The sequence below is a fragment of the Metopolophium dirhodum genome, chromosome 7, assembly GCF_019925205.1.
Source record: "Metopolophium dirhodum isolate CAU chromosome 7, ASM1992520v1, whole genome shotgun sequence".
Classification (NCBI taxonomy): domain Eukaryota; kingdom Metazoa; phylum Arthropoda; class Insecta; order Hemiptera; family Aphididae; genus Metopolophium; species Metopolophium dirhodum.
Window position 1 is genome coordinate 4,321,102 of NC_083566.1, and position 136,218 is coordinate 4,457,319.

Below are 136,218 nucleotides of genomic sequence, written 5' to 3' on the forward strand. Positions count from 1 at the left end.
ATTAAATAGTTTCTTTTGAATACATTTTACTATAAAAGTTTGCATTAAATTTAATAACTACCTTAATAAAAATGTTCTTGATAAAATTATATCGTGATGAAAATCATAAAGAATATTTTTTTTTCTCTTCTTATTTACAAATAACCTCACCCATAACGGCTAACCTACAAAATACGGAGATGGGTATTATATTATACAGTGGCATCTTACAGAATCAGTAGCAGTTATTACGCGTCATACAGCAGCCCTGACAATCGTTAATCGAGCCATATTCATTATGCAGGGTGATTCATCAAACATGCTCATCTCCCATTTCTCTTCTCCAATAATGGAACATGTTCATCTGTTATTCAAACGCTGATTTTTGAAATTTTAAATACACTTACGAGACCGTCTTTTGAAATTCTAGAGACTATTTTTACTAATGTAATGAATGTCGTGTGAAGATACAAACTTCTATTTTTAAAATGATCATCTAAGCATTTAAAAAGTTTGAGGAGCCGTCTTGCAGCATAGGTGCTCGTTCGTAGCCAATTGTATTTGCCTCGTTGGAGAAAACATTTTTCGTGACTTATTATCTAATATATATTTGTGGGGGGGGGGGAGGAAGGGGCTAAGCAGTGAGCACCCCGAAGCCCACACCTATTTGCGCATATGAATGTATACACATAAGTCAGTAGGTACACGATGGACAATATTCACGAACGAGCGGCTACCAAGCCAACATTTACAATGTTTTTCCGTAATTCGTTATCGACGTGCACCACAACATGATGATTAATTTTAGATTCAATAAAATTATAATGAAGATCGGTCAGGATCGCGTACAACAACGACGGCGACAACATCTAAACGCCAACGTTTACACCCGTTCTCTGTTACTTGCTGCGTCACTTTAAGGGATGACGTTTTTGCATTAAATATTAACGTAAAGAAGGGTACACGCCGGCGGCGTACGCATATAAATGCATACGTGTATAATACATACGGAGTGATCCATTTAACGTAAGACACTAACATTTCAGAAAATATTTCTTTTACATCATTTTAAGTCTTAACAAATCGATATTTTTAGAAACAAATAATATGTGCCTATTTTAATATTGTTTAATATTTTTTTTCATCGTTATCGGGTCTTATGTTTCCACTCTTTGAATGATGACAAGCATTTTTAATTTCGCATAATATCCTGGAGCACAATGTTCGTAGGAATATTTATATCTATAAAAATCAAATTTCGAACGGGTAGTTTAACAGTCATGTCTATTATGAGTGCCTATGAGTGTATGATTTATGAGTGATAAGTATTTTAAAGCCTAGAAGAGTGGAGTAGTGTACCAACATCTTAATACTATATAAAATTATATTTTCAAAAAACGTTCAAAGTGGTTGTTGAACGAACGTGTGCAGTAACAGTCTCACGTCAAATGGAATTGCGTCCGGTATATAATAATATTATTAACTATTATAACTTATAATATATCGCAGTAATAATATATTATTATGGTTTGTATTACACGGCAGGTAGTTAGGCTAACTACTACGTCATATTGTTTGTGTACGGGCCCGTGGACGAAACACGTCCCATGTGGACGGCATATATTCGTTTGTAATATGCATATAATTATTCGGGAGGGTTATAATATCAATACTATAGACGAGAACACATACACCCCTATTACTACAGACACGCATACCGTGGTATATGACGTATACGATCAAAACCATAACGCCTCTAACAATAATATAATATTATAATATACGATTCAACGAGTCATACACGTTTTCCGGTAGAAAAAAATTTCCGCGTACCGGTCGAACAGTTCGATTTTAATTAAATCATCGGCTATTAAAATAAAATATTTTGCACCGTCGTCTGTAGTAATGCATCCTCACAGTTGTTGGTGTCCATTGTTATGATATTATTATTGTTTTTTATGTTTCCGTTCGGCCAATTACGTTTAGTTTCATGAACGATTGCCGGCGACTGTACGGTATATGAAAAACAAATAATAACAATAATAATAATAATTACTAGTAATTACTAATATTATTATATTATATTGTAACATAGCCCGTTTAGGTACGCAACGTTTCACCCTGCAGGTTTCCGAGAGTTTATGAGTATGATCGAAATTTTACTATTTAACGTAGGTATTTTGGTTTCCGTGAATTGCGTATAATATCATGATCATGTTTTAATGAAAACGCCGTGCATCATTGATGCATAACTACTACAATATTTCAGCTCAACACTGCGTAAATACGTGTTAAACAGTGTAATCATTTCCACAACAATAATAGACTGTTTAATACCGAATACTACCAAGTTCAGTCTATATGCGTGACGTTATTATATCCGACGGCGAGTAAAACGTTTTTAACTCGAGTATTTTAATTATTATCGCGACTCAGACTCTCAGACACTCAGTTTTTAACAACTTGGCTGCCAAGGGTTTTATTGAAAACTTCAATCGCCTGCCATCAGATACCGAGGACTCCGTGGCAACAAAATCTCACAAAAACTGCACTTGACTGCAACGAGACTCCGTACGGAATCTCGGCCAATCTTCTTGTTTTTATTAAACGAGTTCTCATAGGGAATATTATTTATTAGGATTCTCAATATGCATGGTTTTCGTTCAACCACAAGATTATAACGCAACGACGATACATAAATATCAAATAATAATAATAACAATAATAATTTATTACAACATACCTTCCTGATATTATTTAATGTAGTCCGCAACGTTTCACTTAGCATGTTTCCGAGAGTTTTTGCTTATTAACTAATATATTTTGATTTTCGTGAAACGCGTACATCGCACTACCAATAAAAGAGCCCACAATGCAGAAAAAGTAATTTTTAAGATAAGTATATCCCTGGATTTGTATTTTATTTTTTTTTTTGCTTTTTTATTAGTGGCGCTATCTACCTCAGATTTGATTACAATTTATATATATATATCAAAAGAAACTTATTGCACTGAGCATATTATTATTGTATGGAAGATGGCTTATTGCAATATACTATGTAGACGTAAATTGTAATATTGCTATTTCATTCAACATTTATAAAAATAATCGGAGTAATAACGCCGTACATACATATAAGGCGTTATTGTTATACAACTAATATATATTATCGGAACAATGCCGCTATATTATACTGAGAAGATTATTCTAACAATATTATATTAATAACAACCCAATGAATACAATTAGGCAATACAAAACTAATTCGTATAAAAAGTTTTAAATTTAATATAAAATTAAGCTATTATTATATTATTATAATTTTATTTTTATTAGTAATTATTAATATTATTAGTATTTTATTACAATATTATAATATATAGTTAGTAACCGAGAAGACTGGAGTGAAGTTCCAAGTTATAAATTATAATGTTACAGTATTATAATAATTAATGTTAAAATAATATGAATACCTATACCTACCTAAACTACTTAGAGACTAAAGAGAAGTTTTAACTTGTTTTACCAAATATCTTTTTTTGATTTTGTTAATTTTATTTTAAGATTTTCTTGTTGATAATTATTATACTATTGTTAATTATTATTAGATAATATTTAATTATAATCTGAAAAGACTAATATGAAGTTTTGATAATGTTATAATAATATTTAAAAAAAACCAGCAAGTGGATGTCGCTCTGCTGTACAGTAGGTTACAAATGGGTCAATGTATAATGGATTGTATTCAACTTAAATTTAATGATATATTATCATTGTATAAGGAAAACGGTTCTGAGCGTAGACGGTTTGTCAGTCTGGATATTTTATATTGGTTTTATTCATTATAGCTTATAAGTTGAAATAAATTATATAATATTCTTATTTTTATTCGTTTCTATGGTTATACACAAAGCGTTGGAAATTAAAATCTCATTTTTAGCGGTGTTTCGTAATTTGTCGATGGTTTTTCTAGTGGCATTAAATAATTATTGAGAAAATCGAAAAATTACCTCTTTAAAGTACCATCTTGGTTCAATTTTCTAAAAGATAAGATATTATAATATGTTAAAACCAAAGCCCTCCTTCTGGTTAAAATTTTGTATAAAAAAATTTAAAAAAAATAATAAACACCATTGTAAAACCACTAGCTTCCTTACTCCGCTCAGAATCTAATATAGGTACTATTTGATGTTTTCCATTTACTATGAGTGTAGTAAAATAGTCATAACGTTCTATAAAAAAGTAAAACACGATATTTAACATAATCATTGATTGTTTGAGATGGTTTCATGAAAAATGTATTTTATTTTTATAAGATAATTTACAATCTGTACAATAAGGCACAATAAATAAATATGGATACAGGAATGACAAAATATAAGGTATTGCAATATAATAAAAAAAAAACGAACAAAATACAATAGATTATACATAGTGATAAAAATTTGAGAAGAGCAGCCACCCATTAGTGACACTTTCATAAAATTTTTATGAAAAATTAAAAACAATATTATTGTATTTATGGTCAAAATTATATTAAATGAATTAAAAAGGTGTACAAGTGGGTACCGCTCTGCTGCTCAGTAGTTGTTCAGTAAAAGATAATCTTTTATACATTTCTAACAGAAAAATAATTAAGTTTTGCATACATTTTTTTTTTCTATTTCTTGGCGCTTTTAGAAAAGATAGTGATTTTGAAAATCGGAGCCTATTTACTACCCAAAATGTTGCTGACAGACAGAAAAAAAATCACACACACATCATTGTAAAATCAATACATTCTTTCGCTGCACTCAGAACGTAAAAAGTAGTGCAATAAAGCCACTAACGATAAAAAATTTTGTATACGTTATAACTCAAGTGAAATATATTACATTATGTTAAAATATGAATCCTACTTTAATTATCAAATTACATTATTTCTTATGGAATACAGAACTGAATAATAAATATGAGCCAATAGAATAATTATTATCTACTATTGAACTATATACCTAACTCTATATAATATTTGCATATAAGTATTAAATTAACATTTCAAGCATACTCTTAATATTCAACTATTGATTCATGTCAACCTATTTTTACTGTCAATTATCAAACCTACTTATTGTACATACAAAAATAGTATAGATTGTAGATACATTTCAATATAATAAAAAAATAAAAAAATATTCAACTATAAATTAAATTACGAAAACCTAAAATGTTATAGTTTCAAATATATAAATATATATGTGTTCTATGACTGAACAAATCAAATTCGATTCTCATTCCAATCATACAAATTAATTTTTTTCCTGTCTAAAGCACAAACCTAATATATAATATTATAACGACTAGGTTGTTTACTATTATACACCACAGAGTTTCTTAAACGTCATTATGTTTTCAACCGTTTTACGATACGCAAATATACCAATCGTTATAAATATTTAAAAAAAATCGTGTAGGGAATATATCACCCTCACTCAAAACCACCCACCCACACCACAAAATGACTCTGCACAATATGACTAGCTATACAATACTATTACTGTACACAACGCTTATTATTATCGTATAGGTTTTGTTTTTATGATTTTTTTTTTCTGTTGGACTTGTTTTAGATATTTTATTTTTATCCACGATATCATATCATTTACTACCGCAGAATTTTGACGACATTTTTCGTTCATACACATACCTACCTATCGCCCAACGCCATATTGGCAGTAAACCAAAAACTTGCATTACGATAAAAACGATTTTAGCGTTCAGACACGCTGCTGTGAAAACTATCGGCAACATCAAACTTTACTTTATGTATCTTCGTAAAATATATATATATATATATATATATATATATACACACATCGTATTATATATTATATATCGAAAATAAACACATGTATACGTATAAAAAAAAAATCAAATACTTTTTTTATAGTTTCTTTGCACGTGTGATTTACGCGCGTTTTAATGTTTTCGGCGATTTATTCTCGAGGCATTGTTTTGCGGGGTGTCTGTTCAAAATGTTGCAGTTGTAGTACGCGCGCCTTGGTGAAAAATTATTATTTAGTTTTTTTTCTCCTCTGCTCTCTTTTTTCTTTCCTCGGAAAACTGATTTAAACCTCGATTTGTGTTGTATAACAGACACATAAAATATGTTGAACTAAAAAAAAATATATATATATATATTAAAACTGACTCCACGGAGAAGTTATATTTTAATTTAAAATTATTGTCTGAGCGGTGGCGGCGTCGTACGAGCTAATTAATTTAAAACTAGCACAAAAATATTAGCTCGACTGCAAAAAAATTAACGTTGGTTTTTATTACGATAAACTGAGACTTTGTGTGGTAGAAAGCCCGGTGAAGATAAATAATCGCACAGACTCACAGGCGAAAATTGTGAGCACAGTGCCGCTCGGATCGGTGGTTCCCTGAGAATTATGCAAAATACCTAAGTACCGACGTTATTATTTTTTTTTCCCGGTCAAAACCCGTGCGGATACATACATATATCCACCACACGTCGTTTCCTAGGTACATATACACTATTGTGCCCCTGGGATGCAACATAAAATATTGAACGAAAGGTGGGGGGGATGAAATCCTGCTTCGCCAGCGTACTACAGTAGGTACCTGGTTGAGTACATTTGTACTCATCACGCACGAGAAAATGATCCAAAAACACGTGTTTATGACACGCGCCGCGCGTTGACAATTTAAAAAAAATTTAAAAAAATATGAAAAAAACACGGATATTGCAAACAGTGCATTAATTTGGCACCACCCAGTTTACTAGCCACTAAAATATAAACACTTTGGCCCTGAAAACATTTTAGATTATTTTCTGAACAAATAAATTTATAAGAAGCTAACTGCAGTAATAAGTTATATGTGGTTAATCTCTTAAGACAAATTGTATATTTAAACTGTTTACTACTTACGTCTAATACCAAATAAACACCAATGATACGGTACACACAAATTTAATAAAATATTATATTATATTCATCATCAAACTGGCTTCTCCAGGCTTGGGTTCATAAATATCTAAATTGTAATGACTGGAAGTATAAATTCTTTCAAACGTTTATAATATTATATTAATCTGGATGATATCAAAATTAAGTACTAAGTATATATTAATATTATAAAGTAATATTACAGCTGTTAATACAAATTGTAAATTTTAATAGTTTCATTGTGAATGTACAATTTAAAACGGGCGGCGGTAAAAAATCCTGCTTATCGAACAAACTACAGCACTTAATTGAGTACAGTTGTATTCATCACGGCCAAGAAAATGTTCCGAAAACACGTGTTTATGACACAAACCACGGTAACGCCGTTGGTAACTTCCAAGAAAATAAAATACGAAAAAAAAAAACATGGATTATGCGAACAATGTAGTCGAGTTAGCGCCGCCCAGCTTACTACCACTCCCGCAATGCTGCAATATACATAATATTTCACTCGTGCCCATTCATCACGCTATTTTAGACGGTGTTTATAGTCGAGGAAGTGTGTGGAAGAAGAAGATATATTGGACATAGACACACGACGCGCGTGAATGCCGCATAATAACCAACGGCATCATTTTTCGTATATCCGGTGCGTGCGTGCGTGTGTGCGTGCGTGTGTGTGTGTGTGTGTGTGTGTGTGTGTGTGTGTGTGTGTGTGTGTGTGTGTGTGTGTGTGTGTGGGTGGATATGTGTGTGTGTGTGTGTGGGTGGATATGTGTGGAATGCATATTTAGGCCTTCCAACAAATACGTATTTTCGGGCAAAGTTCCAAAGATATACTATAGGATAACTTGGGATAACGGCGACCAAAGTTTAATTTATTTTATTAGAGAAGATACTCCTCGCGCGTACGACAATAAGTCAAACCTGCATCGATCGTTGGATATTTATTTATTTATTTTTTTTATTGTTATTATTAATCCATATTGCGTGCCCTGCACGAGTTTATGTTTTAATATTCAAAACTAATACAACGCCAGACCGCTACAGTTATGAAAACAATATATCGTTTTATAGCGAAAGATTATATTATCATTATTATTGTTATTATATTATTATATAGCATAATATCATAATATTACGGAACTAACTGATTTACGTATTGCGCAGCAGATTAATGAAATCGCTTTGCTGATATACGTAGCAATCATAAATACTATCAGGAGCGATGTGCAGAATACCTACCTACAACATTGAAAATGTTTAATATTATGTTAATGCTTCTCGTGGCGAGTATGCTATATGACTATGTAGTTGGGTCTGTTTGTTGTTAATTTTATTGGGACATAAATTGGTGGTGGGGGGTGAAATCAAAAGCAGTACGATAACAATAATTTGGATATCGAGTCCATATTATATGTTCGCGGATCGAGTGCATGAAGGTAAACTCAAGTATAGGTGCGATCTGTACACACGCAGTTCGTGATCTCTAGGCGTGTTATAATATATAAAATACAAAGCGCGAAACACCAAAGTTACAACGTTAAGTCTAGAGTTGCGTGCTCTTGTCACGTACAGGTTAATTACATTAGTGATTTCATTATTTCGACGAATTAAAGCATAATGTCGGTCGTATATCCTTTGTTCGGTCCGTGATCCATTATGTGCCACTAACGATATTATCATCGGCGTCTGTTGGTCGCAGCGAATGGGTACCACCAGCTAACCTGCTGCCTATTGTTACGATGCAAATTAAGAAACTGTTTTACTGTTCTGTATAAATACCGCACAAAAGTTGGTTTTATTGACCAATTAACTATCTTATACAAAAGCACTCTTTGTGCATAACTCCTCCTCACTCTTATAATACAATAATACGTAATGCCTAGTAAGTAGACGATATATATATATATATTATTAAAATATTATTACCAATACGAGTAAGTATCTAAACGATAGTGTTTTGCTTCCGAAACTGCAGATAATATGGTAAATAACTGGCCATTAGCTGTCACCGATTTCAATCTGCGAGTTAAGGCATTGGTAGGATCAATTTCATATTAGATATCATGAAAACAGTAAGACTATAAGACAAAAGAACAATGGTTAACTCATCGGCAGAGACCCATCATCGAACTACAACACCTGCAGCCGCCGAACCTCAGTCGGTGTTCAACGTATTATATTTTCGAGAAATGTCCAAACACAGGGAAACGACACGCTCAGATCCTAAGCTCTCGTAGAATACTAAAGAAGCCCTAGAGTAAAATCGAGATTTAAAAATAATCGGTTCTATCACATTTGATAACTAAACTGTAGTGTCATATAGCCGTCACTGTAAATCTTAAACAAATAATATTTATGTATTTATACTTATGACGTTACCCTTTTCATATTATATACTAATCAACAATTTGTGTTAATATAGTTACTTTAAAATGTTGAAGCCTTATTTATTAATTATAAAATAATAATAATAATAATATTTGATTAGGTTTCTCAAAAAAAAATCGTATTAAATCATTATAACAAGTTAGTTAGTTTTTTTTTAGGTTTTGAATTTTTGAAAAATAAAATTATATTCTCAATACAGATACTAAAGAGTCACGGTGTCAAATACCATTAAAAAAAAAAACCATACCTACCTGCCCATGTATCGAATGAATTTGTACCAGATTGATTTTGATAAGTTTAGAATGAATAATATTAATTATTGACATCAGTGTTCTAATTCAAATATTTATCGTACCTATATAGGTACAAAATATCAATAAATAAATTCGTACGCGACACAAAATGTGTACTGAAAACTTACCGTGGTTCGGTACGCCTGTTTATAATATTTGTACGTAGTTAGTGTCGTTGGACGTAAATAAAATTGTCTACTCGTTAATAAATCTTCGTCGTCATCATTTTTTTTCCTTAGTAACGCCGTGATCAGAAGACGTATCTCGTGAGGGAAAAGAGAGGAGTGATTCAAGATAAAATATAACATTGGACGTCTGAACGCGCCAGACTTCGGAGCACTGACATTTTCATTAACTTTGCTGTTATGCCGAATGCTTTCACGGCGCAACGCAATTTTCTGATAGTCGTTATTGACAAATTTGATGGAATAATATTTTTCATTACCCGTGTAAACAGTCGACAGTCATACGCATTGAATTTAATTATTAATTATATACACTTTTTTTGTTCTCTTTTTATTAATTTTCAAAACAATATTTTTATGTCCCTCCGGTCGTTTCTGTCTATTCGTTTACGGCCACGTGTGAATTCGTATATTTTCAAATCACACTCGCAATAATCATAAAGGCAGTACGAATAGTATTATATATTTTTCAATCCACTTGATCGTTATTTAATTCAATATTTATTCGTTTTCAGTATTGCGCCTCTACCTCTCTAAGTAAATTATTTCCAAATTAAATTTTTTTTCACTTCCGTAACGTTTTACATTATGACGTGTTTTCCAACACAAACAATACATCGAGTTTTTTTCGTTAATTTCTATTCATATCAACTTGCGAGTTTTCATATTATGACATTATATATTTATAAGGGTATTAGCACAATTATACAGAACCATCATATTTGAGAGCATTATTTACAAACCATTGAACTAAAATATAAAAATTAATCAAGTGTTGAATATAAAAGTTTTCTTTTCAGTGGTTTTAACTATACACAATTATGTAAATTCTACATAAAACCATCATTAATATCCACAAAAATAAAATGTAGATAATAAAACATTTTTAATAAATCCAAATTAAGAAATACGCCAACTAACGGTTTGTTGATTAAACTGTTATATTATTTATGGGTAGCTATAAAATATTACAACCAATTTATTTTGAATCCACGAACAATCAAATTAAATGTTTATAACAAAAGTAAAAACGTTTAACAATATAAACACCTCGGTACTAAAACATTTTATATTTTATTCTGAACAAATAAGTTTAGATAAAATAAATTAAAAGAGCTAACAGTAGTTAATCTCCTTAAAAAAAATCTATGTTTAAACTGTTAGTTAGTGTTATTTATGTATAATACCAAAAACGCAATATAAGGTATACACAAATTTAATAAAATATATTTATTTTCAATCTACTCTCCAGGTTGGGGTACTTAATTATTCTAAATATGTCTAAATTATTGGGAGTCGATGGTATAAATGTTTTCAAACCTCTACCTACTTTCAACTTTTATATATTAATCTAGACGAATTAAAAATAAAGTATTAAGTATCATAATGCAGTTTAATATTATAATAGCTGTTAAGACGAATAGTATATTTTATAATAGTTTATTATTATATATGAATATAAAACATTTATTGTATTTTAAATTGCATTGATTGTACCTATAAAACAAATAAAGAAAACCATATTATTTTTTGAAAACTATTTTAGTTGTACACAAGTATACACACCTATAAATACATTATATATATAAAAAGACTGATAGGACCCACCAATATTTAATCAATAAATTTCAAATTTCAATAGTTAACAATAAAATAATATGTAACACGGCGAAGTGTATATGCAAAATTAATGCATTCGTGTATTGTGTGGAATAATTAATATTAAACCTATATTATAACCTATATAATAATAATGAAAATAATATATTATTATAAAAATCATCAACTATAATATTTATCATACAATATGATATGAAATAAAAAATATTCAGACATCAATATAAAAATTGGGATTTCATTGTTATATATTTTAATTCCATTAATATTTTGTCGAATGTATCAGTTATCGAAACACTAACTCAGTGAATTAATATTATTTAAATAGTATAATGTTATCGTAAATCTATGAATAAGACCTATATTTAAAACCAATCCATTATAACTTTAATTAACAAATACGATATATACTAACTAATTACAATAGCACTAGATATTGATTGATCAATAAATCATATTTGAACGGCTTAAATACACTTGATGACAACACGAATTAAAATTCTACATAAAATTAATGAGTTTAATAATTTATTTATATATACCAGTCATCTCGATTTAAGAACTTAAGACTATTCATAATATTACTATACATCTACTATTTGAATAATCCAAAAACTTCCAATGCATTCCAAACCATTTTAGAAAACGTAATTCTCACTTCCAAAAGTTTTATTTAAAATCACAAAACATAATTAATATGTATAACTTACATAACTACCATTATACTATTGATGTATATATGAATAGCTCACAAGTATTATAAGTTAAATAGTTATATGTAACTTTTCATATATTATAATAGAGATAACACATTCAATTAAGATACCAAGAAGTAACAGCAAGATTTTATTTTATTCGGACAATTTTACACACGGCAATAATATTATAATATTTTATATTTAATATCCTATTATTCTGCAGGCATTAAAGATGAAAAAAATAGTAATATTCTGAAATTATTTTTGAGTATTAATTGTTTATTTTTTTAATTGAATAAAATTATATTTAGAAATTATTATTTTATATAATAACAATAAATCCATAAACTATTTTTTTTAAATTAAAAATGATGTACATATTACAATCTAGTAAAAAATATTAAATTACATTTTTACTAGAAATAAATTAATATTTTATATCCATAATTATAGGTTCTAACAGAAAAAATATTATTTCAAAAAAATATTTAAACCAAAAAATCAAATTACCACTTATGAAAATAATTTAAAATCTCACATACCTTCATAAAAATAAGATAGAATAATACATTGAGCCTTCAAATGATATCTATTACTTCAAGTATAATATTATTATTATCATTTCAAAAATAACTTAACATTTTGTAGTAGGTATATATATTGAATACGAATGAGTTAAATAAAATATCTGAGCATGTATGAATAATTCAGCCATTTATAAGAAACGAAACAGCTGTCTTAAGATTACTCGACGCACTACACGTATTGATAGTATTGTGGATATAATATTTTGATTTAATATTTATATACAGAGTGATTCACTAACAATGCTCACTCCCTTTTTTCTTCAACAATGCATTTATTCAAAATCTGATTTTTGAATTTTTAACCATCTTTTAAGACGCTATTTTTAAATCCTTCAGATGTTTGTACTACTTAAGGAGTATCCTGTGGAGATACAAGCTACTGTTTGGTAACTGCGTTATTTTCAAAACGATATATTAAATAAATAATATTTTCAGATTACAGGTTACTTGTATTTTCAGCTTTCAATTTACCAAAAATATTTGTATGTTAATATTCAAAATATATATTTTTAATTATCGTGGTTTTAATAATCATATAGACATTTTTGATAATAAATATAAATAATATGTTTTACAATAATTATACTTAGGTCTGTAAACTATAACAGTAGATAGTTTAACACTATTATTTGTACGTAACACTTTAAAATTATTACTAACGAAAGAGTATATAATTAACACAAAATAATACTTACAAAGGCATGTTTTACCATGGGCGTTGTCCGTTGGCAATTCTCTGATATTATGTACCTTTCTGTGTAAGTGGAGTTAGTTATAAGTTATAACATATACTCCATACATGTCTGATACATTTCTGGAGCGTTGTAGTTATTTCTTTGATGTGTACGTTACTCGGTTCACATCTCGAGTCAAGTTTCAAATTTAAAGTACAAGCAACCCGTTTGAAATTAAATATTAAATGCACTGAGCGTGCTCTAAAAATACTCAAGTCAAACAACAAAAGTTATTAATCTATATTGTACGTGAATTTGGTTACTACGTACAGTGCGTACATAAAACTCAACTATGATACATTCATTTTTTTTTTATTATTATTAATAAAGTACCTATCAAAAACTCGTTCGATTGAGTATCGTATCAGAATAATATATTATGAAACTAAATAATTAAAAATCACTAAGGTTCAACACGTTGATAGTTCACACGTCTCATTTTCAAACAGATTAGGCTCTGATTTAAATATTTTTAAGTTTAATTCAAATTTAAATCTTGTATTAAATTTTGTCGTATTTTTGGCCCAACAAATAAAATGTTATTGATATTTATAGAAAAAAAAATTAAAAAATTAAAATTTTAAATTGTCCGTAAACAGACCAAATCAAGTCGAAATTCAAGCGATTTTCTTATTTTGTTGTAATTCAATAACGAATAACCGTATAGACACTTGAGATTTATATCATATGTTTATTTTATCGATTCCTATACTTGATAAAATGTTCAAAATATTTTGAAAATTTTATTGTGTATAGAAAATGCTTATTTTAACAACCAGTGAAATATTCCTGTATCTACGGTCATTTACTTTAGAGTTATATCAAAAACCAAAATCGATTTTGCGGAAAATTTCCAGTTTTTCCTTAATTTTTCTTTTGTTTTTCACAGTGATTTTTAAAACCACTGGGAATTTTGACCTCCCTGTACCAAAATGTACCAACAATATTCACTTTCCCATCGAACAAGATACTGAAGTTAATCGAAGCATTATTTTGACTACTTATCGTGTACACATATACAAAAAAAAAACACATCATCGTAAAATCAAATACATTTATCGCTTTGCTCAGAATCTAAAATGTAGTACTTGTAGTTGATGGGGCTAATAATTATATTGACAATTGACGTCCTTTAAACTGGCACGTTCACGTCTTCCGATATAAAATTTGAATATCATATTCATTCCTATAATTTGTTAAATTTGAAATATTCAACATACATTACAATTATTGCATTAAATTATAATGTTGTAAATTTCTTGTTGACAACAACAATATTATAAAAAGCTTTACTATAATATTGTTATGTAAGTAACTGTTGATTATCCTTATAAATTAATCAATAATATTTTAATACACTTTCCGATATACTATTATTTTATAGTTACAAAGTAGTACATATTATTAGATTTAAGTAGGATTTTAGCATTAATTAGTTTTCTATTAGATGTACAAATTGATAGTGTGGTCATTGTTTTATCAAAATTAAATCACTTAGTCAAGATAATTACTTTTTGATTGGAAAATAATAATAAAGCTCTTAACGTACATTATGATGATGTGAAACATAATAGTATTATGGGTGAAAGATAATCAGCATAATATTTAAAGATTATCATAAAATATGCATAATAGGTGTATATTATTATGCATTTCCTATATATTGTGCGTCAGTAGGTATTTAATTAATAATACATAAATAGGACCTCTATACGATAATTGTCAGTGAATTAAAAAATAATAGGTTTTCCTAATAAAATATATATTATCTATATTATACTTTACACAATTAATAAAAAAAACTGCACGGTTCCTTATTAAAACTCTATTTGGGAGGCCATGGACTTAAGTGCACATAAATGTGAGAAATATTCTACAGATTCAAAAAAAACAAATATGTATATTATAATAGCATAACTATATTTTATTAGAGCAATATTACACAAATCAAATAAAATTAACAATAATAATTGTTTGTCATCGATGTAATTTAATTTAAATTATAGTATATTACTATAGAAGTTACAATATTCACTTGTCTAGCTACCTGTATTTTAACAAAAGTTTTTCATTTATCTCCAAAATACCAAAACTTCCGATGAAATTCGCTTGTTTTGAACTTCGATCTAATCCTTATAATCGACTACAATATGATACACACAATTAGATACTCAGAAAATTCAATTTACTTTATAATATTTAAATGCTTCGGAATGAGAAGGTCCTCCTCGACTGAGGGTTTTAAGGGAAATCTATGTTGAAGCTATTTGGATGGATTCCAATGCAATCGGTTGAACAATATCGTCTAAAAAGTAATGTGTTTTTTTTCATCTTGTTTCTATGTGACTTTCGTGCAATATAAACCCGTAGAAGCTTAACTTTTGTACACCACGTATATATATTATATATATTTAAATATATAATGCATAGATATTTTTTAGGGAAATTGTATTCATTATAAATATTCATATAATAATATTATATTATTTAATTAATTTTTTCTCAATAATATCGAAAAGCAAACGTTTTATTAATTTTAAAAGACACTAAACCGTATACACTATCATCTCAGACATCAATCGTGTAGTTAATTGAACTGTTATGTCACTAATTTATTCTCTCTCCGTTGAAATAAACAATTATACAACTCATAAATGATTGGATGAGTACAATAAACTATATAGGAGCAAATTTAAATTAAACAATTTTGTGCGCGCCGCATTCCGTTTGAAAAGAACTACATTTTAGGTCACTTTTTCAACCATGCGGCAGAAGTGCTTTTAATTTATATGATCTTGTCATTTTAATGAAAACCACTATTAATAAACCATACAAGTATGCTACACTAAACATCAGTTGATTTTAATCATAAATAGGTTGAATTATTTTTTTACCAATCACATTATTATATAATATATATCGTGAACACAATATATTGGTTTCCTATTATATAATAATACATAGTTAATTTAATATTCCAATACATATTATATTATATTACGTTATATTATTATTGGTATATATACATTATTCATGATCTGCAGTAGTTCTGTGGACCAAATTAATTTACCGTCATTGTCTATGGCATTCTTTAACAACAGTCGTCTCCGTCAGTATAGATTTTAATTTCAATTTCTAAGTATATATTTGATCACGCCTGATTTACATACCATTGAATATTCTTCAAAGGTATTCTTCTTCTCCGAAAGACAATCCGGCTGGGCATAAGTATTATTAAATCGTATAAAATAAATACGGCAAGTCAAACAATACACGTCGCCCTGGACGAAAAAAAAATCAATTTCATATAGAAAAAAACCTAGTGGCGGTAAAATCAAATTAAAGTGTCAAAACTTTTGTCATCAGTTCGACATTTATTTTTGTCGTATCCGCGTACGTAATTCTAAATCCATTTGTTTTCGTTCGATACGAAAGTAAATATTCGGAAAGACGATGCATTTATTTTTCATTGGCGGGCCAAAGACCAAAGTCATAAGGTATGCCTAATAATAATAGTATAGTATTTTTTAAATAAAGTCTTTGACAATATTATTATACTTTCCTGAAGTTGGTATGTTATAGTTGGAAGTTTTAACGCCGTAAAATTTGCGTGATCTGACGGATAAGTTATTTGAAATTTCCTCTAAATAAACTGGTGATAAGACCTTCATATAATGAGATGTACCCTATACGACGACACTGTACTTTTCTTAACGTTTAAATCCCTTAAGCCCTAAACCACACACACATACCAACCCAATGGCAATATCCAACGTTAACCGGCACTCGAATCCTCAGGGGCAACAAATCAATTTATTGTTCCACGTCGAAGTTTTCCGACGGCGGTCACTATTTCTTCGTCGGCCCGTCGCTAAACATCTATTCATTTATATTATTAATAAGGAGGAGGGGGCGGCGACACACTGTCACACTGAATAGAAACAAAACAAAATTAGCTTACCATGTTACATTTTTTAATTCATCTGTAATCAAAATAATATTGTGTAAAACATAATGTGATGATATATTATTATAATATAATATAACAGTCATAAGATCTAAGTATTATAATAATTTAATCGTATGGCAATAATAAACGTTCAGCGCTAAAAAAAAAAATCAAAAAACACATATTATATCATATCATATAATTATTATTATAGGGTGGTGGGGGGTAGTCGAGAAAAATAAAAAACAACAATATTGGAGTTATATTGTTATATAATTATTTGCCACCATGTCACAGCTTAGTGTCTCCGGGGACCACGCGCTGGCCTAAGTTGGCCATCCGGTTGGCGCGGTCGACCAGCACGGAGGTCACGTGGTCCTTGAACTTGGGATACCGGTCCATGACCCTGGTAAACGCGGTCGCCGACAGCGAGAACAGGTTGCAGTACGTGTCGGCCCGCACGCTGACGGGACGCCGGGCCCCAGATGCCCACAGGCACGTCTCGCCGAAGTAGCTGCCGTCGCTCAGCGTGGCCACCACTTCCTGGCCACCGGCCACCAACACCTCGACAACGCCCTCGTGCACGAAGTACATCTTCGTGGCTGCCGTCCCTTCGCGCATGACCGTGTCACCTGCAGAAAGAAAACAAACGCCAACCCGTCATTCATATTATTTCATTAATCATTTATTATTAGACATCGGTGACGCGAATTCTACTAGATCTGTGATGATGCAGAGGAATGTTTACATAACTATTTTTAATTTTTAAACAATACGTCCAAAAACCAATTATTGTAGAATAAGATAGTAAAAGTCATCTAATATTTTAAAACTTTATCTTCATAATGCATTGGTCTTACTATATTTTCAAGTTAACATCGGTTAAATAAACTTTCAAAAAAAAAAACACAACATTTTTTATTTCAAACTATAATAGTCTACGCGTTTTCTTTCGTATTTAAACACTCAAACACATCAATGACACATTGGTCCACATTGGTTTGTTGCATTTTTGAAAATGTGTTATTTTACTAACTTAGCTGTTCTTAAATTTCTCGTTATTTAATAATAGTGTTCAAAATGTTCAAATATAAATGCTGCTATATAATAGACCACTGCCTTAACTTCATGAGTGGGACATATATTAGATTTTTTGGTGTTTCAATCTCACACCACCACACGCCAGATATCTAATGTAGTTGTGCATGTGCCACATCTGATTAGGTCAATACGTATACGTATCGTTCTTGACTCAAAAAACCTCCCGCACGCGTTAAAAACCAATTTTCAGAAGACGCGAAAAACGTTTAAAATTAAATTAAATGTCAACATATTTTACTGATTGTACTAATTGTCAATGTCTTTCCACATCGGAAGTCTTCTTAGTTTATGTTTTTGACAAACTTACGTAGGAGTTTTTTGAAGGATAGTTGGTGTCATATTATACATTTTTAATCCCATAGAAGGTATATTTCATAAATAATCGAACGTGCCCTGACTGACTGACTGATCACCGTAGAGCCTAAACTATGAAAGCTAGGGACTTGGCATTTTGACATTACCTCCGTGCAACCATGTAGTACACTAAGAAAAAATTTTCCAAAGTTCACATTTAAAGAGTTTTAAAAAGAGCTCATTCACAGATTTTTAAATTCACGATGGAAATCGAAAACATTTTTTGTTTATAAATGTTTTCCATTGGTTACAAATTACAATTTATAATAGTAATAGTAGAAATCAGTATTTTTTTTTATACATAATAATATTATAAATAGCTACTATATTAAGTTACATACAATTAAAATGTTATTAGGATTGGATATAATTTTAACCTGTAGCTTATATGATTAAGTATGATTTTTCATTAATTCTACGATAGAGGAAGGATATTATCAAACTATAGCTTAATATTATTTTTTTGAATCCAGGTACACCAAAACTTCAAAATCGTAAATAATATTAGGCATTGGGATTTTTTTCCGTGTCACCCCGACTACATGCCGAACGTACCTTTTAAGTTTTACATATTACTATTTAAATGCCATTTCAGTATACTACAGTAAGTTGTCGTCAAATCCTCCACACCCCATGTGACATAATATCATGCACGTCCACCGGGTGCGGTACCTACTCACGGGAACACGATATATGCGTTTGGCCAAGCACGGAGATATATAATAGATTAATATTATGTTGCAGGTAGACGCGGCCAAAATTGTGGAACAGTGATTACTGATTATATAGGGACGAACAAGGGGATCGAGCGCTAAGTGTCATTGTGTCGTAAATCCTCGTCGGAATTACACATTTTTATTTTGAAGTCAAACAATAGTCGACAAATTCTATGAGACGGACAAAATGAAATTTGTTTCGATCGTTAGGTGATTTAATACCACAGTAATGTGTACCGACAAGTCTCGTATAATATCACAGCGGACCGAGGGCAGACCTAGAGAAGTGGTACCTACCTACCTACCTACCGCGGATTATAATATATTTAAAACATTAAAGGTTTGTAATACTCGTCTAGAAATCGCCAAACTGCAGCACTATTATATTATTTAATCGTTCGACTACCTCACGAAATATCATATTATACAACTTAATAATTGACGTTTAATAGGTATTCACAACAGTCGAGTAATAAACCATGTAAAACCAACTATCCCGGTAATTTGTCAAATGTATAATTAATACGTTATGTCGTTATACTCCGTAAGGTACATAAAATATGCCTCGAACACGCAAATCCTTTGGTATTACCCACCCACGTAATTCTCATAAATTGTATGTTATCAACTTAAAAACTTTTGATTAAGATTACGAATTGTGAATCAAACTAATCTTTTACAACTCAGATGTTTTGATGCAATATTAAACTTATAAAGTTTTAAAAATTAGGATCATGATGCGACGTTTAATGTCAATGTTTATTATTTTCATGTGATGCACTTATACAAAATATATAACATCCAATAACTTTGTTCAGAATTTGCGGTATGTTTTGCGGTTATACAACGCTATTATTTTAAATAACCACTAAGATACCTAATTCAATATAAACACTTTCCTTCAAATTTAAAGATAACAACAATAATTTTTCCATTTTTCGGCTCGGGATAAACCGAATGATACATTTAACGTACAACTATTCTTTATTTCCGAAACTATAAACATTATTGAAAATATATTTAAGTCGTTAAATAACAACATTTTTCATAAAAAATATATATTTTTACTATTTTTATTGTTTTCATTTTTTGATATTTTTACTTTTTTAATGATAACATAGGAATAAATTTTTAATTCCTTATTCCAAATCAGAATATTTTTAGGAGTATTTGATTTATAAAAATCGAATTTTGGATGACGTGTAATTCATGAGTTCATTTTAATATACCTATTCTTCTTCAGAATATGAAATTGAAAAAGTATGTTGTCATTCAAAAGAGTAATTTAAAAAAAAAATGACAATAAAAATATTATTTTCCCAAAAAATAAATTTTTTTACGACTTAAGATTATATTGTTAAACAAAATTTTTCCAAAAACGTTTTATTTGTATGAAATAATAAGTGTCTTATAGGATCACTCCGTATGTCCGTATAAATTGTTTGTTGAACTCTTATTTACACTCATAAATGTTAGAAACTTTATATCTTATAAACATAAATACATTTTATAAGACAAAGTAGGTACTAAAAAAAAGCTTTGTTTCTTAACACATAGTAGACATAATATTGTTTATAGTTATTCAAACACTATGTCAACAAACCTAATAGAAAATAGTCTCTAACTTTTTTTTTTTATATAACTTTATGAGAACATTATAATTTATAACAACGAATATACAATTATTGATTTTACTAGCTAAACAGATAAATTATGTTGTATTATGTAAGAATCCACAAAAAAAATCTCAAAAGTTTTCCACGGTTAGTGCAAATTATGAAGTCAATATGTTTATTTTAATTAGTTACAATTTAATACGCGCGGACAAAGGCGACAATATGCCTATAATACATATTATTATCATTATACTGATAAAATATTTAGTCTTTCGCAGAAAACTGTCAACATATTATAAAATTATTTATGAATAGTTCGAACATAATAAATAATAATAGTTGTACAAATCATAACTAATAAATCAACACATTAACAAACATAATAATATATTAAGCTTTGAATGTAACATATTGTAAAATTAGCTAATGGTATACGCATTACATATTATACAACTAATACGTATAATGCGACAAGCTATTGTTTATACAGTTTCAGATTTTAATTATACGCCAGGTTCAACTAACAACTTAGAAAACACACGGTGGTCAACAATAAATTATGTGCATGTTAAAATAATAAGTTTGTATTAACATTATAATATTATTATGCCAACTGAAATGTTATTTTGAAAGATATATAAATTAACAGCGCAGTTCGATACTAATTGTATAACGCTGTAGTTGTGTCATTATGATAATAAATATCGTATAGGTATTTTATTATAATTACATATTTTATGCCTTTTTGGTGATAATAATAATTTTTTTTTTATAAAACGTCAGTTTTATTTTTAAAATTCAACAGTTTACCTACTCAACTACTTAACCACAAAAGAACATTAAATAATTCAAAATATTTTAAAATTATAAAATAATTTTGTTAAAGGTTAAAATATATTTGACACTTTTCTAAGTACTTGAGTATTTCATGAAATAACAACAATCAATACTATTAAACGCTAACAGATTTCTTTTAAAATAATTTGAAATAGGTAGGTATCTATATATTGGTAAAAATAAAAAATACTTTCTTCCAATATTCGATATTTATTCATGAATATTAGAAATATATTATAATATACCTAGTTTTAAATTTAAAAGTAATATAAAGTTTAACCGACTAGGAAAAAATGACGGTGAATATAAATTGTTAGAATTACTCAATTACGTGTACCTACCTAAAATTGTATAAACAGAAGTTTCCTGAAAAAAGTCATACTTTTCGTAATAATAACATATTATCAAATTTAAAATAGGATTGCGATTCCACAAAGGAAATTTCGGGGAGAAATTATACACGCAATAAATATTGTCGTATACATGAGTTACTAACAATTTTCGAGCAAACAAATGTTTCGGCTACCAAGTACCTATGTTGTTACAACAACCGAAGAGATACCGCGGTTAAAATAATAACGTGTACAATATGATATAAAATGTACGATATAAATTAATTTAGCCTCAAAAAGCAGTGGTTTTATTTTGAAGACGTTTATAAAAATATTTTTAATAAGCCGTTCATGAAAATCGAAAGAATTATACATAGATTGACTTTATGGGTACACTCACGAAAACGGTATCTCTTTTTCGATACCTATAAGATCCCCTATCTTCTCTCGCGTCTGTTGTTTCTATTCTGATATTATGTTTTTTTTCTCCTCATCGCGCACCTATGAAAACCGCGTAGATCGTCACGATATTTATTCTAAATAATACGAAAAAAAGGTTTGAAAACGACTTCGACGATGTTGGCATTTTAGTTTCAGGTACCTAACATTCTTTTTAACTCGGGGGGTATCGAAATATGAGTAAAGAAAATATAGCCAAACTGACCGCTGTCACAATGAATGCATCACGAGATTAGGTTACATGGGTTTTTCCCTGGGAGAATTCACCTATTTACCGCCAGATGGGTTTGCTGTTGTTAAGTTATTATGGAGCTTTTATATAAATTTGACAAACCACGGACAGCACGCGCACATCCTTCTCAGATAAACATTTTCTGACTTCTCGTAACGACATTCTTTGAACATGCCGTGATTTACCACCGTGTTCAAATACTGCGCACTATAATATATTATAATACAATATATAACTTTTTTTTAAACATTCACGTTTTTCTATAGATTATTTTTAACCATATTTTTTACCTACGCATAAGATTTGATAATATATTTTTTTTTTTTATCACAAAACTTTAAAAGGTTAAGAGTTTTAAATACAATGCCACATATATATTTCACTAAAACCATTCACAATATACGAAATCTAAGATGGATTTATTTTTTTACGATAATGTAGTTTGTTTTTTTTATACTTGTCAGCGAATAATATTGATGGTAAGACCGATAAACATTATCGTTTAAAGAAGAAAAGAAATCGAATCCCAAGGTGGCTTTATTTTTAGGCTTGTCCTCGTGATATATCGTAATACTATTTTTAAAGCGAAAAATACCATTTTATCAACCGGTAGAAGAAATCCGAAAATCAATACGTTCATTATTATTCGAAATTGATTAGGAAACATTTTTTACCTTAGAATTTATTAAAACCACCACCAAAATATGTTGAAAACATACGTTATGGAATTATCTGATGGTGAGAGCGGGGGGGGGGGGCGTAATTATTTTTTAAGCGTTTCGATTCGTACATCGTCAAGTAGTAGTAGGTATATATATAGTCGTATTATATAGGTTTACAACCATTGTATCTCATGAGATACAATTGATAACAATATACGCTCGGCGCTTGTTGTATACAATAATAATAATAATATCCAGTTGCATTTAACAATTAGTCAACATTTATAATGTTAAATTATAGTGCTTCATTAGAGATGTAAAATATGTTATTGGACGGCCAGATGTGAAGTCTATAATGTAATCTGAAAACCATGAGTTAACACAATAGGATGAAATAACAATATAATATTCTCTAATATGTGCGTATATTATTTATTCCGTAAGATAGGTGCACAAAACCCACCCTGCATAATATAATAATTTATTATAATTGTTTACTAAAATCGAACGTTGAATGATTCATAATTATCGGTATATAATATTCCACCATAGTCTCATTAGTCGATCATTTAATCATTTTTAATCATTTTAATCTTATATTCACTTATATTTAATATTATTGTAATAAGTTTTTATAGATAAAAGCGCATTTATATTTTGTTTACACCCATATTTTACATTTATTGTTATTTTTAAATGTGTCTAAGACGAAAACGGTCCATTATTAAAATATAATTTGGTATTGATCATCCAATATAAATATTTTACTTTTAACAAAACGCAAAACAAAACACAAAATATTGTATTTAATAATTATATTAATATATAGGTAATTTAAAAAAAAATATTATGCTTGGCTTAAACAAAGTTTTTACCATCAACATGTTTCTAAAAATTAGATTTTCAAAATTGCAGACTATTTTTAAATAGATGAATAACATTTATTTTTATTTTTAGTATAAAAAATGTTCTACTGTACTTGTAGCGAAAGTGCCTATAGCGTTAAATTTGAATTCAATGATATAATATCATTGTATAAGAAAAACGATTCTGAGCGAAAACGGTCAGTCAGCTTATGATATTACCAAGTATATTTGATGATATTAAGGCGAACAAAGTAATTTATATATAACCTATTTACGTGGAGCCTTGTTTTAAATTTTCAATCCTTAGCCATAAAAGTTAAACATTTTATACATTTTTAACTACAAAATAATTAATAAATTATAAATTTGATAAATGTTGTCAAAATTTGAACTTTAAATGCTTATAAAAAAAAATTGTGCCTATGTATTTTTAATATTTTTCAACTGCTATTAGAATGATATATCAGGAGCCTTGCATTAAATGTTCACGCTTTTTTACCTAACAAATAAAATTGTATTGATATTCATAGAAAATAAAAATAAAAAATTGAAAACTGACAATATCCGTAAACAGCTCAAAAAGAGTCAAATTATTTTCAAAACTGTATGGTGTATAGAAAATGCTAATATAAACATTCAGTGAAATTTTCAAGTATTAGTCATTCGTTTTTTAATTACAACAAAATAAGAAAATCGTTACATGAGAAATCGAGTGAATATCAAATGTTTTAAAAATATAAATTTCAAACACTCATAAAAATTTAATTTGACTTTCTTGAAGACATTTTTTTTTGATAAAGGTGGAAAAACTTATGGATAATCTTGTATTACATTTTCAAATCTTAGATTGAAAAAGAAAAATTTTTATGAATTCTCAACTCAAAATAATAATTTTTGTGATTTTTCCGTATTTTGTCAATATTTGAACTTTAAATGCTTAAAAATAAAAACTGTGACTAAGGATTTTTAATATTTTTCAAATGTCATTGTAACAATATAGTAGAAGCCTTGTATTAAATTGTTTACCCAACAAATAAAATTGTATTGTTATTTATAGGCAAAAAAAACTAAAAGAAATGGAAACTGAAAATGTCCATAAATAAGTCAAAATATTTGAAAAATGTTATGATGTATAGAAAATGCTAATATAAACATTCAGTCAACATTTCATGTACCTACGGTCATTTGTTTTAGAGTAGCACCAAAAATCAAAATCGAATTTCTCAAAAACAGATTTTGCGTAAAAATTCCCATTTTTCCAAAGTTTTTCTATTGTTTTTCACGTCGCTTTTGAAAACTACTGGGAAATTTTTACTTTTAACCCCCTAAAAGTACCAACTAGATTTACTTTCCTATCAGAAAAGATACTGTTGAAGAAAATCTAAGCATTTTTACTATCCTAAAAGGCGATGAGAGACACAAAAAAAAAATAAAAAATACACACATAATTGTAAAATCAACAAATGTATCGCTCCGCTCAGAATCTAAAATATTGATTAGAACAAAATTTATCTCATTTCTCTGGTTATTCTGCAGTTACACCTTGTGTTAAATATACATACAATTTATTATTAAATATCAATAATGTTATCTATTGTAAAATACTTATACATTGTATTGTTATTGAGTACAATGTATACTATACATACATGATGTAGTTTCATTAAAATAGTTGAAAAAATTTTTAATTTATTTTAAGTGTCAAGACATTGTAACATCGTGCACGGATTTTTGGTAACATCATTGGTTATAGTTATTTTTGCAATACCTACTTTGCACTATGGATTTTGTTAACACATTAATCGTTTGGTAAAACGCTTAGATACAATTGAGTATTCATAATACATAACTACGAATGTTACTTACGAGTTTAGATCTTTAAACTACACGATTAGTCAACCACGATCCGACTACCCTGCAATATCCTGCAGCTACTCACATTCACAAAACTGCTATGTGTGCTTAAAGCACAACTCTCGTGTCACGCGTACTGTTTCAAAACTGAATTATTTTGCATTCTCTTCACAGAGATATTTACGTATTTTTTCCTCGTGTGTTTACTCTTGTACGCTTTTTTATTATTATTTCCTACCCACTCTTCTTTCATCCCGCCAACGGCTAGGCCATCTATCAGCCAGCCCCGAGCAGAATTTCTTATTTGAAAATCGTTAAATCTTGCATACTATTGCAGTGCGCGCTGTTGTTTTCTTTCACTCCTTTCTCCACTAAACTATACACAGCCACCATCACGTTTCTCGTTAAAAAAACCCCCAGTGTTCAAAACAAAACATAACAAAAAATTACCTATTGTTTCCCCAGAAAAATTACGAGTGAAAAATACATAAAAAAATTACCAGGCTGGAACATTTCAAACTCTAAACAATCAGTCAATTCAGTGAGAAGGTTGGTGTCGGCGTCCTGCAAAAGTGGCAAATTTGTCACTAACCTCCGGCAAGTGTAATTACGAACGTCCTAAATTTCAAAAATGCAAGTTTTACATAATATTTTGATATTTTCAGCAATTATAATCTACCGCACTTACCTCTCGTAGTTTGTCGGACATTTCTTCCAATATCCACTTTTCGTCGAAAAACTTTCCCTGGTACCTGTGCTCAAAGTATTCGGTTATCCTCTTGCGCATGTCCAACGGCAGCCGTCTGTACGACATGTATTCTTCTACTTGTTTGACCTATATTATAGCAAACAAACACAGTTATTGTAAATATCGAATAACCTAGTACATAAATTTGGCACTTGGTACGACTTCTCGAACCTTTTCACGATACTGTCTACGGGATGAATCCAAGCTTTGTATCAAATTAGTGGCGTGCCCCAAGAACAGAGCATAACACGTGGCTCCACTTATCATAGACAACATAGTCAACCACATGTCAGTTAACGACTGAGGAGGGAACCGACCATAACCAATGCATAACATATGCGACATGGCTTTAAACAAGGACCACGAATATTGTTCGGCCCAATCGGTGTCCTATAACATAAATGATTAACATCAATACTATTACACTTAATTTTGTACTTCCGTAAAATAAACATTATTAAAAATGTCTTGAAAATCACGTTCAAGTTATTGTTTAAATAGTCTGCAAAGATGGTTATTAAACATAACGCAAACTATACAATGATTTAGGTGAGTACACAGTTTTATGGTATTTTCCAGGGACAATAAGTATACTTTTCATAAACAACATTATTCAACTAGATTTTGTTCAAAAACGATAGTCTGAAATAGATTTTAAAAAATCAATGTTGAAACCAAAAATGTAAAAATAATAAATTACTCCGATGGATTGATTTATATTTGAGTGTAATATTTTCAGAGAGATTCGACTTGTAGCTTACGCAAAGTAATCCACCAAGATAAAATTTAAATTGTTAAATTCGTCGTCATTTTCAATCCATACGATTTCGATCTTCAGGGGGTTTTCTACAAAAGCCTAGTTTTTACATCACATCATTCAAATCCAACACAATAAAGCTCTATTTTATACATAACGAAGCTTCTGATTTCCAAAAAATGTTTAAACTATAACGCTGTTTAGTGACGTGCACATTAAACATGTCTTACTAAGTAGTACTTACTTCACGATTCCATAGGTTTAAAATAGTAAAACGAAAACATTTAATTACCTATACCTATAATTATATAATTATTAATTTAATACTTCAAAATGAAGCTCGTCATAATTTAAGGCTATTAGACAAATTGTAATCACGTATCATCAACTAATCTGACCTACCTTATTTGTGACAAAAACAAATTAATATACATTATATTAATATAAAATCAATGATAATTTTTAATTTATTTTAAATTGAAAATTTGTTTGAAAACTATAAGCTATAATATTAACGTATTATATTATAATGACGTTCAACATTCATATAATTATTTACATTATTTTTAGTTTTAATTTAAACTACAGGTACGCAATTTCGCGGTCCTTTGATACTATATAATGTATAAACATATATAATACTATATATGTTTTTACTAAATTTTTTATATTTTAATATTATAATATACATTACATTTAAAACTAATTTATAACTTAATAAGGATGCTGATTAAATATTTAATGTTTAAATTACGTATACTTACATAGTTCCACTATAAGAATCATCATTCATATTTTATACTATAATAATATGATGATATAAGTACTCACTACTCATATCTGAACAATGTTAAAAATTCTTGACATTTTTAGATGACATAATACAAATCAATTATATAGTATAGCCGTATAGGTAATTAAAATGTAATTTTAACTGACTCATAGATTCACAGTAGGTCTGGTATTCATTAAAATAAATTTTAAACAGGAAATATAATAAAATAATTATAAAAATATGACATTGCTCAACTGACACAGCTAATTTAGAAGTAGGTATTATGACTTTGCACAATTAATAGCTGTATAAAGATGCGACACAAAATAAAGTGTTTTAATTATTGCAGACAAAAAGTCTTTCTAAAATGTCTTCATAAGGCATAATATTATGGCTTTCAACAAGAAATCAACCTATAGTCATATAGTTTTACTGCCTCATGAGGGTATTTAAATTAACTATTATTAACGTCTTGATATCTATCAACAATTTCGCATACATAGTTTAATCCATCCAAGACGTGTTACTTTTAACAATAATCATAAGGAAAAAAATATTTTTGCATAAGCAGTTTTCTAATCACTGTATTATTTAAACGAATTTAAACAAATACTAGGCAGGCACAATAATATTAAATATTATGTCTTAACTATTATACCTTTGTAAAATCATCTTTTTTATCAGTATAATTTTAAAAATGAATAATGTCTTATAAAAAGTATCCTTGCTATAAAACAGGTTATAGTCAGAAAATAGAGATTAATTAATGTTTAAAATAGGACTTATATTAAGTGTAACTATATTAACTTATTAACTGTACATAATATTATAATATTACCATTATATTATTTTAGTATATTATTATCCTTTCGCACCATTAAAGCCTGTTAAAAATATTTTTAATTCAATTATGTATTGCATACAATATAATATTATTTATTTGCTGTTCAAATATCATTATCATTTGAAATTGTTTTCTCAATTAAATAAAACTATATTATTTTTAGTGAATAATATAAAATTTTAATTACCTGTAACTCGTTAATGGCAACCCACGAATTGGCCGGAAATCCTTGTAAGCTAGGAACAAGAAATTGTAGACATCCAGACCAATGTCCAATGAGTAACATCATGCATATTAAATTGAATATCCTCATAAACACACTGGCCATGTTCAGAAACTATAATAATGATAATATTATTATTATGTAAATGAAGACGATTAATAATACCTGCATTATTGTTAAATGTCACATAGTAAATCAATATGTATTTTATAAATATAGATTAAACAAGCTATACACAAGCTTTGGTGCGATTCAATTTTATTCTACACCACTATTACAGAAAAAAAGGTTTATTGTATATTTGAACGCTGATTACAACAAAGTTCGAGAAAAATCTAAGCAATTTAAAAAAAATGTTCATATAATGTAATATATATTATAGGTACTTCATAATAAAACACAAATAACTTTTTTGCAATTATATCACGTTTTCGAGCAATTTTTATAAAATATGTATTAATATTTTCGCGATAATATGTTTTTATTTTAAAGAAAGCACTAAAGTACTAGTGAAAGTACTCTAAAAGTTTTAAGTACCATATGCTTTTGATTTCAAAATGTATATAAACTGTTCGCGTAGTATGTCAAATGTTATCATTACTATTTAAGAAAATCGAAAATTGTATTATACAATGATTGTCATGAATTCAATATTTACAATAGTATTGTTTTAATTAAAATAAAGTTTATAATGTTGATACCTACTTTGTATAAATACTTAAAATTCCTGTTATTTACATTTGTGACGTTTAACCTAACGTGAAGTTTTTCAACAAATATTTATATCTTAAAACTAGGTATGAAAAAATATTTAGCTTAAATCCTTATAAAAAAATATATAATAATTATTGCTCTCAAGTTAAAAATGATACAATTTACATAAAAACTGCATACCAATAACAATAGCTTATGAAAAAAAAATGTCAAGATATTTTTTTTATAATTTTTATTTAATTTTAAATAATAGTACTCATAAATATTTAAAAATATATAAAAGTATTATCATATTTTAAACCTATCAATCGTGAGATATGTTTTTCATTTTGTACCTATTCGAAACTAAAAACTATACTTAGAATATTTTTAGAAATACACTATGTTATATTGTTGAAAATATTGTTCAATAGAGTATAGACTTATTATAGTCATAAAATTATGCACAATATTCTACTTGAATTATTGTTCAATTATTTTACGACATATGAGATATGAATGTTAAGTACATACTATTATAGACTGGTATCTTTTATTTTGTTCGATTCCTGTTCTGGTTCCGGTACTCAAAAAAGGTTCTGGTATTAAAAAAGTTATTAATTTAAGTTTGAGGTTAAGGTTAGACAAATTTATTAAAAACCATATTCAAAACCGATATGTTTTATTTAAAAGTCACATAGGTCCCGGTTTTTTGAAAATATTTTAATTCGGTTCTAGCTTTCAATATTTTAAGGGATTTTGGGTTCAAGGGCCAGTTATTTTTGGTTTGGTTGCAGTCTCTAGACTTCTTGTTCTCTATGTGAGAAATATTTATACTTTATTGACACATTTTATATTATATGGTTTTATAATACTTGTTTAGTGTTTACACTATATACAGCTGTGGTAAATTATGATACTAAAAATGTTTGTCTAATAATGAAATTATCAATTAATAAAAAATGTAGTATATATTATAAACTAATTTATATATTTAATGAGTAAGTAGGTAAGTATAATAAGATAATTTCTCAAAAAGTTCAAAGTCATAAAATATATAAATTATTTAGAGATAAGTACCATAGGTTTAAATTCAATTTCCGTCAGTTCAACTGGCTATTTAATTTAATAGTAGATTATTAAAGTTTAATACAAAATTGTCTCAGTAAAAAGCTGATGTATTGACTGAATTTTACCTCCTATATAGGTCGTCTACCGCTGAAATTGTTTACAGTCCATTTAATGTGATGAATTAAATTCCAACACTTGCAAATATTATTAAGTTAAAATAATTGTGTGAAAATAACAAAAAAAAGTTATCATAAAACAACGTTTTCACAAAATATAATTACGAGCAAAGTTTTTTACAAGATGTCATTGTCATACATTTGGAGGCTTAAAGTTTATTAAATTATTTTGCTTTCAAAAGTTTTAAGGTCATTAACTCTACTGCGCTTACGTTAAGAATTATATTATTTTATTTGTGAAACACAAGCTCGTTCACTAGTGTATCTCACATTAAGCTACAGTTATCAATAATTATTGTGTGATTTACAATCCAAATTTTCCACCACGGAAGATGATAATTGTCTATATTTGATTTGTATAGTTATAAAAGAATATTTATGTAATAGGTATGATAATTGATCATCCGTTCTTTAAAATAATGTCTCAGCAACAAATATGTGTTTTTATTTATTCCTTGTTAAGAACCAACAATAATATAATATAATACATAATATTTTACCTATTATATAAACAACTAAATTTTAATCACAATTTATCTACTTTCAAATTCCTAATATTATGATAAACCGATAAACTGTCAAAGAAATAATGTAATAAATCGTATGATTATCGTATACTACGATTACAGTAAAATAATTAAATAATATTTGAAAACTGTTCCGTTTTCATTTGATATATTTACCTAATAGTTTAATATTATTGTAATGCATGCATTATATTGGGTGCACAAAAAAAATGATTACATAAACACTTCATATTATAAAGAACACACTCTGTTAGCATTATTCTTACCAAAAACAAACAATATTGATCGGAAGTAAAATATACATACACACATAAGCCACACAATGATTTCGCATCAAACATAAATATAAAAAAACATAGTATAATAGTCACAAGAAAATCAAAATAAAACAAATATTTAAAAAATAATTATTATAGCAACGCGAGTGAGTACATAATCCCATGAAGAATCATATATGTGTGTGTTAAATTTGATGGTTTGGTATTTTGTTAGAAAAAAGGCGTTTCAATAGCGTAAATAGTGAGTTTATATTATATACAGTGTGAATTATGCAGCCAAAATATTCACCAGGTGATCAAACAATGAAAATGCACTAAACAATAATTATCATTTTGGCGCAAACGCTGCTGTTGCCGGTGCTGCCCCGTGCGTTAATTATGACGATAACTACACTTACAATATTTTATTTTATTGATTGTTACGTTTCAAATTGTGTATAGTATATATATATTATTATTATATATATATATCGTATGATATAATGTGTACCGCACTTTGAATTGAATTGCGGTTTTAATGAATGTGTCGAAGCCGGATGTGAATATATGGTGCGTGTGTTTGTGTGCGCGGAAAAATGACCCATCCACGTCTGCTTTTGTAATTCACGTCACATATTTTCCACATAGGACGTGGGAGGAAAAACGCGTTTAATAAATCGCCGACAAATCACATTTTTCCTTTGGTGGGTATCAAACTCCGAACAGAAATTCCTCTTCATCGGTATATAATAAAAACGTGTTCAGATTTTTAAGTTAAAAATAAAGTGATGTATATAGATGATGAGTAGGTACACTGAGTTGTAATGATATAAATTATCACAGAAAAAAAAATATAAGAAGAAGAGGTAAAACAAGCGCAGACGATTATTACCTTGATCATGGATCGGCTTTCAATCTGACCTTGTTGACCCGACGACATATCCGATCGTATTCTTAACATCTACAAAAAAAAATAATAATAAACGGAAACAAGCCGGCATGTTAGTGTTAGTGCTGCGAAAACATACGCACGACGGTCGAAACAAACAAAACTAAATAACGAGTTAGCGGTTAGCGACAATATTATTATAAGCTTATCATGCTAATTATTTAAACATTATTGAATTTCGGTTCGGGCAGGTACGAGTTAGACATAATATCAAGTTGGCATTCCTTGTTCCGTCAAATATCTTAGGTTTAGAAACACGACTAAATAATCAGAGGTATTGGTTATTATCACATGCATTTCTCTCAAACCAAAATTAATTTAACTCAAAAACAAAAATAACATAAATCGATAAAAATTGAAAAAATTGAAAGTGTCAAATATCGGAGCATAAAAAGAGCCAAAATATTTTATATTATGTTATCATGTTAAATAAATGATAATATGAATATTTGATGAAAATCACTTAGAGTCTTAATCGACATCGTCAACAATTATTGGTTTTGCGTAAAAATTCACAATTTTCCCAATTATTTGTAACGCGCTAGGATTACTTTTAAGCCCACGCAGTTCCAATTACATCCAATTTTCTACCAAAAACCACCCCCATAGTTAAAAATTAAAGAATTTTCCCCGTTTCAATGCGATGGAGTATTTCACGATCAATTATTTGGGATAAATTGTTATGCGGTAAATTATCGACGATGAAATGACTGGACACCATTTTATCTATTTTAATGAGATCGACTGATTGTAAAATTACTTTTATTTTATATCATTACATTTTAAATGCATACAATATTATATAAAATTGTACTTGATTAGTTTTAAATATAAAATTGATTTTTGTAATTGCTTCGTTATTATAATTTCGTATTAAATAATATTTAATAACCTGCTATTAAAACATTGCATATATTTAAATATTTTTCTCAGTAATAATATAAACATATTGAACATAATAATTCTTTGATCATGGTCGCAAAAATGTGTTAATCTAAAGTCTAAACCGTTTAATATTTTTTTCCTGTTCAAATAATTTTAAATCCAGGAATATGAAAATTATTTATGGTTCAATTTTTTTTTGATTATACATTTTCTATAATATAGGTTAAAATAATAAAATCTATAATTAATATTACGAGAATAATACATTTTAGACCTAAGCAAATGAATGTATTACCTAATAATATAATAATCAAATAGCTATCCACAAAGTGTCAAAATAATTATTGTTTAATAAATAAACTCTTTTATAATAATAATAATTTTTTTTACTACTAAGATTTAAATTTCAAACAAAATACCATAAATAATCAAAATAGATAATAGATTAATTTCAAATATTTATAATTGTTATTTTTTTTTTATCAGTTAGTTGTTATATTTGTAATATGTTTTAGGTCATTAAGAATTAAGATAACATAAATGTCCTGAATAACAGTAATTCATATTATAATGAACGACCATTATGGTTAAGACTAGAGTATTCTAATTTATTTATCATTTTAATTGTTGTTGTTTTTCTCTCGTATAATAAAAACCTAGGTTATAATTTTTTCTATTACCTGTGTGTTATGATAGAAAATACAAATAAATAAATTGTGAGCAAGATACAAAGGGTGATCATTGATTTGATTTTTTGTAATACTACTCCTAATAATGTCTAATCAACCGAGATCATTATGCATCTACAAACTATACATAGTACAATAGAATCTGTTTATAATGACATTCAAGGGACCAGTAAAAATTGGTCATAATAACCGATGTATTATGTATTATATGAAACATACGAGTATATGATTATATCAAATGAATGTTCAATTTAAAAATTATTTATTATTTATATCTGAAAGTTACGTAGTTTACATAATATTATTAAATGACTTACGTATACTTCTTCCCATTGGTTAACATAGCGCACCAATCTTGATAAACGGAGTAATCTAACTAAACTGAGTAGCTTCGCGAGTCGAAGAATGCGAAGAGCTCGACCAGCGTGTAAAATCTGTATACCTTCACCCACATCCTGTACGCAAATATAATATTATTTAAAACACTTTGATTAATTTTATCATTATTAAAAATCGTGATTACAATTCGGTACCTGATTAAACATAAGAAATAGATAATCCAATGGAAGAGAACTAACCAGATCCAGGAAAAACCAGGATCGCAAGTAGTTTCTAGCTATCAGTTTTGGTTCTAATATCACTTGTTCAGAATTGTCCGTTTGTAAGATGCCTGTAAAATAATATAAGTCGAATATTTAAAAAAAAAAAACCCGTAAAATATGTAGGTGAATACCGAGTATAAAATATTATGTAATATAACAACCCAGTTAAATATCTTGTAACAATAACACATTAAAAAAAAATAATAATTTATCAAAAATAATATACAGGTACTGTAAAAACCCACTCAACTTAAAAAAATACATCATACATTGTTGGTAATTTTATTAATTTTAACTTTTATATATTTTACAAAAGTAAACGTAAATATTATTTTATTAACACAATTAATATAAATGTGATTAAACTATAAGAACATATACGATATACATGTAATTACGGATAAATGGATGAATGGATAAATTATATATTTACGCAACACCAATCAAAGGAAAATCGGATCTTATATTACGTTATAGTCACTCACATAAATATTTAAACCCAAATGTCCATAGATATTTAAAATTTTCACAAAATAATTTATATTAGCATTTTTTAGACATGGTAAATTTTTCAAAACAAAAATGTTTAAAAGGAATATCATTTTTAATTTAAAAAAACTAAGCTACTTAACACCGTAAAAATTTAGAAAGTTTATTGATTTTTTGTCCAACAAAATACTAACAATGTCTCAAAATATATGTGTATATTTTTGGATTTGTTTTTAGCGTCTTACATTAATTTGTGGTGCTGATTGTTAAATTGGCACTACAAACTTTGAAATTGAATAACCTTTGGAAATACGTTCCAACAAATTCCAAAAAATATCCAACAATATTCTATGTGTATTGTTGGAAGAGTTTTAAAGTGTTCGTTTGCATATGTAATGCTGAGCACGTAGTTAGCACTACTAACTTCGAAATAGAATAACTATTAGTATAGCTTCCAACATATTCCAACAATTTTCCAACAACGTCCAACAAGTCCGAGAAAAGTTTGCTGGAATGGTTTAAGATTGTTGTGCCAACTTTATAGTGCTAGTTTCACGTAGATAAAACACTTTGGCTCTTTTTAAGTATAAATAATTTGACATGTTTTACTTTTTTTTAGATATTTTACAATTAATTATAAATAATTATAAAATAATTGTATAGTCGATCAAAAAGCTTAAAAAATTAATTTAAGGTTCCTTACAATGTTTTCTTATTTGAATTAAAAAAATAGTCGGGTGTAAATATACATTAATATATTACAACATTATTAGCGTATTTATTTATAAGCGTTTAAAGTTAAAATTTTGAAATGTTGTTAAAATCACGAATATGTGCATAATATCATTTTGTACTTTTCAATTTGTATAATAAATAATATATAATATAATAAGGCTAAAACATTAAGTAAAAAATTATCCATATGACGATATTGTATGATGAAACGAGTTAGTTATTATTGTAATTTAAAATATATTAATCGTTGAAACTTAAAGAGCATCGGAACCAATTTTCGTATGCAATAATTGATGATCATTGAATTCAAATTCATCACACCCAGTCAACTACAAGGTTCACTCGAAATCTACTGCACAGCAGAGAGACTTGGCCAGTTTTTTTTTAACCATTTATTACAGGATGTAAATGTGTGCATCCTTTTTAGAACGTTAAAATAGTTTATAAGGTATAAAATATTCATAAAATTATTTACGAATAAATATAACAATCGTATCTCAAAATGACTTCTATTAAATCTATAAAAGATGTTTGTTGGGATAACAACGTGTCCCATAATGAGTTCGTTTTTGAATTTCCATAACCTCTTTAGATCACCACCTCGTGAATCGTGCTGATATTGGTTGATGATACTTTAGTTGTTTAATATTAACGATACATTTCAGATACAAAATATTCAAAAAAAAAAAACGCTTAATGATGTTAAACTCACCAGAAAGTCAGTAATCTACTTTCTTAACCACAGAAAAAAACAGAATATTAATACAATTTCTTATCCAGTTATCATTATACGAAGGTTACGAATTTTCAATTTAAATTGAATAAACATAAGCACTACTTAATAATGTGAAACGAAATACTCTAACAAAATTAATTCATAATTAGATAAGTTGTTTACCACTTTAAGAATTATAAAAGCGCTCTTAGTATTTTGTTATTATTTGCATATTAAGCAATTAATTTTATTTCGACGATTATTTTTTCATATATTATTATAAAATATTGTTTATTATAGAAAATTATTCAAAAATAGTCTATTATTACTTAAATGATTTATTGTATATGCATATAATATATGTATATACAACATTTTATTTACAATATATGATTAAAAATTACGAAATAAAAATTTTAAAAGTATTTCAATAATATACTATAACTACGTCACTAAAAAACGAAGGTCAGGGAATTTAATATTCTAAATAAATATAAATATTTAAAATTTGAGGTATAATTACCCAATAGGTACTTTAGTGGCTTTACAAAAATAATTGCAATTTGTTTATCCTTGTATTATGATCATTCAACGTTAGTTTCTTAACGTAATATTCTTATAATAATTCATTAATACCACAAAACGTTCATCACTCTCATAAACCTAAGTGTATGCCAATCCTTAATAAATTAATAACTTGATAAAATTATAATCCACTTCAGTTGCTTAAATAATTATATACATTTTAGCAATACTGCATAGGGTATATATTATAATAAAATCGTTAAGTTAGGAAATGTTTGATTGTAAAGAAATTTTAGATGTATTTGATAAAAACTTAGATGAAATAATTTAGTATGAAAAATAAACTTAAATATGTTTAATGCCAATAATGTTTAAATTTTAATTCCAATACACAGTAAATGATATGTTTTAACAACAACATTTTTCAAATTATTTTTTTTTATCAAAAAGTAAATGTAATTTAATAGAATAAAACTATTACAAAATGTACATTTAATAAATCATCGTTTAGATAAAAAAAACTAACTAAAAATAAAATATTGTTTGAAATTACCATATTATATTGTTTAATGTTTAGTATTAGAATTATTTTTTAAAATACATTATAAGTTTGAACTGTGGCAAAATATTGACACGGTCGCAGTTTTAAACTTTACTTCAACTACACAAATACCAATTTTATGACAATATTATCTTTAGAAAAATGTATAATATTAGATGGTAGTACTTGAAACTTGAAGATGTATTCTTTGTATAACAGTGATATTAAATTGATTTTTTTACATTTCATATAATTGCATTCATTACAAGTTTTTGAGTTGGGTACATAGGTACACATTTTATTTATGTTAACTGTAATTTTTTTATCATATTTAATCAATTTAAAAAACTTTTAAAACTTTATTCATATTAAATGTGAATTTATTAATTAGTTAATGAAAACTTACCGTTTGAAAATCACTTTTGTAAGCTGAGCTCTGTTCAAAGCTGAGTTTTGATGTAATGCCTTTTTTACAGTTATCGGTACAAATAATCTAACCGACACATGACTTTACTACTATATATCTCCTAACGTCTTTTTGTCATTAATTCGTATTCACAAACCAACAATTGGATCCATATTACGCGTAAAGGCGCATAGTAATGGCGTAAAGCTAAAGGTATTTCATTAAACATATTTTTTTTTTTTTAAATTGTTTGAATTTGGAACAATAATAATACAGGCTACATATCTTTCAATACCACCATTTATCAAAGCTTTAGTCTTATTTTTTATTATCGTAATCTTAATTTATTACAAATATAATAAATTATTAGTATGTTACCCGTTCTAAAGTTTACGATAATGTCCACGAGGAATATCGTATCCGATAAACAATTAAATGTTATCCATCTTGTATCGAAATCGTCGTTGAAAAAAGATATTCCAACCGGAAGTATAATCAAATTGGCAACCAATAACAGGAGCATGCACAAATCCCAATAAAACCTGCAACAAAAACAGACAAAATTATGTATAACGAATAAAATTACACAAATCATTTACATAAATGTAATGAGTTTACATTTACTTTTGCATAAACAATACTGCGGGAGTAAGTAAATATTAAAGTTCGCATCCATATAAAATTCTGTACGTTTCAATTATGGGAAAGAAGTTTATTTCGTTTGAGAAATGTAATTTATTCTATTGCGTATAATATAGAATTCCAAGATAGCAATAATTATTCAATGTTAAACATTCGATTTCGATAGTAAACCAAAAAATTAAAATTAAAAAAAAAAAGTCGTTCATGTGATGTGGGCATTTTTACACGGAATTCTAAATCTAAAAATGTTATAAAATTATGTTAATAGTAGCTATACCTCCAATACATTTACAGGACACAATAGAACAATAAAATATTTTGCACGTGCATTTTTTGTATTAATTATATCATAAAATAAAAACGTATAACTACGACATACTATACGTGGAACAATTATATTTTAATATCCATAATAAACAGTACTATATATTTCAATCCTTATTACAGTTTTAAAATAACATTTAAAAACAAGTACCTATATGCGTACTTACATATTATTATCGTATATCATCACAATGTATATAAATTATAATTAATAATATACAATACCTTCACTATAATTAATATATTACCTAAACATAATTATATGAGTGTTAGCAACAACTACTGTGAAGTAACTGTAATTTCCAGCTATTAATTTTAACGTACTAAAAATCACATACGAATTATTTAAACAAAGTTAAGTTTTTTCCTTACCGACTGTTTTGGGTATAATAATAATTCAAAAAATTAATACATTTTCATTGGGAAATTCAAAACTAATTATTTTAATACGGAAAAATCATATAATACCTACATTTTATCTGTTTAAACTAATCGTACTGTCTCATACGTCATCTTACTAGAACCTAAAGTAAACAACTTGTCCCGTTTTCTCTATCACATAGTAATAGTTAAGATTCACAGTTAGTAAAATGTAAAACAAATAGATAGAAATTAAAAATTAATTCAAAATAGATAAATGAAATGATAATTTATAATAATAATAATAATAATACAAATCAAATGAAAGATGATATTTCTCACATAGTTTTAACATTTAAAAAAAATCATAATTGCTAAAAATTATTTATTATTATTTTACAATACATTTGTATTGTAAGTATACCATGCCCAGGCGATAATAAATATTATTATTAATATTATTTTTTTTTTTTTTTTTTTTTTTTTTTTTTTTTATTGAGTAACCCGCGGCAACATAGGCCATTGGGTGTGGGGAGGGTACTGTAGGTTTTATATTGGGTAGGTTTGGTAGGTTTTATATTGGGTAGGTTGGTACACGTGTGTGTTGTGTTTGGCAGAATTTCTAATGGGGCACCCGTAGGTTTCTGCCGTGCCCCGGGGTGGGGGGATGGCGGCACTTGTTCTCCGGACACCGTGACTTGCCCGAAGAAAAATGCCGCCCAGTGGCCGGGAGTCGAACCCGCGACTGCCAGCGCCGCAGTCGACGCGTTAGACCGCTCGGCCACCTCGTCCCCCCTATTAATATTATTATTTATGATCATTCAATGTTATATTGGAAATTATAATAAGTAACCTATGTTAGTGTTAATGAACACAAATCGATCACATTTTTTTTAAATACATTATTGATACGTGGTAACAATTATAATTATACCATATTATTATGATTAGACGTTTTTTAATTATTTATTTTCTATTAAGAGAGTATGTGATGTGTATGTACATTATGACGTTTGAAATTCTTTTAAATAAAAATGTATCATCAAAGTATTATTGTAGAGCTATATAATAGACAGACTAAACACATACATGTGAATGGTACATCCACTGCAGTTGTCACATTGACATATACTATTTTTAAGCTAATGGGTGACGTCCGTGAACTTATTAGACCTTCAGTAACCATTAATTTTAAAAATTTGCAGACTTCCTTAAAAAAAAAACACGAACACGTGTTTTAAATCGCTGACATCCACAAGTATAACATGCATAATATATTATATATAAATACCATAAAAATACGTACATTGTATGTGGTGTATCTATTACGTTTTTTTTTTCATAGGTACACAAAGTATAATTAGTTAATTCAAATCAACAATCTGGTTATGAATACAAAAGAATTTAACAATTCATCTCAGTTTTAGATATTTTAGAAAAAAAACCAATTGGTCGATGATAAAAAGTATATAGATATTCCACGTAAATTAATTGTAACGCATATACGTGTATTTATCGCACATGTTCAGTGTAGTTTTCTAAACTTACGTCATTTAAATGTTTGGAATACAATTTGTTAAGTACCTACATTTTAAGACCAAATATATTTAACAAAACATAATATTTGAATCATAAATAAGTATATTAACACAAGTAGATGTCTTCAAATATCTAAAGTGACTTTTAAAATAAATTATGTTCATACACCTATATAATTAATACAATACTATAATAGGTGCCTGGTACCTAGTGCCTACCGATACGTTTTAAAACAATATGTCTAATGCAATTCTCAATGAAATTTATTTTTAATTAAAATTTATTTTTTTTGTACAAATATTTAAAATATTCAAAATATTATCACCTTCCGGCAACAATTTATACAATCGATACATTTCTCCGGGCACACAGTTTTTTTTTTTTAATTTTGGCAAATAAAATTGTATTTCGATATGATATTCTATATATTTTCCAAACAGGACAAGATTCAGGGCTGAGTGGTTGTCAGGAAAAAACTCGTTTACAATGAGTTTAGATTAAAAAGAACTGTTCAGGCAAGCTGACGAATACATTTAAATAAAAAGGACGTGCTATTGAGAAACGTGCACAGATGGTTATTTGTTTCTTTCTTTTTTCTTTATATTTTTTTTTTTCTGTTAGCAGAGCGTATGCTGGTCGGAGAGGAGAACATTGACAAACACGGTTTAGCCGCCTGAGAAACAGAAGAAGAAGAAGACGTCTCGGATTCCTGTGTTCGCGTTGTAGAGATGAAAAAAATAAAATAAAATATACACTATTGCAATTTAGAATACTTGACAACAAAGGTCATTCGGAAATAAGGGTTAAGAATAATGCTACTCTGAAGTGCAAGAGGAAGAGACGTATACCTATATATAACAATGTACGCATGCACTTTCCTAATTATTTGGATAGCTGCGACGACGATCTGCGGAAACGTTCACATGTTTTTAATGACTCGTTTATTGCAGCGCATTTTTGTCTTCAGATTTACCGTTGCTTTAATAATAATTGTATGGCCACTAAGTAGTCCCATTATATGACGGTGTGTGTAACACATAATATACTGACCCTGAAGTTATTGTTTGACAAAAAATGACAAACTAATTCAAGGTACTGTGAGAAGTAACTCTCTCGCTGACAACGTTTTGAGTACAGACGATTGACTAATCACTTGTGAACAGCCAAAAAAAAAATATTGCCGAACATAATAATATATGATGGACACCGAAATTCGATCGGCTATAATTACAATTCACAACTTACACAGCTTACACAAGACTTTTGAAATCGTTTGTCCGTAGTTATCATTTTAGTTTCACACATCAGTCGGGTTACTATTATGATAACTTATTTACAAATATATCTACATTCGTATTGTTATCTACCTGTAAATTTATAAAAATATAATAAACTGGCTGAATAACTAAACTTTTTTTAACATTTCTTTTTTTCCAATCTTTTAGATTCTTATTATAACTTTAATTTCTATGGCAATTACAAATAATTAATATTTATATTATAGATTTAGTATTAAAACTGAAAATAAACATTACAACTGCCAATAATATTATTACATTTTATTTGTATTGCAGATATACAATGTAATATAATATGTGTATCTGAATTTGCTAAATAAGTAACTCTTATAATGTCCTATTTTTATTAGTAAATCTCGTAGCCATATACATTTTAAAATGTTCAAACTTTATAAATACTTTATGATTTACAGAAACATAAAACAGGGTTTAATGTTTAGTTAACGGTGGAAATACAATTATAATTAAATAGGAACTAACTTTCTGGTTAATTCTCTGCGAGTACATAAAATTGTACTCAAGAATTTAAGTAATTGTTATATATATAGGTATATCTTTCATGCATTATTTATTTGAACCTAGTTACGAAATGAATAGTTTTTGCGAAAATTATAATGAATGGCACATACTATATTAGTGTACATAAATTAAAGTGAAAATTGTTGTATTTTCATATCGACTGACACGAGTTTTTTCATGTTAATATAACCAATTGCAAAATTTAAATAATTATACACAATAATATTTTGAATTGTTCGATTCCTCTCTCATAACATTACAATAGTTTAACGAATTCCACGTTTTACAAATAAAAAAAGTAGACAGCGAATACTTTATAATCACAATTTCAAATATCGACATAATTGGAATATTATTAACTTTCGAACGAAATATCAGAGAATTAATAAATAATAGCTTTAAAAATAATAACAATATAACAAATACATGTTTTTAAATATCAACCTACCATCGGAAAAATTATTGAAATAATTGATTTTCATAAAATTGCATTGATAGTTTAACTCAAAAAATAATGTATAGTATAAAACACATTAACATAGCATAGTTATTAAATATTTTTAATAGCGTTACTATAAATTAAATTATGTACATTCATAAAATCCATATCAAACATTATAAGTATTTTTTTGTATAAACAATTACAGTATGAAATTGTTTATACAAAATATAATAATTTACAAAATATTTTCATCCATCATTATGTCAAATTCAAAAATATGTGTGTGGTATCAATTATTTGTACAACAGTGATAGATTCCAATTTATGTCTATATTTTATAGGTTATAAGTTTATTTTAATTTGTATATTGTATAATATGTATAGAATTACAGCAATACAATTTAAGAAAACAAGTTAGTAATTTATTTAAACTGAATACATTTGCAAATGTAAATGTAGGTGACAAATAATCCATTTTGTTTGTATTAAAAGTAGGTATTAAAAAAATTAATTTATCTTTTCCTCGGGAATTGATAACTAACTAAAAATACCACTAAAAAAAAATTGATATTTTTATCAATCTCATTCTAGTAAAAAATAAATTGACTAACTTCTGTGTTGCTGAAAATAAGTGATTATGTGTGAGTGAAAAATAAACGGTCAAAGAATGTGTCATCACTGTAAAAATCCGCTTAAACATACATAGGTAATTACACTTTTTAAAAATACTATGATTTTGTGTAACGCAGTAAAAAATATGTGTTTGTGCGTCCCGCCTTGAACTTTTAAAATCTCCCTGTAAAAATGGGCTATGAAGGAACAAATAAATACTTCTACAGATATATATGTTAATTATTCGTATACATTTAAGATTAGAAAACTTTAAATACATGTATACATTTATCTAGTAATTTCATTGTTGATAATAATATTTACGACAAATTTAATTTAATAATTTAAAAATGTTCGTATCAGCAGATTTAATAATATCTCCTACAGATATGTTGCCTGTTTGTGTGTAAACAATATATTCTACTGTGTACATAGATAATCAAAAAATAAAAAATTCTAAAATACACGATTATGATAGAACGTATAAACTTTATTGAAAAATAAATAATAATGTCACAATAAGGGCACGACCTGTCCAATGCAATATTATAAAATAATTTTAAAATCAATGGACCAATTTAATAAACCTTCTGTTGATTACTATTTCGATATGAAGAACAAAATCCTAAATCTATGACGTTTCAATGAATCTACACGATAATTAATATGCCAAAACATAATAATACTTCAATCGGAAATATGTCGAGGAATTCATAATACATATTATATTATAATATACGTATTATGCATAGTATTTATATTGCATACATTTTAAGTTATTTATTTCTTAGGTTTGAAACATACAGTTATAATAAGTATAATATTATGATAACTTTATCGAAAAATAATGTTACTGTAACCACGACCTGTCCAGTCCAATAATACAAAATAATATGGATACTTTTCAATGGATGGATTAATACGCCTTCTGTTTATTACTATTTCAATAGACAAAAAGACCAACAACTATGACGTTTCAATGAATCTAAACGATAATTAATATGACAAAATAGTATAACAATATTTCAATCAGAAATATGTTGAGGACTTCCTAATACATATTTGATATCATATATGTACATACATTTGAAATCATTTATTTCTTGGATTTAAAACATACTCATTTCTCTTTAAGTCTTATTATAATGATAATAATATGATGTAAATATGTAATATATAATTTAAAATTATTTACTTTATAGTAAAATGTCGATCAAAAATACGTATTAAGATTCACAAAATAAATATATTATATAAAACTAATCAAAACAATGCGCAAGGATTTATCAAACACTAATCCAGGCGAAAAAAAATAATCAAACCTCAGACTTGAATTTATAAAACAACAAACTACACTAAGAACAACAACGTATATAATTACACAATTTATTCAAAATTCCTAAAGATATTTGTGGGACTTAATAAAAATAAAAATGTAACATTATGTAAAAAAGTAATTAATATCTTATGTAAATATTTAAAATACCTTCGATTATCCAAACATGTTTATAAACAAGTATATAGTTAGAAAATTTAAAAAATTTAAAAATCCAGCATACTTTTATATAGAATATCAAGTAGTTTAGGTTAGGTAAAAGGTGACATTTAAAATCAAAGACGTTATAAAATAGTTTCGAAGCAGCTATTTATAAGTGTTAAAAAAGTCAGAGATACGAAAGTTATGAATAACATATTTCAACATATTAAACGCATCAAGTACTAAATATTTATTAATAATAGTTTTATTGCGGTTACGAGTTCATAATTGCAATTTATAATGATAAAAAACAATAAATAGCACACTATGACAGTTTTACAATAAAACTTTCTATAATTCCTTTAGTGTGATCTTGTTCAAAACTAAAGATAAAATTGATGTAGATATAGCCGTTTGTAGGTGTAGTTATAAGTTTTAAAAAACAATCTTTATCCGGTTTTATTTTGATTCTAATCAAAACCATGATATCCTAAATTAAACTTTATTTTATTTAATAATCTTTTCATATATTATGCACATTGTACAATGTAGTTGCATCAATATAATGTTTTCTGAGAAAAATACATAAAACTCAAAAAGCGAGTGGTAATAAATGATATTCTTAATAATTATTATGGTGCTCGTTAAGTAGATTCTATCACAAAGAGGATGAATTGAATAAAAATAAATGCTTTTCAAATCAAATGCGTTACTAAGTATTCCTGCAGTGACGATGCCGCACAAATGATATTATATTTTCTCGAATGAATTTCAACGCATTAAACTAAAACTAAAATGCATTATTTAGTTGTACTTTAATGTAAAATTTCAACGAGGAGATAGAAATTTAAAAATATTTTTCATTTAGTTTTTTAATCAACACGACGTATTTGGATATACATATAATATGGAACCATTAAAGCAACAATATCATACACTTCAATAATCTTATAAGATTCACATTGTAAAATGTTTAACCGATTTAGACTAATATCAGAATATAAAGTTGGCGCATGTAGGTAAATGCACTAATGTACAGTTTAGGTGTTGAGTGTACCTCATCATTGAGGAATAAGACGTTTCAGTAATATATTGGTATTGGTGAAATTTGAATTCAATGAAAAATCATTATCATATTTCCATCGAAAACGGTTGTGATCGAATATAGTCATCAGCCTATAATATTACAAAATATATTTTATGATATTATATTTATATTGCTATCAAAGTCATTTATTTTAAGATTAGTAATACGAGGTAAATTGAATTAATTTTTGTAAAAACCATTGCATTTAAAAGTGCCATTATGTGTATGAAACGTTATAATATTATACGTTAAAAGTTTCAAATACCCGCGAATTACTATTTTTAAATTACAACAAAATAACTATAATCGTAATTTTACGCGTGAATATCCGATTTTGTCAAAATGTAAACTTCAGACGCTCATTAAAAATATTTGTGGAACAACACTCAACTTTGATTTTTTTTCCAGCAATAACTACTTATGATTTATGAGGAACCTTGTATCAAATTGTTAAACCTTAAAATTTAATTATTTTCAACTACAATATAATTTGAAAATTCTCGTGACTTTGATGAATTTTTTCAAAATTCTACCTAACTTTAATAAGGAGTAAATCTACGGGCATTTAATCCTTCATAGCTAGTAGAAAATATATAAATATAATATAATGTATTAGTCGTTTAATATGTGCGTACTGTTAAATATATACGTACCTAATTCTGGTCCAAATCATAAGTTTTAAGGTTTTCTGTTGATTTCTATTGTTTTTTGGGTATTCAAAATTTTATGAATTGAGTTATTACTATCTTTTAGACAGTCACAATAATAACACGCATCCAATCAACCAAAGGTAGATTGGGCAATTATTTTATAATTATTAGGCTAACATAATATTACTCATTTTGTTTAATCTTAGGAAATGTGTTTTATTTCAACAGTATAACTAGTGTTGGACATTATCTAAATAAATAACTAACCAAAGTTGAATAATAAGATTTTGACTTTTTTTCATAAACATAATACTTAATTATAACTGTATCGTACATATAATTAAATAATATATATATAAATAATTACTAGGTACATGAATAAACTGCATAGCACTGCAACAAATTGCATTAGAAGAAAACTAAAACAAATTACTTCGTCATAAAATTAGCAAATCTTTTAATTCAAAATTAAATATTTTAGACCTATAAATAATATAAGAAAATATTCAGTTGTTCTTGCATCACATTTTCCAGTCTCTTGGATGAGAAATACTGGGAATACGTATGGTTTCGAGTTTGTAACGTGTATATTTTAGTTTATAATTTATTTTCCAAGAATATCGTTGTACTCACATCATATTATTAATTTAAAAAAGTCCTATGCCACATGTATTTGATTCATGTTTGAGGGGATTGAAGATTTTTCAAGGCGACGTGTTTTAAATATTATACCTATTATTATGCCTAGGAATATATTATAATACCCACATTAAAAAAATCTTGTTGACTGTTGTCTACTGACTACTGGTTTGACCACTGGTGTGAATAAAAATTATTTAAGATCAACGGTTGGAAAAGAGAGATTAACAAGCATGGCAATTTATCTATAGAACATAAATTAGCTAGAAAAATTTAATATGAAGAAATTCAATATCAATTCTATACTATAAAACATCGATGAATTCGCCATCCTTAAAGCAGATTAAGAAAATATTTAAAGTTTGAAATTTACATTGCAAAGTAAATAATAACTGATAATTATATGTTTTTGTTTAAATTGTATTCTTAAAAAAAAAAATACTAATAAAAATTAAAAAAAAATATCTTGTCAATTTTTTAATTGGTAAAATGAGATTTTTCTAAGTTTTCCAGGGTTGCTAACGAGTCTCCCTATGCCACTGACTAACCACATGACATAAACTGTTGATAACAACTTACTAATCGTCCAGCGTAAAACATAATATTATTATATTGTGATCACGGGCATGGAAAAACTGCGATTCTTCAGGGCCTCGGCACCCGGGAGTCCAGTGCAGTCTATCTCACGTGGCGGGACTTAAGTGTTATAAATAACTATAACGTAGTGCGTGTGGTAGACGTTTACAATATGTGTGGACTATGTGCCATGGCACCCTGACGCAGCCGAAGATATATTATAATGCCTCAGGAACGTCTAAATTTGTATTAATAATTCAAGTAAAGTACCTACAATTATCTCTATAAAATATAATATAAATATTTAAATTTTTTCTTATTAAAACTCAAAAGCATCACAGAAACTATTATATAATTTCAACAATAAAAAAACGGGCAAGTAGATAGGGCAAAGGAGTACCACTCTTCTGTACTGCAGGTATCGTGTTCGGTAGGTACCTACATTTGAATTAAATCATATAACATAATTATTCTATAGGTACGAAAAACAGTTCTGAGCGAAGACGGTATTATATTATATAATAATATAACTTATATACTTTAAATCCACGAATAATATTTTAAAATTATAACAAAATAACTGAAATTGATATAAAATATTTTTTAATCTGTACATAAAAAACTTATAAGAAATCTTGCAATAAATTTTCAAGGTCTTTGACCTAACAGAAATTTTTTATCGACATTTATACAATAAAAAACTAAATGTATTCGCAAATTAATGAAGAGAAAAGAGAAAAATACTTAAAACATTATAAAAATGTTACCATGTAAACATTTCAAGTATCCAAGGTAATTCGCTTTTGAGTTACACCAAAAAAACAAAATATTGATTTTGTCGAATACGGATTTCTCTTTTATTTTAAAAAGTAATGCGCATTACACCCTCCTCCCACCTAAGTGGAAAATCGAAACATTTATACCACCCCAATAGGTGATGACAGACAGAATAAAAAAAAATTACATTATTGTAAAATCTTAAATCAATACATTCATCAGTGCACTTAGAAGCTTAAAAAATATATAACATAAATGTCATTATGCTACAACCACATAATATTATGTTGTTTCGTCTTAAAATCAAATATCTTGGAACAAATTTGTGTTCAACAGAATCAATTTTTTGTTGTTAATTTAAATATAAGAGTGAATTATTTATCTATTATTAAATCTAAAAGAAAGAATTAAGAGCATGCTCTAAGTTATATTGCTCATTCAAATTAAAATGAATAGCTCGTATATCACAGTGGTAACTCGAATAAGTATATAAGTATATAAATTATATAACTATAACTATACAAACTTAATTTTGTTGTTAGTGTAAGTAAAATTTATTTATCTTTTAAAACAACCAAGAAGTATGTTTATGTTAAAAACTTGAAGTTTTTATTATGAGATTTTTAATTAATATTGTTTTATTCATTAATGCATTTCGGCTCTTTCTATCATCGAACGATTTAAAGCATCTGTTATTTATAAAACAAACTAATATATCATTGGAATTTACACTACAAACGTCAAATTATTACAGTACAAACATAGATTATTGAATACCTTTATAGTTTTAAAATTCCATCGGCTCCAAGAAATTATACAGCTCAATAAAACATATAGCTGATTAACACTTATATTCAGAAAATGTTGATTCACTTAAAATTTTAATTGTTATTTATCACCTTGTCAAAGTTACATTGTTAAGTCATAGACAACTAAAAAAAAATCAAAATACTAATAATAAACGAATTTTCATAATTATAAACTCAATAGTTACATACATTCTTAGCTAAATATGATTTTAAGATAATTTATTATATTTATGTTAAAGTATAGTTCATGTTCATTAATAATTAACTAAAAATGTATTGTTTAATGCACCTTTAATTTAATCCCTACTTTTTGAAACATAAAACAACTGAAATAAGTACCTACTTAAAAACTTGAAATAATAATAAACAATTATACAATATAATTATGACGTATACCAGGGGTCACCAATTAATATTTTTGGAGTGCCACATAGGGAATTTTGAAAATTTTCGGGGGCCATCAAAATTTAAATCAAATATTCTTAACATATTACTTATTATAATGCAACAGTAACATAGTGATAGTGGCCTAGTGGAAATCAAATAATAATTACCCGATTATATTTATTAAAATAAAATAAAATACAAATTTATAATAATTATAATATAAATATAAAATTGGGTTAAAAATTTAAAATCATTGAGAAAAATGGCGAGTCTTGCTCTCAACTGACTATATGAAATTGTATGATTCGTGTATGATTCGTGCACTTAATTTTTATATGCCGGTTCTGAATTTTTGATTTACGAAGTTCACAAATTACTAGACATTTTTCGGCAAATGATTTATATGAAGTCTCATAATAACGTTTAATATTGAAAACTTTAAAAACAGCTACAACTGTCAGGTGGCAAATCAAACAAATACATATTATGTACTTATTATTGTCGGTTTATACTTTTTGTTCATTATCTGCGGGCCAGATAAAATTTGTTCGAGGGCCGTATCCGGTCCGCGGGCCGCCATTTGGTGACCGCTGACGTATACTATAAGAGGATGTGGGATTTAATATAAAACAATAATTATTTTGATATGATAATTTATTTTATTTTAATCTATTATTTGCATACCCTTCCTCATTATCAAAAATATTATATTTCTCAACGTTTCCTATAGGAATATACTCTTTTCAAATTGTACGATTAATACAACCATGTTTAAAATAATGGAAATCTTTTCATTTTTTTTTGTACATATTATACTTCATCACTGAATTTAAGTTTTTATAAAAAATACATTTCATCTATGGTAAATAACAAAATATTATACATTATCATCGACTTTAATGCTTTAAAAAAAGTGCCTTATATTTTATGTGATTATTTTATTATATTTTAAATATTATAAATTGCATTCATTTTATATAATAATATTTAAATACCATGGATACATCACCAGTCACCATTTATAAGAAAACCACTAAACATAAATTTTGATTTTCTGAATGCACTTCATGTTTTTTATTTGAAATTTGAATGAAATATAGGCATGTATTGTATACAGGGAAATTATAATATATTTGTTTTAATTTCAGACATATAGGTTATTAGCTTTTATAATATTGAAAGATGTAATTTGCTCTGAATAACTATTATTTTTACTTTCAATACTTAGGTCATCTTAAATCCTAATAAATTTAAAAATAGTTAATTATCTATTTGCACAAACTGTCAATTGACTTAATTGTAATTAACTTGAGCTAAATATTTGTAGATAGTTTATTGTTGTACTTGAGTGCTTAACGAAAACTTTTGGTTATAGTAGGTATCCATTATTTTCATTGATTGAAAAGAGATTATTATTTAGAGAATGTGAAATAAATAATACTCAAATTAAGGTTTACATTGAATCAGTAACTTGTATAAACAAAGTGTCACAAAATGTAAACATTAAATTTATTTTGGTGAAAATTGCATATATACAAGATTACTGTATTACTGTATACAGATTTAGTGTGTCACAACTGACAAAGTGACACACTAAAAATAAAAATGGAAAAAATGCTGTTTTTTGTCTAATTAGTGTTCTAGGTTTATAATACTAAGACATCGTTAGAACTGAAATTCTAAATGAACGATACTATGAGGGGTAGGCAATATTCGTAAGTTACGTAAATTATAAGTTTTAGATATATTAACTAAAGTACGCAAAAATTGGTTTAAAAAAATAATTTTAACTATATTTTTTCATCTATAATAACATAGTAAGTGATTAATAAACCCTTTAAGTTTTTAAAAATTAAAATTCCATTAGTTCACGTATACTAATAAAATTAAGCAAAAATAATCCCTATAAAAGCCTAATGACATAAAGTAATTACATTCACGATAAACTGATTAATCAAGTATAGCATATTTTTTACTAGCTCAATTCATTAGGCTTTATAAAAACATTATTTTATACATTGATGATAAAACCTATTCTATGTTAGAAAAAAATAATTAGTTTCCACACAAATGCATCTATAATGTAGTAATAAAATATAAGCTTTATAAGAAATAATATGTTGATGTACCAAGAAAAGAATCAAGATCAATTGAACAACTTACTTTCAATCTAATTTTCGTAAAAAATATATAAAAAAACAACTATACAATGCAAAAATATTTATATAGTTATTAGAAAACTTTTGATAATTTATTTCAAATTTTACATGGATAAAACATGATTACTAGGTGTATGATTTTCTTAAAATAATAGGTAACCATGCAACTTTCGGGTATACAGCCATTTAATTCTGGTATTTTATTTATTTATTTATTATTTATTAACGGACGGAGCCCTATGCAACAGTTTCACAATATATATTTTACAATTTACAATTTAAATAATTAATACAAATAACACACATAGGTTTAAAAAAAGATAATAATAACAATAATTATATAAGACTTATACTTAGTATAATGGTAAATTAAAAATAATATAATACTAACGATTCCATTTAATGATAACGATAATAACGGCCATTATGTATTCAATCACTTAAATTTGTATACCAGTATAAGTACACTTATAATAAATGTATTTTCAAATAATATAAAATAATATATAAATCTATGTATTTTTTCGAATAAAAAGAAAACATTTTACATTTTCGGGGTGGTGTCATAAATGCATATTGAGCGTAACAATTAATATCAATACAAAGCAAATCGTGGGCATTGCTTTACAAATTACGGAAACTAGAAAATCAATAGGTGCACGAGTATCAATAATTGGCTTTTAAAAACAAAAAAACGTATAATAAATATACCCAATATGATCCAATATCTAACAGAAAAATACACAGATCTATATAAGGTATATTCGCTTGAATAAAAAGAAAGATATTTTACATTTTTGGGATGACGTCATAAATTCATAACAGCATAGCAAATATCAATGCAATGTAAACCATGGGCATTGCTTTACAAATCACGGAAACTAGGAAATTAATAGGTGCACGAGTAAGTATCAATAATTAGTTTAAAACCAAAAAAAAACCATAGGTCAACAACAATTCTTTAACAACAAAAAAAAAATGTCATACCACAATGTTTTAATATAGAATATTATTACAATAAATGTTTGGGAATTCACAAAATGATGAAAATAAACTGAATGCAGATGATGTATACTCATATTATCATATATTATTATTATTATTATTGTCTATACTGCTCTCGTTAAAAAGAATTATAATTTATAACTAACCGTACATGAAATGTATAGTGAGCGTGTATTTATATGTAAATATAAATGCGTTTAATATGCATCTCATTTCTTAAGCACCAATAATTTATAAAATTATTATTACAAAATACTGCTCGTAAAAAAGATATTACGTGTAGATTATAGACGACTTTCTCATCAATTTTGTATTTCAAACCAATTTAACTCATTTACATGAACTACCGATATAATGTGAATTTAATAAATTGTTCATGTTTTGTTGAGTTATCGTTAAATTACTTTAATTTTATTATTACTACCTGTATATGCATGGAAAAAAAATATAATTTGTTTTTTGTCATTCACAAACAAATAACTCACTGACGTAATGCAATTAACTGTAGATACTGAAAACTCAAAAATTGGAGTTAATCCTAGTTATATATATATTTATTATATTTATGTCTGTTCCGTTATTTTATAGTACCTACATAACAACAATATTATGAACAAATTACTTTTTTTATAAATATCGAATCCAAAATTATTTTACATAATATTATTCCTCAAACTTATACACAATGCTATAATAATAATATATTATGTACCTTAATTTATTCTCAACCACTTCAGGACACGGTTTAATGGAAACCTTTTTTTCCCAGTAGTTTTTGTTGACTGCGTTGGGGATAATCACAAATAAATAATGTTTTCAATTTTATGGTAAAAAAAACTACAACAACTAATGACGTTAATTTAAAAAAACCCGTTGAAGTTTAAAAACATAAGACCCAGAAACATAAATATGTATAATATATTCCCACATATTATCGTATATAACTAGATATAGGCCTGTTATCCGACCTAAATCAAGATGCGTTCACATTATAACTGTCCTTGAGAACACTTTTTTATGGTTCGCCGTGTTCGTATGATATATTATATAGTATTAAAGTGTCCCTAAATACCAAACCAACTAGGATACAAACCCTACAATCCATTACAAAGCCTGAACACACCGTGTTACCGCCGTAATCATAGACGTGCGCAGACTTTGTCCGTAGGGGGGGCCCTTAAAAATGTCTATACCAAAGATTCTTGTACTAATGACTACCGTAAAAAGGGGTGACTCCGGAAATGTGGGGTGAATTCGGACAACACCATGTTTTTTAGTTATCTTATAATTTTAGAATACACGTTTAATAAAAGTTGAAAACTGATACTCTATGTTAATATCTATTATAACCTCCATAGAAAATAATATTTATTGATGACATAATGATGTCATAGTACATATTATGGAGGTAAATACAAAATATTATATTTTTGTATATTTAAATTATATAACTACATTGACTACTGTAGCACAACAGCAAATAGAAATATTTTATTGCGGTTTTCGGTTACCTGTACCCGTTAACTTGTCTGTGTTAATTGGTAGTTGCATTGATTTTATAATATACTATAAAATCAATGGTGTTTGGTACTTATATGTGCAAATTCTTAAGTAACTTTATCTCACACTGTAGAGTTAAATCGTCTTATAATTATTACCAAACGTGGGTGACTTCGGACAACACATTAACTATGCCCAGATCATATGTCAACAATGTAGGTGGTGGTCCGTATATAAGAATTATAATCCTAATGTTATTTAAAATGTCGTTGATGGTGTTAGTTATAAAAAAATGACAACACAATAAGTAAAAACAGAAAAGTAAAAATAAATTTTAAGTTGACATGTTTATAGAAAAGTAAATAATTATTTTTTTAGAATATTTAATAAATGATGTTGTATTTGCGAAAAATGTATGGGATTTTTTTATTTAAATTCAATACATTTTTTTTTTAAATATCTATATTGTCCGAAGTCACCCATTGTAATTATAACATCAGTTTTTAATGAAATCTAATAGGTACGTGTCTGAAGTATCTTTTAAAAAAAGTTTGAACTTTAATGACCTTAATGATTATTCTTCTGCTATATGATCTTCATTTCATTCATTATAACAGTATTTTAGTATTTTAGTTAGGTATAAATGTATAATATGTAAAAGTTTAATGTGGGGCAGGGGGCGCAGGGTCTAATAAATGAGGTGTGGCACGTTTGTCGGTTGTTAGTTTTCAAAACGATATAATATTTCAATAATGGAATTTGAAAAAATTACACCAATATAATATTGTTAATACTTAATAGTATATATATAGGTACTTTTAAATGGAACAAATCAATTGATCCATAATTTATACAGCATTGAACCCATAAACTGTCACTTTTATGACTCATTTATTTCGATACTTTCCAAAATTAATTCATTAAAAATATTTTTCAATATAAATGGTCAGTCCGGGATTAGCATTGACCACGCATTAAAACAATTAAAAACATCCAAATATGTATTTGTGATTTTATTCAATTCTAAAACAGAATAATTTTTTGGTTTCATTTAATCCCTAAAGCGATTTCAAAATTCAGTAAAATTTATCTACCCGACTATACTTTTTATACGAAGTATAAAAATAAAAATAAAAAATATATTTTTGTGTTTTCTAATAATCATCCATATTATTTGGACATAGGAATTATTGGACTTTTAATGGAACTATAAGACATACAATTAATACAGCGGTTATATGATATATTACCAAAGCTGGGCAAGTTATTCACTTTTTTAAACTAGTTAAAAGTTAAGTTACTTTAATATAAAAAGTAACTACCTAAGTTAGAATATTAGGTAGTTTCTGAAATTCACCAAATTTCTAACTTAGTTAGATGTTAGTTTGGTGGAAATGGCAACTTAAGTTGGAGTAAAAGTTAGAAGTTAGTTTTTTTTTTAGTTTAAAATATAAATTTAAAAAAATCGTTTTTTCAAGTATAATGTATTACATACGTTAATTATTAAGTAGGTAGGTTGGTAACTAACTTGAATTATTGGTGATCAATGGAAAATTAAATTGAACAACTGTCAACTGATAATTTTATTAAATGTTTCAAATAGGTAAGTAATAACCTTAATTTCTTGGAATATCAGTCATTACAACACAGAAAGTTTAACAAAATAAAAAAATCAAGAATTCAATAAATGGAAAAAAAACTACAAAAATAACTAGTTACTTATTATTTTTAACGAGTTGGATTAGATTATTTTACACATTAAATTTAACTAGTTAAGTTACAAAGTTAATATGAATTAAAACCTCGATTAAAACTAACTAATTAGTGCCCAGCTTTGGATATTACAAGGTCTGTGGGCTCGAGAGGTGCGTGTGATTCTTTGAAGAATATTAAAAATAAAGAATCAGAAAATATTAAATTTTTAGCAAATAATGTAATGAAGCTGCAATTTTAACAATTTTCGACAAAATTTAACCAAAAATTCAAAAAAATTAATACTGAACAATCATCTGATCTGACGTTTCCTAAAGAAAAAAAACTTAAATTATAGTACGAACAACAAGACATGATATTATACATTTATAATATTATAATAATATCATATATTTATTATTATTTGTTACAATATTATATTGTATAGTATACAAACACGGTAAGTTGACGGAAGGTCACAAAAAATGTATCTATATTATGACAACTGACAAGGTACAGTATTGCTAATTTTCACTGTAATTATACACACAAAATATCTTCAAAAAAGATTTTTTGGACTGTTCAATCATGTTCTAAGATTTAATGTACACTTTTCTATTAATATGTTTATATTTATATTAGCTATAATATATTATAATTAATATTTTATATATACCTACATATTATACTATCATAGTACCTAACTAATATAATAAAATAGGTAGTTACAAAGCCGTATATATGTGTAGGGGTTTAGGGATTCAACTTCAAAACAATGGTCTATCTTACTACATCCTCGCCCTTCTTCTCTATTGCACGTAATTTTGTCCTGTGTAGGACTAACACTGCCACCGATGTTTTATTAATATGCTATATATTATGCGTTAGTAAGACAGCGACAACACATATTATGTGGATATGAAGTCCACTTAAACATTTTAAAGTCTGATCAAAGTGAAAAATGTATAGGGTGTACAATGATGTTTCTTTTTTACAGCAGACACTTTCATATAAAAAGACCAAATGTCAAGTATCAATCGATTGGAAATAGAGTCTAGTTTGTACTTTATTTCATTCCCTTAGTAGTTTCTCGAAGCGTAACGAAATATTACAGACTACTTTCAAAAAAATGTAGAAAAAGTATTGACTATCGCTTTTGTAATATTAATCTCGATAAAATTAGAATGTTGGGTTTTGAGATTCAAAACTTTAACACTGCGTAGATTTTCTTTAGAAAACCACAAAAATAATTTTTATATTTTTCTAGTTTTTATATTTTAGAATTATATTTTAAATATTTAGAAAATGTAAACTTATATTTTTTTCCATACATATGAGTAAATGACTCATTATAAATAAAATTAACATGGATATTATTAAAAACTGTCATTGTATTGAACTAATCAATAAAAGCTTAAAACATGAATTACAATAAATTTAAAGCTAAGATCTAAGAGATATCTAAATGAGATATGTTAGAAAAGATATTTATTTAAAAATAAAAATTATGTTTTTCAGTTGTACCTACTACCTATACTTATACCTACCTATACCTACTACCTATACCTACTACCTATACCTACCTAGTGAAAATCTTTTAAAAGTTTCGGACAGGACCTTTGTAAATTTTAAATTTAATACAAATAATTGCGTTATAATCTATATAGAAACAATCTTTCAAATTTCTGGATAGTTTTTGTAAGCAATTGGATAATTTAAAAACGAAATGTAACTATACACTAATGGTTTAATAACAATGTTATATGTCATCTAAATCATTTTTGGGTAAACCGATTTCAGTTCATTTTTTTAATGTTTAAATTACTACTTACTTTTATATAAATATAAATATACATATTTAATAATCTGAATTTTGATTATTATACTATGGTATAATAATATTAATACAGTATAACAATTTAGATAACTAAAATATTTGAATTGGGTAATTCAAAATATACAGCTTAACACAGAAAAAAAATTAACTATAATTACTGAATCCATAATATATATTATTTATTATTATACATTAAGCAATATATACTTACTTATTAATATACATTATTACGTTACTGCAATAAATAGCTTAATGTCAAGTAGAAAACATCAAGTTAAGTTCTCTATTTGGTGTTTATGGTTACCTATATATTTTAATGAATGTGGGACGAATATTGAATGTAAAAATAAATCTTTCCTCCACCCGAATGTGAATAATCAATACCTTATTAATAATTATGATATTAATTATGTATACAATTATAAAATTCACAGAATGGATCACCCATTTTATATTACAAATTATATTACTAACTTTATGCGATTATTAGTAAATTTATTATATTTTGTAGAGTACAATTATAAAGATCAATATTACATATACAGATTAATTAATAACAGTTAAGTATACGGTATAATTCAACAAATATTTATTAAAAATTCGATAATAAATATGAATTACCAATAAACTCACTTTTTTCCCATATAGTTCTATGAAAGAGTATTAACTCAAAAAATCTAAACCTACCTAAAAACAATAATTAACATTATTATTTTAATGCATCGTCTTAATATCCAAGAGGGAAGATTTAACTGGACAAACGTTCAATAAACAACAATAAAAAAATATAAAATTATTGTAAAGAAGATAATATTAAAAAATATATAATATTATACTCTCTCTATTCGTATAATATGGGTTTAACGTGCATTATGTACACTTAACCTGTAATGCGAATCTCTATAATATAATCATTTTTGTAATGTAATTGAATATTTACTTAATATAATATTAATTTTCGATTATTATCCGGTCATTACCGTAATAATTTCGATATAAGCAAAACGTTTGACATTGCGGATGAAAGAGATATATACCTATAACCCCCCTTTGTGTACCTAATTAAATTTGAAATGTCATACGCATCGGGCTATCGTCGTCAACCGTCTGACATATTAGAGGTAGGTTCTGCTTCAGAGTAGTATATGTATTGTATTTATTTACAATAATGTGCCTACTGGAAGTGTGCATTGTTGTATATCATACAAGACTCAGTGGCGTTCGAGGAACAATATGTTTCCATTTAACTATAAAGTCGTATGATAGCAAAAACGCTTCAGTGGAAATAATAATTATAAATAAGCCATACGGTGTGCTGGAGGGATGGAGCTGCAGTGGTCAATCATCCCCGAGAACCACTCTCGAGCCCCTGTGCGTATCCTGGATTACAAGCTTCGCGCTAATATACCACAAAATAGACACGAAATTAAATATTATATCAGTTTATATAATATGAACTATATTATCAAGGCTAATCCATACCATCTCGACGCTTTAATGTAAAATGTGGGTTGAGAACAGAACAAATTTTTTTTTGTAACGTAAATTCCTGCATATCTCCATTCCCGGACCTTAAGGAACTGAACAAATAAGTTTAATACGTTTATGTTGAATATAACCTTAACAAGAATAATATCGTATTATTTGTTCACGGGCATAAACGTACAAAGAACAAAAACATATTATGTATATTAGTTCGCGAGCATAAACGTACAAAGGACAATATGATGTTTATTTGTTTACGAGCAAAAGCACGTAAATAACAAATACATAATATTATTTGTTAATTGTTTGCAAACCTAATCATACAACGATAAAATTAGTAGTAAATAATTTTATTGTAATAAGGAAAACTAATTATTTTAACGAAGTAAAAATAATATATCTATATTTAATACAATAAATTAAAATAATTAATAAGATATAGGTAGGTACCTACCAAAATAAAGTTACTTAGGTACTAAAAATTACGACTTAGACATTCAAATACCAATGTGTTCAAACATATAATATTATCTATAATGTTAAAATATATTCATTGTCATGATAATACAATATATTATTATATTAAATTAACAAAATATTAAAAAAATATTCAACAAATTAATTTAAAAATTGATATTGCTCATTAAATACTTCAGCTGCATGCCTGCATAGTGCATATGTATCATGTCTTATATAAAATTAAATTGCAAAATTATTTATATTACATTTGACACAGAACAAACAATTCTTTACGTGTATCTATAATATACTCACGCGTTATAACTCATGAGTCATGAACAATTAACTATAGTGTACCAACAATCGTAATTTTGTCCGGAAACTTACATCGACGGAGAAAATACTAATATTATAATATGAACCAGTTTTTGATCAGTTTTTGGTTATGAATTACAATCAAGAATGATGATGGTGACGTTTGCCACGAAACACCGCATCATTAAACTATAATATTTATATATAGGGTGACCAAACATGCTCTATTCCTCACCACATTTCTTTTTATTTAATATAACGCAGTTATTATATAGTAGAATTATTAAATATACTTATAAGGAGTGTCTTGTGGAGATACAAACTTCCTGTTGTTCAACGAAAACCCCCTTTTCTACTGTAAATAATTTTGAAGCCAAAAACTTTTCGTAAATTTTAATGTAAAAAAATTAAAATTCAAACGAGTAGTTTTTGAGTTATTTAACTTTGTGTACTAAGGATAATAGATCGTAATAATTGGAAGATAATGGGGCTATGGCGGTTTGAACATTTTTATGATTAATATTAATCTACCAACATTAATAATTTTTACAAATTGTCCAATTTTATTGTAACCTACTAGATCTAAAATTACATCTACTTTATATTTTTGTAAAACTATATGTACGGACTATTATTCTTCAGTAAAAAAGGAGGGGGGGAGGGTTCTCAATTGAAAAACCAAAGTTTGTATCACCACAGGACTCCTTAAGTAGTTAAGTACCTAGAACAAAAGAATTCAAGAATTTGAAAATATCATGGTCTTTGAGTATATTTAAAAACTCCGAAAATCAAAATTCAATATGGATAAATTCATTAGTAAAGGAACATATGTGATGAACATGCTTGGTGAATCCCCCTGTATATACCATGTAGGTATATTATTGTCCGATCACAGTTGTATAATACGTCTATCGTTGTAAAATACCATTTGTATACATCGCCTCCCCGCCGGTGAAATTATGCAGTCGGATGAATAAATTTAATGTTTATAAGTTATAACAAACGCACAAAATGACGATGCCTAATGCCGAGCCTTATGCGTATTACATGTATAATACGATATACTGTATATTGTGTGATGTATATAATACATGTGGTAGTTGATGAGATTGAGCTCGGGGGTGTTATAGTGTGGGTGGGGGAGAGTTGCGCCTTAAATGAACCAGTCTACTACTTGTCCCTCCACCTGCATAGGCATAGTATAAAAAACCGAACAAGACCAGAAAACAAAATAATAATAATAATAATAATAATAATAAATCTTAATAATAACTTATAAGAGACTTTTGAACGAGAGAATACTACTGAGAGTTGCTGTAATATTTTTCCCAACCGTAAAACAGATAAAATTTAACACGTGACAAAACACGTTATAGATATAACAATATAGTTCGATGTGTGAGGAGGATTTAGATGAAAACAATTTAGAATATATTTTCATCTCTTCGGGTCTAAATAAATAAAACGGTTGTTCAGCGGGGTACCTAAGCTTCTGCATGTATCTGAACAATTGTTTTTTAAACACTACATCGGTGACTTTGGTTGTTAGAGCCAGATTTATTTTATTACATAATGCGTCAACATATTTTTCGAAACCTTCACCGGTTTTATATACATCTGCAATCCACTTTTCCTACATTTTCCGTCAACACTTATTCGTTGATATTTTTTTAAAAAAATTGAAAGAAAAAACAATTTGTGTGTATCTGTAGTTCAACGTAATAATAATTGTACGATCCATTATCCGGAGAAAAAAATGTGTTTGTGTCATCTATTATAATAATAACCTTAAATCTAAAAAGTTTATACAAATACAAATACACTAGACGACTATAATAATTAAAAACATAGTAACATAATATAACTCACTATAATAATCACGATAGTGATCAAAAGATAAACTATATTATAATAATATATTTATACATGTTATATTTTTGAGGATAACACAATAAAATAATTAGGTATATTATATAATATAATAATATATTGAAAGCATTTAAAACGAGAAAATATTACCAAGACAGCTATACCTAGGCCTAAGATCATAAAAACGTGAAAGCACAACAACAACCGACGAAAAAAAATGGTCGCTATAATCTTTGGTGGATACTGGATATGCCTAATAATATTTTATACACGAAGTGAGCCGTCACGCTCGTAATTGATAATAATAACTAGGTAGATACTTATATTATACGTTTGTCGTATACATTAAATATAAACTATGTATTTATATTTCGTTAATTACTATAATTTATTGTAACCGTAGTTGCAGGTTACAACGAACGATTGCTATAAAAAAAAAAATCGGAACATAATATTATAGCTTAAATAAGTGTACATTTATTACTTATTTCAGAATCAATATTTTGCAGTAAAATTATTGATTTTTATTGTAATTTACACTGCACGCTTTAGGTATGTATAAATCAATGAATATTCTTAATAACATTTCGATTTCCAATTCAAAAATATAGTAGTTATTCTTTCATAATATTTTATGCTGAATTTAATTAACATATTTATATTTTGAACACAATTAAAATAAACTATAATTAATTTAATCAATGCAAAGTGTGTATATACAGGCACGTATATAGGTAAAATAATGTAAATATTTGTGTAATATTATTACATTTTAGCGTATTTAATATGAGTATACAAGAAGGGATATTTATTTTTCCAAAACATAAATTATATTATAAAAACATAGGTATGTTTCGTATAATATTATAATGCTTAATACACAATTATACATGTAATGATGAACAATTATCAAGTTTACATCATTATAAAACACACCCATTAAAAAAAAATTTAACTTGTTTACACTTTCCTGTTTTTTAAGTTCCGAGCCAACGTGCAGGGCAATTAGTTTTACAATAATATATATATATTTTTCGAGATTTCACATTATAATATTATACTGTTATAGATAGGTTGGTACCCCACTTTTGAGGACATTCAAAAACTCAGTTTCGTGAGGCAACTCTCTCGATTGGAAATCACACACAGATTGCACTTTAAACGAGACGATGTGGCCAGTGTAAAAACCATAAAATATAAAGTGAAAAATTATTTATCATTTGAGAGTATAAATGAAGGTTTGATAGACATTTGACTTCGAATTACTTACGTCTTACACATTTAAAGACACCCTAACTGCAGGTGGTCAATCCGACTTTGTTGAAACAGCCTTTTATGTACGAGTCAAAACCGGTTACGAAACAATAAGAGATATTTCTTAAAAAAAAAAAAAAATTTTGTTAAACGACTAAAGAAACGTTATTAAGAGCGTCTGCCATTGTGCGTACAATTTAAAATAGGGGTGTGGAAACCTGCAGTCATTTTCTCATACAACATTACATCGATCGTATGGTTAGACAAGCAGAATCGGATGTACCCCTTAATTGTATAGTACAAGTCAAAAATAGTTATTTGAAGGTTGGTGTAAAACCAATAATTGTATATAGTTTTTTTTTTTTATGATGAAGCACCTTTAGTTTTATTATAATATTATAATATATAATGTCACTGGAATACATGAGTCTGTGCCCGGTACGTTTTGTTCGGCGCTCGATCACCCCTTATATGGTCAGGTAAACAATACCTCTAAGCCCGGATAGTAGAACAAGTGAGGTACTGAGCTTAACTCGGCGGGTCTGACTAAATTTCGATAGATAAGTGTTACAATTAATAACTGCTCTTACCCATTTAAACGGGATTTGGGCTGGTTCTAAAAGTTCTGAAACCCGATGGGCTGGCACTCAGATTACTCCTAATCTGTGCCTATATATAGCTATATTAGCTACAGCTGCGTATTACCTGAACTTGGAACAGGGGTGGATGATCCAAGCACCCAGGGCTCGTTGCCTGAGTCGTTCCTTGAGCACGGCCTTCTCACTGCCGTAAATCTTCATCGACAACCGGTTCGTGGACGGTTCAAAGACGGCCCGCAGTCTGGTCAAGACGGTGGGCCGGGGCCTCTTGGGAGAGAGTTTTTCATCGTCAGCCAGGCCATTCGCCGCAGTGACGGTCGCGGTGGCGGCTGTGGTGGGGCCGTCGGAGTAGCCCGCGTATTCCGGGAAACCCGGATAAGCCGGAGCGACGTTCATGCCGCCGGCGGGGGCAGTGGTGGCCACTGTGACGGTGATTCGCGGACGCGGTGACGCAGTGGTGGACGTATTACGACGACGAATTTGTGGTATTGCGACGGACGTGTTTCACACGAAAACGACGCACGAGAGGCGATCGCGCGCGACTGTGAGTACGTTACGAGCGCGACCGACACGCGCGTTCGCAATACACTGCAGCTGCTGGCTGCTCGGCCACCGGTTCGGCGGTTCTTCCTAATCGTTATCTATACCGCTGTCCCACTCCCCACGGCTACCACCATCACCACCACCACCACCACTACCACCACCACTGCCGATAGAGCCACCGACACTGGTAAGTGGTAACGCCCGTCGCCGACGACGACGAACCGGTCGCCGCAGCCCGCCGACCCCTAAGAAGACGTAGCACTGGCATTAATTGTTGTCACACGTGCGTAATACATCAAATTTACACTTAACAGATCACGTTTAGCTTTGTTAGCTTAAAAATTAGAGTGAATCGACCTATTATGAAACTCGATGGTAAGAACATTATCTGTGTCTGTATGTGAGGTTTTTACAGTAATTCAGTTTTTAAGTAAAATAATATGAACATTTTTAGTTTTTGATATATCATATACGCAAAACTTGCTAAAAAATTGAACCATCATAAAAATACCATAGTCAAACACAGATAATGTTCTTACCATCAAGCTAAAGATAAAACCGTCGTCGTCCACGCTGGACCCTCGGAGGCGGCCGTGGCGTGCTTAATAAATTATTATTTAAATCAAATATTCGCGATCCACATGACGTGTTGATTTATTGATTTATAGCAACCATTTATAAACAAAAATTTCCATAGGACATTTTAAAATCCTTTCTTAAATTTGCAAAAAAATAATTAAGGGTCACAACAACTATCATATCTCTCAAGTTGGACCAAGCTATAGAGATATTTAGTATTTACAAAATTTCATTAAAATTGGTTGGTTTCGGAGTTCATCGTGGACAAACATTGTGACATGAGATTTTTATGTATTAAGATAAAGACAGATATAATACTATATAGTATATAGGTAGTTTAGTTATTATAGGTAGATATTATAAAGTTTTAAACGGTTTTTAGTTTGTCCCAAGTTCCCCACTAACCAGAAAACTAAAAAGATTTTTCTACATTTTTGCACGTTTATTCCTGATAGGTAAAAAAATTATTTGTTTGTTTATTTAATTATTTGCCATTGTTTGCAGATAATAAAATAGTTATTATGATGTTGGATATAATTTTCTGTATTGTATTCTATTAGGTCATTTAGTTTAATATCAAAGATATTTGTAGACATTTGTAGAAATAATATACATTTTTAAACAAAAATTTAAAAAATTAAAATTGATTGAAGATATAAGTACTTATAATATTATTTTAGGGACCTATAAAAGGCCAATTTCATCAAGCATTTTTAACTGTGGGTCAGATACCCTGCTGAACTCATTGGTTCAGAGGTTATTAAAAAGCGATTATCAATTAGCCAAGTCTTGCACCAGTAACAATAAATAATAATACTATAATATATATATTTAGTTATAATAACTAATAAGTACAATAACTCAGTTGTGTACGGATATTTTTTTTTAGTATCTGTATATTTTTAATATTGAAAAATGTGTAAATATGAAGTGTAGGTAATAATAAAAAATGTTCCAAGTATGCAAAAAAAACATTTTGCCTACTCGGAATCATTGGCTCGGATTTAAATGTGTTGTATTTCATTCACCCGTACTAATATTATTCTCTGACCAAATTGTTTAACGTGTTAATCCTGTTGCATCTTCTATAACTTCTACTTCCCGGCAGGCTATATGCGTACCTAGTCAATTTCCAAATTAAAATGTAAAATGATGCATAGCAAACTAACAAATATGAATAATACTCGTGATTTTAGAGCCAACATTTTGAATGAAGAAAGATTATCAAATTTATGTAGTGCCTCCACAAAGGAAACATTGTGCTATTTACCTATAGGTAGGTACGTTTGGTATAATGCGTATACATAGGTTATCTATACATTGAATTACGAAATTGCAAACAGAGAGAGCTATACCATTTTTCAAATTAGATTTATAGATAATCCTATACATTTATATTATAATAGCTTGCAAATTTATACAAAAAATGGTTGTTAAAAATAAAAAATGTTTAATTCAGCTGGATAACTATGGACCTGATGTTCACGTAAATAATGTAATAAATAGAGTATACAAATAACGGTTTCAAAAGGTTAAAGTTATTTCTGAAATTTATTGGTAAATGAGTCTCGGCAAATAGTTTAGCAATGAAATTAGCTGGTTACATAATATGTATATGTTACCTAATAGTTGTAGGTACTAACTAGTTGTAGTATACAAAACTTTTAAAATACGTATGATATACAAGTAAACAAATGTTATTTTTCATCGACGACCTGATAGTATCTTACCTAGCCATCATAATATCATTTTATTCAACTTTTAAGGGTACAAATGTTTTAATAACGAAAATAGCTTAGCTAGTGTAATAATAAATTATCTCTTTAAAAAAAAAAATTAAAGTTCACTCATTTAATACCTGGTTTTTAGAGTCTTGAGTATACCGGCCAGTATTGAATAATATAAAAAAAATAATCATACCTATAATAGGTAGGCATAAAGAAAACTAAAACTTTAATACCTACTTATAATATTTATATTGATTATATTGTATACATATATTTTGCATGACAAGAAAGATTAATTAATAATAAATTGAAAATTCACTAGCCTACCTACATAGTATTATCATTGATAATTAAAATATATTGACGATTTATAAGGTATATTTTTAATTCAATACTTCTACTCTAAAAGCTTCTAAAAAATAGTATTGGCGATTCTATAACTAGTCACATGTTTGCAAGATTTCAATGAAGACCCATATTATTTTAATATAACATAATAACTTGTAAATAGTCATAAATACAATTATTTTTAAGCTTATTATTATTTCATGAATCACTTATATTATTTGTTCAACATTTTTCCAATTCAATCGAATAAAAACTACTCTACTAATAGGTACAGTAGAATCGTATTGTAGGCTTCAGTGATATTGATAAATACATACTTTTATAGTTTTGTGTACGATAGAGGTAATAAAATATATCCTTATTATAGAGGGAAAATATTCAGTGCTTGGGTGGAAATGTCCATATTTTCAACTCAATATCTGTAAATAAAAATATTATTTTACTGATTTTCATTTAAAGAATGAAATGTTGTAATGAAATGGAAACAATATTAACTTAACCAATATAAATGAAAATACGAACACAAATTTGTTTGACAAGATTCATAAAATAAATATCATAATTACTAATTTTATATTATTCATTAATTTACACAAAAATTGTACTTTTAATACTATACAGTAACCTCAAATTCATTCTTATATAATGTCTAAGTTCATTAGATGAGACTATTCTTCAGTTCAATCTTTTTAAGAATAATATTATTATAATTATTTCTATTTTTGTTGAAAAATATTTACAAATATTGAAAAATGTACCGCCCAATTGTCGAAAAAAAAAATTAAAATTAAAAAAAAAACAGTCAAATACTGGTTATAAAAAATATTGTAAATAAAAACCATGCTATTAGTAAGTAAATTATCGTTTATTACCTTTACATTTTTTGTAATAAATCAATGCTTTATTGTTTTGAATAGTAGACAAATAAATAATTACCGTTCATCAATAGATCACAGCGTTACTGTTACCCGCCCACATCAAGTTCAGTAACGGTGCAAAATAATTTTTTTGAGACCCTTATAATATCTATAGTCTCACGATGGTTAATTGTGTTCTATATTATTTATAATACCTATCTAGTTATATCTGAAAGAAAGGTGGTAGGAGGAAAAACGTTTAACACCAAACAGCCCACCACGACAAATAAATAATTAAAATAATCGCTCTGCCAATTACAGAAATAATTTCAGTACCATCCTATAATCCAATTATTTTTGTTTATTTACTGACCCATAGATTGATTATAGATCATTTGATTATGAGTATGTATATCAAATGTTTGACTTGGATTATAAATAGTAGAGGTAGAGGTAAAAAATTTGGATTCCTAGCTAATTAATATACCTAATATATAATAGCCACACCCTCTTTATTTCACCCTATACATATTACCATAAACCAACAAACATTTCTTAACTTATTATACTTACTTAAGTTTCAACCATAAATGTGCGTAGGTATTAGACTTTTGCAGGCAATTGAGGTAATATAAGTAGGTACTGTATTTTTTTTTTATTTTTTTTTTGAAGAATTATTTAGTATCTATTGTTTTAAATATTTTAATTAAGTTAATTAGTGCCTATTTACCAATAATTTTTGTCTTAAATGAGTCCCAAATTTTGTTTATTACAAAAAACATTTAAGGACGAAACTGACACCACAGGAGATGCTTATAACCTTTCAACTTTTCAAATTTACTAATTAGGTACCTACATTGAACATTGAAAACAAACTCTTTTTATTAATTCATAATTAATTCTTTATTCATAGAATCATATTATACTACATCATAGTCGAAGTCTTTTAGGACGAATTTCTTATTCTTCTAGTTTTTATCGTCCATGATGGTTACAAGATTGTAGATTAATGGTTATAGACCTTATACCCCCAATCAATATACTACTATACATACTTATTACAATATATTTAACACGTAATACTGTATCAAATATAAATATTAACAAATATTTTGTAAACAGTTTTTTTTTATAATATAGTATATCTATTAAATTTGTAATTTTGTAAAAGAATCCTAAATAAAGTTATTTCCTGTGCATCCTAAAATTCAAAATAAAAAGTAGGTGTATAAATATCAGAAAATATCTGAAAATGTAGTTGAGATACTCGTCCCTCCTCCCAAGTCAAGTACTGTGGTATATAAATTTTAAAAAACACACTCATTCGAGTCATTCTTATATAATAGCCAAGTGAACATGTACCCAATCAAAGTATTACAATAATCTCTTTAAAATATACAAAATAAATAAATACACTATAAATTTAATTCTAAATTTTGGTGTGTTAAATTCTGAGCTAAACGATAAACGTATAGGTTTTAATGTTTTATAATAATATGATATTACATTTTTTTTTTGTGTCTGAAAATTCGTAATATACCAGATACTTATCAGATAAAATACTAAAATGTATTAAAGGTGATATCTGGTAGAAAATGAAATATAATTTGTACTTGGAATGTACAGCATTTCTATAGATATACGTAGATATATTTAAAAATAATAAAGAAAAAAATGTATAAAACACTAGTTTTTTGAAAATATGATTTTGTTTTTTGTTAGAATTAAAAAAGTAATAATCGGTAGGTAATTTTAATTTTAATCAAATAATAATAATATTTAATATTATACAGGTTGGCTGTCACGTCTATTTTGGTTAACTATACATTTGGGCCGAAGAAATTTGTGTCAACTTTATACCTATTTGTTTATTGCATTTTAGTCATCAATCTCACTTATATCAATGACATGCATCATTCTACCAGCTGTATAATTCAGAGGGTCAAATTACCACTCAGAAACAAAACAAATGGAACTCACATATTTCTTGCTAATGAGGTATTGGTTAACCTTTCTAATAAAAATATTGGAAATAATTATAAAATTGATTTACTTTTTATTATAACAACGAAACTGTAGGTATGAAATTCAATCAAATAAAAAAAACTAAATATTTTAACTGAATTCATAAATAAAAACATAATTTTTCTCTTTTTATACATAAAAAAATATATTTTATAAATAAAAGGAACATATTATAATTTTTAATTATTTTTTAGACTTTTTATGACTGTCAAACAAAATAAAAGGAACATTTTTTTAATATTTTTCAAACTAGTTTTATGACTTTTAAAAAAACAAGGCTTTCATGTTGGTACTTTGCAAGATGAAAAAATAGTGTTACTTATACATTTATTTAAAAAAATTAAATAAACATGTTATGAAAAGTAATATTTATTTATTATTTATAATGCCGATACAATTTTAATTTAAATAAATAATTAGTAAAAAATTTTAATATTGATAAGCTAAATAGAGTTTATTTTGTTCCTCAGATAACCATGAATTTGATAGCTGTTTAAAATTACATTATAATTTACCGCACGTGTAAATAAAGTCTCCCCTCCTGGCTTATTAAGAAATACTCAAATACAACTTGATACGAAATGAATCTCGCGAACAGTTAACATGTGCTAATATGGTATATTAGTAAGTATCATATTCTTGACGTCTTATAAAATGATATATGTTTTTGTCAAAATTCAGTTCAACCTTACGTGAAACATAAAAACTTAAATAAATTGCAAATAGCAATTTAAATATGAAATAAAATATTCTTAGGAATAATTTAGGGCGATCATAGAGAATCATTTTTCATCGTATATACAATGTTTTATAATTGAATTCAAATGTAACACATGATTATGTAATTATAATTAGGTATAATTTAATCTACTATAAATACTGTAACTGATTGTAATCTATTATCTAAGTAATTGCAACTAATGGCTTTTGCTGCCAAGTTGTTCAAAAGACCATAAAAAATATTTGACACATCCATTACTGCAGTGACCACCTACCACCATATGAATCAAGGACGAGGTAGGTATAGGTACTTACACAGTACATTCGATGCTTACATAATTTTACACATTTATAGTGTACGAACCAATTCAAACATTATAAGATGATGCATACTTATATTTAAAGACCACAAATCTACAAATATAAATATATAAACAGACATCTGTCAGTTTTTCCCACCGTCAAATGCTTTTTCTGTGTACATTATTTGTAATAAACTAATATAGAAGGTTCCTACATAAATAGGAAAACAGGAAAATCTTTGAATATATTTTGTACAGATATAAAAGAAAGATGGAATGAAGAAAATTAAAATACGTAAAAATATTTTTTTACATAATACCTTGTTTAATACAAAGCAAAATATTCCTTTTATGATTATCAATGTCAAACAAAGTAATTTTTTCGTTGAATTAATAATTATGAACAAGACATGTAGTATTGACGAATTGTACTCAGCCAATCATAAAACCATATTAATGTTATACATTAATGTTCGACACTAAATCCGACACTAAATGTTTCAAGTACCTAACTTCCTATAGGTACCTATATTTTTCATTAGATTTATTATACTCTTATCAAAATAGTTTTAAAAATATTAGTGTATCCAGAAAATTATTTTATGTTTTTTAGAGTTAACTATTAACATTTTTTTAAAACATTTTTTTCAAATTATAAAATATAAAACTTCATTTTTTACAATTTTACATAGGTAATCACAAATATGACAATAATATTATAATAATAGGTACAATCGAAAAATCAGGCATTATTGGTGTGGTACAGCTTGTGTACCTGATCGTACCCAATAATAAAATGAAAACATATTATTTAGAAATTTAAAGCATAAATCGGGAATACACGAATCGGGAACACCCTTGAGTTTACGTTTAGGTGTAAACTCAAGGGTGAGAACTGACAAGTTTTTACAAACAATAATTATTCTGCCTTTAATACTTCGTAAATAATAATTAAAACTGTTGTATTTGTATTATTATTTATTATAATTTATGAGCATCGTTTATAAAAAAAAAATATATTGATGGTAATTCATTGTTTGAAAAAGAATTTTGAAATTTTCTAATATTATTTGTAATAAATAATAATGCATAACATAATAGTACAATACTATAATAATATAATATAGTGTTGTCTCCACGTTTGCTGTTTATTGACTTTCGTCATAGTTGCCGTTATCGATAAAATATAATGATAATAAAATGTATGAATATAAGTATAGAACATACATGTCGGACAATAATATTTTATTCAGAAATTTGAATAAGTGAGGTAGAAATTTGGCGACGACGACTAGTTGGTAAAAATATTCGAAACGTCCTTGATGCCCACGATATTTGTAATGCAGATGCATTTCCTAATGTTCATAAAATGTTACGTGTAATGTCAGTTTTGCCTGTGACTACAACGACTAATGAAAGGTCATTTTCAACATTACGTCGGCTGAAAACTTACCTACGATCAACAATGAGTGAAGATCGCTTAAATGGACTGGCATCATTATTATACATGCATTAATATACATCGTGATATAAACGTGGACATAAATCAAGCACTGAATCAATTCTTTTCTGTCCCTCGTCGAGTAAATTTATTAAAAAAATGATTTGTATTTTAAAGTATTTTGTAAAAAAAAGCACTTTTAACATAAGTACTTACAAAATTAATAATAAATATAAATATGTTATAATACTATTTGCTAATTATTGATGTATCTATGTTATACATTTTTTTTTCAAAACACCCCCCATTCTGAAATCCTACACACGGACCTGTAACCACTTCTGTTTATATTGATAATAATATTTAATAATGTTACTATTATACTTCCTTTTCTACACTACTAATCATAGACATATACCGCGAAAACAGAGTACACTGAATAATTAAATTACCCATATTATCAGTAAATTACTTAGTGCCCTATACATATTTTTGAATTCTGTTTGCGGAACATGAAACTAGACTATTGGATCATCTATATCCTGCAGGCAGAATTCTAAAATATGTATAGAGTACTGAGTAATGTAGGGAACTGAGTAATAGAGTGTACCCAGTTTTCGCGGACACACGGTATACAGTAGGTATACACTATGCTAATAAGTAATAACTAATAAGTATTAACATTGATTATGAATACTATTATTTATAATCAATGGTATTAATAACCACGAACCAAGATAATATTATTATACCTTAGATGGTTGTAGACTTGGTGTATCTATATACTAATATCTTAGTTCGTGGTATTAAATACCTAATAACCACACATATATAGATATCTGAGGTAATAATATAATTATTAACAATTGATTAATTACCTACATTTAATTATTATAATTAACATCGACTAATTTATTACGAGTAGCGGATTTGATTCGTCTTCTAATGGGGCGGTATCATTTTGTTCCAAAATTTTACTTTTAACCATTTACCCACTTGTACTGAGGAAAAAACACGTACCTATCCAATAGTAAAATTTGTAGGCCGTGATTATAATAACTTATACAAACACTGAACTTTTTTACAGATTTTTGAAAGAAATTATTATTTATAGGTAGTTTATGACGCCAAGGGGGGCCATGGCCCCTAATCCCTCCTATGCATCCCCTTTTAAACAGCGCGCCTGCTAATTACGCCTTAGATCATTAAATTTAATCTATTCTTGTAGTATAAGTTACAACTGTGGTAAACGATGTAGTAAACGACGCGCGTGACATCTAGCGGCCGCGTGACGCACTATTACCGTGACCGATACGTGGTTATCACTAGTCGCCTTCGACGTTATCAATAAAAAAATAAACGGAAAATGTAAACACACGCCGACAGGTGTATTATATTGACACATCAGCAACCTGTAAGCAGCCAACGCAACTGCCACACACTCAGGTCCGGGTGCCAACGACTACGGCCGCTTTCTGATCTTCAATGTAGTCTACCAGTTACATTCGATCGCCGACCGTCGTACTTACAGCTCCGTCTGCCGACGCGTTTGTAACAACAGTCTCGTCTCCATACGTGGCTAAACCCCCTTTAACTGTCCAGCTGCTGAGTGCCGTATCGAAAATGGCCCCAATCAAAGGCAGAAAGGCTGCCGCCAACAAGAATTTGCCCATACTCAGCCATGAGTTCGTCATCCAAAACCATGCAGACATCATGTCCTGCGTGGCCATGGTCATCGTCATCGGTCTCATGGTTCAGGTGAGCAAAAGACGCAGCAACTAATTTCTCACGTAGAGCGTTGCCGTTGTGTTATTGGCGTTGTATCATGTTGTTTTTTTGTTTTGCATTGCAGTTGACTTCACCAGTGTCTTCATTGTTTGTGGCCCTGCAATATGTCCAGACTACCGGACCTAACACCTTGCAAACATATGGTACAGGTCTAAAGGATTTGTTTGCTATATTTTTCTATTTCCTCATTTGCATCATATTCCATGCCATCATTCAAGAATATGTTTTGGATGTAAGTATATCGTAGTTAATTACATGTGTAGACTTCTGAGGTATTTAAGACAATATTTATTGTATGTGGTAGTAGTAATAGTAAAAGTTTCAAAACATTTCTGCTCATATTATTTCCTAGTTTTGTATTAGTCTTAATATCGTTCTCAAGAAATGTACATGTTTGTGTTATCATAAACAGTTGGTGCATTATTCTCTAGATAAAATAACTAATCCTTATAGTTTGATTTCCATTTAAAAAAAAAATAGACAGCATTTGGATTGAATTAAAAATTTGTTAAACAGTTTAACTTTTTATTTTCTACATGTATTTTATTTGTTCAATAGCTTTATACCTAAATATAAAAATCTAGAATCTAATTAAGAGGACGCTATACCCGCATGCGTTGTCTCTGTCTTACAAATGTACAACATAGCAAAAAACTGTTTTTGCGCGGGAAAGAACCTAGAAGGTTACAGTCATAACTAAGAAACAAGATTTTCACCACATAAAAAGTAGAGATTTGGCTGTGCAACATTGTTTTTATTTTTTTTGATATCATTTATATGAAAAAAGTTTTTCAAGTTTGAAAAACACAAAAAATAATGGTTTTTGAAACAGTAAGAACTTTTTTCATATAAGTGATATCAAAAAAATAAAAACAACGTTGCACAGCCAAAAATCTCCTTTTTATGTGGTGAAAATCTTGTTTCTTAGTTATGACTATAGCTTCTCGGTTCTTTCCCGCGCAAAACAGTTTTTGCTACGTTGTACATTTGTAAGACGGAGACAACACATGCGGGTGTAGCGTCCTCTTAATAAAAAATCATTTCTTTCGTATTCCAAGTGATATTCAGAATTTAAATCCTATTTAAGTAATTACCAAATGCTTTTAATAGTTAATTTAGTTAATTAAGTAAATTTGAAAGTACTTATGTTTATCTATTAATCATAAGAGGCTCTTTATGAAACTATAAAATAGATATTATCTACAAACAATGAAATGGCAGATATAAAGTTCATTTAGGGGGGTGACAATCTAGTATCACTGGTACTTACAAGGCCGTAAGTAAAATGTTGGGGGTCTAAATTGTAGTTATTTAATCGTTTTTATTCAATTATGCAATTTATATGTAGGTAGTTCTGTTTTAAAAAAAAAAACAATGAACTAAAGATATAGGTATTATAATATTAAACAGTATTTTATTCAACATTACATTGTTTAAATTTGTCCAATAATTTGTATTGACAAAATAATCAGAAGATATCAAAATACAACATTTAATAAGTTGATAATATTCCTTATTCCGATTTAGTTCATATATCAATTTAAAAAAAAAAAATTCTAGTGGGGGCTATTTACTCCACATTCACCACTGTCTCCAACTAGCACTAATTCTGCAATTATTAAGTAGTATTTACTAGTTAATCATCTAATCAATTTTACTTGCAGAAAATTTGCCGTAAATTGCATTTATCCAAATCAAAAAACTCAAAATTTAATGAATCTGGACAGCTGATTGTATTCAATGCAGTTTCTATGATTTGGGCATTAGACATTGTTGTGAAGTAAGCATTTGTAATAAATTATTGGATAATTTAAAATGGATTGTTCATTAGTTTATTTTTTTTAAACTATTTAAAATATAAAATATTATTTAGTATATAGAATTAATTAGATATTTTATCATGATGTTCTATATATTTTACAGAGGAAATTGGTTGGCTGATCTTTCATCATTATGGATTGGATATCCATACAGCACTCTATCGTTTTCAACAAAATTCTTTTACATAATCCAATTTGCTTACTGGGCTCATATTATGCCAGAACTGTATTTCCAAAAAATTAAAAAAGAGGATATGTTTAGCAGAGTGAAGTATTCTGTATTGTACTTGGCATTTGTTTCGGCTATATACATAACTAAGTAATTTTGAAGAATTTTCTTATGAAAACAACAAAATAAATATTTTACTAATTAAACGTTGGTCTTACGTTTCAGTTTCCACCGTATTGGTGTAGTAATACTATTATTGAATTATGTTTGTGGATTTACAAAACACGCCGTTAAATTGATTGACATCACTGAGAAAGACGAAGATAGTAAAAAAGTTCAATGTGAGTTATTTTAGAGACCTATAAGCATTAAGTAATTAATTTATTAAAATATATGTTTTTATTAGTGGCCCAAAATGTGTACAACTGGTTGTTTTATACTGTACAATCGCTGACATTAATCCTATCTCAGACGATGCTATGGTTCGGTCTTAAAGGTGTGCAGTACAGTGGAGAATCGCGTGACTTCAACACCCCCATGTTTAAATTAATATGTTCGATTGGCGCATTGGCTATACAAGCATGGATTGTTCATGAATTCTTGAACAACCAAAATTCCAATGGTCTCAATTTATCTGCATCATTTGGATTAATCAAATCCAAACCAAAAACAACAGATATTTCTAACAAAAAACGCAAGAATGCAGGTAGGTTAACAAAGAAGAATAATGAATAACATAATATTATATATTTAATATTTTTTTAGCTTCCCGAAAGTTTAATGAATTAACAGAAGCTGATCAGAACACTAAAAAAACATTAAAACATGAAGCAAAGAAAGCAGCAAAGATCGCAAAGAGTGTAAAATAATTTTGATCAACAAGTTGTTAGTTGACGCGTTTGCAATATTTTATTTATCATACATTGCATTATGTTGGTAATGTGTATGTGACATTTACATAAATTTAATAATAACTATATTAATTAAGGCACCCGGTGCCGATACCATTTTGTCCTCCAAACTACACTCTGCGGGAATAACAATACCGCCATGTAGAATCAACTAAATTTCATAATTTTTTTTTTAATTGCTAGATGGAAATATTCTATAGCCCGCATCGATCTCTGTTTTTCAATATTTTATTCTCAAACTTTATAATATGTCTAGAAAAAATACAAGATAAAAAACATTTTTTTACAAATTTTTTATACAATTATTTGAAATAAAATACAAAATCAGAGATCAATGCGAGCTGTAAGAAATCTTCTTCTTTCAGATAAAAAAATAATCATCATAATCTGGCAATCCTACAAAGCTTGAGAGTTATTCCCGTAAAGTCATTTTTTGCAATATAATACACCCTATCAACCCCCCCTCCCCCCCCTAAATAGGTATCAGGTAGTAGATTAGTGGAAAAGTCTTATAATTGAGATGACAACAAAAATATAAAATTTAATTTTCAAATTTTATAGTACTGTGGAAAATTTGAAAAACTGGCACCGGGACCCTTAGTATTTCCTTCCTATACATACTATATACGTTAAGTACAATTTATTTTTGTTCAAAATTTTATTGCAAATTATTATGGTCATTTATGTTTATTTTTATGTTATGTATGATATATTATAAGCTTTTTAATCTTAAAATCTTGTGAATTATATTTTGTTTCGTATTTATAGTCAGTGTTTAATACTATATTTGTTCAATCGTTGTGTTTTCTTTCAAGCTTACAAACCAGTTGAATGCTGTTAGTTTTATGGTTAAATATTATTTTATTTTTTATGAAAATATAGTCCTTTTTTTGTATCCACAAAATTGTATATATTTTATAATTAAGTGACATCAAAACATTAATTAAAAATCTATTTTCCCCTCCATGAGTAATTATAAACATTTTAAGTATGTAAATTCATCTAGTTAAATGTAAATACATTTTGTCATGATTATTCATATATAATTATTATGAAATTTTATTTTTGTTTTAAATAAAAATATATATATATATTATAATATATTGTTAGTGTAATATATTGTATAATCATTGTTTTTCAATATTAAATACCTACTATAATATAGTATAGTGACAAAGTTGAATGTTATTAATTTGTCGCTATTCAAAAATACTGATAAAAACTATAGTAACAACTAACAAGTACCAACTACCAAGTGTAGAACTATAACCATCATTATGTATTATAATGTTATCTTTTTAACGAAATACTCAAAATCAATAATATTTAGATCCAACATTGTACTTATGTAACTATGGCAATATTGAAAAAGTTTTATGCGGCATGTTCAATTGAACAATATTTAAGTTAAGTACTTACCTTTAATAAAAGATTTATATGAAATTAAATAAATTTTATATAAGATATTATCCACCAGGTAATATTTTTTTACTAATATAGGTAATAATATAATATAATTTTCAATGTTTATGTCAATTGTGTTTTATAGGTATTGTTTTTGAATATCAAAAGCAAAGGAAAATAAAGCAAAAGATTTTGGATTTGTTTGATATTGAACGAAAGTAAGTTTAAAATGAATATGATACCAGAAAAATATATTTTAATATAGAAATGTCTGATTGATATTTTAATTTATTAAGTATTACATTTTAAAAATAGTACAAATGTAGAGAAACTAGCCGCGCAAATTGCGAGCGATGAACCATTGATCACTCCTAAAATACTGCCTCAACTGGAAACGATCTTGCAAAAACTTAAAGATAAAACATTGTTCAACAACTGGGAAAATGTACACGAATCTTTCAATGTTGACAAAACTCTGAGCAGTGGCCATTTGTTACCAATAACAAATGTATCCATTGACAAATTCGGAGATATGTGAGTAAATATAATTTAAAGCTAGATAGGTAGGCATGAGGTATCTAAAAAAAAGAATGCTTAATTCTCTTCTATACGACATAATTACGATTAAAGGGCTAGCTAATAGGCATTACGCCCTGCTTAAGGGAGAAACTGTAAATTGTCCTGAATTTTAAGAAAGCAGCATTTATTAAATATTTACTATATAATATTATTATATTGATGTTTTATAAAAAATTACAATATTGATTCGACAAAAATCAGTATCGATTTTGGTTGTATAATAACTGATACTATAAAATAAATATGTTTGAAATACCAAAGAAGTTGAAAGTGTATTGTATTGTTGCCTCATTTTATAAGATTGTTGAAAGCAAAACGTGTCCCGTCAATATTAGCTGAGGACTGAGGAGTTTCTACGCAAATGCAAAGTTGTGTTATACACTTATATTACTTGTTTTGTGAATAATCCATCGACACTGTTATTGTTTTTCAAAACTTATTTTTCCCAAACAATATTACAGGGTACCTATCTATTTCATTTTACGTACTTCCTATTTGTTAGTCGTACAATATGTCAAAATTAGTATATATTTTATTAGTATTATCATTATGATTTATAATATAATTTATTTACCTATCTTTCTTTTAGATTCTGAGCGAAGCGATGAATGTATTGATTCTACAATGATGTGTGTTTTTTTTTTTATTTTTTTTTTTTATTTTTGTGTCTGTCATCACCTTTTAGGACAGTAAAAGTGCTTGGATTTTCTTCAATAGTAACTTTTCTGATAGGAAAGTGAATCTAGTTGGTGTTTTGGGGGGTCAAAAGTAAAAATTTCCCAGTAGTTATCACAAGCGACGTGAAAAACAAAAGAAAAATTAAGGAAAAACGGGAATTTTTACGCAAAATCTGTTTTCGAGAAAATCGATTTTGGTTTTTGGTGTAACTCTAAAACAAATGACCGTAGGGACATGACATTTTGACTGAATGTTTATATTAGCATTTTCTATACACCATAAAAATTTGAAAATATTTTGACTCTTTTTGAGCTGTTTACGGCCATTGTCAGTTTTCAATTTTTTTAGTTTTTTTTTCTATAAATATCAATAAAATTTTATCTGTTGAGTAAAAAAGCTTGAAAATTTAATAGAAGGCTCCTAGTTTATTGTTTCAAAGGCAGATGAAAAAAATTAAAAATCCTTAGTCACAGTTTTTAATTATAAGCATTTAAAGTTCAAATTTTGACAAAATACGGAAAAATCACGAAAAATAGCAAATTATTTTGATGAGAATTCATAAAAATTTTTCTTTTTAAATCTAAGATTTGAAAATGTAATATAAGATTACTCATAAGTTTGTCTACCTTTATCAAAAAAAAAATGTCTAGAAGAAACTTAAATTAAATTTTTATGAGCGTCTGAAATTTATATTTTTACAACATTTGATATTTACTCGATTTCTCATGTAACAATTTTCTTATTTTATTGTAATTAAAAAACGAATGACTGTAGATACTTGAAAATTTCACTGAATGTTTATATTAGCATTTTCTATACACCATAAAATGTTGAAAATATTTTGACTCTTTTTGAGCTGTTTACGGACATTGTCAGTTTTCAATTTTTTTAGTTTTTTTTTCTATAAATATCAATAAATTTTTATTTGTTGGGTAAAAAAGCGTGAAAATTTAATATTAGACTCCTGATATATCGTTTTTAAAAGCAGTTGAAAAATATTAAAAATACATATGCACAATTTTTTTTTATAAGCATTTAAAGTTCAAATTTTGACAACATTTATCAAATTTATAATTTATTAATTATTTTGTGGTTAAAAATTTATAAAATGTTTAACTTTTATGGCTAGGGATTGAAAATTTAAAACAAGGCTCCACGTTAATAGGTTATATATAAATTACTTTATTCACAATAATATCATCAAATATACTTGGTAATATCATAGGGTGACTGACCGTTTTCGCTCAGAATCGTTTTTCTTATACAATGATATTATATCATTGAATTCAAATTTAACACCATCCATTACAGTGACCCACTTGTAACCTACTGTACAGCAGAGCGACATCCACTTATCCACCTTTTTTTTATCGTATATTTCCATAATAACACGTTAAAATTAGGAAGTATGTAATTACTAATTAATATATCAGCCACTAAAAAACCATTATGTACCTACTAGTATATCAAAATGTGGTGTTGGCGTATTGCGATTATAATTGTAATTTTTAGCCATTCGACGTATATAGGATTTAGGAACCTAAATTAATTTTATAATATAGATATAAATAGATTTAATTCCTGACATTTGATTGAAATTGCAAACAAAGATACATGGTATCTATCTATAGATAAGAGATAATATACTAAAAATAGTATCTATCTTTGTGACTTTGTATAGGTATTACCATTTATCAGTGACGTGTAACATAGGGACATAGGCAGGGATAGATTGGAATTTCGGATCAGCCCGGGAAAATACTTTTTTACCGGCCCACTATTTGTTGGGAGATTGGGGGCGACTGGCAAGTGTACCATACTGAAGATCCTCTTCCTTTACTACCACTTTCGTGGGCTTTACGGCTCTTCTTTATTGCGGTTTCCAAGTGATCTTTCATTTGAAAATCATATTTTGCTAAAAACAATATGATTTCTAAAAAATTTCCGTGGTCAAAAAATGGATTAGCTAATGTGTGTGCTGCTTCAAATTGATTTCCCCTATAACTCAATCCACGTTTTCCTATAAGTTTAACAGCTTCAATCACTCTTGTAACAATTTCGCTGTTTTTTTTTATCTCTTTCTTAGTTCCACAGAAAAGAAGTGAACCAATATCATGTTTATTTGAATGGAGAGAAAAAAGCTGATACACAATTTTTATGTACTGTGCTTTTATCATGTTCATCAGTTCGAATATAAGTATGACTCCATACATCTAAACCTTTAGTAAAATTATTAATTCATAATTTCTGAAGAAAATGCAAGACATAGATAGCAGAATAATTGTTTTGGATTTTTATTGTAGGTTAACCATTTTCGTTCAGAGCCATTACTTCTAAAGAAAGCTTTTTGAAAATTAAATGGAGTTTCTTCTTTTAATTTTAGTTTTTGAGGTTGATATTTAAAAAATTGATTAAGCTGTGTAATTTTAGGTTTCTTGAATATATCTAGAGGGCCAAAATTAAAAAAATTACACATTGATCAGTTTGATAATTTACAAACTGCAATAGACACAAAGACACGTAGGTTATAGGTATCTAATAATGACCCAAATGCTCAAATTATTAAATTGTAATATAATATTTCAACAAATATTTTTTAGTTTAATATTATAAGTTATAATAATATTATTTACTTTTATAAGAAAAATATGAATAGTTAAATATAATAATTTAATAGTACTTTTATAAGTAAAACAATAAATTACAAGACTTACTTCATCTAAAGTAGATGTTCCAACTTCAACATCTGTAGTAGTTTCATCCTAATTAATAATATCATTACTCTAAAAACAAATCTATAATTATTATACTAGGATGGGTATTAATGAGTTAAAAAGTTTAAGTTAAGTTAAAAACTCAGTTAAAAAAAAACATTAATTTGCCCAGCCTTGTTATTAAATCAATAAATCATAATTTATACTTATAGATAAATATTATCTATAATTTTTAGAAGTAGGTATTAGTTGAATATCACATTAAAATAATTTAATGTATATTATCATATTAAAAAAATAAAATAGGTACCTATTGAATTAAATATTTTGCAAAATATGTTGTTTCTCTCATTCTCCATCAATAAAATAAATTGTAGATTATTGTACTTTGTACAGTAACAGTTTAATATTTTTAATTATTAATATATTATTATTATAATGACAAAGTTCAGCTAAAACTCACTTCGCTATTCTGAGAATTGAAAAATTATTTAATGCTTTTAGAAGCAAAGACTTCTAAAAGTAGTATTTTTTTATTTTTGTCTCGAATTTTTTCAGCTCCTCCTTTTCGTTTTTAACTACAGTTTGATCCATCCATTTCCATTTTATTTTATAATTCATAACTATTGTAAATTATTTGTAATATATTATTATGTGGCAAGGGCGGGAAGTGAGCCATTTCAGTCGCGGGCGTCGTGTGCCGCACTTCACCCAAGACTGAAATTGCCTTCCCGCGCGAGCCACACATACTATTTTTTGTCACGCCCCTGCGTTTATGGAAAAGGTTATGCAGGGGTCTATGCAACAATTATAGACTATTCTACAAAAACAATTTCACGGAAGACATTTTATTTTATTTCAAAATTACAATTTTCACTTTGTATATTTTATTATTGTAACTGATAAGATTATTATACAAATTGCGTGAAATAAACTTACTAACGCATCATTCGTTCGACGCACTTATCTAGGAACAGTGTAAATTAAATATGTTTAAATGTTTATGCGTCATGCAAGGAGGTTACAGTGTTGGGAAGGAACGCGTTCCTTTTATAGGAACGAAGCTCGGAACGCGTTCCATTTAAAATATAGGAACGAGGAACGGGAACGAGTTCCTATTTTGAAGGAACTTGAACGAAAATTTCCGTTCCTCAAATAATGAAAAAATTTTAACACGTTGAGTGCCACAGTATATTTTATGAAGCGCATATAGTGTGTTTCCGCGCCAAAACTGAGCCGCGACGCCGTCGGTCGACTACGTGTCGTGTTCCGGGTCGTTTCCGGTTCCGCGCGCCAAATTAGTTCTTCTCAAACAAAACAAAATGTCAGTATAAAAATATTTTTTCAAATAAATTGAATTAAAAAAAAAAACAGATTGTTGTATTATACTATGTCCTATACTCCTATGGGCTATAAGCCTATAACCTATAGCATGTCTCTATGTGTGGTGTATCGTGTATAGTACACACTATACACTGTATACAGGTATACTATACTACTATAGTAATATACATGTATAATATTATGCAATTATGCAATATGAATGTATATATATAAAGTTTCAAGTCTACGCTATACAACTTTTGAATTATAACAAAAAAAATCTAAGACAAATCATTTTTGTTAAAAATCGGTGCTCCTAGAAAGGAGTGGGTTAACCGATTTCAGTGGTGGTCAATGGTGTTTTTTGCGAAAAATTTTTAAGTCAGAAATAATCGGTTAACTCTCTCGGTTCGATTATTTCTGACTTAAAAATTGTTCGCAAAATACACCATTGACCACCACTCAAATTGCAAAAAAAGGAACATGATGGAACGGGAACGCGTTCCTTTTTAAAAAGGAACGGGAACGCGTTCTTTTTTCGGGACAGGAAAGAGGAACGGGAACGAGTTCCTTTCTTACAGTAGGAACGAGGAACGGGAACGAGTTCCTTTTTAAAAGGAACTTTCCCAACACTGGGAGGTTATACTATACATTTAAGATGTAACCAAAAGTGTATGTTTTATAAGAACCGTGGTAGGTATACATTTTAGTTTCTGGTTGTGCAGGGGATACGCGCCCGGCGGCCGGCTCTTTTGGGGATTTCTTCTTTTCCGTCCGGCACTTTTGGGGATTTCCTCTTTTCCGCCCGGCACTTTGGGGATTTCCACTTTACCGCCCGCTGGACGGAAAAAGGACGCTTTCGAACGCTTCAACCGTGGTCGAAAACCAAACTTTCGGTGCAGGCGTGACAAAAAAATATTTTATGAATTATTCCTAGTTAAGTACTTAGTAATTGAATTGTGAAATTAACCAAATTGTGCTGAACTGCTGACTGCCGAGTGCTGATATCGAGGTTTTTAATGATATTTAAATATAAATAATATAAATTTCGAATAAAAATATGCTTATTAGGTATTCATATTAACGACCCACATCGACTTGTATCGTCAAAATTCGTCGTCATTACCCGCAACCCGCCGGTCCATCTGATCGACGATAACCCGAATTATTTATAGATTTTACTGTCCACGGAAGTTGATTTTTTGATTACAGTTATTGTTATTACTTATTGATAATTAATATCATTATTCAGTTTCTGTTGTAGACTTTGTATACTTGTATCATTACAATTTACAACGTTTCGCGTTATAATATTATAGACTGTTATTACGTAATATCATTGAATGAATAATTTATAATCAATGGTAATATTTATTAATTATTAGATGATAGATTTTTTTTTTTTTTTTAATTGATCTTTAAGCCCGGCGACTATGACCATTAGCTGATTGTGGGGTTTTTATGATTGTAGGTAGTGGGATTTGTAACGGTAGGGTTTTTACACGTGTGTGTTGTGTTTGGCAGAATTTCTTAGATTATATTTACGTCTACCTACTATTTACTATTTAGTACGCGGCCCATCGGGAATTTCCCGATTTCCCTATGGCCCAATCCGTCCCTGGACATAGGGTCCAAGTTTTAGCGTGTTGCTTAGGCAACACCTTAAATATGGGTGGGTGGGTATGGATTGAAGAAAATAAGTACATTTTATAGGTCAGTAAGACAATATTATGAGGGGGTAGGTCACCTAAAATTATTTAAGAAACACCAATTTTTTTTATTCACACCACTGGGTGTAAGCTACAGAGAAATCCAATTTATAAAAATGTATGTGTATTTGTTTGTTTGTCCTCTATAGACTATACCTAGACTAAAAACTACAGGACTCTTTTCAATAAAAATAATATTAATAGATTCCTTGATGGTCGGGAGGAGTTTTAGTTTCTACTTCAGTAAATATAGAGTAGCTCAAACAGTCACACATGAATTTTGTTTCAGTTCACGAAAATCGAATATATTTTTGTTGATATATACATAGCCACACATAATAAAATAGTTATTTACTTGGCTAATAAAGCTATTTAGCCATCCTATAAAAATGTAAAATTTAGTACCTAACACCTCTATTATATATATAAAAGTAAGAGGTACAGTCTATGGGCATTGGTCCTTCACTCCTTCTTAGTGTTACTATCTACACATCCATCTTAGCATTCTTATGTCTGGTACACAATATACACTCACCCTTTGTGTTCCGTTTTATTGCCCACTGCCCAACATTCTGACATTATTCTCATAACTGCATTATAAAACTTACACGGAAAATAATTATACTTATTAAATTAACTAATTTATTCTTCTGCGTCCCAGAACATTTTGAAGCGTATAATATTGCCTATACTCAACGCCTGGGCTCGTATAAAAATAAATTATAATAATAATGTTATGCACCTACCATCCACGGGCTAAATATTAATCTTACTCCGTAGTACTTGCACATTGGCATACTTCGGTCTTTAGTCGACATACATATAATATAAATATGAATAACCGGATTTGCGCGTGTATTGTAGTTGCGCCACAGGAAGCTATGACCGAACGTGCAAGATTTGGAACACCCGGACGGGCGAAGAGACATCGACGCTCATCGGACATGAGAACGCGGTGTACGTTGTGTCATTGGCAATCGCGGGAAGGTTAGTATCAGTCATAGGCGCAACTAGGGTTAAAATTCTGGGGGGGGGGGGGCTAACAAAACTATTTATTAAAAATAACCTATAGGGGGCTTATATCTAAATCAATAAGGGATATTTTTTTTGGGGGGGGGCTAAATCCCCTCCCCCATAGTTGCACCAATGGTATCAGTATATCACATGAATGTGCCAGTGGCTTACATCGTTACCCACCGGCCACCATGGCACAATATGCGTAATTAGGCATAGTAAGTAGCATAGCAATGTAAGTGACTTTAGACTTACAAATATACACACATGTATAACCAGGGGTGGTACACCGTACACGATACATTCATCATGATCCATATCACCATAACTATTATATTTCTATATACAAGGTTATTATTTTATAGCAAAATACTCGATCTACAATATACCTATTATACCTACAACAGTATAACCTACTTAATCTATAACTTGTGCACTATAACTAGGTACAGCTAGGGTCTGAGCGATATGTGACAAAAAAATCACTCTGTAGTCTGTACAGGGATTCCCGTCCCCCGGGCCCCGGACGCTATATTATAGGTATCTATCCGGGGTAGACTGGCTAGGATGGTGGGTGGGCGATCCTAAAATTAGGGCCGATAACTTATAAATATTTAATTAGGTATTGGCCCAAAATTGGGCCGAATTTACTGTTTCCCATGGCCAATTTTATTCCCAGTCCACCCCTGGTACACTGGTACCTCCTCTTAAAATCATATCAGCAGGTGCAAACGTCTCCCAGACACACACAGTACCCGGGGAGTATGGGGCAATTGGCTGTGGCCTGTATTATGGATATAGGAAATGGTACGGATCTTATATATTAAAAGAAAAAGTACAAACCATGATATTTCTGAAAACAGTTTTGAAGAAACATTATGCGTATTATCAATCATTTCATATTTTTAAGAGGTCATTACAGTTACGGGATAAAGTATATTAACGACCTAGCATAAGGTAACGGATATTAAATTCTGATTTACTTTGTTTAGCACCTCCCCCCCCCCTTTGAAAAATCCAACTGCACAATGCACACACTACACACACCCTCGGGCCTCGGTCCTCCCACCGAACAAAGCTACAAAGACGTGTGTGAGTGAAAATCTGAACCAAACTCAATTTTCCAGGGTGCTGACCGGATCGTTCGACAAAACGGCGCGGATATGGTCGCTGGACAATGAAGGCGAGTGCTTGTGCACCATGCGTGGACATTCAGCCGAGATAGTCGCGGTGGCCGTTTACCGGTCCACGCAGACGGTGGCCACTTCATCGATGGACCATACGACCAAGCTGTTTAACGCCGTTACAGGTTAGTGTTGCTGCGGAGCCTGTAATTTTCACTACAAGGAACAAGCTATAGAGAAGAAGCCACGTCGTGACTTAAGTTTTGACATAGGTTTAGGGATGCAGTCTATACATACTAATATTTTAAGCGCTCCCATTTCCTCCAGGTTCCAACCGATAATAATATTGTCGTATAATTTCCCCATCAAAATAACATAATTGATGGCTTAGCCGCTCTCCTGCACCCCCGCTACAATACATAATCAAAGTGCTTAATTTATAATATAAGAACAAAAACACGGAGAGTTGTAATGCATTGCGTCCGTTAAAATCTAATCGTTATTAGTAGCTACACCTACAACAGTACCTATATAGTGTCTAATCTGAAATCCGGCCATAAGTGGCTAGGTAGCATAGTAGGTAAATAATATTGGATATAAATACCTAACTATAAGTTTACCAGTATAATACCTTTACGCATATAGTATACTAGGTAGGGTAGGTATATATTATACCATAGGTTCTCAAACTTATTTCATCCAACGCCCACTTTGAGAATCAAAAATTTTCTAGCGCCCCCCCCCCCCCAAAAAAAAAAATTAACTTAGCATCTGTTATGTCTTTTAAAAATAGATATTACAATTTATAATATATAAATATGCTATATCTAATTTCTGAGTTCTAACATACATTTTAAATTAGCTTTTTGGATGACAGCAATTAAAACGCATACTTTTTCATACTTAAAAGTATTTTTATTAAAACAAAACAGTTATAATTAAAATTATTCACATTAAAATTATTTTTATTAAAATCATGCTAAAAAAGTTATGAATTCAAAATATAAAATTTATAAATTGAAAAAGGATTTTGTTTTAATAAATATAGATTTACTATATTACATTTTGTATTAATATATGTATAAATATATAAATGAGACTTTTTTTAATATAATATAATTATAATATTTATATATATAATTTTTTGTATCGCCCCCTAAACTCCTTCGGGCATCCTACCGCCCCCCTGAAGACCACCAACGCCCATTAGGGGGCGCTATCGCCCACTTTGAGAATGACTGTATTATACCTACGACCGACGTCCTACCTATACGCATAACGCATGTTTACACTGTTCACAGGCCAAAACGTTGCCACATTGAGGGGTCATACTGGCGAAGTGGTGGTTAATCAGTTTGATAGAGATGGAACGACGGTGCTCACTGGTTCTTTCGACAACACAATCAAGATTTGGGATGTTCGCACTGCCCAGTGAGTTAATTTATTATCGTATAGTTAATTTGTCGTGTGATACTTTAGGTCAAATTAGACGAAAAAAGGCGTTCAGCTCGGAAAAATTCCCACCTAACTGAATTTTGGTACACTGGCGTGCTCTGCTACATAGCAATATTATAGCACTGATTATTTTTGTTGGGTCTAAAATAAGTAAAAAATGATTATAAAAAATCAAGTTTCCTTTCTATGTTGGGCAAGTTCATTGATATTTATATATATTGTTATTTTTTAAATAAATTGAATGCAAATAACTTTACTAACAGTTTTCACTAGTCAGAACTGTGCAAAGGTTGGGGTGGAAAATGGGGCAAGTGCCTTAGGTCAACAAAAGTGGTAAGATTTTAATGGGCAAAAAATGTTCAAATATTATTGCCCTGGGGCTCCAATAAAAGTTAACACGGCACTGATACCAATTGTACACCACAAGGCACAAGTTCCAAAAACTGACCAAGATTAAAATAGAAGCTATTGTAGTCACTAGGCAGTAGTTCATATCATATTGTAGAACCAATACATTCATTCCGTTTAGAATCTAAAATAATATCCTCTGTATTCAAATTCGACCGTTCTTTAATTTTCTTTTGTAGATATATCTACAACCGTGCTCCTTAGTCAGACATATTTTAGATTAGGCCGGATCTGTTATTTGGGACCCTCAGGCCTTGACACTCTAATGATAGAAAGGGTTCAACAAAAATATCTATCATATTTTGCTGATTATTTACTTAAAGTACCTTGTCGTCTACATGGTTAGCTTTAAATTTATCCAGCCTTGCTGATCGTAGAGGCTGCGCAAACATTTAATTTATTACAAAGCTGTTATCTAATCTAATTGACTACCCTACTCTCCTTCATAAAATATTTTAAAGTTCCGCCACGTCTCATTAGAAACTCTCTTCTATATATTATTCAATTTTCTTCTTCTAATTATTTATTAAACTCCCCTATTTATTGTCTTATGTGTATAGCTAATAAAGCCGTATTGCTAACCCCACCTTTAATAAAACTAATTTGTCAACTGGTCTTTGCTAACATTATTACCTTTATTATATATTACTAATTATCCATTAAGTTATTGTAGATATCTATTAAATATTTCACATTGTTTTGGTCCCCGGCTGTATCTTATTAAAAATAAAATAAAATATAAAATACTTAATACAAAATTTAAATTATTTTGAAAAAATATTAGTGCTTTTTACCAGTTACTAGTAGATATTACAGATAATATGAAATATTATTTATTATTATTATTATGCAAAATAAACCTAATCCACAGTACTAAATATTGATTCCTTTAAGTGGATTTTTATTCAGTTTAACATTTATTCGTATATTTACGATTTCTGTTTAAATTAATCCTAAAAATTTTAATCGGGTAATAATGGTTTTATGTTAATTTGCAACCAAAACTTTGTGATGTAGAACATTTTATCTGATTATGCATAGATGTACAGCAACACTGTATGGCCATACTGCTGAATTGACTGCCTGTCACTACGACTTCAGTTGCAGAGCAATCGCCAGCAGTTCATTGGACGGCACGGCCAAGTTGTGGGATGTGAGGAGGACTGACAGCTGTTGTCACACTATTGCAGGCCATACAGACGAGGTAGTGAGATATTCAACATTGTGTTTACTCGTTTCAGATAACCAACAATTGTAAAGTTTAATAATTGTTGTATAGGTGCTAGACATTTGCTTTGATTCAGTTGGTCGTCGAGTGGCTACAGCGAGCAGTGATTGTAGTGCTTGCATCTGGGATGTAAGCAGTGGAGACTTAATTTCCGCAATGATTGAACACACAGGAGAAGTTACAAAAGTACCTATTCAATTAATCTGAAAAAACTAAATTTAATATAATACAATAATTATCTTATTGTGATTTCAGGTTTTTTGGGAACCGGCTGGACATCATCTGCTTACCGCATCACAAGACCATAGTTCTATTATTTGGGACACAGAAACCGGAGAATGTTTACAAGAACTAAAAGGGCATACTGATCACATATTCTCGGTATTAATGAGCTATCTAGGTGATACAATTTTGACGGCTTCTAAAGATAATACTTGTTGTGTTTGGCAAAAATTTAATTCAAAAAATAATTAAAACGTATAATATAAATTAATTCTATTTTAAATTTACCAATTATTAATAGAATATTTAAATATATCAGACTTTTTGTACAACATCAAAATGTAATTATTATTGTTATTTTTTTTATGAAATATATTGCCATCCTTGAATTGATCCATCAATTGCAGATGATAACAGTGTGTCACGTCCACACATTGGTAACCATAATGTACTACTTGTAACTGTATTTTGACATAAATCTTCATCTTCAGTGAACATATGTCCTTCATGTATAAACTTGTGTATCAAGTTGGTATTACAATCAGATTCTTCTATTATATACACATTACCGTCAAATCCACTAACAGCATAATTTTGTGAATTAGTAGGGTCAAGGCTAATGTTTATATTGTTATTACATTTTGAAAACAATTCTCTTTGATACATTGTAGGAGTCTTACAATTTCTCAAATCATATGTAAGTAAAGTTCCAGAATTAGAAATTAATGTTAAATTTAATGTGGTTGCTTCTTTAGAACTTGTGTATGCAGTGTTTAAAAACCATTTTGCATAACTATCAGCCTCTGAAAGAAAAAAATATATTTAATTATAATAAAATATCTACAGTAGTATGAAGAAGATTGTAGTAGGATTATGTACTTTTATTTATATTTTGTACATTTTGAGAAGGTTCTTTATATTTAATTATTTAATTCATATTACCAATATCAATCATAATACAATATTATAATATATTTTCATATTCTGAACATTGGAAAGATACAATTAAAAGTAAAACCCAATTTATTTGACTTAAAAGTAATAATACTACAAAATCCTAATGATGTTGTCTGTCATGTAAATGTAATGTTTAATTATTATTCATAAATTAAACTATACTATAAAATTCAATGACAATTTACATCACATAATAGCTCAAAAATATATATCAATCTTTTAATTATTTTTATGTATAAAATATGTTCCAGTAGATGGGCACATTGGTTAGATATTTTTTTAACAACTTTTTTAAAAATCATTTATACAAATTTATTTTTGTAAAAACAAAGTATTAAAAAAAAATAAGTAGGCAAATAACTTATTTATAATTATTTACTTACTAACAAAATACTAGCAATAAAATTAATAAGTTATTTAAAATAAATGATTAAGTGAATTTGGTTCCAAATGATTAACTTTAACAATCGATTAATAATACAAATTTCAGAAAAAGTATTTTGTATTTTCAAATACAGTACCAGCAATAAGTTTTATAGATACCTAGTAAAAATAATAAACATCATTGTTCCTACCCAGTAACATCCAAATACTTACCAGGTAAATGAATATTTTTTACATGCTGACCACTAGTTAAATCATACAGATCAAATGAACCATTTTTTGAATTTTGAACAACCAATTCATTTTTAGAAATGAAATGTGGTGTATAAATGCATTCTGGGTCGTTGGTCACATCTCTGATCATGAGTGTTTTCGTATTGTTTTCCATGTTAAATACACAACCTGTATGACAAGAATATTCTTTTCCCCAAATTATTAAGGTATCAGTTGTACAATCAACAGCTAAATGTGCATTCTCCACTTTGCTATCTATATTCACCAATGGAATCATTTGATCTAAAATTAAATAATATAATATGTTATATATTAGACAACTGAATGACTATATATTTTTAAGTACCTACGTAATAACAGATTACTCTAATTTTGTAAACTTGCCTGATTTATGGGGATCCATATCATATATTGAAACTTTACCAACTCCTTCTTCAGACAAAATTGTTTTAGATTTTCCAAAGAGAGTTTTCATCTATTAAAATAATAAATAATAAATTATTATATTTATTTAAACTTAAAATTTTAATGATAATATAGTTACCAAAATACTTATAATTTTTGTTTACATCAATTAATCGATTATCAGTTAAAGTGCCACATTTGATTTTCAAATCTCTACTCGTGCTTATTGAATCGTGTTCATTTTCAATTTGGTAAAGCTTGTTTGGAAGTTCCAAATTCAATACTTCAAAACCATTTTCTCCAGGTTTTTCACACGCTAAACACACTGAGGAATCACAACTCAGCTCCATTGAAAATATTGGTTTATCCACACCAAACATTTGCAGTTTATGATACCTTGTTTTTTAAAAAATTATATCAACCAGTCAAATTACAATAGGTATTTACTATGTTTAAAAGTAAAGTTTAATCAAAATATTCTTACCTTTTGAAAGAGTTAAAAAACCAATCATCAAAAACGTCTTCTGTTTCCAACATTTCTACTCTCTTCAGAATAATTATCTCAGGTATGTACTATTGACTTGTTAATTGTTATTATTAATTATATTATTATGACCGAAACACATCGGTCAAATCAGTTAGTACTTACAAGTTACAACTATATACTCAGTAACTATATAGTTAGTTTAGTAATTCAGTACTTCAGTGTTCAGTCACAGTCTCACAGAAGTCAGAAATACAGAATAGCCAAATCCAGTTGTTGTAGTCCAGGTTATCCAGTGATAGTTATCACTTATCACTGATATAGTGACTGATAATATACTGATTTGGTACGAGCACAGAATAGAACCACGGTCTTCGATAGGTTGCCTCTTGCCTATCAGCCTATTATACATATTTTATATATGCCAAATTACGAATTACGAACTACAATTTTTATTTTTATTTAAATTTCATAATATACTGCAGAGTGGAACATTTAAATTTTAAATTGTTTAATATTTATTAACTATCTGTGAACTTACAAAGTATAAATATTGACTTCAGCATAGTGAACTTTCAACTTCGTTATCAATGCAATTGCCAATTAAATCGAATGCAAAACACTGCACCAGTTCACTGAATATTGATCAAATCGAATACGTTTTTGCACTCGGTGCGCACTGAGTGCAAAAAGTGAGTCAAATCGAAAACGCTATTTTTAAGTATAATTTAATAATATAGGTATTAAATTAAATTTATGTTCATTTGTCTATGTTTAAATAGGAAACAACTTAATTGGTTTTAGAGTATTTATAAATATGAAAGGTTATAAGATCACTAATTGTGCACAAGATATGAGATTTGGTATTGTCGGCAAATCATTAAAAGATGTTTTTACCAAAGGATGTCAGAAATTAAAGGTAAACAATAACATTGACCATTAATAGAAACTAAAATAAAACTTATGTATTTTAAAATTGTATGTAAGATTATCATTATGTTTTACTTGACTCACTTACCTTTACCAAATGAAACTAGGAAGAAAAATCCCAAAAGCTATACCTAACCAATATTATAATAGGTACCTAAGTACAATAATATATAAAAATAATAATAATACTAATATTTTCAATCAGTGTAAGACAAAGTTAGTGTTTGCTTGTGGAAGTTGTTAGTTTTTGGATACTGCAGCAGCCAAAAATAATAATAAAAATAAAATGTAAATAGGTACTGCCTCTATGATAGTAAATTATGATGTCTTGATCAGTCAGTTATAAAAAAGAGTTAATTAGTTTGCTTGCGCATATAACAAACGGAACCATTTTAGAAACAAATTTCTGACCACTACCTATACAATTAACTATTAAGTGTGTTATATATTTTTCAGAAATCTTTATTTATATTATCCGCAAGCGAACTGAGTAAGTTTTTTTTATAACTAACTGACTGAGTAACTATAATATATTAAAATTATCAATATAGGTAGGTACATATACCTGTTTTCAAAAGAGAACATACCGCTTTCGTGCATGCCGAATGATTCGATTGGTGTGTCAAGAATCACGTGATCACACTAACAATGGAAAATTGGTGAGGCATGCGCGCCGCTGGATATAAATTGGTCGCCAACCGGTATGTTCTCTTTTGAAAATGGGTATAGTTATTTATTTTTATTTATTATTTTTTCCAACAACTTTTGCATGCAATATCTAAATTTGTCTTATACTGACTGACATTATTATTATTATTATTACTAGGGCCAGATTTGACTGAAAAATTGGATATTTTTTCTAACTACCTTAGATACCAAACAATTGATACTTTAATTATTAATATAGTATTGTAATAACATTTAGGTAATGTTACTTCAGTGTTCTGTGAAATAATAGATGGTATAATAATATTTTCACTTATCTAAAATCAAACATTAACTATTTATAAAGAAATATATAGTTTTGTCTCTTGTGAGGTATATTTTCTTTTTGTTATTGTTATTATTATTATTGTTGTTACCCAGGGCCTAGGGGCGTAATTTGAAGTAAAATCATGGGGTGGCAAGCATCTTGAATAATATTTTTTTTCAATTGCAAGTAATCTAATGAAGCCTGGAAGCAGTAGGTAGATAAAATAATAAAATTGGTGGAGTAACAATTACTACATCTCTCTACTCCGTAATGACACTTATGTTGGAAATACATTTGTAAAATATGCCTAATAAATAGTTATTGTAATATTACTCTCAACACAAGCTTTGCTTATGCTTGTGGGTATCAACTTGTAAATGAAAATTAAATATAAATATTATTTAATGTTGTAAAGTTAAATAATCGAATAAATAAATATAATACCAATTTAAAATCAAGATTTTAACCTTTAACCTCTTGTTTTATATTATTATTTTATAGTTAGACCATTTAAATGTGACTATGATGACTGTTGATGGTACAGTGATTGATGATGAAGACTATTTTCAACAATTACCAGCACAGACTTTATTTATATTTCGATTAAATGGGGAAACATTTGAAACAGGTATCTATCTACTGTTGATTACATTTCATCACAAATTGATCCTTTTATCACTTGTCGGACTGGAGTCATATATATTTTGACATTGATTAGGTTCTGATCGTAATCTTTTTTATTGTATATTTGAAATGAGTTTGATAATACCCAAAGATTTCCTGTTCGATCAACTCTGACGTCAGCTGGATACATATCAATACTATTGTCCAAGCTTATTGCACCTTGGGTTAATTCATTATATTCTTCTCCACTGTAATTATTTATAATTATTGAATTGTATACATTATACATATAATTAATATATTCATTAAATTACCTATAAGAATTCCAACAACCAAGAACATTTTTTAAAAGAAGCCCATAAAATAAAACACCAGTTTCCATGTCAAACGATGATGATGTAGCTTGTTTATTAGTACCTCTATTTCCCATCACTTTAAAATCGTATACATTTACATTCTTATCATAATTTCCACTACGTATTATTTTCGAACTAACTGCAAACCCCATTGTACTGGCAATACTATGAAAGTAAATAGTTCTAAAACCATCTCTTGCAGTTGGTGATAGAGTTATTCCATATAAACCTTTTTGAGACTGAAAGTGAACTTCGCCCAAGTCTATATCGCCACAAAGAGGATCAAAATGAAAATAATTGTGTGATATTGAATTTGACTCATTAGTCCTCCAACTGTAAACCAATAATCGATAAGTTTCAGTATCTGGTATATATGCGTATGCATCTTCACAAGTTGAAGATGTTACGTCTACTTCCATATTTGTGATATCTGAATTTATAATTGATAAACGTCCAAGATCAAATGTTCTCAAATGTAAATCATTTTTTAAGTCATACACATGTATAACAGGAATACTCTCTTGCCTGTTGTTTATCTTTCCATTATCTAATATCCATAAACGGTCGCAAACGTCAGCTCTTACTTTGACTACTGACTTAAAATTATGCTCAGATATTTCATTCATTTTCCGATCAGGATAGGGAATTAATATAGGTGTGTTATTTTTATAACTTTCCATATCTAAATAATGATCAAATATTTTTATGTATATAATAATACTTTTGTTAATGTATTTAATTATCTTACTTGTTAAATTTATGTATGATAGCGTTACTGGTACATCAAGCTTGAATCTGGGTGTAACCAAAAATAATTTATTCTGCCATCGTTCCAAAGCCAGTGGCATTACGTTAGTTGGTCCAGGTTTAGTGTCATTTTTAAGTGTTGTCGCGTTGATGGGTGAAAAATAAATTTGTTTTAAACTAAATACTTCTTTGATTCTGGAGCTCCATGCAGATGACAAGTAAATGGCGAATAATATTAAAATTAATTTACACATTATGACTAGGAATTTACAAAATCAAGTTATATTAGTATTATAATATTTTTTATGAATATATAGTTATTATTTTTGCACAATCATTTCCTTTAAATGTAATTTTATTATAGAACAAATAATATAAATGATCAAGAAATAATTACCAAATGTTTTAATCACATTAACCTGCCAAGCATGTCTAATGAAGAATAATGCTTTTAATACCAAACAATAGCTAGGTGACATCCTGTATTGTAGTAGTATTTCATAACAAATAGATTACTGCTTATTTTTAATTATGAATTTATTAAAGCATTATAACAATATTGTATTTTATTTAATAATGTATTTTTGTACATCTTATAAAATATACCTAATCACTAAAATTGTGAAAATAATTTACATATTTTTCACAGAATAATATTAAAATTAAAATTATTAGGTATTTATATTATATATATTATTTTATAAAATATGTACTTATTATTTTAGATGCAATTAATATTTAAAATAGTAAATAAAATTTGATAACTCGAATCTCAAGTGAAATCAATTTGACTTATGTATTTTTCAAGTTATTTACAACTTATGAACACTTCTATAGAAGATATAACTATAGATATCGCTATAACGATAATTAAAAAAATTAAGTTATCGAGACTTGATTGTAATAACATTGTAAACATTATAAAATTGTTTCTGTTAAGTAGGTAACATATTTTATATTGTGGTTAATATTTGAATTTTGAATAATAAACATTACTCTAAGTTCTAGTTAATTGTCAGGGATAAATTAATTATTATCATATTATAATGTACAAAAATATATTATATTATATAATTTATTCTTAGATTCAATGTAAATTAAATATTATAAATATTTATTTGTGCACTCTATTGCACTTTAAATATTTGTTAATAAACAATGAACATATTTTATTTTTTCATTAGGCCATTCCATTTTTGCCATAAATCTTTTCTCTATTTCTTAAAACCATATTTTTTTTGAAGGTCAAAAAAGAACTTCTTATTATTCTATAATGATAATAATATAATATTGAATATATATTTACTAGTTTAATTATGTTTAAATTTGATTTAATTATCTTGATTTTTTCAGGGGCTGATTTAATATATAATGTGCTTGCCGCTGTTAATAATAATACATTAAAAACTTCAATTAAAATAAAATCATTTATGGATGAAAACATTAAAGAAAAAATAAGAATATTATCTTCAGTTCTGGATGTAGATGATGATAGTAAAAAAAAAAAGATCAGCAGTTTAAGATTAAGAGACCCTGATTGGTTTCAAGGTAATTATAATGATTACCCCTCTATTACCTACATAAAAAAGTTTTGTATATTTACTTCTCATTTCTCATAAATATTATAAACAATTGAAATTTTTTTATATAAATCATGCAATGTCAATATTTTACTTGACAGAATATATTATATTATATTATGTTCCTAACTCCTAAGCTATTAATGTATACATATGCAGCAAAATTTTGTAAACATGAGTGTTGGTCCGTATTACTTTTTACTTGCCCTCCCCCCTTTTTAAATATAGTTTGGCGCCACTGTTTAAAGATATAAAGGGAGTACCCTTGGGTCTCAAGGGTGAAGCCATAAGAGTGGATGGCAAGTGAAGCGAGCAGGGGCAGAGCCCTTTAGTATTATGATCATAATCATAATGTTAACAAATAAGTAAGGTATTGTATTAGAAAAAAATTAAGTTATTCAGACTTAAGAAAAATTATATTTATCATTTAAATAATATTAAAATTTATTTAATTTCAAATTTATTTCAAACTATTAATTTACCAATGAAAATTAGTGTATTAGTATATTCATGTCATAGGCTGTTTGAGAATTAAACTTTTTTGCAAAATTACATCAGTGCTTGTTAAATTGTTTATTATTATATTGAATAAAATTACTAGAACATGAAATCTAAGAAGATTTATTATTTTAGTTTTTAATTATTTATTTTTATTAATTAAAAGAGGCGGAGGCGGAGGAGGTGGCTATCTTTAAATTAAGATTAAATATGTTTTTTTATTTTTTTGAATATTTTATATCAGTATTTGTTATTTTTTAACACACTCACAAATACCTATATTCAACACGTTATTTTATTTTTTAAGAATATGCAATATTCTCCTCCTCCGTTAAATAAATCTGAATTTGCCTCTGTACCTTTTTGCATAAGAACAAACATCTTACAACATATAAATAATAATATATATTATATACATTATATACATTATACATACATTCAAATATTGTTAACTCAAAATGTTAACTCTTAACAAAATAATTTTCTTTATCAATAAATGTTATGAGTAAAGCGCAGATTTGTATGCATTTGCATTTTTTATTCTTGTTGATCTAAGTTATAATAATTATGCTAAGTGAGCACAGAATTTGTTTCATGACATAACAATTTAAAGTACTTATGGAACTTTTATGGTACATATTTTGCATTGGTCGACATTTCCCATTTTTTTTTTTTTTAAGAGCTTATTTTAAGATTTTTATTGCATATTTCATCTTTTAGTCATGCATTTTTATTTTTTTTCATGCATATTTAAGATTTAACGCATATTTGATTGGTTTTTAATGCATAAAAGTTTGCACTTCAGTTATATGAGTTTATGACGTTAAATAATAATGATGTTAATTATTACTTCAAGGTACTGATAATCAACTATATAATATAATATTAGATATAATTATAATTATTTATTTATTTTTAAGGTTTGGAAACTAGGGCAAAAACAAAAGAAGAATTCATGTTCAAACGTTGCCAAGAACGAATTCGAAGTTATATGTACAAAACAAAATCGGATATGATTAAGTCAGATTTTTACATAAAACATACAAAGTGCAGGAAGTACTTGGATGAAGTATTTAAACAATTCAGTGAACTTTTAACAAAAAACAAACATCATGGATATTATTTTGATAGATCAAATACAAACGGTTTGTGCGACGAGATTGGAACTTTTAAATGTGAGGGAGCATGGAATCAATCTATTTGTTCTTATGAACGCGGAACTGGTCATAAAATCAATCCATACCAAAGCAGAGAGAGTAGAATTATATTTTCTACTTGGAACTTAGACCATTGGTATAGTTTATAATATTATAATAGTTTAATATGTTTCGTCCAAATTTAATTATAGACTTATAGTTTATCATTGATTTTAATTTTTATTATTAGGGTGGAGAGATCTCGAACTGTAATACCAGCACTGTTTGAAGCCAGTAAAATGGCATCTGAGGTTCACCGTTCAATAAATATGAACTATTTCTATGAGTTGCTCTTTACAACGGTTAATCTTAAACTCGTACATATTGTATGTCATGACAAAGGTCAACATGTCAGTGCTAAATGTGATCCAAACTTGTATTTACAATATAAAAAGGTATAGTTATGAAATCAATGTTTAACATAAATCATAATTTTATAGTTGTTACTAACACTACTATATAGGGTTCACTTGCACTCCCCTGGCATTTGGTTTGTCATATAATTTTAAAAAATATTCTTACGTATTTAAGCATAATTTAGAAATCAGTATTTACTATGCAGTTATGCACACCCCTGACAAATATCCTGGTGGTGCCTATGGTTAGTTGTATACAAAAATTTTATATTATACTATTTATATTACATACAATTATTAATACAAATTAGTTATACATTTTTTTTCAATAATGCCATTTGAAATCCAAGCACATCAAAACAACAAACGTGTACGTGGCTGCAGCCACAACATTACAAAATATTCAATTTAAATCTGTCAGAAAATTTCTTCGTTTTCCATTATCCTCATCTCTCATTTTTAAAATTATTTATTAACTATACAATATTAGATTTGAGATATGAGATCAAAAAAAAGTTTGAAAATAAATACAATAATAGATATTAGATGTATAACAAAACTATTAAACAATTTAAGAAATAAAATATTAAGTAGTTGATAAATATTATTCAATATTAATAACGAGTGGCATAAAAAATGTATTAATATAATTTATTAACTGTTTACTAAAATAATATGACCACTAAATCATGTTTAAAGTACCATTAGCTTACTATTAAAATATATTTAGTGATTGTTTATGCAATGTGGCATAAATCTTATTAGTTATTATACAGTGTACAAGTTATTTAGTAGGTTAGGTTTTTTTTTACATAATTCAAAATCAAAACAAAACAAAATATTTGAAAAAAAATTATTTATTTCAATTTTATCTTAATAATTTTTCAAGTTTTTCTTTTTTAAACTAAGCGTCTATTTTTTATTTAGAAACAGAATTTTTTTTTAAAGTATTTATTAAAAATCATATTTTGAATGAGTAGTCAATTAGTTGTAAGTTGTAACTTATAAATATTAGAGTATTAATAATATAAATAATATTAATAATATAAGAGTAGTTAGAGCAGTAGACCAAAATGTTGCAGAAAATTCTTCTGCCATTCTATTTAAATTTATTGAACTCATCTAAACTTTAAAATTCAAATACCTATTAGTTATTTCTAATTAACAGGGCTCAGAACTAAAAAATCTTAATTATATATTATATATTTATTTTCGTATAAATTATGCAATTATATGAGAATTAACTTTCAAAAATGTATTATTATTCAAAAATTTGCAAGAAAATGGATAATATTTTTTCATAATTATTTTAAAAAAGAAATATTTTCATTTTTAACTAAACTTTAAATCAATAGTAGGTTTTCCAAATATTTGTGAATGCTCTTTATTTTAAATTAGATTTCAATTATAAACAAAATATGCATTAATATGATAAATTTTTGAAATTAATTTATATTGCATCTGATTTTGAATACTATGCAGCTTCCTTTAATCAAAATCTAACTGGAAATTGACGAGTCGTTATATACACTTCTGAAAAATAACACGGGTAAATTGCTTCCACGACGATGGATATTTGAGAGAATATGGTGTGAAACTGGGGATATTTTTATGGTTATAGTACTAGATAGTAAAACAGCAACTTAATTTTCCACAGTCAAAAATCATTTATATTCTGGGTCATTAATAATTTCTAATTGTTTACAAATTTACGAAATTCTTAAAATTATTCATCTTTTAAGACAAGTATTTTCAAGTAAATTAAAAGTACAATCTTGTTGACCCCCAGACTGGTGCTCACACCTCAAACCCTTAGGTCATTGAGGGATTGTGGAAAGATAAAAGATGATCAGAGCAGATAACATCAAAGAGTAATTTATATATTCATTTTTAAATTTTTAATAAACGTCGAAAAAAAATTTAATAATTGTATATAAATTAATAATTTGTAAATATAAAGTTAATAAACATGATAATTATAATATACAAGATGATTCTTTTATAAATGTACACTCATTTTCTCATAATGTATATAAAAAATATATATCCAAAAACGTAATAAATGTTCAAGACAATTAGTGTTTTTATCACCTTTTATTATCATATTATATTTTATTGAATTATATATTATTGAGCTTTTCACCATATGATGGATAGTATTTGTATTTAATCTATGATCCAACTAAAAACAGAATAATGTTAATAAACGTTTTATTTTTGACTTTTGTACAATATAATATAATGTTTAAACTTTTAAATGTTAAAATGACATTAATATTTTTTTTTTTTTTTCATAGGTGATTCATAGCTTCTCGCATGCCGATAACTGTTTAGAAAATGATTTCAATAATTGATCAAATCAAAAAAATATCAAAAATCTATAATAATTAATAATTATGTATTGACATACTTATTGTGGAATAATGGGTTTTCGGAGACATCTGAGATAAAAATTAAATCTGGTTTTTTAAAAACTAAATTGGCTTTTTAGGAGATTGTTATAATTAATTTTGTAATTTTTCATCCTATGATAATATTGTTTTTCTAAAATGTAATTTGTAATAAATGACTGATTAGTAATATTCCCGTTTTTGTATTTCTATGTTATCTTCTACTATCTTCAGCTTCAATATAATATAATGTAAATATTCTTGTTATCTTATTCAATTCTACGATATTATTTTTCTATGCGCTCAACAATAATATTCCACTAAAGTTAGAATGCCAAATAGTATTTTTTTAATGGCCATAGATAATACATTTGAAAGTTATTCATTTGTCATTGTGATTCTAATAAAATATCTTTAATAATAATATCTTATGTGATTTAACTTTGATAACTTCATTCATTTAATTTATTTATCTTATCTGTATTTTAAAATTTTGTAACAACCATATTTGAACGGTTACACTGTGTCATATAGGCAACCCGATTGACAGGCAATTCGCTTTAATAAAGTTGTTTCTCTCTGTTTGCTTGATGCAGTCGTAATTGTTGTTTTGGTGATCAGTTGATAGTTAAGTAATATTCTTATTTGCTTCTTGTGTTGGTAAAATTAAGTATTTTATTATACATATATTGTCTAAGAATGTAAAAACAAATTTAAAAATTATAATTGAATATTGTACTTGGGGTAACTGATACATTTCTTATTAGATATATTAATACATACAATTTATATGTGATAAAAAGGAATGTATTTCACCGTTAGGGTTGTTTATTGTCTTTCTTACTGCACGCCTTGTTTCCCTTTATGTCACATTATTCTAGAGTCCATATAAACTGTTTATCTTTATTATATTTAGAAATAATGTTGAAAGAATTTATTATAACCATAATAACATATAAAACGCAATATATTGTTTAAGACAAAGACTATATTTAAATTTATTTCTACATGTCAATAATATAGAATAATATTTAATTAGTTATCCAACAGTTTATACTTACCTAATTTATATATTTATGAAAAATAAAATATATTTTTATACTTAGGTAACTAGGTAATAAAAGTATTTAATAATAAACATAAAATATACTCAAAACTTATACATTTTAAATGATAAATTTGGTTAAATAAGGCACTTAAATTACATATTGAATAAAAACAGTAGAGCTAAGAAATAAAAATCTGCTTTAATTTTACTATAGGTATTTACAATACTAGGTATGAGTATGAAATATACGTAGGTACATACCTGTCCTAATATCACATCAAAAAATATTAGGTCTAAATACTATGCAAACATTTCTGTATTTATGTAACATTTATGGTAGTATTAAGATGTAGAGTTTTTGTTAGCTCGAAACAAAATGTTGGCTTAATCAGTTATTAAATTTTGCTCTAACAATTGTATAATTTCTATAGTATTTAATTTGCTCACTACTTTCAAAATAATATTGAAATAGGTGCCTAGAGTTTAAAATATTATTGAGGCACTAATATTAATAATAATTGACACAATATATTGAGAAAAAAACAATTTGTACTGTGGTATATAATAATATTAACGAATATAAAACAATGATTGCATTTTAATCAACAGGAGCAACCTTTCTGCGTTTCGTTAGGGATGTTGTTTAATGTTATTTGACCCTTTGATTTTAAGTATGTCGGTTTATATTGAGCAGTGTATTTCAAAATCTGAAATAAATATAATATGGTTTTAAAAATGTATTATCATATATAAAACATTAGAACCTAATTGTAAATTTATTTACATAATAATTAATAATATAGACATACGCGTATGGACAGGGTAGTCAAGGTTAACTATTTAGACTTTAGACTATACTTACGCTGCATTGACAAATTAATTTTTTGTTAGGTTATCGATTGTCAATAAAATATGGGTAATAGGTATTAGGTATTAATACTTTATCAAAATAATAATAAGAGTGGTACATACTACATAGTATAGGCATGCTTTATAAAAAAAGTTATAAAAAATGCACTTTTCTCCTCAGGATTTTCAATTTTTTTATCTGCCTACTTGTTTTTTAATTTTAAAACGATGGTGTTAAACTTCGTTTTCCGGAAACTATTATTTCAGAAGATATAGTCGTTTCAAATATGGTAATGGCCCTTTTGCCCCCCCCCTGCGATCTCCTTGGTAGGTAGGTACCTACCTATATTATTTGACCCTGAATATTGATGGAGTATCGTCTATTGACCACTAGATTAAATTTAATAACTTTAATAATTCACAGAACTGCTTAAGTTATAGTCCATAGACATAGTTTATATTAAATTACATTATTTTTGTTATACTAGGGTTATACCTATACTAGAGTTAGTTTTTTGTCACGTCCCAGGGGTGGTTGTATAAATATTCTACGATGTCTAAAAAGAAAAAAAATTTCATTAGGATAATTAACAAACAAAGTAGTCAGGTATAACTGACATCTAGATGATCATACAAAAAAAAAAATATTTTTTTTTTTTAAATTTCGTTTGCTATAAAGTTATGTAATTATAATATAAATACTTTATTTACTATAAACACACAAACAGTTGTTATGAGTGCATTAATTATAATTAATAACCTGTATGTTTTTATGTAGGTAACAAAATATATTATATGGATTTACATAATATAATATAGCCATATAGGTAATATTATATAATATATTGTAGTAGGTAGTAAAGCCGCAGTGATGTGTAAACTAACGATAAATCAATATCTATTTATGAACTATGCATGTTAGAATTTACAAATACTAGAATTTATACAAAAATTTAATATTAATAGGTTACCTGAGTCACGAGTGTCTTTGCCGCATCGTCGATGTGAACGTTTTCTTTGGCTGACGTCTCGTACCAAGCGGTGAACATGTTTTCTTTGCAAAATTCATCCATTTTGGCAATACTATTCACCATACCTTCTTTGGTCTCATCACACTGCAATACAACGAAACATTTTTTGATAAAAAACCATAAATATTAAAAAGATGTAAAAAAACGTCGTATTGAAAAACGTTCCGTTGAATGTATTGTGAATATTTTGTTACAACTTTTTGATACTTCATATAGTATTATAGTGACATAGTGTATACTGTATAGCTTAGGCGTGTTCAGACTTTGGTGGCCGAGGAGGCACAACACATTTTTAAATTGTGGGACCTATTTTTTTTTAGACATGATAAAACATTAATTTTTTATTTTACAAAATTCACGATGGTAGGAATATTTTTTAATGATGATCAAAAAATATAACCACTGTCAAAACAATAAAAATACTTCTTTCCCATCCATTATACAAGGTAAACAACATACAAATTGTAAATCAGTAATAAATATTTTTGAAATGATAATCGGTACTTAATTGGATATTTTCAGCTGATAAAACCATATGATGAACATAATATTATATGATAATATAATCACTAATTAATAAATGCGTGACTAAAAAAATGACAATTAATCAAAATCTATAGGTCCTGCAGGGTACACACCGCACGATATTTTTTTATCCTAGCATGATTTTGTTGGAGGCACAGTCTGCCGGGGGGGCCAGTGCCCACCCAGCTCCTCCCGTAAACACGTCTATGCTGTATAGCTTTATAGGTACGTACCTATAATACCTACCTAGGAATACATCAATAATTGTATGCCACGTAAAATTGTATCATTAGGTATTCATGTTTGATACTTTATATTCCTAAATCCTATACCTATAGTTCTAAAACCTATACTATAATGAGGTTTTGATATTGGAAAAATGCGAATCAAATATATTTTAAGATAAATCATTACCTATACGGCTATACCTATACCTATTCATTCGATTGTAATATTATGATGCATCTATATACCCTGAATACATTATGACAATACAATTAAAGTTTTAATGTTCTTCCAACTTCCACAACTTTTTAAGGCAAAGGACAGTACGCATACAATGTACGTAAATATAAAAAAAACACTAATGGCGTGTTAGAGTCGGGTTTTACAAACAATGACTAAACATTCAAAATGAATCAATGCTAATGCCTAATGGTCCTTAAAACATTATTTTGTAGCCCATGATTGTTCCATTAAATTTTAGTGAATCATTAAATATTAATCAATTTTGTATGTAACCAACATCAAACATGGCAACATAAGTGTTAAGGTAAGACATTAAGTGTACCTATAACTATAGACACATAAACCCATAGGTCATAACACCCGAAGCTTATCTAAAACGATAACATATTAAAAGAAATAAAAATATAACAGTAAAACATCTGTTGAATAACACACATTTTATATTAGTATGTAAAAAAAAGGGGGGAAAGTAGGCAACCGCTCCGCTGTACAAAAGATATCTAGTGTACCTCGTCATTAAGTAACTAGTAGGTAAGTCACTACAATATGTATTTGTTAAATTTGAATTCAATGATAAATAATTGCATATGTACGAAAAACGAGCCTACATTACTGCACATTACTGGTCAATTATAATTTATATTATATCTATACTACCCAATGCTAATATACTAATATTAAATATACTATATTACTATTATAAAGAGGAAAGATTATTTTATATGTTTGTGACGAATAAACTCAAAAACTACTACTAAAACTTCAGTTATGTCCCTTTGTTGTAGTGTGTACGTGCATATTATCTCGAAAATTACTCGACGGATTTTAATACGATTTTCACTAATAGATCGGTTGAGTCACGGTGAAGGTTTTAATGTATAATTTGTTTTGGAGAAATTAATTGGGCGAATATAATAACAATAATATCTATAAATGTACAAATTTATGTTTGTCCGTATGCACCTACTTTATGCATTTCTAAACAGCTGAGCCGATTATGATGAATTTTTTTGTGTGTGTTTGAGTGGTTCCCTGGATGATTTCGACCCGGTAAGTCCAACCCGGATCAAACAGGGACTTTGAGATTTACGATGGACATTTTTATTTATAAATGGTTGCTATTGGTTTAGGGGAAATAAAAATTACCTAGTAGAAATTAGTATTTTATTTGTATATTGGTTGCCGCACTTGCCATTGGGTAATCGGGCAGATCAAGCATGCATACAATCGAATTTTGGCACAGTGCCTACTTGATATACCGTTGCCCGCAATCCGACGTAGTGTTGAGTAATACTTATATTGAGTCAACAAATGTTGGTTATTTCATCGAGAAATTTAAGTAAGTAGCATTCGAATATTTCAAGTTTCCACGATTAATACTTTTTTTATTACGACAAAAAAACTAAAATCGATTGTTGAGAAATCGTTATTTTACGTGTGAATATCCAGTAGTCAAGATTTAAATTTCAGACTATCATAAAAGTATTTGTGGAATGAATGACACTCATTTTTTTTAAATTCCAGTTATACAAATTCATGAGAAACCTTATATTAAATTGTCAATTTTTTGACAGAGTGAACATTTTTCATCGACATTTATGGAAAATAAACTTCAGAAATCAATAATTTCAAATGTCAACATAAATAGTTTAAAAAGAGTCAAATTATTGGTTTTTAAATTACCACAAAATAAGCGACAGCATTTTTCTCAAAAACTGCAGGTTTTTTCCAATTATTGATAAAAGTGTTGGGAATTTTTTACTTAGACTCCCCCTCTCCTACCACACAAGACGTACATATCAGAAAAGATATTGAAGTTGAAAATTAAGCATTTTTTTTATCACACATATTGAGACGTTGAAGTAGGTATCTAAATTTAAAATTTGCATATTAAACATATTTTATGCTATTAGCCCATTATTCCTACTTTTCTATAGCGTCTCTCAAAAAGTTGGCCGCTTATATTATTTTTGTCCAATGACCTATTGTATATATTTATTTACTTTATTTGCAAGTAAGACGCACGGTATCGGCGATCCGTCTTCCAACGAGACCTTTGCATCCAAGTCTTGTTTCCACTTGGCCACTGCTTCAAACGTGGCTGGTCGCGTGACGTCGAACACTACGAACGCGCCTAGTGCGTCTTTATAATACACCCGAGTCATGTTCCCGAATCTTTCCTGACCTGTAATAATAAGTACATAAGACACGTTGTAAATTATTGCTAAATAAAATTGTTGACGATTGGGGCAATCAGGTACCTATTATAGGTATTGGCTTTTAAATTATTGGAAAATACATTTTAAAAGGTAGAAAACCCAATTGCGTACGATTTCCCTTTTTTAAGAAAATGGTTTCATATATCATACATTAAAAAAGAATAACTTAAGAAACGATTCGATTTCGTACTAAATAGGCTCCAACGTTATAAAATTAATATAGTTATACCTATAATTTTCAAAATATCATGACCAAATTAAATATTTTTTTGTCGGCTTGAGAAAAAAAATCTAAATATATATGAAAAGTAAAACCTGTAGAACATAAAAATTAACTGATATTTCTCTTATAAAAAATTAATTTTATAATACTATAGTTAAACATCAACATTAATTATTAATTATTTATAAAAAAATAAAAAAGTATTGCTTATAATATAATATTATGTAGTAATATAGGTAGTTACACTTACAATTGCCAAGTTAGCTTAACTGATCATAAAAAATTACATTTTCCAAATAAATAGCTGGTTGAAGATAAAAACATCAAAATATTTGATATTTTCTTGTAACATTTAAGATTTTTTTCCTCTAAGAAAATAACAACGAATTCACCACCCGCTAGGGGGGGGGGGAGGCAGTTGTGTATTACAACTATATTATAATACAAGAAAATATTAAACACATAGGTATGTATAGATAAATAGATAATAAAGCTGGGGAGTTTGCAATTTGCACCAAAATAATGATTTGAAATTCTCACCACCGCAGGTAGCCTACAGACTACAGTTGTCCTCCCAAAATATATTTATTTTTCACGGGCTCAGCCTTTTTTTGTTATGTAGAATTTGTAATTACATCGTTTTAAATACGAACACGGATAGTTAAATTAATATTGGCAACCCGCTGTAACAAATATTGTAGTGCGAAGTAAACTAAAAATGTTGTAAACGATCAATAAAATTATCATTATTTAAACAATTTTAATGATAATTAAAAGAATAGAAGAAAAAAAATGTATGGTTAAAAAAATAAATTAAAAATTTGGGCGTTTATCTGCAATTAATTGTCTTGTTTATTTAAGTAATTGTTGGTTGCACGAGGGACGTAAACATGGGTATAGTGGTTCAAGTTAAACGCCGTGGTATATTTTAACGTTTTATTTTACTAATCTTATGGGAAACACACGATGTCCATCGGTTACCCAACACAATAATAATTTATTCTACCCGCGAGTACAATAGTTTTTATGAAATATAGATATTATGCTCACCGGCTATGTCCCATAGTTGTAGCCGGATGACGGTGTTGGAATCCCATTCGAGCGATTTCAACGCAAAATCTACACCGATCGTCGCACGGTAGTGTTGCGAGAAGAATTTGTGCACGTAACGTTTGATTATGGAAGTTTTACCAGTGCCGAGTTCGCCGATGACCAAAATCTTGAACAGGTATTCTGTAGGAGCCAATGATGAATTTCTCGACTGTGCGTTAGAACACAACAAAATAATTATATTCGTTAAAAATGGCACATAAATTAACACACTGTTATAGTGTTATCTACTATAAAGGGCGATGCACCAAGCATGCTCACTCCCATTTTCCTTCAACAACGCGGTCGTTCAAAATCTGTTTTTCGTAATTGTTAAAATTATTAAATAACATACTAAAACAATATTTTCAAATTCACGAGATTGTTATTTGTACTACCTACTTAAGGCCTGTCCAGTGGCTATACATATTTCTGTTTTTCAAATGAGACACCCACCCCCCCCCCCCCTTTTCAACTGAAATTATTTAGCGGATCATTTTTCTGAAAACATTGACGTATCAAAATTAGAACAAATAGTTTTTGAGTTGTTAACTTTGTGCACTAAGGATAAAATAGGTCCATAATAATTTGTTTAGATAGGTATAGAGGATTAGGGGCCATGTTTATTTGAAAATTGTAATAATTTATATTAATCTATCAATATTTATAATTTGTAAAAATGGCTCAAGTATAATAATATATAATAGATCCAATATTAAATTATAATTCATATTTTTGTAAAACCATTTTTAAGAACTATTATCCTTAGTATATAAACACATTAATAACTGAGAAGCTACTCGTTCAAATTTTGAATTAGGTATACGTATATCAAAATTTTCAAAAAATTATCTTCTAAATAATTTACAGTAAAAAAAGAGGTTCTCATTTGAAAAACATAAGTTTCTATCGCTGTGGGACACTCTTACAAAAAAAATCTCAAGAATTTGAAAACATGAAATTAATTAAACCTATTTTATTTAACCTATTTAACTTATTTAAAAATTCCAAAATCAAGATTTTAATTAATTATTAAAGGAGAAATAGGCTGAGCATGATAGGTAATTAGTAAACCATCCTGTATATCATAAGGTTGTATAATTTATTTTTGAACAACAGACTATGATAAATCATAATATTAATTATCATTACGTTTTCATCTTTATTTCCGTAGTGTACGTAATACCTACCTACGGTAAGTATTGCAAACCGCTATATTGACATATCGTGTATACAAGTTATTGGTTAAAGATTTGTTACGATTCTAGTGTAGGTAGCCATATTGATCGAGAATACTGAAGAAACGATGATTTGTATAAAGTTGATACACTGATACACATAATAATATCACATTATTATACATGTTCTGTGATAATATTCATATTTTACGACCTTGAAATGAAACAATTAATCTACGACATTATCAAAATAGGTGCACGATGATGGGCAGTTGTTTTGCGAATATTTTACATATGATAAAACTGTACAAGTCGTTAAAATTTATAAAATAATTTTTGTTGATAGCAGGACGTACCATCATAGCTTTAAATTCGAATTATGAATAATATTATGATTGTGCCTTTAGATTAAACATTATGCATTATTATAGGTACCTACTATTATCTTTATTTAAAACGCAGTTAAGTATTTCAGTATTTGTATACTATGATAAATTACTGCTATTTAACATTTTAGCATTTTATAGATTATGCGGATTAGAATTGAAAACCATTGCGATACCGTCGATACCCAATGATTTATGATAGTGAAAGACACACAGTGTTTAATCACTCGTTGCACATACCTATATATCTACCTAATTAGATTTGCATTAATCATAATAATGTCATTGTTATCTACCAGGTATTAACGTAGTTATATGTAGTCTACTTTTGGTATTGGACGTAGGCTACCTACCTATTTCTCGGACCTCGAAAATGATGACCTAAATAAGTTTTAAAATATAATATGAAGAAGCCATATTATATTATACAACACGAAAAGAGTTTCAAAATAACGATACTCTTTTTCAGTAATAAATAAATTATAGAAATAATTAGTTCATAATCATAAAAATGAGCCATGAGGCACGTCTTACTAATGTGCACGATTGAATGCATTATATGTACCAATGTCCTATACATATTATAATATATCAGCTATACCTGATCAAGTCTAAAAACAAATTAACTTTAACCGTACTCATGTCACCATGTAACACGCGCAGACATATTTTAATATTATTTTATAGTTATTGAGGATTAAATATAAAAAATAGAGTCTCTCTGAGACTCTCCAGAAAATGTCTTGCACTATTACCATTTAATCTATTCTGTGCTATTACCTATATAAACGAAATAATAAATAAAAAATGCGCAAAATGCTTATTCCACAAATAGATTTGAAGGTGCCCACATCATGAATCATATATTTGTTATTAAAGCTATTACGTCTCATGTTTATATAGGTACTAATATACTTATATACTTCTCACTATAGGTATAGGTAGTCAGTAATATAATAGTAATAACATAATAATAATAATATTTGTCTGTAGTTGGCAGTAAGTATTTTATTATTTTAAAAGCATTCTAATGAGATTGTGGTTCTTCAATGTATCTACATATAGAACATATAAATTATTAATTTATAAATTTATGAAAAAAATAGGCATTAGGAAATATTATTAACAAATGTCAGAAATATGAAATATTTATATTCTATGGATATAAATTGATTGAATTTTGTAAGTAAATGGGTAGTCTGTACATCTCCACGCGCAGTAAACGCAATTATATTATGTACCTAATATATAAGAATATATGCAAAACCAGAGTTTGAATTCACACGTGTTTTCCTGTTTTTAATATTAAATGTTGTTTTTAATTTTTTATATGGGTTTGCCACTTAAGGAATGAGTTTTCCTGCTATGTCTATTATTACATCTCGTAAAACATATCGATCTTTTTTTCCCCACGCCTTCGATAATTTAATAAATGCACTAGTGCGTATACTTTCGATTTGTTTTTACGATATAGTCTACCTATCACACCAGTAATATTCGTGGAAAAAACCACATTGACATTTAGTTTATATTATATAATTAATCATACGTGTCCACAACGATCCAAACATATTATTATATCACTTCATATATTTATAAATACAAACTTACTTTTAATTGGTAAATATAAAATATTATTACGCAATCATGTACTATTATTCTTATAACTAGAACCCAAAAAATGTATAGGTACATATTTAATGGTTCAATTTTTGGATCGAATTTTTGATGTATTTATATGTGCGTTAAAATAATCAAAAACACGATTACAATATTTAAATATTATATATTATATAATATGAACTATAATTTATTACTATAAATTATAATATGTAAGGCCATTAAGTAATAAATAATAATTATAAGTTATAATCGAATTTGTTTTCGAGATAAGGTGCAAGTGATTGTGACGTAAATATTAATTCTTCTAAATATTAGTTTTTAATATTTATCCTTGTCTTGCGGCAAATGAACCATAATTTATTTGAACTAATAAATATATAATATCAACAACTTCATGTAGCAAATTTCAAATATAATATAAATTATAATAATACGATGTAAAGATTAAATCATGGATTTTATAACATGTACACATTTACAAGAGTATAATGTTTTTGAACATTGGAAGTTGGTGCGTGTCGTAATAACTAATGGCAAGACAATATTAATTTGAAACTTTCGGAACTTTGGCTTGAGATTATAACCATTTGTGGTATTACGGTTTATAAGCTACAGCTGTAATATAAGGTTTCAATCAATATAGGTAGAACACACACATAACATAATACCTATAATACATATATATCGTAACGGACACCGTAAAAAAAAATGTTACGAGCAAATAGAATAAAGGGCGAGGGGACACGTTTTACTTGGTATAGAAATTATAATTAACTAACGAAAACAGTCGGACAGAACTAAATTAATATTACATAATATATTATGCGCGCGCGCGCGCGCACACACACACACACAAACTTATGCAGTTATCCGCTTAATAATAAAATTATACTTATAATAAAATCACAATTTTCGTCTGGCCACGAGTCTTAAAATATGTAAACACACAATATTATATTGTGTTGATAATTGTACAGCTGTACTATAATATTATGATAAAGGTCCTTTTGTCGGACGGAATACTCACCGAAAAGTCTACGTCGTCGGACGAACTTTCCAATAGCACCCTGTGCTTGTACGCTCGCGACTTGGCGGTAAATGCCATAAATCACAAAATCGGAGAAAATAAACGAAAACGCGTGCCGATAACAGTGACCGCTGCTGCGGTATAATGTATTGTGAAAAGTAGGTTGGGTTAAACTAGGTATCGTAGGTATCGTACTTTCGTGTGTATATATAGGCACTACGAAAAAACGGTCACTCGGGTGTTGTCAAAAGTCGGCGAGTGGAACGAAAAAAGTAACTCTCAATAGTGATGTATATTTATTAGATAATTTATCGTAAAACAATAATATGGTATTTTAGACGTGGCTATATATTAAACAGTCTACGTGAAGCACCAACACAACACGTATAACAGACTGATCGCACAATCGAAGAGTGCACTCCATCACTACTAACTCGTCTCTTGAAAATTATTGCGCAACGTCTCTTATTTATCATAATATCACTATTATCACTATATTATATTATAGCTATTCATATTTTTTTCCTCTCCGTTCGATTACGTATAATATATGATAATACTACTTCTACTATAACAGTACTACTACTACTACTACTACTACTACTACTACTACTACTTCTACTACTACTACTACTACTACTACTATTAATAATAAATAATATGAGTGTTGAGGTATACACACAGTAATAATATGACATCACTCAACCACACACACGTGCTCATCAGATCGTCAAGTACCTAGTTGAGTATAAGTATTTTAATCATTTTTCTGTCAAGTATTGAAATTTAACGTTGATAACTTATTAGTGTTGAATATTTATTTATTTTTTGATGGTTTGATTTATTTTATATTTATTACGCTAACAATCTGCGAATTGTGATTTCCAATTTCAATATTGAACACGATCGTGCTAAAAACATGCAATAAAAACAACAAATATACGTATGCAAAAATTGGCATTTTAAAACTAAGTTGGGTACAGTTTAATACAATATTATTGAATGTAGGTATAACAGAAAACACAACTACAAAAAAAAAGGTTAGGTAGTGGTATAGTAGCCAGTAGGTACTATAGTACGAGTCAACTGTATTATTAATACTAGTGAATAGCGATTGGCACCATATTTATACAGTTTAAAAAGCTTTTGCAATTTTTAACACTCGTTTAGTGATAATCGCAGCAAAAAATTGTCTAAATGGCAAAAAAAGAGGGCGCTTTAAAATAAGCAGATACCAAATGATTAAAATTTGACCAAATAATATATGATTAACAGGAAATGATGAACGCCGCTGCTTGCGTGTAGTAGACGGTCTACGCATTTACTTTTATAATTAGACAATAATCAAAAACACGTTTATTAAAATGTTATTTTAAAATATGACAAATTTTTATTAACAAACTGGTTGAAATGCAAAAATATCTGAACAAGTCCAGACATTGCACCAAAATCTAAAGAATCGCAAAATTTTATTTTAATCTCAGTTCTCTAAAGTCTGAACCATGAAACAAATTTTAAGCTTACTCTGCTATTTTTTAAGCGTTTTATAAGGAATATGAAAATACTATAAAATTCCGGCCCAGGTATAATCACTTACAAAAAAAAAAAATATATTGTAATACAAGTTAATATTATGTACCTAATATACAATAAACATGGATTTTTTATGAATTTGAAATGCAGAACCTATTATAGTGCTGATACTTACAATATATTATATGTACACGTACGTATATTAAAGGATAATATTAAATAACTGTTGTTATTGAAAAATTAAGAACTATTGAAAATGATTTGGTCAAAATTCAATGTAAAAATAAACCTTTTTTTAGAAGATAAATATTATAGGGTATTTGGAATGGCCGCGGGTGACATTATTTGGCCGGACTCGATATATTTACACAATGAGTTGCCTATCTTAAAATCTTATAAAATGTTATTTTTGACGTTTGATTTACACCATGTCGCGATAAGTGACTACTGCAGTTACAAGGCGTATACGTAGTAAAAATGTCTTTTGAAAGATTTTAAATGTTTCAAAGACTAAACACATTAGACAAATGTTGGTTCCACCAACGTCTTTAGTGCGTAAAAACACATCACATACGTACGGCAAAAATATAATTTAAAGGTAAGTAAATCATTGTGTGAAGCAAACAGCTTTTACAAGTATACGATAGGCAATTACAGCGTGCCCGGCTCAATGACGTAACGCGTCTTTTTTAAATTAAATATCAAACATTCTTTCAAATATTAAAAAAAACTAATTTTTTGTGTTTTGTACTCCTTTAAATACGAGTAGTGTTCTACATATTCTCACAATAAATACTTTGGTACACCAGTAATACAGGCAAGTTGATGTTGCGTATTATTACGGAGAGACCTTCGTCGATTACGCCCCAAAGTCAGGTAAACGACATGTTTCCCCCCGCTTTTTTTATTTCCTCATCGAGTCCGATTGTAAAGTAAGCATGCCTTAAATTACACTATTTAAATTACATATTACGAAGTTATGTATACAACAGTTATCATGATATGAGATCGGGGAGATTAATTAAGCTAACAATAATTGTACATAATATTATATTGCAAACATTTAATGAATTTGTACGTATCAACATAAATCAGCCTAATTAAGGATTAAACATTATTAAAATACATATTTTATTTGTTATAGTGTTCTTAAAAATTGATAATAGGTATTAATAACAAAAACTTTACAATTAATAATTAGTACTAAATAATATATATATAGGTAGTAATTAGATTTGGTCATGATGATTATTTATTTTAAAATAAAAAGGTTATAAGTGAAATAATTTTAAGATAAAGAATTATAAGAATAAAAAAAAATAAAAATTATATAATATTTTATTTTTTAGTAAAGGGAATAGGATTTTGTTTTTATACTTCGTTATTTTTTAAACTATAAATTCACATTTTTTTTAAGGTAGTTTGCTCTGTGTTTTAAAAAAGTTATTCAATTCTGACTTATCGCGTTTAAATTCAGATCTGCACGCCACAGGTCCAACAATATGTTTACTCCAGTCCGATAAAAACTACGGACACACAACATATTAATATTATATTATATTATAATTTTTAGTCTAACCAGCTCGAGGCGCTATTCCACACTATCTCTCCGTGTTCCACGTAAACCTTGTGGGTTAACGCGTTACCGCACAATATATACCAACCAAACAGTTGGAAATGTTCAACTAGGTACCTATTCCACCGTGGGTTAGGTGGTTATTTAAATGGTTATTAATGACTATATGTAGTGAAATCGTTTTGCCCAAACAATATCATTCAATTTGGCGAATATCAAGAAAGCACGGACCACACGACGTCCACACCGTAAAAGTGCTTTTAGGGACGCTTATCGAAACATTGGAAAGCATAAATATGGCCGAAATATGGGACGCAGTCGGATAACACAGTCCGTTTGTATTGCGATTCACTGTATACAAACCGTGTACCATAATATTATATTTTTTTTATTTTAGTTTTCTCTCTCTTTAAATTATATTTTATTATGTACAGTACACACACAACTTGATTTATACATTATATATGTATTTTCTCTCTCTCTCTCTCCTTTTCCCCTCAATACTCAAGTAACTATCTTATGTTTAAAATGTTATTGGAATTTATTCCGTAATAAACGATATTATTACTATTATATTAGCAAACAGCAAATTGTATTATAACACAGCGGCCACATTATTATTATTATTATAATATCGATGTAAACAGGTTAACCTATGTGTCGCGAACCTGCAGCAATAATATAGGTGTACCTATATTATGTTAAGCATAAAAATAAATATAGGTGTATGCAGATAAAAATATTTACCATAATTACTGTCGTCGTGGTAGGTTTAATTTTTTTCACGAAAGTATAATTATACTATTATATTTTTATTATTATAATTATTAAACAACGATGACGAGCTCACGTGAGCAGCACAAATTAATTTCACCCGTTACGTTTTATCTGTCGCGCGCGGTAACGACGAGCTCAACGCCTCGACATCAACATATTATATTATTAATAATATCGTTATTTAATATTATACTGCGCGTAAGGCCGCGAACGATATTTGCGCGTAATAATTATGGGTAATTATTATCGTTGGTCGACGACGTCTGCCGTCGATCGTTTTTCGTTCACACTCCTATAATAACAGCCTTGTTATTCGAAGGCGTCCGGCGAAACGGTATTATACGAAGAGCGACCGTTCAACGTCGGCGGTTGCGGTGCGGCTGGCTAACATTGAAACGCGCGCGGTCCGCCGGTACGATACAGCGTCGGCGTGGGTTCGGACTGTCTTACTCGTCTCTGTTGTGTAACGTTTGGGTGGCAGCGCTGGTAGGAGGCGGCGGCGCGCGGCGCACGATATAATGCGGTGTAAGGGAGCCGCCTGCTGCAGCGGTCGCCACTGCCGGTACCACCACGCACTTCCGCAGTTCCGCCACTAGGGCCACTGGCCTGCTTGCCGCGGACCGTCGGTCGTATAATATTAATATAGTGATATAATATGTATAGGAACGACACGACCACGGTGGACGGGCCTGCAGCTGTTGACACCGCCGGGGTCGTATGATAATATTATTTTATTGGAACGATACGGCAACCACGGTAAACGAGTCTTCCCACGCATCGTGTTGTGGTTGGACAGACGAAATAAGAATATTATCCAATTATTTACTGTGATTACATTCGACCTAAACTTGCATTTTGTCACCAACGTACAGGGTATATTATTATTATTATTATGGTGGAGGGACGCGGGAAGTCCCTTTTCTTTTTAAAAAATATGTATGTCCATATAGGGACTTTCAGTCTTAGAAGTTATTAATATATATTTTTCTAAGAATTTACTTTTCTTCTAATGGTGTAAAAATAATTCCAAATTCATAGATAATATTATGTTCCAAAAAAAATGTGATTATTATATAAGAAAAAACAAAACATAATAACTACCTAATCGAATGTGCAATTTGTGGTCGAATTTCATTGGCCAATGATGGCCTGGGTGTTAAGAAGATCAATCCGTTAATCGCAATCTATTATTTAATTTTGTTAGGTTCATGCGTGAAGAAAGTCAATATTTTACTAATGTGACCCACCGAAGAAAAAAGGTTGGGCACCACTGTCCTAGTCAATAAGACATATTTTTAATATTTTAGGTACGCACATTTTCTTATATTTTTGCATTTACTCCTAATATTATATTATTATCATAGTCAATAAGACGTATTCAAGTACGCACATTTTCCTCAATCTTTTGAATTTCCCTTCAATTCGAACTCGACTGACATCACGATGATGGACAAAAAACACACATTTTGCAGTCATGCCTAATATTATTTTGATGAAGGGATATTGTTGTTCGGTGATGGATCGAGCAGGCCACAAGTAATATAGTCCAGAGATAGACATTAGACACTGAGGGTAGGATACAACATTACGGACGGTTGCGAAACGATGGCGACGGCGCGCGCGACATACCACAAAACCGGTTACCTCAATAAAACGCGTTACCGTGAACCATCGCCAGTGTGAGAAGTTTTTCGAGATAATAAAATTATACCGTAGGTAGGTAGCTCGTTGCTCGTTTAATATATTATATAATATTATAATTTATAATAACTAATAAGTATGAGAAATTGAGAACCAATAAGAATAATATTATTTACCGAGCGGTCGGAATATGATTATATTATTGTCATCTTATAATACTATAATATAATACTACTATATCTTATTATTATATAATTTTTATACCTAATGTGTTTACGCGTAAGTCTGCGAGGGAATAATTTGCGAACAAAAGTTGACAAGTTCATCCACACCCACGATTGGATGATATAGTGTTTGTTTTTTCCCCCCGACAAAATTCGATATCCCATCGTCCGCGGATAACTGCACTGCTGCTGCTACCCATCAGCCGTAGAAAATACATACTGTTATTATTATTATTATTATTTATTATCGATCTCGGGTTACGATATCGAAGACCGACAACATCGTACGTCCTGCAACGACTTCTGTAGTTGTAGGTCAAAACAGCTATGACCGAACTAACTCAAAACCTGAGCGCAGCGAGCGCCTAGATGGTATTTATAATAATAATAATAATAATAATAATAATAATAATAATAAATTGCACTCCTATTGGCTGGTAGCAGACACTTTTTTTAGACGGTACCTATATACGGAGACCAAAGTCAAAAAAATAACAACTTTTAGGAGAATAAAAAAAAAAGGAAAATATGAGTGGGTAGTACGATCGACATATTTTACGGCTCAGTCATTTGAAAAGAATCCGTGATATTATAATATTAGAATCCTCCCGTTTCGATAAAAATATATTATACTTAAAACAACGTTGAAAACCTAATTATGTATTTTTTAATCAGAAGCAGTATATCTAATATTAATAATGGTAATCGTAAATATTTTTTGGGCAATATTATTGTATATGACCATTTATATTTTTGGGAAGCATATTTTTTTATCAGCTGCTGCAGCACACCCTTCGACCAGAGCTGCAGCGCACGCCTATGACCATTAATATAATATTAATATGTCGCGTTTTCACACGATATGTCGATATCATGTTGACTTACATACAGAATTATATTATATTAGTTGTATTATTTGATACCGAACCAGAGAATACTAACGGGCAACGTTTGGTATTTGGTAAAACATAAAATAATAATCATGCGAGAACCGGCTTTTCGAACATCATCATCTTCTTCTCTTTCTCGGCCGCCAGTCGGCGCGATAACCTTTCCGTTCTCGACGGGTTTTCGTCCGGTGTTCGCCGCCCCGATTATATTATTGTATAATATTATTTTGATCGCGTGTATACTGCATAATATTGCTGTTAGTCTCCGAGCTCGTGTAACATAATATTCTATATTATATTGTTGTACCAATGTATCATCGGCTGAACAGCGTACCGACAAGATGCGCGTCCGCCTGCTCAGATAAGGCTATTGATTATATACTTATATATACTTTATTATATTATACTTCCGAAGGTGCCGGCGCTAGCTCGCCATCGACACTCGCCGCACTATTGTGCACCGAACTATGGTCAGTTATAGTACCAGCTATTAGTGGGTGTACCTATGATATTATAGATGTGTTGATTTTTTAAACTTTTTTTCGCGGCCGAGGTTCCTATGGGTATAACAACACCGGACGATACAGAAGACTGCACTGATTATTTCCAAAACTGTTAACGTGAAAACATTTTGCTTACATAACTTTAAGTCGTTAGAATACTACACTAAAAAAAAAAATTTTTATTATTATTTATCGTTGTACGTTTCTAATTGTATTCTTTTTTTTAATGATAACATGGTATGTATTATAAATTCCTTACTCCAAAGCAGAATATGGAGCATAAATATTTGGAGTACTTCGACACATAAAAATCGAATTTTGGATGAGTAGTATATGAGTTATACATTTATATGAGCGTGCTCAGAATTTCTGGCAGAGTAGTCATACACAAGTACATAACACATTAACACACACACACATATTACGTATATATATTCATATTCACACCTAAGTTATAAAAATAAATTTGGATGGGGTAACCTCATTTAACTACATTTACCATAGTAAAAAGTATTTTATGATTGACTATTAATTATTATCATAATAATAATATTGAATATTGAAGGGGGGGGGGGGGGTTCGCAGAGTAGTCAAGTGCCTACCATGACTACCCCGTGCGCACGCTTATGTACATTTATAAGTACCTAATACCTATATGGCTATATTTATTTGAATTTTCAGTTTAGATGAGTGGAGCAGAATGGTATTACAGGCCACGTGGGTACCTCACAAGATGTTGATTCATTACTCCGCTCATCAATACTTTATAAACTTACAACTAATATAAACTACTTGTACGAAAATGGATTTGTGTAGATTGAAATAATCTGAATAATATTTTACTTACGGATATGAAATTTATAATATATATCGTCATTCAAAAGAATTAAGAACTTAAAAAATAACAACGACAAAAAGAAGTAAAAATATTTGTTTGGAACTACTTAATATTTTCAAAACCATAACTCATACGTGTCTTCTGAAATTATAAATTATAGCGAGTTATGTTAAATGGATCACCCAGTATATTATATTCCACGCTGTGACATAATAATTATTATATAATATGTATAAAACACAATATCACATTGTATAGGTAGATACGACATAAATTATATTATGTAAAAGTTAAAAATGTTACTTTCATGATGCCGTCCTCTAGTTTTTATATCATTTCAGATCACATAATATATAGCTATTAGTAAATCTGGAATATAGCGGGTAAGAGCGTAATACAAGGCAAGCGGGTGGATATACTAGGTACTCTTGGAAGCTATGAGGCTTATAATGTTTATGCATGCTAGTGGCCATGTGAGTTTTAATAATTAGCATAATATTTAACATAGGTACATAAGCGCAGTTGCAGGAGTGGCCAACGAGAAGACCTTCACTAGTCGCACCAGAGATCCAAAACTAAGCTGACCATAAAATCATAACGAATTAATTAATTATTATTGTGGATTAGGTTAGGATTTGGTATATGTTACTAATCAAAAAATGATTAAGATAATAGTTGTTGTATTTTGTTTGTACTATTGTGTAAATAACATTAAATGTTAAAAGTTGTATAGATGATTTTGAATTTGGCTGATATAAAAACATGGATAATGAATTTACTATCTAGCATATTTTACTGAATATGTAATTATTTGATTTTCAAAAACCAGAATATATGAATCCTTTTATATTTTATTGTATCTACTAAGTACCCTGACTTAAAATATCGCGTCGACGTGTTGTACACGCGATCTATACGTTGACCACACAACGTTAAAATATAATAATAAAGAGAAAACGTTGTTCTATACAAAATACATTATATTTATACATTTATATTTTACATAATGAAACAAAACATAAAACATATTTACTTTATACCTGAAGTTATATTAAAATGTAACAATATATAAATTAATTAAATATAAAAAAAATGTATCTACTTTATACTTTAAGTTATATTCTAACGTAACAATATATAAATAAAAATTACTCAATATGTTCATTATGTATTATGTTAAGTTTCATCAAATTGATAATTCATCATTAATAATAAATTGTTAAAATTTTTTTTCACCTACCTACATTGATTTATCTTCCTCATATTAAAGTAATAATTAAATTATTTTACTATTTGCCCATACAAAGGAATTATCATAAATTTTATGTTACAAACAATAGCGTGAGCATAAACATGGCTAAAAATATTACTAATACTATACTATTTAGGTGTGGTTACTGTATTCAAGTTAGAAAAAAATTGGAAAACTTACATGTTTTTTTTTGTTTGGTGGGGGGGGGGGGGGGGGGGTAGCGCGACAGCATCATCATATTTATGCCTATGACAATAAAGATATTGTTAATATTATAATACTTTTGGGCCGGTATATTTCATCTCCACCTGGGCTAATATACTCCCCATCTGCCCCTGATGACCGTCATTACATGTTACTTATTCCATATTATCATAATATTGGCTGTCGTCACTCGTTGTTTTAATACAAATAAAATACAGCAAAAATACGCACGATAACTCATCGCTAAATCATAATAATATTCATTTATATAAGAGTTATGTTTATAACGCGGAAATCTCATTATTTATTGTCTCTGTGATTAATAGAAGTCGAAATGAAACTCTTTATGTATTATAATCAAATAACATTTATAATGTAACCTACAATCTACATTTTAAATATGAATTCTATCAAAACAAAATGTATATGTATAGGAACGAGTGTGACGTAAATTAGACATTTAGTAAGTAGGTATAATATCTAATAAGATAACAAAAATAAATAGATTTACAGACAAACTTCCATTTAGAACATATTAATTATTTATTTTTACATTATATTATTATTTACACAATTGATTGAAACACAAATACAATTATCAATCCTGTACAGTCATGTTATTCACATTTTATAGTTATTATACTCCATTTATCATGCGGTGTATACTAAAATATTACTTATTATGATTAATGTTTAGTATAAAAATATAGTCATTTCTTATAACGAAATGTTATCATAAATTATTGTTGTTTTTTTACCTAGCTAGACTAGGTACCTATGTTGAAAGCTTGGACATATACAATTAAAATTAAGAGGATGTCAGCGCACTATTTGTTTTCTCTCTCTGTACCACGCGCAACATAGACAATACGCATTAATGCAGAATCATTTTTTTCTGTTTTTAAGTAATCCAAGAGTAAAATCCCCCATTACAAAAAAAGATAAAGAATAATATTTTTGAGGGAATGACTTATCGATTTTATATTTTATTGTTATTTGACTTTGTATTCGACTTTCAAAATAAGCAAAGAAATGTTGTAAATATAAAATTATGTTTTAATTGTTTTGAGACAATATTTAGACAAATCGATATATCATTCCTTCAAAAATATTATTCTCTATCTTTTTTGTAATGGATAATTTTACTCTAAGATTACTTTAAAATATAGAAAAAACGATTCTGAGTAAATGCGTTTTGTCTATGTTGCGCGTGGTCCAGAGAGAGAAAATAAATTGTGCACTGACATCCTCTTAACACGAAGTAAGTAACAAATGTAAAGTTGTTTTTTGAAAATATTATAATATTATAATGGATGAAGTGTAATTTCTAATCAATATCTATTGGGTTGAATATCAATTTTGAAGTAGGTAATCTTTCTATCCCATTAAATAAACTATTTATTTTAATTTTCAATTGTTGGTGGACGGTGGTTGAATTATGTAGTATATTTTGTTTCATTACTCTAGCGACTTTGACCGTAAGAAGTTTAACAAATTAGCTAGTTAATACCCTTCGAGTATCATAAAAGTAAACTTTCCTTTGCCAGAAAAAACGAAAAATACACCAAAATTGAAAAAAATGATTTACTTACAACAGGACATAAATAATTTTTTCCACATAATCGCCATTTTTATTCATACATTTTTGGTCACAAGTTTCTTTAAACTCTCTTGGTATCTAAAACGGTATGTCTTTTCTGCCGTGAATTAGTCAGTAATCTCGAAAGTTATTGTTTCACTCGCTTATGAACAATTTTTCTCCCAGACATTTTTATAATGCTGGAAAAAATAAATAAATTAACAAATGTTGGCTTTCGGTTATATGTAGGTTCACTTAACTGAAAACTGTATTCAACCCTTCACAAAAATTCACCGTTGAACAAGAATTTGTTTTTTAGGTTATCAAAATTAATGAGAACCTACACAACAATAATATAGAAATAATGTATTTTAATGACACTTGGCTGTATAGTCTTCTGACATTACTCTAAGATTACTGTTTATTTATTTAATTTCGTATGCATATGAATACTGGTTTCCACGGAGTAGTCTCGTGTGTATATGTGTCTGTGTGGGCCGTGGGGGGGGGGGGGGCAGGAATGCATGATTGTCAAATTACATTGAATAAGACATCTATATGATAGGTTTGTTATTAATTTGTATTAGAATTATTTTACATTATGAAAATAGAATTTTAGAGATAGAGTAACAATATTAATGAAAAATGCTTGAATATGGTTGTAATACAGTAAATGGTTACAGTATATTTGATTTGTAATTAGGTGATTTCTATAGTATAAATTCGTCAGAAGATTCTATAATAGCCATTGAATAATGTGTTTTTAAATCAATTAATAAATTGGAAGATTTATTATAAAATATGGTATTTTATTGCTTTGTTTGGTTCCAGTTATTTCAAAATGTCTGCGATAATATGTAGTTTTTTAGATCTTTTTTATAAGAAAATTGTTATTATTCGCGTTATTTTGTGTTTATCCATATGCAACCTGGCTTGTAATAAACTATGGGTTTTTAAATAATAATAGCAAAATTAATTTAAATATTTTAGATGTTTTTTTTTTATGGGTAGCACATTGAGTTATTTTAATAAAATTTTTATTGAATACATATTTGGTTGATTATTGAGAAATACTTACCCTAAGAATTTTATTTTGACATATTTCTAACTGAGATATTATAGCATTATCGAATGCATCGCACCCTGACATATTATATCATAGTACCATAGTCTATAAGAGATAAGTGATTTCACCATCGCCAAAGATAAGCTTTGCGTGATTTAGTACCTATGTTTCAAAACTTTGTTTAGGCTCCTTAATATATAAATCATTATTCTCAATTTTTATTCTTATTTATTGATTAATTTGATCAACTGTTAGATTATGAACTTCTGAACAAGGGTGAACCAATAAGGTCGGAAGGCATGTTTAGGTACAATTTGATTTTTCTCATTAAGTTTAACTTGATTTTAAATTTTAAATTTTAATTGTTCATCACTATCAAGTTTATCTTGATTTTTCGAATCAGGATATTGACATGAGATATCAACAAAAACATTACGGTTGTGTATATTATGAAAAATGCCATAATGAGTAAATTAAACGTTTTTAACTTTTGAACTTTGTGTTTCAATACAGGAATGTACCTTTATTGCCTATACGTTACGCCGTACAACACACTATAAAACACCAGATGAGATATTATAGTTACCTAGTCTGGGCGTTGCGGATATATTGTCGATTTATCTCTAGGGTATTAGTTGTCTGAACACTTTATCTGTTCCAACTTCCAGATTATGTCTTCTATAATATTCCACGAAGAATCTAAAAGTAACGGTTTATAATTTAATATTCCTATTTAATTTTATGTCTTTTACTCTATATTGTGTATTATATTGTTATATAGTAGGTATACAAAAAATTATTAAAATGCGATTAATAAACAAAAAAAAAGTGAGCAACATGCATTCATTACATATAACGGTATAACAGGTAGAACAGATATATAATATTAGATTGGTGATTATGTCCTACACATTTTGGCGCAAATGATATGTAATTTTTCAATTTTTGTACCTTTGGCGCTTATTTCGTATAGCCCAAGAAATTATAACATTCTTTTACTCTTATAAAATAAAATACGTTTTATAATATTTTAACGTTTGGAAGTCGTAACCTAAGTTGCTATTCTAAGAATTTGGTCTGATTACTACCACGTAATATAAATGATTCTATTAAAATATAATTTCGGTTCGATTCCGTTCTGTTTCATACTTTTATCCCATTCGGGTTAGGTCAGAAGTACATATAAATATGTAAATAGTTGAGCAATGCCTCGTATAAAATGTCTACTATATTGACGAGATTGCGAGAACGGATGAATAATTAATCTCTGAATTAATCCCATATATTGTCTTTTACCTTCCGTTATTGGAATTATTACATTTTGTGTACCTACGAACATATACCATTTCGTAAGAATCGTAAAAACAAGAACATGAAAAGATATTATTGTACAATGATTGATGTGGTCTCGACGCTGTGTGACGCTGTAATAAAACTTGACCGCAGAAATCGAAGTTAATAATGCACACGCTATTATGATGTACCCGCATTATTATATTATTATTATGCACCACACCTTTTCGAAACGTCAATTCGCGGTCACGTGAACGTGCATTTTTATCATCCACTGACTCAACGTTTTAATTTATTACTGTAAGTACCGATTTTTTTTTTCGTAGCTTAAAAATAATGACGATGCTTTTCTTATATATTATAGTTTGTTTCTAGTTTATTATAATTATTTATTTCCACTATCGTTTACGTATACTCTGTTATCGGTAGGTACATCACGATAGAATATTATAACGAGCAATGCCTAAATAAATATTCAAACTAATGTGGTTAGAAGTGTCCGTTAGGGGAGGTTTCACTATAATCTTATATTACACTGTGTAGAACTAAAAATATGTTCAATGTACTTTTTCTGCATTTTATTTCATTAAGTGTAGGAAAAGTGATTTTATCATATTAAATCTATTAATATTCTTAAATGCTTTTTCCCGTTATTACTTATAACATATTATTATATTAATGAGTAACAGCTTATAAATTACAACAAGTTATAACTGATAACCACTTTAAACGCGTGGTAGTATTATTTCGATAAGTATTTACTAACTGTTTTGCATGATTAATAGTTGAGTAGAACAAAAACCGTGTCGTGTTGGTCTATTATTTCTTCGAATATAAATATACAGACTGTGTTTATCTACTAAGATTTGGTTGATATTTTTCTTTTCTTTTGCAAAACGAGAAAAATCTTATGCTAGACGAATATTCATTGATTATCAACCGATTTCAGTTTGAAGAACAAAAAAAACATATTTATAGGGTTTGTATATGTTGCCTACACAAAACGCCTACAATGAAGCATTACATTTACGTGGGCAGTTGAGAACACATTTGTATCTGACATTTTTGACATCCTGCATTCCTGCGTTATTATTTTAAATTATAATAGTTGACCTTAATGACATCGACTATTGATGGTCTTGTTATTTGTATATTTTGTTTATTATAGTAATATTTATGATTTATTTCATAAAAGATCATATAATAATATGTTCTAAATGTACTTATTACTTGAATAATTTGTTAAGACTTTAGGATTTTGTTTTATTATAAACTAATTGATTTGAAACATGAAGTATTAATAAATTATATTTATCGAAATATCTTATACCTTCAATCTAAGACATTTTGGTTAGATTATAGTAAAATTAATTGAATTTGTTTAATATTATTTATATGATATATTCATAAATGATGGGCGAAAATATTTGTAATATATGATATTATTATACCTATTATATTATATTTATTCCAATTAGTCCCGGTAGAAATAATGAAAAGAGTTATTTGTAATTAGAAAAAATATATAATCTTATAATATAGGTATACACAATACATTAATGTAATACGTACAGTTTGTTTTCGATTGTTGATGTTTTTTTTTCAACCCAAAGTACCAGACAAAATATAATTCTATAATATAAAATGATAATAGTAAAAAATATTTAGATATTGACTAATACAATATAAATCATAATATAAATATGTTTCGGAGTAGAAGGTTTTCCTTTATAAATAAATAATGATACTCGAGCACAAAAGCTATATGAAAATGATAAACCGCTCGTAGACGTAATTAACATTTATTTTAATTGAAAAAAAAAACAAACAATACTTGTGTTCTTGTTTTCCTTTATAATTAAGCCATGTAAATAAAACTAGTAAACTCGTTTGCATTGCGTATAGCTAATATTTGTAAGCGATCTGGGGTATCGATATTTATTGAAAATATTCAGTAAGGATAAGAGTGGATGCAGGGAATATAGATTAGACAACTCATACCATTATTTTATTTTCGATCTATGTGTATAATAACATTTTTGGCTGTGAGTAAAGCGCTTTGGAAATTGTATACAACGCTCTTAAAAGTTGTTCTTACTGTAGCAATTTATTAAAAAATATCAAAAATATAATATAGTCACAATTGTTCTTAGAAGCGTTAGTAAATTTGTCGATTTACAAACATTTTAAAGTAATTCATTGTTTAATATCAATTCATAAAATGTTTATCTCTAATGCTTAAGTCATGAAATTTGATTTGAATACAAGATTTCTCATCATTTTTTATGAGCGTTTAAAAGATCTTCAACATTTTACTATTCAAAAAACAATAATCAAAAACTTGAAAAATCCATTATTTTAAATTCAATTCTCAATATAGGTACTTAATACAATTTTTTATTTTTTAGTTTTTGTGTTGTATTGTTTAAGTGTTGATGAAATATGTTTTTGCATGGTTAAAAAGTTTGAAAATTTAAAACTGAATTCCTCATAATAGTTATACTTAGAAAAATTTATGAAAATCAAAATACATATGCACAATTTTTTTAATAAAAAAAAAAAACTTTAAAAAAGTTTTTACAAAATTGTAAGAATCATAAAATTTCAGAAATTCTTTTGTAGTTAAAAATATATAAGATATTACATTTTAAGAATCAAGGCCTAAAAATAAAATACAAACTTCTTTATAAGTTAAATTTACAAAAAACTAATTATTTTCAAATTAAAATGTACAATTTTTTCAAGTATAATTTTTACAAATTATGTACATAAGAACAATTACGTTTTAAGTTATTTTGTTGTTATTTTAAAAATATATTATTCCTAGGACCTTACGTATGCTATTATTTATTGTACACATTACGTTTATCAAATATTTAGATTAATTTAAGCTATTTATACCATGCACCGTTTGGTGCATGACTTATAGTTAATAACCATCTAGTATATTATTAGCTGAAATTAATTCGATCTTCTGTATCCCTAATATAAATATAAATACACGATAAAACATCTTTGGAAATACGGAGGTGACAGAACTTCTTCATTCAGGAATCAGAATCGATTTTCATCGTATACCACGATCTATCAGCGAATTCAAATTTAACACATCCAGTGACCTACATAATGACGAAGTACACTCGACACCATATACTATACAGCATAGTGGCTCTTCTGGTTTCATAACATTTTCATTGCATTTTTATTACATTTTTATTTCATTATAATATACTATTTATTATTTTTTCGACTTCCTATAAAATATTGGCCATTAGAAAATATATCGTTTTGTCAAAATCTAGAAGAATATGAAATATCTTAATTATACGGTTATTGATTCAGATCGGAATTTTTCTTAAGAATTATAGTTTTATATTAATACGGGGATCTTAAGAGGACGTCACAACCGTATGTGTTGTCTCCGCCTTACATAATATGTACAACATAGCAAAAACTGTTTTGCGCAGGACAATTTTTATCTTTTTGTGTTTGTAGTAGTGGCTCAAAAATTTCTGAACATATAGGGTAGAAAATTATCCATGCAACAGCGTGTCTATATTTTAGATAACATAAATACAATAAAAGTTATTATTGCTTCTAAACATTTTGTTTTTTTGTTTTTTTCATTTGATTAAAAAAAAATGACTGGATAGTGATATTAAAAAAAAGCGCGTTGTTGCACAGATAACATTCTTCTTTACGTGTTGTGAAAATTTGGTAATTCTACAACAAATACGGTGCGAGAAAAGTTGTCCCGCGCAAAACATTTTTTGCTATGTTGTACATTTGTAAGACGGAGACAAGTAGACAACACATGCGGGTGTGACGTCTTTTTAAGCTATTTTATTTACATATTTTTATTATAAAATATACAGTAGATTCCCATTATGTCGAACTTCGATATCTCGAATTTTCTTGTGATCTTGAATTTAATTTAAAATATGTCCTTGAAATAATTACCATTACAATAAAACTCGATATCTCTAACTTTTTTCTGTTTCCCGTGAGTTCCGACATCATAAGAGTTAACTAACTGAACCTATATTTTAACGATGGGCTGGAGTAAAAACTATATGATAATCAAGACTGGTGTTTTTGAAATACGTGAACACGACCGCATGATACGAATATACTTTTCGTTGAGTATAACATTTTAAAATTCGACGTCGATTAAAAATATTATCATGTCGTCTCATTTCGTATAATAATATACCATATTTTATATATCCATATAGCTGTAGCCCGTTTTGAAGTTGATAGACGCTGCAGCTGCACCATAACGATTTCTGTTTTAAATTTTCATGCAAACGATATACGTAAACAACTTGTAACAAAAGTGCCGCTGCAGTGTATATAATGTAGGTATGCCGTGTACTGAATACGATCGCTTGGATACACCACTGTAACAAGTGGCAAGTGGTGAGAGTGGAGGTGGTGGCGCCAGCGCAGTGTGTGCTTACTAATACATAGGTATATGAAAACATCTGTGTTTGACTTGCGCAGCTGTAGCTCTCGTCTAAATTTATACTTTTAATAATATGGTATAGGTATAATGTATCTACGCTGAATTTTTCGGAATGAACGCCTGACTACATAATATTGTAACGATACCGCAGTATCTTTTAAGAATGAAAAAAAAATGAAGACCAGCACCTGTTGCCTGTGTGCTCACTCTAAACGGATCCGGTTGGACGCTAGCAGTGAACGAATGCAATGTTATTATAATAATTATGTATTTAATTATTAGTATTCTAGGTAATAGTAGTTGATCATTGCCACGTGGTGGTCGTGTTTTCTCGATATAGGTAGTATATTTATATATAATACGGAGCGTTGACACGGAGAGTTTAACGAACCAATAAGTCTTCCAAAATCACACATTATCGGCGCTACAAGCGCGTGTACCTATATTATACATAAATATATATATTATTTTCCGTTTAAGTATATTAAATAAAATAATGTGAAAGTAGAAGTACAGCGGCGTTGTGGCCCCGAGTCAACGGTGAAATCGTTAATATGTATATATATATATATTTTTTTTTTCATAGAACACGTTTATTGATAGTAATATATTATAATAATATTAATATAATATTGTAATACACATGTGTATTCTATAGTTGTAGACATTACTGAGAAATATTGAACATAACTTTTTAGAAAATGTATTCGTTTTTCGTATTAAGAAGCGTTTGTATTTATAACACATAATTCATTATATTTCTATATAATATTATAAATTATAATATAATTTAAACTGGCGAGCACCAATAATAATTATAATACAATGGTACATTACATTATATTATAGTATTATGTAGGTACGTTTAGGTACGTTTATAATAATAGACAATATTATTATTTATTGTGTTGTAGACTATAGTAGTTGGATCTAATGAAAATAAAGCACATCTAGTATCTACCTAACACTTTTAAATTTTAATATGTGATTATCAACAAATTGTACTTCAAACTCTAAACAATAAAAAATAACTTCGTTTTCATACAAAGTTATTTTTCTACATACTATTTATATAAAAATGTATGTTGATATAAAATGTTTGATAAAAATTAACTAAAAATCTTAAAATCTGTAAATAAAAGCCAACAAAAAACTATTAAATTTGAGTCTTAGTAAATGATTTAAATGACGTACTAAAAAATCTATGAATTTCAATGAACAAAATAAATTCACTTTCTTTTTGGATAGCTGTCGAAATAGGTTTATTTGGCTTAAAAATTATTTAGATGACGTTAAATTGTAAACTATTTACGTTTTTACGTAGTATAATATTATATTAAATACATAACACGTGTACTGTATGCTAAGCTCAGTAAGTAGGTTCTAACAATATAATTCATCGTGGTAGCAATTTGAAATTATAATTTAGATTGATAGTATTGCATAATTAATTTTTCACGTATAGGTTAATCGAATTAAATGAAATGTCAATGAATAGCTGTGATTATAAAATAGGTTATTCTATTCACGGTAAGCCGAATATCAACCTATAATTATTTAATATTATTTTGCCCCCACGCGTTCTGCAATGATACTAATCATCTATACTTGAATAAACAAATAATATAACGCAATTTAAAACGGATCATATTATATTATTATACATTTTAGACCATTTAAAAAGAATATATTACATCGAAGGTTAGGTATCTATAATATATAAACATATTTCAGTTTTAGTTCAATTCCAAATTAGTTTAATACGTATAAGCAAGCTGCAAAATGTGTTTTAAGATACAGCGTAAGTGCATTGTTTCTAATTTGTATTGTAACGAATTAGTAGAACATATAATAGTATAATACAATAGTGAATGAATAATATTATTATAATATGTATTATGTAGGTAAACTTATAAAAAAAAAAACAATGAATTTGTATTTCACAAAAGTTAACATAATGTTAATTGATATGTGAATCACGTCTTACGTGGCAGATACGGCAACGGGAATCCATGTGTATTTCTATTTTAAGTTTGAACGCTATTAATTAAAAACAAATAATTTTTAAACTATTTAGAGCTGCGATTGGTTTACTGAAAAAAACGCTCGCCAAGTAAGGGATTGGCGTGTAAACTTTCTTGATTTTTAATTTTTAGAAATTTATTAACTGAT

The 136,218-nt window shown here is 28.2% G+C and overlaps 7 protein-coding genes across 12 annotated transcripts; 3 read left to right on the forward strand and 4 right to left on the reverse strand.

The window, feature by feature from the left end:
• Positions 1-17,392: 17,392 nt before the first annotated feature.
• On the reverse strand, positions 17,393-65,952 carry LOC132948603 (potassium/sodium hyperpolarization-activated cyclic nucleotide-gated channel 2). 2 transcript variants are annotated; one of them, XM_061019143.1, is made up of 10 exons: positions 65,444-65,952; positions 39,404-39,567; positions 35,546-35,682; positions 35,330-35,467; positions 33,382-33,450; positions 29,730-29,879; positions 27,338-27,556; positions 27,107-27,253; positions 26,919-27,036; positions 17,393-18,021 (listed from the first exon to the last, which is right to left on the reverse strand). In XM_061019143.1, exons 1-10 carry the CDS (start codon positions 65,731-65,733, stop codon positions 17,681-17,683), a joined length of 1,773 nt encoding a protein of 590 aa, XP_060875126.1. In that variant the 5' UTR covers positions 65,734-65,952; the 3' UTR covers positions 17,393-17,680. The 2 variants fall into 2 exon arrangements, with proteins under 2 accessions (XP_060875126.1, XP_060875127.1); XM_061019144.1 differs by lacking the exon at positions 33,382-33,450 and having other exon boundaries at positions 65,444-65,951.
• A 9,315-nt stretch (positions 65,953-75,267) lies between these two features.
• Positions 75,268-78,663, forward strand: LOC132948606 (translocating chain-associated membrane protein 1). The gene is made up of 7 exons (XM_061019147.1): positions 75,268-75,637; positions 75,732-75,899; positions 77,332-77,447; positions 77,591-77,806; positions 77,882-77,997; positions 78,063-78,362; positions 78,422-78,663. Exons 1-7 carry the CDS (start codon positions 75,503-75,505, stop codon positions 78,523-78,525), a joined length of 1,155 nt encoding a protein of 384 aa, XP_060875130.1. The 5' UTR covers positions 75,268-75,502; the 3' UTR covers positions 78,526-78,663.
• A 1,140-nt stretch (positions 78,664-79,803) lies between these two features.
• On the forward strand, positions 79,804-92,770 carry LOC132948604 (dynein assembly factor with WD repeat domains 1). The gene is made up of 9 exons (XM_061019145.1): positions 79,804-80,044; positions 80,117-80,189; positions 80,287-80,505; positions 87,839-87,961; positions 89,116-89,297; positions 90,414-90,543; positions 92,017-92,179; positions 92,255-92,389; positions 92,459-92,770. Exons 1-9 carry the CDS (start codon positions 80,005-80,007, stop codon positions 92,675-92,677), a joined length of 1,284 nt encoding a protein of 427 aa, XP_060875128.1. The 5' UTR covers positions 79,804-80,004; the 3' UTR covers positions 92,678-92,770.
• On the reverse strand, positions 92,644-95,160 carry LOC132948607 (WD repeat-containing protein 73-like). Its single transcript, XM_061019148.1, has 5 exons — positions 94,890-95,160; positions 94,570-94,801; positions 94,385-94,475; positions 93,980-94,282; positions 92,644-93,228 (listed from the first exon to the last, which is right to left on the reverse strand). Exons 1-5 carry the CDS (start codon positions 94,940-94,942, stop codon positions 92,789-92,791), a joined length of 1,119 nt encoding a protein of 372 aa, XP_060875131.1. The 5' UTR covers positions 94,943-95,160; the 3' UTR covers positions 92,644-92,788.
• A 165-nt stretch (positions 95,161-95,325) lies between these two features.
• On the forward strand, positions 95,326-104,731 carry LOC132948608 (DNA fragmentation factor subunit beta). 4 transcript variants are annotated; one of them, XM_061019152.1, is made up of 8 exons: positions 95,326-95,581; positions 95,672-95,808; positions 97,294-97,420; positions 99,873-100,067; positions 101,518-101,653; positions 101,729-101,890; positions 101,984-102,188; positions 104,447-104,731. In XM_061019152.1, the coding sequence occupies exons 2-8, from the start codon at positions 95,707-95,709 to the stop codon at positions 104,501-104,503; spliced, it is 984 nt and encodes a 327-aa protein (XP_060875135.1). In that variant the 5' UTR covers positions 95,326-95,581; positions 95,672-95,706; the 3' UTR covers positions 104,504-104,731. The 4 variants fall into 4 exon arrangements, with proteins under 4 accessions (XP_060875135.1, XP_060875133.1, XP_060875134.1 ...); XM_061019150.1 differs by having other exon boundaries at positions 95,327-95,610; positions 101,518-101,890; XM_061019151.1 differs by having other exon boundaries at positions 95,327-95,605; positions 95,671-95,808; positions 101,518-101,890.
• LOC132948605 (protein yellow-like) lies at positions 97,415-98,774 on the reverse strand. Its single transcript, XM_061019146.1, has 3 exons — positions 98,521-98,774; positions 97,731-98,454; positions 97,415-97,664 (listed from the first exon to the last, which is right to left on the reverse strand). The coding sequence occupies exons 1-3, from the start codon at positions 98,771-98,773 to the stop codon at positions 97,439-97,441; spliced, it is 1,203 nt and encodes a 400-aa protein (XP_060875129.1). The 5' UTR covers position 98,774; the 3' UTR covers positions 97,415-97,438.
• A 1,036-nt stretch (positions 104,732-105,767) lies between the features above and the next one.
• LOC132948610 (ras-related protein Rab-38-like) lies at positions 105,768-120,541 on the reverse strand. Of its 2 annotated transcripts, none has more exons than XM_061019155.1 (5): positions 120,062-120,541; positions 111,953-112,163; positions 110,464-110,645; positions 107,408-107,551; positions 105,768-106,294 (listed from the first exon to the last, which is right to left on the reverse strand). In XM_061019155.1, the coding sequence occupies exons 1-5, from the start codon at positions 120,062-120,064 to the stop codon at positions 106,190-106,192; spliced, it is 645 nt and encodes a 214-aa protein (XP_060875138.1). In that variant the 5' UTR covers positions 120,065-120,541; the 3' UTR covers positions 105,768-106,189. The 2 variants fall into 2 exon arrangements, with proteins under 2 accessions (XP_060875138.1, XP_060875136.1); XM_061019153.1 differs by lacking the exon at positions 120,062-120,541 and adding an exon at positions 116,206-116,636.
• Positions 120,542-136,218: the final 15,677 nt, after the last annotated feature.

Coding starts and splice junctions, on each gene's coding strand:
- LOC132948605 (XM_061019146.1), bottom strand. CDS start 98,773: ATGTGTAAATTAATTTTAATATTATTCGCCATTTACTTGTCATCTGCA. Junction 98,455..98,520: donor ATCATACATAAATTTAACAA/GTAAGATAATTA, acceptor ATCATTATTTAG/ATATGGAAAGTTATAAAAAT. Junction 97,665..97,730: donor GGTTGTTGGAATTCTTATAG/GTAATTTAATGA, acceptor AAATAATTACAG/TGGAGAAGAATATAATGAAT.
- LOC132948603 (XM_061019143.1), bottom strand. CDS start 65,733: ATGAACGTCGCTCCGGCTTATCCGGGTTTCCCGGAATACGCGGGCTAC. Junction 35,683..39,403: donor TATCGTAAACTTTAGAACGG/GTAACATACTAA, acceptor ATTATTTTACAG/GCATCTTACAAACGGACAAT. Junction 27,254..27,337: donor GTAGACAGTATCGTGAAAAG/GTTCGAGAAGTC, acceptor GCTATAATATAG/GTCAAACAAGTAGAAGAATA.
- LOC132948608 (XM_061019150.1), top strand. CDS start 95,707: ATGAAAGGTTATAAGATCACTAATTGTGCACAAGATATGAGATTTGGT. Junction 95,809..97,293: donor AAGGATGTCAGAAATTAAAG/GTAAACAATAAC, acceptor ATTATTTTATAG/TTAGACCATTTAAATGTGAC. Junction 100,068..101,517: donor AGACCCTGATTGGTTTCAAG/GTAATTATAATG, acceptor TTTATTTTTAAG/GTTTGGAAACTAGGGCAAAA.
- LOC132948607 (XM_061019148.1), bottom strand. CDS start 94,942: ATGTTGGAAACAGAAGACGTTTTTGATGATTGGTTTTTTAACTCTTTC. Junction 94,802..94,889: donor TTTTTTAACTCTTTCAAAAG/GTAAGAATATTT, acceptor TTAAAAAACAAG/GTATCATAAACTGCAAATGT. Junction 93,229..93,979: donor AAAAAATATTCATTTACCTG/GTAAGTATTTGG, acceptor TTTTTCTTTCAG/AGGCTGATAGTTATGCAAAA.
- LOC132948606 (XM_061019147.1), top strand. CDS start 75,503: ATGGCCCCAATCAAAGGCAGAAAGGCTGCCGCCAACAAGAATTTGCCC. Junction 77,807..77,881: donor TCGGCTATATACATAACTAA/GTAATTTTGAAG, acceptor CTTACGTTTCAG/TTTCCACCGTATTGGTGTAG. Junction 77,998..78,062: donor AGATAGTAAAAAAGTTCAAT/GTGAGTTATTTT, acceptor TGTTTTTATTAG/TGGCCCAAAATGTGTACAAC.
- LOC132948610 (XM_061019153.1), bottom strand. CDS start 116,283: ATGGCATTTACCGCCAAGTCGCGAGCGTACAAGCACAGGGTGCTATTG. Junction 112,164..116,205: donor CCGACGACGTAGACTTTTCG/GTGAGTATTCCG, acceptor TCTAACGCACAG/TCGAGAAATTCATCATTGGC. Junction 106,295..107,407: donor CAAAGACACTCGTGACTCAG/GTAACCTATTAA, acceptor TATTTATTTCAG/ATTTTGAAATACACTGCTCA.
- LOC132948604 (XM_061019145.1), top strand. CDS start 80,005: ATGAAATTAAATAAATTTTATATAAGATATTATCCACCAG. Junction 80,190..80,286: donor TTGTTTGATATTGAACGAAA/GTAAGTTTAAAA, acceptor TTTTAAAAATAG/TACAAATGTAGAGAAACTAG. Junction 92,390..92,458: donor ACACAGGAGAAGTTACAAAA/GTACCTATTCAA, acceptor TTGTGATTTCAG/GTTTTTTGGGAACCGGCTGG.